The sequence below is a fragment of the Hakea prostrata genome, chromosome 6 (assembly GCF_041222555.1).
Source record: "Hakea prostrata isolate BN-2017 chromosome 6, UWA_Hpros_2, whole genome shotgun sequence".
Taxonomy (NCBI): Eukaryota; Viridiplantae; Streptophyta; class Magnoliopsida; order Proteales; family Proteaceae; genus Hakea; species Hakea prostrata.
The window spans coordinates 5,327,933-5,449,828 of NC_142605.1; the positions used below are offsets into that span (position 1 = coordinate 5,327,933).

At 40.1% G+C, this 121,896-nt stretch overlaps 1 protein-coding gene across 2 annotated transcripts; it reads left to right on the top strand.

The window, feature by feature from the left end:
• The first annotated feature begins 54,156 nt into the window (after positions 1-54,156).
• On the top strand, positions 54,157-103,104 carry LOC149012159 (chromo domain-containing protein LHP1). Of its 2 annotated transcripts, XM_089158053.1 has the most exons (8): positions 54,157-54,614; positions 54,751-54,776; positions 54,936-55,022; positions 55,146-55,448; positions 55,584-55,940; positions 102,221-102,281; positions 102,372-102,434; positions 102,537-103,098. In XM_089158053.1, the coding sequence occupies exons 1-7, from the start codon at positions 54,252-54,254 to the stop codon at positions 102,417-102,419; spliced, it is 1,245 nt and encodes a 414-aa protein (XP_089014179.1). In that variant the 5' UTR covers positions 54,157-54,251; the 3' UTR covers positions 102,420-102,434; positions 102,537-103,098. The 2 variants fall into 2 exon arrangements, with proteins under 2 accessions (XP_089014179.1, XP_089014178.1); XM_089158052.1 differs by having other exon boundaries at positions 55,146-55,940; positions 102,537-103,104.
• Positions 103,105-121,896: the final 18,792 nt, after the last annotated feature.

A 121,896-nucleotide genomic window follows, 5' to 3' on the forward strand; every position in this document is an offset into this window, starting at 1 on the left:
CATAAGAAATTAGGTCAGCTGTAGACCCTGTATCAACCAAAACTCTATGCACTTCCCGACGTGCAATCTCTACCTTGATGACTATGGCGTCATCGTGAGGTAAACAAACGCCTCTTTCATCCTCCTCGCCAAAGGTGATAGAATCTTCACCATTCAGCTTCTTTCGCTTCAGCGTCTCTCCGGTTCCGATTTTGTCTTCAAACTGCGGAGTGATTCGGGCTCTGGTCCTCCGAAAATGGTAAGGATAGGTGACCGAGTAGCTTCAGTCACCTCCTTGCCCTTCTTAGACTTCGGAGCCTCCCTTGATCGTTCTGAACTAACCGAACGATCCCTTTTAGGAGCAGCCGCGCGTGGCTCTCGTGGCTCCTCCCTCCTTCTGCAAACAAAATTGGACAAGTGTCCCTGAGATATTAATCTCTCAATATCTGCTTTCAAATGACGATAGTCATTTGTATAATGACCATAGTCCTTGTGGAATCGGCAATACTTTTCTCGATCCTGCTGCTCCTCAGGTTTCAAAAGAATTTTAGGTGGCCACTTCAAAATATTTTTCCTTTTGATGATATTTAGAATATCAGCCAGAGGAACATTCAATGGAGTATATTCACTTTTACCGGGAGACCTCTGGTGCCAAGCCTGAGATTTTCCAACCCGATCACGAACATTTTTCTTTGGCTTCTGCTCCTGCTCAGGAGCCTTCTGTTCCTTATTGGAGACTTTGTTATCTCCTTGGCGCGCGTCTAGTATCTCCATGACTTCAACCTGCTTCTGGCATCTCTGTACCAACTCAGCATAAGTTGCAGGCATATCCTGTAGTAATAACTCCAGGAGTTTCCGGTTAGTGAGTCCAGTGAATAGAGCGGTTTTGGCTACTTGCTCATCCAAATTTTCTATCTCCATCGTTACTTTGTTGAATCTTTTCAGAAACTCTCTGATCGATTCGCTTTTTCCTTGTCTGACAGTAAACAAGGTTTCTTCCGTTTTCTTGACCTGTATTCCACTCTGGAATCGCCCTATGAATTTGTGCGCCAATTCATCAAAGTTTACGATCCTTCCAGAGGGGAGGTTCGAAAACCACTTTTGTGCTGCTCCGGTTAAAGATGAACCAAAAACCCTGCATAAAATTTCGTCATAATCTGTCACGCCCTCCCAGCCGGTACCCTATCTGGCATACCCGAGAGTGTGATCCACAGCCCGAAGATCAGGTATCGAGTGATCAACCTCCCACATAAACAATAACATAATCATGAACAATCATAACAAGAGTGCGGAAGATAAATCATAGATCCAATAAAGAAAGAATGAATCATAAATGAATCAGAATACTAAATATAATCAGAGTATCAAACAGATAAGTAAAGCGAGGCAAAAATCCCACTTTACAACCAGCGGAAAAGTAGCTCTAAAAGAATAAACTAGACAAAACCTAATCCCAGTAGCAAGTACATTGGGTAACTAAATTGTTCTCCACTTTATAGACTACATCCTTGTAAGTGTAAATCTCATAAATAGCACAAGGACGCTTCCACTCAATGGTCGGACTAAGCATCGTACGGAGCATAACCACTCGCGGAATCTTCAGAGTAATTGTGGTAACCGCAATCACCTTCCCGGAGATATGCCTCTTCGCCTTGCGCTTCTTCATAGGGACCGTCATAGTACTCGGTACACTGCAGGATAGTCTAACAACATTGTACAATAAAGGAATGAGTTTCAAAGAAACTCGAGTAAGGCGATTAAAATCCATAATAACATAAATGGCGAGAATTCCGAACAAACATAAATGCAATATGATATGAGACAAGCAATGAATGAATGAGTCTAACTCTATGTATGCTGGTCTCTATTGGCAGACATGCTTTAAGTCATAGCACCGTACTTCTTTAGGAAAGTCCACTCACATCCTCAACCATTTAAGATATCTTGGATTCTCGCACGGATCATTTCACCGGTCTTGAGCAGCCGATTGGTAATGGGTCCTTCATCCCTCAGGACAAACCATGGCGGGGGTTAAGTCAACACACTCTCTCACAACCATTTGGTATAAGTACTGGCGCATGTCGGGGTAAAACCTAGCCAAATGCAAGTCTTCTACTTAGTTACATCAAGTCGATCCGAGATACTTCCATTCCTCGTCCCCGACGATCCTTTCCGGTATCCTTCACACTAGAGTCGGCGTATCCTATGGCACCGACCAACTCGGACTACGGACTCATCAACCCTATTGATCATCCACATATGGTAAACGGGAAGCTCTCACGTCCTCTCACGGGTTGGTTACCGGTCTTAAGCGCCCGTGAGCCCAAGTCTAATCATATGCAACCCTACCAATAAATGGCCCCCACAATGTGATTCCTGTCCTCTCACGGGTTGGTTACCGGTCTTGAGCGCCCATGAATCCCCATTGCTACCACGGGTCGTTCGGTCTCAATACCCCTCCGATTAGGGTCCGACATAACAGGACATCCTAGCCAAACACTACTAGACAATCCTAGATATGTCATCCAACGGTTTAGGAAGGTGTCCAGAGGGCATCTCCGGAAACATCCCATAATATTCCCGTAGTAGTCCAAGGACAGAAGTGTCGAAAGGACACCTCTCCTTTCCAAACCATACTTAAGCATACACATGCATCAATTCATATCATCACATATATGGTAACTTCATATATGGAAAGAAATCAATAATTACAATCACTTGTATAACATTGGTAAGTAAATCATACATGAATCAATTTAATATGAATAAGTAATGCTACTGTAATCAAAGTTATGCAACAGTAGTATATCATTGTAAGAATCTAATTTAGGAATCATATCTATGATATTCAAATATAGAAACTAGATTCATGCTATCTATGTAATTAAGGAAATAACCATCCTTACCTTTTATAACTCGCAAAGGAATCCTAAGAAATCAAGTAAGATCTTGGCAAACTTGAGAAGAAGGTCCTAAACAAGTATATACAACATATTAGGAAAGATCCTTAACAGAAAAGATATCAAAACATCCGAAACAGACCAAATCTGGAGTTGCTGTACTCATTGGTCGAGTGGATTGGTCGAGTGGTTCAGTCGACCAATCAGTCGACCAATGCAGACGATAGAGCCTATAAAATCGAGTTTTAAGATATGAAATCCGAATTTGGTGGTTCAAAAGGGTACTAATCAAGGGGTAGACTACATCAGTAGTATTCTAACAAGTAGGGGACCTCAAAACACTAATCAAATCAAGGTATCAAGATCCAAATTAGGAAACAAAAAGTTACCATAATTAAATCAACCATGGATCTTGATGAATTTGAAATAGAAAACAAAGACAAGAACAATAGGAGGATGGATCATTGCTTTCGGTAATGGTATCATGAAAACATACTTAGATCTTCATGGAATAAGGCTTAGAAGTATAAATCTAAATAAGGAAATAAAACCTACCATATATGTAACTATCATGCATCATGAAGAACACATAGTATGGTAGAAGAGAACAACTAGAAATCTATGGATTATGGATCATGGAAAGAAAACACAGTAATTAACTACTAACATGATCAACATAGAAGATCCAAAGAGATCAGAATTCAGATTAGAAGTTTAACAGAGATTAGATCATGGTTTGATCATGATTCCTTCAAAAGCTTGCAATGATCATGGTTAAGATCATTGTTCTAGCCTCAAATCCTTAGGATGATCATGAGAACATGTTCAGAGATGTTTGCAACAGAGAATGCAGCATCTCTTCTACTGTCTCAACTCAAAAAGGAAAGAAAAACAAAGGTGGAGGAGAAGAAGAGAGAGTAGACATACCTTTCGATGCAAAAAGAAGAGTTTCGATGAAGATCCGTCAAGAAAACACCAAGGATGCAAGAGAGATGACTTGCAGAGGTCTTTGGTTCGTTCCAGAGAGTTTGGAGGCAGCAAATACGAAGTGGACTCGAGATTGGACTTAAATAGAGCAAGAACAACCTAATTGCCAAAGACAGCACTCATTGGTCGAGTGGATTGGTCGACTGGTCCAGTCGACCAATCAGTCGACCAATGCTGACAGCAAGACCAAAACAGGGAATTGAAGGTCCAGATCAAATCCAATCTTAAAGGGGTTTTGCACACAAGTCAAGTGACTTACCTAATAGGTAGAAATGCCTTCAAACCAAGATAGAGAGCACTCCAAGTCCATCAACTAATTAGATCTTCATCAGGATTCAGTTTCCATAAATAGAACCTCATCATCAACTTTCATGGATTCAAAGCCAGACACCAAGTCCTCTACTGGGATGGCCCAAAGCTGACTTCTTACTTTACTTCGGGTCATCGGACCTACAAATAACAAGGTTTCCGGGTCAAGGTTAGGGCTGGGTTTTACATAATTACCTGAAACATGGTCTGCTGATAATAGCCAATGTGGGCCGTTGGATCTCCGGAGCCATCGAATGTAGAAAAGGTAGGCAAACGAAAGTTATGGGGAAACTGATATCCCGCAATTGGCTCGGCAAAGGGGGTCTTCCGAATGACTGAGTAAATATCCTCAGTCATCCTTCCTTTAGCCAACTGCCCTAACTTCTGATTGATGTTGGCCAATTCCTGACCAATCTGGGTCGGGTGATCTTCAGCGATATGATCACGACCTCGATTAACACGATCATCACGTGCTATTCGATCATCACGAACAGCCCGTCCTTCCTGAACATTCCGCTCGTCGCGAACTGCTCAATCATCGGGACCGGTTCTTCTGACAGTTGGTGAGTGAGTTCTCACCCCTGTGTCCAACCTTGTATTTGAATCGGTTGTACTTTCCTGCGGTCTGTCGAACCAATCGTCCCGCCTAGGTTGATCGTCTATTCTCCTAGGTCCTCGATCACCTTCACGAAAGTTCTAACCGATATTCAGGTCTTCAGCCAATCTTTGATCACGCGGTTGATCACGTGATAAGGCACGCCTCCCTGGATCGCAATGGTCAGGCTCTTGCGGTAACACCACTCATCTAGTGAGCATGCGGAGTGCTTGGCTCACCTCCAAGAGTTGAATCTTTACTTGATTCAATTGATCTTGTAATGTATCAGGAGGATTACGTCCTCCCTGACCACCATCTACTTCGATAGGATTTTGGCTTCCCTGGGAACATCTGGATTATTCACTCCAGGGATCTGAACACCGGAATCGCGCTGTGCAGCGGTTGCTGCGGCTGCTGCCGATCTAGTCACCATGGCTTTACAAGTCTTTCCCACAGACGGCGCCAAATGATGCGTCCAAAATCTGCTCAGCCCTTAGATCTCCTCGTGATGACCTGCAAAACGAAAGCGTCAAATGTGGCCCGACCGTGAGGGTCGGGAGTCCACCTCCGAAGGCTAAGTCAGTTGATGAACTTAATCACAAACGGCTCTGCTAGAATCACAGAGCTAAGGAATAAAGAACTGGGAAAGGTGATCTAGATCGTAAGCCTCTGATAGTTTACGTCTACTAGTATGTATCTGGAATCGAGTCTGAGTCTCAGTCTCAGTCTCCGTCCCCCTCTCCACCTCGTATGGCAGTGAGGTTTATATAGAGTGTACCTTCGAATCTCCTTCGTTGGATGCACTTGAGCCTTCTTCGGGTAATCATTGGATCTTAACAGTTAGATCCGTTGAGCGATAGACTTCTACTAGTTTGGACTAGTAGAGGACTCCTGAGATAACCTTTAGGTTATGCAATGATTATCCCTTCGATAATGATTAGCCGCAGCCGTCAATTTGAGTCTGCCATCATTAGGGTAATTAACCTAATTCATAAGTTGAATTAGGGCATGCTTGTAGCTGAATAAGTTTTCTTCCTCAGCAAGCCATCTTCTGGATCCGATTCGCTCGGGAGCGAGTCGATTCCGTCTGTCTCGACCGGGGTCGAGGGTCGAACTAGGTATGAACCCGGTTCGGTCATATTTTCTCCATATCAACTTTACTTACACGTAGAGGATGTGGAGAAGAAAGAGAAAGAGTGGAAGAAGGAAAGAAAATATATATATACTTCAGAAAAGTGATTTTGGGATAATTAAGGAAAATAAAATAGTGAAAGGAATAGAAAGTGGGAAGAGAGAGTGAAACTAATTAGAGAAATAAATAAAATTTTAAAAAAAATGAAATCTTCTAGAAAAATAGAAAATTCTAATCTTTGACTACTTGTGGGCCCCATACAATTCTCAATTACTATAAAGAAAAATAAAATAAAAATCCTAATCTAATTTTACAAGATATTTTGGAGTTGGCCCATAATTGTATCTCTAGCCCATCATGCTCCAAATCAAGTCCACTTTCGCACTTGAGAATTTGAATGGACCTCTTGACGTGTAAAATCGCATTTTTAATACCCAAAACTCCATATATTCACTCAAGTCCTAAACATTCATAAAATCTGCAAAAACAACATAAAACCCAATGTAGCTCCACTTTAAGTGTAAAATGCATGCTTTATGCCCAAGATTTCACACATAAATGTGCTCATTAGATTCCCCCACACTTAGACTAAGCTTGTCCTCAAGCAAGAATAAAAAAATGACATATACGGAAAAGGAACTAATGCAACAGAATAAAATCCTAAGTCACTTTTGTAGGAATCACGGTTACACTTAGCATGTGCAATAAGCCTTTAAACCACTAGGTTACCCCTAGAGGACGAGTTTTGTCTTGTGGATGTTTGCAGAGAATATACATCCAAAATTCCAATTCAACTCAAAATGAAACATTGCAAATTCCAACTCCAACAATTGATAAGTATTTATACAGAATCAATAGCTATGACAACTTTCCTCACCATTGATTTAAGATCCCCCACACTTGAACTTTATTAACCCATATTGATTATTGAGACTAAGCATATATCTCAATCAAAGACTCACCTTATATCTTTCAAGCACACCTCTCCTTTAAGAAAAACCACTCATAAAGTAAGGGGACTAAGGACTAAGGTTTTGAAGTATTTTTTACCAAACATTTCTACCAAGGCATTGATGATACTTGCATTTATTTCTGCTTTTTTTTTCTTTTCTTTTTTTTTTTCTTTCTTTTGAGTAGTGGACTCTACTTTACTCCACTACGGTTGGCTTGAATGACATGGTGGAGCAAACACTAGAAACCCAAGTTACTTTGTAGCTTTGTTTTGCATATGCCCACATAGACAGTAATAATCTCATTCCTAAGAGTTTCGATCAAGTCACCTCGATTCCTAAGTCGGAGTGCCCTATCTAGTTCCAAAGAATTCAACTTTTGCTTTCTACTCTTTTTTTTTTTTTTTTTTTTCCACTTCTTTTTGAACTTTTGTCATGCCATACAAAAAAATTGATCTCAACCTCTAGCCAAAGAAACAAGGACCCACAAAACCCATAGATGGTCCAACGCCTCAAGTTAAGGGCCTCTTATTATTCTAAGGAAATTATCATCTCAACATACATACAAGTTACCTTCCTCTCAACAGGGTTTTTATGTGTTCACGATGGGTACCAAAATCACTCTCATTTCACACATCATAGCAATTGAAAGAGTATGTACACTAACCAAGAGCCAAAGTTGGAATTCAATAAGAAGGTGTTCCCCCCCCCCCCACACACACACACAAACACACACACTTGAGAAATGCAATGTCCTCAATGCATGCATGAAAAGAAAGACAATGACAAGGCAAAAAGAGGGCATACCTTGGAGTTTCTCAATCATCAGTGTAAAAAGGCTCATAGAGATCTATGACCTCTACACTATCAACACTTGGCATTTCAAGGAAAGGCTTTAGATGTTGACCATTCACTTTGAAAATTTTATTAAAATGAGGATCAATTATTTCCACAGCACCATGGTTAAAAACACGGTGAATAATAAATGGACCTTCCCATCTAGTTCGCAATTTTCCTGGAAACAAATGCAGCCGAGTGTTGTACAACAAAACCTTATCACCAATAGAAAATGATTTCCTAACAATATGCTTATCATGAAAGGTTTTAGTTTTAGCCTTGTAAATCTTTGAGTTTTCATAGGCTTCATTTCTAAGTTCCTCCAACTCAGATAGTTGGAGGCGACGGTGGATACCTGCATCGTCAAGATCAAAATTCAATTTCTTGATTGCCTAGAAAGCCCGATGCTCCAATTCAACCGGTAGGTGACAAGCCTTACCATACACTAAGCGGTATGGAGATTGACCCAAATCCGTCTTATATGCAGTTATGTGGGCCCATAGAGCATCAATCAAACGGTTAGACCAATCCTTATGAGTGGGGTTAACTGTCTTTTCTAAAATATGCTTAATCTACGTATTGAAAACCTCTACCTGACCACTCGTTTGTCGATGGTATGCAGTAGCAAGCTTAAGGGTGATTCCGTATTTTTTCATCAAGGCCTCAAAAGGTCGATTACAAAAATGCTTGCCCCTATCACTAATCAAAGCACGAGGAGTCCCAAAACGAGAAAAGAGATTTTCCCTTAAGAACTTGACCACCACTTTTTGATCATTTGATTTACAAGCTATGGTCTCTATCCATTTGCTCACATAATCGACAGCCAACAGAATATATAGATTCCCATAAGAATTAGGGAATGGTCCCATAAAATCAATACCCCAGACATCAAAAATTTGAACAATTAAAATCGGATTCAGGGGCATCATGTTCCTTTTGGTCACTCGACCAAGGGATTGACAAGCCTTGCAAGCTCTGCAAAAAGAAAAGGAATCCTTAAATATTGTAGGCCAATAGAACCCACATTGAAGCACTTTTTCTGCAGTTTTCCTAGGCCCAAAATGACCCCCACAGGCATGATCATGGCAAAATGAAAGACCAGACGTTTGTTCATGCTCAGGTACGCAACGCCTAATGATTTGATCTGCACCCATTTTAAACAAGTATGGATCATCTCAGAAAAAATATTTCACTTGTGAATGGAACCTGTCACACCCCACCCTGCGGTCTCGGTTACCCGCCCAACAACCCGTGGGTGCGATCTGTCACAAGATCCAAGGTTTTAGTCTATCAACAATATTTAAGACAAATAAAGATAATCAAGAGCCAAGACTATTCAATAACTGAATTAAATGAATTACAGGAGTCCAAAATACTCCAATAACAATAATAAAGTAAAGAAATAATGAATAAAATGAATAAGGGTTCAGCGGAAGTAAACAAAAAGTTATATCAATTTCTTCCCAGTTTCCTTTTCTAAATCTAAAAAGTGTTTTTCATGGATCTCAAGGTAAGGTGTTCTCCAATTCAACTCTATTCGCCAAGCGAACTTTCTGACCACCTTCTGTCTCTGATCATCAATAGGTGCGATAAGCGCACTCCATGCAGCTACAGGAGCTCCCGCACATGCTATTTCCATCTCCCACTGACGATGCCACATCTTCTTCATACAGGATGGTTCCTTCATAGGAAACCAGTCCATCCTCCTGTATAATTCCTTCTTAAATGCTAAATAAACAATACAAAATAAAGACGTGAGTTCTAGAGAACTCAGTAAGAAACAATCACAAATCCCATCAATTATCCAACAAATGTCAAGATACATAAATAATATGAATGAATGCAACATATGAATGATACTATGATTTCTAACTATGCAGGTCTCTAATAGTTGACATGCTTTAAGTTATACACCAGCCCTCCTCTGGGTAAGTCTCATCACTCTGATCCGGCAAGGACTGGCTACCTCCGTAGGGATCCTGGGAAAAAGGGAAAGTCCACACCTGGCTCTCAATTCCATGGCTGGGGGTTAAGTCAACACTCTCTTACCATGACCATTGGTAATGAGTACTGGCGCATGTCGAGGTTTCTAATCCAATGCAAGGTCATACTGGTTACATGTCTACATGAAGTCTAGATACATCCCCTATGGCACCAACCAACTCGGTTCAGTATCCTTCGCAACCTAGGAGAGAGAATCCTCACGGACTGGCTACCGCTATTGGCTCCACTCCTTAACCCTATGGTCATCCACATATTATTGAGGCGGATGCTCTCATGATTCCTCACGACACCCGGTCCGATCCTTGGACATCCATGAGCCCTACCCTAACATATACAACCCTACCATTTATATGACTAACAGTGGACCACAATGTCACATCACTGTCATCACGGGTCACTCGGTTTCAATCCCCCTACCGAAAGGGTAGTAGCATGTGAGGTACCTAACCATGCAAATCTAGACTCTACCTAAATAATGCCATCAAATAGTAAAGACAGGTCTGGAGACATCAGCAGGCATGTGCCCCATTCCACAACCTTCTGATATCCCTAGCTAAGATATCCCAAAATAGATACCTCATCCGTCAGAACCATATACCAACTACCATCAATACATAACATTCATAATCAACACAATATGTATATAAGTAAGACAAACAGCAGTAAAGTAATATGATTTCTATATAAGACATAAAAACAGCAGCATATATAAAGAAATATGATTTTCAATATATTACAAGTCTATTCAAGAGATAGGATGGATTGTCCTTACCTGCATATAAGTAAGATTGACCATAAAATGAAATCTGATAACTATTATATGACTTTTCTTTCAAATAGTGATTACCTAAACACAGGGTTAGAGTAACATATAAGTTAAATGAATCAATTTGAATCAGAACCAAAAACCATTTGGTCTCTGTTTACCAGCCGGTCGCTTAGGTTGAGCGACCACCACTAGTGACCGCCCCAAAAACAGTAAGTTTCAATCTGAAACTCAGGCTTCTGATTACTCGTTTTCAATCCGGATTTCGAGTAATCTTGACCTAAGTCTCGAATCTAATACTCCCTAAGCCAGAAGGGTGAGGGAAAACTAACCATTACCATCAATAGATTACCCAAAACTCTCGCCTTGACTGGATTAACCTTCTCACGAAAACAGGGTTTCGTTTACGGTTAATTCATCTCAAGTAGATTAAAAAGAGAGTCAAAATGATCCAAGGGGGTAACCACAAAGACGAGGGGATGGGTTAACACTAATTTAATGGACAAATAGAGTAAAGAACAAAGGATTAATTCATTACCTCACGCCAGAAAGTCAGAAAAGGAAAGGACTGATCTCCAAGTCACTGCCAGCACTCCAGAGTCTCTTTCGGAACTTCCCCGCAGCCGTCTAACCTCCAAATTTAGCAACCACGAATAAAATATTCGTGACTTAGACAAGGGTTGCCTTTTATAGAAGTCAGGGGGCAAAATAGGGCAAAATCCCAGAAAACAGACCGGGCGGTCGCTCCAGGCGATTGCTTGGTTTGATTGACCGCCACTAGCAACCGCCTCCATGTAATTTGCCATACAAGGGTGCTTTTGCTAGGGGGTTGATACCCAAGGCCAACCTAGCCCTAAAGAAGAGATGGGGGAGATCTTACCTTCATTCCGAACATCTCCTAACAACACTTGACTTCCAGAATTCCAAAATCCAACCAAGGCAGGCTCTTCAGATATAGGATCCAGATCCATGGGTTCAAGGTATGGATCATGGACTTCAATCTGGACACTCCACAAATTCACCCGACTAGACCTTCGAATTCTCGGACCTGAAATACGGATCTTGGGTTAGAAATATGGGGGTTGTTACAGAACCGATATTTATCTTGGGAGGACCAATGAGATGGGGTTTCATCGGTCACAAGATAATTGACAATATCTGCATACCAAGGTATCGTATTCACTGACAACAATTGCTCATCTGGAAATGTCTTTAGAATTGGATGCTCTTCCTTTCTAGAATTAGAAAGGCGGGATAGATGGTCTACAACTAAATTTTAAGTTCCCTTTTTGTCCCTAATTTCTAAGTCAAACACTTGTAGCAGCAAGACCCAACGAATGAGTGGGGATTTTGCATCCTTCTTCTTTAGCAAATATTTGATGGCAGAATGATCAGTGTAAACAATTACATGACTACCTATCAAATATGAGTGGAACTTCTCTAATGCAAACACAACAGCCAAAAATTCTTTTTCAGTTGTCATATAGTTAAGTTGTGCGTCATTGAGGGTTCGACTTGCATAAGAAATCACAATGGGCGTCTTATTTAGCCTTTGACCTAGAATTGCCCCTAAAGCATAGTCAGAAGCATCACACATTAACTCAAAGGGTTCAGTTAGAATTTATTAATATAATTAATAAATTAAATGCAGAAGGGCAAATTTGGAAACTCACTATTAGGGCGGTTACAAAATAGGGTTATATATTTTGGTAACCACCGCATAATTGAATGTGATTGCATTACGTAAGTTTTCCTGAAACGTCGTCTCCCATCTCTCTCTCTCTCCCTTTCTCCAAGAAACGGAGGAAGGAGAAACCCTTTGGAGGTTTACTTCCTTTGCTTTAGATCACTATCCCATCCTTTCCACACGGCATTTGGGTTGTGGAAATTATTCCCTTTCCTTGTGATTGTGGAATCATCCCGGTAGAGATTTGGTGGTGGAACGAGAACATGGATCCAGATTTACTTCCGCTGCGAATACTTCACAAAAGGAAAAGCGAATCCAGGTAAGGAATCTTTCCCTGTCAATTAAATTGAATTGATATATATGGAGTATTACCAACATTGTCATCAGAGCCATTGGTTCCCACGGTTCTTTGTTCCTCCCCATTGTTTAATTTAATTGTTTGGATTCGAATGGGAGGATCCTTGTAAATTTCCCTTATGATTTTTTGCATGAATTGATAATCCAGGGTTTAATACGAAACCCATGGGAGAATTGATAGGGTTTTGGGTTCGGATCCGAATGGGAGGATCCTTGAGAATTTTCCTTGTAAATTTTGCATGAATTGATTATCCATGATAATTAATTTTGTTTAATATTTATTGCTGGATTTTTTTTCATGTGTTTATGGATGATTTTTTGGGTGAAAAAATGTGTTTTACCGTTTTTTGAAAGAAAAAAGAAACCGTTCATGAAAAAATCCGAAAAACGCTGTTTTTGGTCACTATGGACCAGACAGTTGTCCGTCTACTGGTCTGACAGAACACAGTGACCCAAACGGATTTTTCGTCTAGGAGACGGTCATCCGTCTGGTTGCAGAAAGCCAGACGGAGAGCCATCTCAGAATCCGTCTGAGAATTTGTCCAGTTTTGAATGTGTTTCTATTTACTGGACATCAATGGCTCACAATCTATGTGATGTTTGAGCATTAAGGGCCTAAGGGGGCCTAGTGGGAGCTAATGAGGTAGAAGTTTTCTGTGTGAACCACCTCATAGCATTAACATGATTGCATGTTTTATTTTATTAAAATTGTTTTAATTATGTTTCTTGCATAGAATGAAACTAGTATATAAGTCTATTTGGGTTTGCATGAGAATTTGGTTGAATGTTTGTTAGCATCTCTTTTGGTTTAAATGCTTACCCCATAGGTTGACTATGCTAGTGTGATTTGTTGTTGCTTGAGTTGTGTTTTATGCTAGAATAGTATAACTCATCCTAGTATATAATGTCTCTTAAAATAAATGGTTGCTACCAAACAGCATAGTTGCTGACTTCGCGAAAGGAGATAAACTGAATGAGAGGTGTTATGACCTCTGGCACCGAAAGGTGCAGTATCTCCTAGAAGAATAGAACATGCTGGAAACCGTAAACTAGACCATGTCCCCACCTAAGGCAGGTACCACTGCACAGTATCGCAGGAACCTTGAGCTTTACAATGCCTGGAAGAGGAAAGACTGGGAAGCTAGGGTTAGTATCCTAAGCTCCATGAGGGATGACCTGATGCTTCGGTTAAAGAAGCATAGGACTGCAAAGTCTTTGTGGGAGGCTCGAAGTTCCAAGGACGGAGGGACTTCCACCACAAGAGGCTGCCAGCTCAGACTCACATTTGATGGTTATAAGATGCGTCAGGGTCACACCATGAGGCAGCATATAACCATCATGTCCAACATGATTAGTGAGTTGAGCGCATGTGGGCGCCAAAAGACTGATGAGGAGCAAGTCTCTGCAGTCATCAGGTCATTGCCTAAGTCTTGGGAGCATATGAAGATCTTCTTGACTCATGTTGATGAGGTCAAGACACTTGATCAAGCTGCCAAGCACGTTGAGCTAGAGGAGGATCGGATGTTGGCTGATGTCCCTCACACTGAAGTAGTTGTTGCTGAAGCAAGCACTAGTAACGGTGCAAACATCAAGCGCAAGAAGGAGAGAGCTCAACCTCAGTGGTCTAGGCAAAGTAACAGAGGTGGGAACAAAAACAAGAGTGGTTTATGAGACATGGTTTTAGAGTTGTATTTGAAAACAATTCTTTGGTTTTGTATCTAGGTGATACAGTTTATGGTTATGGTTTTCTTAATAATGGTTTTATTGTATTGGATACAATTGATAATTTATCTAATCCTAGTAATGCTTTTGTTTGCCAAAATACTATGTGTATTGATTCTAATTTGTGGCATGCTAGACTAAGACATATTGGCTTAGATAGGATGATTAGGTTGGCAAGAGAAGGTTTCTTAGGCCAAGGTTCACTATATGATTTTCCAACCTGTGAGTCATGTCTAGCAGGAAAAGCAACTAGAAAACCATTTAAAAGGCTTTGAGAGCCTCTCTTCCTTTAGAACTTATCCATTCAGATGTATGTGGACCCATGAATGTGCATACTAGAAAAGAATAGGCTTATTTCATCACATTCATAGATGACTATACACGGTATGGTCACATTTATCTAATTTCTCATAAGTCAGAAGCTCTAGAATGTTTTAAGAAATTCATGAGCTTAGTTGAGAATCAGTTAGATAAAAGGATTAAAACTCTTAGAACGGATAGAGGTAGAGAGTATCTCTCCAATATGTTCAAAGGGTTGTGTGATGAAAAGGGGATATCTAGACAACTTACTATTCCAGGGACTCCACAACAAAATGGGGTTGCTGAGAGGAGGAATAAAACCTTGCTAGACATGGTGAGATCCATGATGGCGTAGGCAAATCTACCCATCTCTTATTGGGGAGATGCTTTGCTGACTGCGGCCTATATCCTCAACAGAGTTCCAACCAAATCGGTTCATTCCACACCATATGAGTTGTGGACCGGAAGGAAGCCAGATTTGAGTTACTTGCGCGCATGGGGATGTGCAGCATATGTTCACTCTACTTCTCACCAATATGAAAAGCTTGGACCCAGAGGAAAAAAGTGTATCTTTGTGAGATATTCTGAACCCTCAAAGGGCCATGTCTTCATTGGAATAGATGAGAGTGAGAGGAGAACGGAACTTGAATCTAGGGATGCAACATTCTTGGTGTCACATCCCGCCCTAAAACCACCAAGGGGGTACCCTATCTGGATTACCTGGGGAGTGAATCATTGTCCCGCCGATCAAGTTTAGGAACGATCATAGTCACTTAGTACAATAATATAATCAAAAGCAAGAACAATTCTTTGTATTCAATTAATTTAATAATAAAAGTCAATAAAGGATCTCAGAAGGATTCACAAATAACATCAGAGTATGGAAATGATTCAAAAAGGATAAATAGTCAAGTGTAAAAAGGAGGGAGGAAACCCATCCTATAATAATAGCGGAAGGTAGATCGACTAAAATTAAGGGTTACAACCAGTTCCCAACATGACAAGGAAACAGACTAAACTACGGTCTCAACAAATTAACTAAAAGGTTAAAAAGAAAATGGGATGAGATCCCAACACTAGCACACAAGTGCAAAGGCCGAACTGCTCCAGATAAGTCCCAATCTCGGACCACTAGTCTTTATCAACTTGTACACCATGACCAGTGGGGTACGGGTCATCAACTTGGTCTTCAGAGTGTTGACCATCATAGTCAATAGTGGTGGTACCTGCAGTAGAGTCTAACAAAAGTGTTGCAAAAAGGAGTGAGTTCAAAAGAACTCAACAAGGCAGGTTATTCCACAATAACATAGATACATGATACAAAACAAAGCATGATGCAATATGATATGAAACACATGATGCAATTATGATTTTAACTCTATGTATGCTAGTCTCTATGGTAGACATGCTTTAAGTCATAGCACCGTACTTCTTTGGGTTGTCAGTCACTCCCCCTCAATCATACAAGATATCTTAGGTCTGCCCGGGGAAGTTCGGTAAAGTCATCTCAAAACCATGGTTGGGGATTTAGTCACCACTCTCTCACATCACCGTTTGGTATAAGTACTGGCGCATGTCACAGTAAAGCCTAGCCCAATGCAAGTCATCTACTCAGTCGTATCAAGTCAGATCCAGATACGTCCATTCCTCTCCCCCGGCGATCCTTTCCAGTATCCTTCACACTAGAGTCAGCATAATCCTGGATTAGGGACTCATCAACCCTATTGGTCACCCACAAATAGTAAACGGGAAGCTCTCACGTCCTCTCACGGATTGGTTACCAGTCTTGAGCGCCCGTGAGCCCAAGTCTAGCCATTTGCAACCCTACCAACAAATGGCCCCTTTCGGGTATCCGTAGCATGGTTTATGTCCCCTACCGGATTGGTTACCGGCCTAGAGCGCCCATCAAACCATACACTACCACAGGTCGTTCGATCTCAATGCCCTTCCGATTCGGGTCTGATACGACAGGGACATCCTAGCCATACATCTAGACAAGTCTTATGTATGTCATCCAATGATCCAGGAAAGCGTTGATGGGCATCTTCGGAGAACATACCATACTATTCCCTCCGATGTCCAAGGACAGAAGTACCAGTAGGGCACTCCCCAATCCCAAACCATACTTATTCAATCACATTCTCAATTCCATCATATCATACATAAATGACATTTCATCATATAGAAAGATACATACCATAACATGATCAATTACGTATGAATTTATTAAGAATACATAATCATGATAACAAAGAATATGTAAACATGGCACTACTATACTTGAAGTACTTATAACAGTCATATACTGTAGGAAATACGATAAAGAAGATAAATATACTAAGTCTCTAACATAAAAGCAAGAATCACATAATCTATGTAGTTATGGTAACAACCGTCCTTACCTTAAGTCACGATGATGATAATCCAACAATCTCAAAAGAATGATCCAAAGATGGTAATAAGACCCTAGACAAACATAAATGAAAGGTTAGAAAAGAAATCGGGAAAATCAGAGGTCGAACGGATCAAAACGGAGCAAGGTTGTTGTCAGCAGCAAGTTTGGTCGATGGTCTTGGTCGATGGTATCGACCAAAATTGTCTTCGGGATAGAATAGTTGATTTTGGAGATTTTGGTCCGAAATGGGTCTTCCGGGGCTCGGATCGATCTGAAACTTGGAGGGATGATTAATAACAATGTAAGAACACTACCTAGCAAGTATTATCACAATCCAATGGTCCAAATGAAAACCCCCAAATTGAGGTCCTATGTTCTAAAGACAAGAATCCTAGCATTCATGAGAAATTGATGAAATTGAAAGGGAAGCTAGAGAATTAGTTGGGGAATAGGTTAGGAACAGTAGCAGGAGACTATGTAGCAAGAATCAACATGATCCAATGGTCAAATTGAAAACCCCCCAATTTGAAGCCTTAGGTTCAAACTTGCAAGAATCATGTTCATCAATGAAATCGATTGCAATTGCAAAAGAACTTAGGAATTCAATTAAGGGAATGATGGGCAGTAGATTAGAGATACATACTAACATATAATCAGACCTAATTGAAAGAGAAAATCAGATTAAGAGATGAATTCATGTTGTAAAAAAGAGAAAAATCAAAATAAGAAAGCAAGAACATCATGTATGAGAATCATAGCATGGAAAGGGTGAAGAGAGGTTTAATCAAAGCAAAAGAGCTTGTAGAAGAGGAGGTTGCAAGGTTGCAGCACCTTATTCATGAACTCAGTAGCAAGAACAAGATAGAGAGAGTGAGAGATTACATACCTTGGAGAAGAGAATAGAGAAGAGAGACAATGAATTTTGTAGAAGATCATCACCCAAGCCAAGGAGGAGCCTAAGAGGAGCTTTCCCACATTCTCAGATGTTGAAATGAGTAAAATATCGTTCTAGGTTCGAGGTTTCACTTAAATAGATGAAGGAATATCCAAAAAGCATCTTTTTCTCGATTCTGGGCAGCTTTGGTCAATGGTTTTGGTTGATGGCATCGACCAAAAGGATCGACCAAAACAGGTAACAGGTTTCAGCAGAAAATCCAGAAATAGTTCAGCAACTTCGAACAGGGATTTGGAGGGCTATACAAGGTCAAATTGAGTGAGGTTTTCTCCTACAAGTCCATCAAGAAGTCTAGTTTCGGGAAATATATTCGGATTGAGCACAAGAGTTCATTTGGTATTTCAACTAATTCACCCCTCTTCGGTGCGCAGATTCAAAACTAACACTGACAATGCCCTCAAGTGAGGGGCATCATAGTCAGTGTCCAAGGGCTTGGGCTCCGACACCAAATCAACAACCAAAAGGGTCCACAAGTACCTTTTCCCCCACTTTGGGTCTTCGGACCCACAAACATAACAGACTCCGAGCCGGGTCAAGGTTAGGATAAGGCCAGATATTACAAGTCTACCCTAAGTGAAAGGTCTGGCATGACTTCTTAAGGCTTTCAAAGATAATAACACTGAAATCAAGGTCCAATTTTAAGGTCTAATATCAAACAAGTCTTTCTTCACCCAAAACAAATAGGGTGTCCTGGTTAGGTTTGGGCTGGATGTCACACTTGGAGAATGATTTTCCATCTCTTTCAGGAGTTAACAAAGAATCATCAGAATTCTTTGAGATACAAGATAGTGGTCTTGTCACTCCAGGGATTCAGATTCTAGATAATGAACATGGGGTTCATCCAAAAGATCTTAGTGGGAGTGGGAGTGCAGATGTGATAGCTACCTCAGAGGGTGAGCAATCTGATATGCACTTGCGCCGTAGTGGGTGCGGGCAAGTTCCTCGTCGACGTTTCGACATAGAGGATGAAGCCTACATGGTAACTCCTGAAGAGATCAACTGTGAGATGACTTCTGTCGATGAGCATGAACCGAAGAGCGTGCAGGAAGCTCTTACGGGGTCAAGCTCAAAGGAATGGTTGAAAGCAATAGAGGAAGAGTTGGAGTCGATGAAAGTTAATCATGTCTGGGACTTGGTTGACTTGTAGCCGGGCCGAAAGGCAATTGGGAACAAGTGGGTTCTCAAGATCAAGATAAAGGCGGATGGATCTATTGAGAGATTCAAGGCTCTTTTTGTGGCTAAGGGCTACACCCAACGAGAGGGCATTGATAATGAGGAAACTTTTTCCCCTGTGGGTAGGTTTGCCTCAATTCGCCTCATTCTAGCCATTGTTGCTCAGTTGGACTTGGAGCTTTATCAGATGGATGTAAAAACTGATTTTCTCAATGGAGAACTTGAGGAAGAGATCTTTATGGATCAACCTCAAGGCTTTGAAGCTAATGGACTTGAGCGCAAAGTTTGAAGCTTAAGAAGTCCATATACGGCTTAAAGCAAGCATCTAGACAGTGGAATGTGCACTTCCAGCAAGCTATGATGGAAAATGGTTTTTCCATGCTTGAGGAAGACCACTGTGTTTACACCAAGAGATCTGATGGTAATTATGTCATTCTGACACTGTACGTAGATGACATACTTATGGCTAGCAATAGCAAGGTGCTATTGGAAACCATTAAGAAATGGTTGTCCTCTGTATTTGATATGAAGGACATGGGTGAAGCAAGCTGTGTGCTTGGTGTCAAGATTGTCAGAAATAGGCAAAAGAGATTACTGGGTTTATCTCAAGAGACCTATATTGACAATGTCTTGACAAGATACCAGATGCACAACTGCAAACCAATTGATACTCCAGTGGAGAAGAGTTTGCATTTGAGCCTTGATATGGGTCCTAAGACTCCAGAGGAGAAAACCAAGATGGAAAGAGTTCCATATTCCAATGAAGTGGGTAGCCTAATGTACGCTATGATGTGTACTAGGCCGGATATTTGTTATGCAATGGGTTTGGTTAGTCGATACCAATCAAACCCAGGCATAGAGCACTGGAAAGCAGTCAAGAGAATATTGAGATATCTCAGAGGAACGAGTAACTACATGTTGTGTTACCAAGGATTGGATTTGCGCTTAGTTGGCTATAATGATGCCGACAGGGCTGGAGACATTGATGAGCTCAAATCAACCTCTGGATATGCTTTCTTGCTTAATGGCGGGGCCATTTCGTGGTGTAGCAAGAAGCAGGCTTGTATATCCCTCTCGACCATGGAAGCAGAGTATGTGGCATGCTCAGCTGCGGTTGAAGAGGCTGTTTGATTGAGGAGATTCCTTCAACATACTGGGATTGTGATGACATCTAAGAGGCTGCCCTTGTCTACTGTGATAGTACGGCAGCTCTTAGCTATGTCAAGGACCCCAAGTATCATGGGAAGACCAACAATATACAGTTGAGATATCACTTTGTTAGAGACATTACATCAAGGAAGAAAGTTGTACTTAAGCACATATCTACTAGCTGACCCTCTTACCAAACTTATAGCCAATGATGTTTTTATTTCTCATGTAAAATCCTTGGGCTTGCGTAGATTGTGACTTACTTTTGTACTAAGACTTTCTTATTATTAAGTAATATGAGTTCATTCCAGCATTTATTTTATTCACTTTCTGTGTGATTGTGTTTCTTCTAGCATAAAACAAGATATGTCAATAGGCAAGAGAATGGCTCACTCACACGAGCATTCGCCTCTGGCGCCTTGGAGGCGAGCAGAGATGAGACGGATTGTGAATGACTTTGTGTAGGTCAATTCATAATCATGATGTCGCCTTGATTTGGAATCAAGATGAGTTTCTCTATTGTGAAGAGAATCGACATGAATGTTCCCACTATTCATGTTGCCTATAGGAGCCAGGTGTGAGTACTTTATGTGGCGCTAGGGTGGCGACAATAAAGAAACTCGGGTTAGGCGCAAGAGGTTGCGACTAGACTAAGACCTGTATGGTGTTGAGATGGACATACGTTCTATTGTATATAGAATGCTCCACCATAGCACGTATATCATACTATATGTGCTTAGCGATCATTGGAAATGAGAGGATGGATCCATGCTCCTCTCATTGTGTGAGTCCTGGACCTTATGGTCCATTAGTGTTCTTAGTGACTTTCAACGACATCATGAAACGAAGGATTGATGTGGCTACTTTGGGGTGTTACCTATGGTCATGATAGATTCGACCTAAAGGGGCACTACCGAGAAAGGAGTCAATCCTAAGTGTAGTGATGGTCTGGGGAGAAATGAAAGGTTTGATTCAACTGCACCCTAAAAGTGCTTGCTGGCGCCAACTGTATGTGTTACAGTAGTGAACATTTTAAGGACAAGAAGGTGATCTCTTAGAGGGATCGAGATAACTTCAGTCTGGTGAGTTTGAATAAACCTAGGACACTATGTTATACTAATGCTTATTTGATATGTTTCTTTGAGTGATGTGCCATTCTGGCCTTCTGGGAAGGTTTCTAGTTTGTGTAAAACCCAGCCCTAACCTTGACCCGGAAACCTTGTTATTTGTAGGTCCAGTGACCCGAAGTAAAGTAAGAAGTCAGCTTTGGGCCATCCCAGTGATGGACTTGGTGTCTGGCTTTGAATCCATGAGAGTTGATGATGAAGTTCTATTTATGGAAACTGAATCTTGATGAAGATCGAATTAGTTGATGGACTTGGAGTGCTCTCTATCATGGTTTGAAGGCATTTCTACCTATTAGGTAAGTCACTTGATATGTGTGCAAAACCCCTTTAGGATTGGATTTGATATGGGTCTTCAATTCCCTGTTTTGGAATTGCTGTCTGCATTGGTCGACTGATTGGTCGACTGGACCAGTCGACCAATCCACTCGACCAATGAGTGCTGTCTTTGGCAATTAGGTCTTGCTTGCTCTATTTAAGTCCAATCTCGAGTCTACTTCGTATTTTCTGCCTCCAAACTCTTTGGAATGAACCAAAGACCTCTGCAAGTCATCTCCCTTGCATCCTTGGTGATTTTCTTGACGGATCTTCGTCAAAACTCTTCCTTTTGCATCAAAGGTATGTCTACACTCTCTTCTTCTCCTCCATCTCTGTTTTTCTTTCCTTTTTGAGTTGAGACAGTAGAGGAGATGCTGCATTCTCTGTTGCAAACATCTCTGGACTTGTCTCTCATGATCTTCCTAAGGATTAATGGCTAATGCAATGATCTTAACCATGATCATTGCAAGCTTTTGAAGGAATCATGATCAAACCATGATCTAGTCTTTGTTTATCTTTTGATTTGAATTCTGATCTCCTTGGATCTACTATATTGATCATGTTAGTAGTCAATTGCTGTGTTTTCTTTTCATGATCCATGATCTATCAATCTCTAGTTGTTTCTCTTCTACCATACCATGTTTTCTTCATAAATCATGATAGTTACATATATGGTAGGTTTTGTTTCCTTATTTAGATTTATACTCTTAGGTCTATTTTCTTGAAGATCTAAGTATGCTTTTCATGATACCTTTACCTGAATCAATGATCCATTCTCCTATTGTTCTTGTCTTTGATTTCTATCTTGAATTCTTCAAGATCCATGATTGATCTAATTATGGTAACTTTTTGTTTCCTAATTTGGATCTTGATGACTTGATTTGATTAGTGTTTTGAGATCTCCTATATGTTAGGATACTACTAATGTAGTTTACCCCTTGATTAGTACCCTTTTGAACCACCAAATTCGGATTTTATATCTCAAAACTCTGATTTTATAGGCTACTGTCTGCATTGGTCGACTGATTGGTCGACTAAACCAGTCGACCAATCCACTCGACCAATGAGTACAGCAACTCCAGAATTGGTCTGTTTTGGATGTTTTGGTATCTTTTCTGTTAGGGATCTTTCCTAATATGTTGTATACACTTGTTTAGGACCTTCTTCTCAAGTTTGTCAAGATCTTACTTGATTTCTTAGGATTCCTTTGCGAGTTATAAAAGGTAAGGATGGTTACTTCTTTAACAACATAAATTGCATATCTTAGTTTCTATATTTGAATCTTGTTAAGTTATTTCTTTAATTAGATTCTTATAATGTTATACTACTGTGGTACTGTCTTGATATCAGTAGCATTACTTATTCATATTGAATTGACTCATGTATGATTTACTTACCAGTTATATACAAATTGATTGTAATTATTGATTTCTTTCCATATATGAAGTTACCATATATGTGATGTTATGAATTGATGCTTGTGTATGCTTAAGTATGGTTTGGAAAGGAGAGGTGTCCTTTTGACACTTTTGTCCTTGGACAACTACGGGAATATTATGGGATGTTTCCGGAGATGCCCTCTGGACACCTTCCTAAACTATTGGATGACATATTTAGGACTGTCTAGTAGTGTTTGGCTAGGATGTCCCGTTATGTCAGACCCTAATCGGAGGGGTATTGAGACCGAACGACCCGTGGTAGCAATGGGGATTCATGGGTGCTCAAGACCAGTAACCAACCCGTGAGAGGACAGGAATCACATTGTGGGGGCCATTTATTGGTAAGGTTGCATATGGATAGACTTGGGCTCACGGGCGCTCAAGACCGGTAACCAACCCGTGAGGGGACGTGAGAGCTTCCCGTTTACCATATGTGGATGACCAATAGGGTTGATGAGTCCTTAGTCAGGGACTATGAGGACTCTAGTGTGAAGGATACCGGAAAGGATTGCCAGGGGTGAGGAATGGACGTATCTGGATCTGACTTGATGTAACTAAGTAGAAGACTTGCATTTGACTAGGCTTTACCCTGACATGCGCCGGTACTTAGACCAATGGTGATGTGAGAGAGTGGTGACCTATACCCCCAGCCATGGAATGTCCCGAAGGATGCCGGACCCATTACCAACTGATGATGAGTGATTGAGACCTTCCTAAAGAAGTACGGTGCTATGACTTAAAGCATGTCTGCCAATAGAGACCAGCATATGTAGAGTTAGATTCATACATTCATTGTTTGTCTCATAACATATTGCATTTATGTTTGTTCTGAAATCCTGCCATTTATGTTATTATGGATTTAACTGCCTTACTGAGTTTCTTTGAAACTCATTCCTTTATTGTACAATGTTTGTTAGACTATTCTACAGGTACTGAATATCATGACGGCCCCTATGAAGAAGTGCAAGGAGAAGAGGCATATCTCCAGGAAGGTGATTGCGGTTACAACAATTACACTGAAGATCCCGCGAGTGGTTATGCTCCGTACGATGCTTAGTCCGACCATAGAGTGGAAGCGCCCTTGTGCCGTTTATGAGATTTATACTTATAGGGATGTTGTCTATAAAGTTGAGAACAATTTAGTTACCTAATGTACCTGCTACTGGGATTAGATTCTGTCTTGCTTATTCTCTTTTAGAACTACTTTTCCGCTGGTTGTAGAGTGGGATTTCGCCTCACTTTACTTATCTGATTTAGACACTCTGATTATATCTAGTACTCTGATTTATATATGATTCATTCTTTCCTTATTTGGATCTATGGTTTATCTTCCGCACTTTTATTATTATTGTTCATGATTATGTTATTGTTTATGTGGGAGGTTGATTACTCGATACCTGATCTTCGGGCTGTGGATCACACTCTCAGGTATGCCAGATAGGGTACCGGCTGGGAGGATGTGACAGTTTGGGGCTCACGCGTGCAGGTATATCACCGGTCGCACAACCCATTTTGCCAGTATGACTTGTGGATATTAGTGTCTGGGACACAGGTGGTCTATGTATCTGGGATACATAGTGAAGAGATCAATATATATGTATATCTGGGATATACATGTGTGTTTGGGACACAAGAGGTCTATGTATCTGGGATACATAGCAGAGAGATTGAATATGTATACCTGGGATATACATGTGTGTCTGGGACACAAGAGGTCATGTATCTGGGATACATAGCAGAGAGATTGAATGTGTATATTTGGGATATACATGTGTGTTTGGGACACATTGAAAGATTAACACTTGCCCTTGTGCAAGTGGGAGCTGTTAGAATTTATTAATATAATTAATAAATTAAATGCCCAAGGGCAAATTTGGAAACTCACTATTAGGGTGGTTACAAAATAGGGTTATATATTTTGGTAACCACCGCATAATTGAATGTGATTGCATTACGTAAGTTTTCCTGAAACGGCGTCTCCCATCTCTCTCTCCCTTTCTCCAAGAAACGCAGGAAGGAGAAACCAAACCCTTTGGAGGTTTACTTCCTTTGCTTTAGATCACTATCCCATCCTTTCCACACGGCATTTGGGTTGTGGAAATTATTCCCTTTCCTTGTGATTGTGGAATCATCCCGGTAGAGATTTGGTGGTGGAACAAGAACGTGGATCCAGATTTACTTCTGCTACGAATACTTCACAAAAGGAAAAGCGAATCCAAGTAAGGAATCTTTCCCTGTCAATTAAATTGAATTGATATATATGGAGTATTACCAACAGGTTCTAACCAATTTGGTGCTTGTATTATAGGCGCGGTGGAGAGCTTCTCTTTCGATAATTCAAAACTTAGTAAGCACTCAAAAGTGAAATGAAAGGGGACATCTTTAGCAAGTAATGAAGTTAATTGCCTAGCTATCTTGCTAAAGTCCTTTATGAAGCGGCGGTAAAAACTCGCATGTCCTAGAAATGATCTAACATCCTTGACACTTTTAGGTGATGGTAAATTAGAGATAAGATCAACCTTAGCCTTATCAACCATAATTCCCTCCTTAGAAACAATATGACCTAAGACTATTCCACTCTTCACCATGAAGTGACATTTCTCCCAATTAAGAACTAATTTTTTTGGCTCTACTACGTTCAAGAACTAAGCGGAGATGGTGAAGGCAAACAGAAAAGTAGACCCGTGAACAAAGAAATCATCCATAAATACTTCCAAATAATCCTCTACCATATCTGAGGATATGCTCATCATGCATCGTTGGAATGTGGCAGGAGCATTGCATAACCCAAAGGGCATGCGTCGATAGGCATATGTTCCATACGGGCATGTGAATGTGGTTTTGTTTTGGTCTTCCGGTGCTATAGGGATTTGATTATAGCCAGAGTAACCATCAAGGAAACAATAATAAGCATGGCCGGCTAGACGTTCTAACATTTGATCAATGAAGGGCAAAGGAAAATGATCCTTATGAGTTGCTGCATTAAGCTTCCGGTAATCAATACAAACAAGCCAACTAGTTTGAATACGAGTTGGGATGAGCTCATTGTTAGCGGATATAACTACTGTGACTTCAGACTTCTTAGGAACGACTTGGACTGGGCTGACCCACTGGTTAATCGATATGGGATAGATAATCCCATTATCCATGCATTTCAACACTTCTTTGTGAATTGCTTCTTTCATCACAGGATTAGCCCTTCTTTGGGGTTCCCTAGAGGGTTTGGATCCATCAATCAAATTTATATGATGTTGAACTACAGAGGAACTAATTCCTTTAATGTCAGCCATTTGCCAACCTATGGCCTCTTGATTGTCTCTAAGCAAACTAAGAAGCTCATCTTCTTGGTCTTTGGCAAGATCAGAGGCAATGATTACAGGAAGTGTTGCATTGGGGCCTAGAAAAGCATATCGAAGAGTCGAAGGCAAAGGTTTCAATTCGAGTTGGGGGGCCTCAACCACAGATGGGACAAGAAGATTTCTAGACAACTTACCAAGTGGTTCATTAAATTGTTGCAAGCTCATCATATCAGCTAAAAAATCACTCCCAATATCCTATAGTTCTTCCAAACAAGTGTAAAAATCATCCTCAAAACCTTTCGTAAGGGAGAAATCAATATCATCAAAAATGCTTTGCAACATACTAATATTCTCAGAAAAGTTTGGTTGTTTTCCCAGCCTAAAAACATTGAACTCAACAGATGTATTCTCGAATGATAATCTCAAAAGACCATTTCTACAATTAATAAGGGCATTGCTTGTAGCTAAAAACGGTCTCCCTGAGATGTGTAATTGGATGTGTGTCTAAGACAATGAAATCAACAGGAAAAATAAATTCTCCTACTCGAATTAACAGATCTTCAATTACTCCATAGGGGATTTTAACAGATCTATCAGCCAACTAGAGAGTAACCGAAGTTGGTTTGAGTTCCCCAAGACCCAATTGTTTATAAACGGTATATGGCAATAAATTAACACTAGCACCCAAGTCTAGTAAAGCATGCTCGATTTTTCCATCACCAATAACACATGGAATTGTTGGACATCCTGGATCTCTATACTTAACTGGGACTTGTTCGGAGAGGATTGAACTCACATTTTCCGTTAGAAAGGCCTTCTTTGGGACATTCGTGGTTCTCTTTTGAGTACACAAGTCTTTAAGCACCTTGGCATAAGAAGGGACTTGAGAAATAACATCCAAAAGTGGAATGTTGACGTTCACATTTTTGAAAACTTCTAGAACTTTGTCAACATTTGCATTCCTTTTATTACTTGCTAATCGGCTAGGAAAAGGGGCCTTAGGTATATAAGATCTCTCATTTGAAGTTTGCTCTTTTCTCAGGGTTTCAGATAATGACTCATCAAATTTAGGTACCTCTAAAGCAATTGGTTCATCCTCAACTTCTATGGGTTCCTCAGACAAACCCTCATCAGGAGACACTTGAATATTCTCCTCATCATGATGGTCACTAATTTTGCTCCAGTCAGAAATATGAGATTTACCTGTTAAGTACCCTTTTCCATTTCTCAATGCATACACAAAAGTAATTGGCTCTAAAGAAGAAGAGGTGTTTTCAATTTGGTTGATTTGATTTGGCAAATTTGGTGGTCTTGGCTGAATTTGAGTCCTAGGATTTAACTCAAGCTGACTAGGCATTTTACCTTTTTCTTGCTCAGACATAGCACTTGCAAGAGTAGAAATTTGTTTTTCCATATTGTGCATAGAAGTCATGAATGTGCTAGAAAGTACTTCCATATTCTTCTCTAAGGTAGAGAGACGAGAAAACTCTAGATTATTGCCTCTATTGAAACCAGGTGGTGATTGATTTTGTGCAGTGTGAGATATACGAGGCACAACAAGTGGATTGACAAGCCTGGCTGAATTTGCATTTTGAAAATTTGGGGCTTGAGGGAACTGGACATTTTGATTATGAAAAAATTGTGCACTTTGTTTTTGAGGAGCACCAATTGATTTTGTGTGGAATAATTGCTTAATCCACTTTGGTTTTTCCCTTGAGACCATGAAAAGTTAGGATGACTCTTCCACCCTGGATTGTAATTATTACTGTACGGGTTTGGGAACATTGCACTAACATTTTCATGTTGGCCTCTAGAATAGCTAGGGCATTCCTCAATTACATGTGTAGGAGACTGACACCATGCACACATAGCAATAGATTTGTCAATAAAAAGTGCTTCACTTGGTGGTGGTGGTGGTGGTGGTGGTGGTGCAGCTTTTACTACCAAAGTCTCTAACTTTTTCAAAAGACTATCTATTTGTGCATCCTTATGAACTTGATTATCAACAAAATATCCTCTATTGGTCCTTTCAGATTCTTGGGTTGACTCCCATTCTCTAGTTCTATCTGTTAGGTCTAAAAGAAATTCCCAAGCTTTGGAATCATCAGTGAACGATGTAAATCCTATGGGGGCACATAGATTCCAAAAGTTGCTTAGTTTGATAATCAATACCCTCATAAATTATTTGGCATAAATGCCATAATTCTAAACCATAGTGAGGGCATTCTTGGAGAAGGCTTTGGAACCTCTCTATTACCTTAGCAAAAGACTCATTGGGTTTTTGACGAAATTGAAGAATGTCATTTCTTATTTTATTCGTCTTTGAAAAAGGAAATAATTTCTTCAAGAATAGGACAGTGAATTGTTCCCATGTGGTAATGCTATCCAAAGGTAGGCTATAAATCCATTTTTTGGCTTGGTCCTTTAAGGCAAAGGTAATAAACCGTAGTCTTACGGCATCATCAATGAGTTGTTGTACCTTCATAAGGACACAAACCTCCTGAAACTCCCTAAGAAACAAATATGCATCTTGATCAGGCGACCCATGAAATTGGGGTAACATAGACAGATAATTAGGTTTAAGTTCAAAGTTGTTACCCCTTACGTCAGGTAAACGTATACAGGAGGGTTGTGCAGACCGAGTTGGGTAAAATCTATCCTAAGACTCTTAAGTGGAGGAATGTCTCCCATGGTCAAGGTAGATACTCGAACAAGTCGATTGGTGGAATCACGAGTCCAGACACGCATGCACTAACCTCCTAATGCAATTAAAGGCTCTTACGGAAGTTTTTTTTTTTTTTTTATAAAGGAACTAAAGAAGAGAATAAAATAAAATGAAACCAAAAACAAAAGGGAAAGTAATGGATTTCCCCACCACAAAGATTGAAACAATGATTCCAAAGCCGTAAGGTTGCCGTATAGCTGAGCGCTAGATAGGTTTAACAGCAAGGGAATCCGTATAATCTTCGGAACCACCTACAATCGAATCCTGGGGATTCTGCAGTAAAGTGGGGACTACTATACGTTTTTGTTTCTACTCAAGTTAAGAATAAAATCTTTGATTTTTTTTTCTTTTCCTAAACACTTCGATTTACCTAAGAATGAGAAAAATAAGATGGACAAATATCTCCCCGGCAACGGCGCCAAAAACTTGTTTGCAAAATAAAATAACCGCAAGCGCACAATATCGTGTAGCTAACGAGTCGATCTCAGGGAGATATGCCACCTAGAATTCAATTTCTTAATGGTAATGCGAGAGTGAAATGATTCAAATTTTGTTAACTAATTAATTAAATAAAACCAACGATCCTAATCCATACATCTAATGCAATCGAATTAAAACGAAAAATAAAGCAAACATAACCAACAAATAAATAAAAGACATGAAAAAAATGCGAACAATAAATATAAAAGGAAAGTGAACCGAGTGTCAACTCTAGATCGAGGGAAGGGGAGTATAATTATAATGAGTTTCACCGTGGACCCTTTGCCGTAGCTTACAGTCCACCGATCGAGGGAAAGAATATTAAAGAAAAAAAAAGAAAAGAAAAGTGCAGAAAGGAAATAACATAAAGTAAATAACAAAACAATAAGCAAAGCAATAAAAGCAAAAGGGAAACCTTAACCAAAGAGAAGCACGATTGTAGGCATTTTTGATCAAGGACCCAGGGGAAAGGAGAACAATAAATAAATGCTGAAATTAAATCCTAATTAAGAATATGGAGGAGTAGATAGAAGCAAGAATGGAGGGGGGAGAAAAAATTATTGAAGAATGTTACTAACTTGCATCTTTGAATCTCCAAAAAACACTTGAACAAACTATTCAAATCTCAACCAACGCTAACAACCAGATCTAGAATAATCTACATTTGCAATTGCTAGACCCAGAGAGAAAGCAATTCCTCAAACTTGAAACTTGAACTTGAACTTGAAATTGCATTGATAATGATACGGAGAGATTATGATCAGACCGGGTTCATACCTGGTCTGACCCTTGACCCCGGTCGAGACGGAGAGATCCGACTGGCTCCCGAGCAAACCGGATCCGGAAGATGGCTTGCTGAAGAAGAAAGCTTATTCGGCTACAAGCGCCCTAATCCTACTTATGGATTAGGGTAATCACCCTAATGATGGCCGACTCGAATTGACGGCTGCGGATAATCATTATCGAAGGGATAATCATCACATAACCTAAAGGTTATCTCAGGAGTCCTCTACTAGTCCAAACTAGTAGAAGTCTATTGCTCAACGGATCTAACTGTTAAGATCCAACGACTACCCGAAGAAGGCTCAAGTGCATCCAACGAAGGAGATTCGAAGGTACACTCTATATAAACCTCACTACCATACAAGGTGAGGAGATCGAAAAGAATACTATCTGAGACTTAGGTTCAGATACATACTGATAGACCTAAACTATCAGCGATCTGCTATCTAGATCACCTTTCCCAGTTCTTCATTCCTTAGCTCTGCGCTTCTAGCAGAGCCGTTTGTGATTAAGTTCATCAACTGACTTAGCCTTCAGAGGTGGACTCCCGACCCCAGCGGTCGGGCCACATCTGACGCTTTTGTTTTGCAGGACATCACGAGGAGATCCAAGGGCTTAGCAGATTTTGGACGCATCAGATAAAAATAAAGAAAATAGACTTGCATCAAACAAATTACACAACTTCAATCTTCCTTGCAAAACATTCAATCTAGAATTAGAACCAACAAATTAATCAAAGAACTAGAGAAAACCTAGAGCAAGCTAAAGAGAACAAAAAATGCAAGACTAAATATAAACTAAATAGAAAATTAAGTGTAAACTAGACCAAAGAGGGGAGGTAATATTTATAGGAGAAGGAGAATATTTACAAACAAAGAAATAAAATAATAATGCATAATAATAATACTAGTAATAATAATAATAACAAAAGAGTAAAATCGAAAAAGAAAACAAATAAAGAAAGAGCAAAATCCGTTAGAAATTCTAAGGGAGAGAGAAAGAATGTGTGGAGAAAAAAAAATAACAATAGTAATACGTGAAGAGGGAAAGTGGAAAGAAGGAATAAATAAATAAAAATAAAAAAATAACAACTTAACTTTACTTACACGTAGAGGATGTGAGGAGGAAAATCTTAAAAAAAGGTTTTGGAGATTGCAAGAAGAGTCGCCAAGGGTGGGTTTCCCTTTAACGATCGTGGATTTTAGAAATCATATTTAGTCTTCAAAGTTAAAGAATTTTGGAATTGATAAGATGATAGAGATGGAAAGATTGGTTGCGGGAGATGCGATTGCTGAAACAAATTTGAATGGAGCATCGAAAGAGGAAATTGACCAGATGCAACGAAGCAATAAGAAAGTTAAGCGAGGTCGTGGAGCAGATGTAAATCTTCCACCGGTGGAGGTGCAACGATCTTATGCAGAGATGATAACTAGAAATTATCCTAGCCCTAGCCAAGAAAAGGGTATGGAGACTGAGGAGATCAACGGTTTCAACGATGATGGATTTTTGAACCAACCCAATTCTGAATAGGACACGGACGATGAGAATGAGGATGATGGTGAGAAGGAAGATGATGCTTTCTGCCCTAGTATTACCTTGTCCAAAAAAGAAAAAGAAAGATTGCGGAAACCATGGCAGCAGACCTTGATTGTTAAACTAGTAGGAAAAACGGTGGGTTTTAAGTTTTTGTCCGGTAGATTATCAGCCCTATGGAAACCTACAAGAGCGTTGGACCTTATTGACATTGGCAATGATTATTATATTGCAAAATTCGCTTTCAAAGAAGATTTTCAGAGAGCCCTAGTTGATGGTCCTTGGGTAATTGCTGATCACTATCTATCAGTGAGGAGATGGCAACCGGATTTCAACCCTGAGGAAGAAGTGCTGCAGAAATTGGCGGTATGGGTGCGTTTCCCTGGCGTATCCATAGAGTATTTTGATACTTGATTCTTGATTAGACTGGGTAACCGAGTAGGAAACGTAATTAAAATCGATTCAACAACAGCCCAAGCTGTCCGCGGTAAGTATGCGCGGTCTCAGGTCGAGATTGATTTATCCAAACCCTTGCTGTCCAAGTTTAGACTCAAAGGCTGTGTTCACCAAATTCTCTACGAGTCAATGAATTTGTTGTGCTATGATTGTGGAAGATATGGCCATCATAAAGAACAATGTTCTAGTTTCTATGGCGGAGAGGAAGATGTACCAGCATACTTCGAACCCAAAGAGGCTGCACAAAAGGCGTTTGAAACCACTAAAAATTATGAGGCAAAGAGGGCACCAACAGATACATATGGTCCGTGGTTACATGTGCAGAAAACAAAATTTAGAAAAGACAATCGCCGGAACCCGTCTGATAATGCCGGAGAGAAAAATGGCAGACGGGAAAGAGGAGGCCAGAGTGGTACGGAAGACGGAAAATAAAGTTAATGGAGTGGGATCAGGTTCTAGATTTGCAGCACTTGAAATGGTTTCCCAAGAAGATCAGGAAGTAGTACCCAACATGGAAACTAGCACGACTCGTGTTGCGGCCACGTGGCAGCGTATCACACATCAAAGAGAGGGTAGAAACGTGATGGCTCCTCGAAATCATAATCAAAGAGGTGTGTTAGAGACTAGACAGGATATTGAAGAGAATTCAAAAAATACAAGGCTACCATCAAGTGGCCAACATGTGATTAACTACTCTTTACCAGTAGAGTTACAGAAGGCAAGTAATACGATAACAAATTTGACTAAAGAAGTTGTAAATGAGGAGGAACTTCAGAGGCAGGACCAAATAGGAGAAAAAGAGGATGTGGAGAATTTTGATCCTAATCTAATGGGTGGGAGAAGTGGAAATTGCTTTGAAAAAAGTAACCACTCATTTTGCTCTCTTGCTCTCTTACCTGAACAAGGTAAACCTCCTGATTAAGTTGACGATATGGATGAAATTGTGGTCGAAACACCAATGCTCAATGAAGGACAAGACCAGTCCCTTGGGAATGATGTGGTGATGAATGACGGTAACCAAAACCCATATCAAGTTTCTTTATGAAGGTTTTTGCATGGAATTTAAGGGGAGCGGGCAATAAAGCATTTGCCATCACTCTTAAGCATTATAGACAAAAGCAAAATCCTGATTGTGCTATTATTATGGAACCTCGAATAAGTGGAGAGAAGGCGGAGCATGTCATAACTAAAATTAAGGGTGTGCGTCACTTTAAAAGCGATGCAGTTGGGCTATCAGGAGGCATTTGGTTCATTTTATTCAATACAAGTTATCAGGTATCCCTTATTCATACACATACCCAATTTCTTTTTATTGAAATTTTGGATACTGTCAATAATAATAGGTGGGGTCTTGTGGCTATGTATGCCAGCCCCATTGAATCCAATCGAAATGAAGGGTGGGAGGATTTGGCTACTATATTGAATTTATATCATTACCCATATTTAGTAGTGGGAGACCTAAATGATGTACTTGATCAATCTGAAGTAAGAGGTGGAAGTCCGGTGTCGATCAGAAAATGTACAAAGTTTAGAGGAAATTTAAATCTATGCAATCTTATAGACTTGGGATTTGTGGGTCCAAAATTTACTTGGAGAGGACCCAAGTGGAACGGTTATCAAAGAATCTATCGAAGGCTGGACCGTGCACTCTGTTCAGGTGGGTGGCGTATCTTATGGCCAGATACTATAGTTAGAGTGCTGCCCAGAATCAAATCCGATCATCATCCTTTACTAGTTGAGACAGACTCAGTTAGAAGTCCCTACAAAAAGAGACCGTTCGGATTAGAAGCCATGTGGTTCACCCATGCAGATTTTGTTGATACTTGTGCGACAGATCGGAAAACAAACCATCCTTTGCCGATGCCTTACATCATTTGCAAGAAAAATTGTCTACTTGGAACAAACAAACTTTCGGGAACATTGAAGCTGCGAAAAGAACTTTGTATGCTCGTCTAGGGGGAATCCAAAGAAAACTTGCAGTAGGACCCTATAACCCTTATTTAGGGAGATTGGAAGAGGATCTAATAGTTGAACTTGAAAAAGTTTTGCAGAGAGAGGAAATTCTATGGGCCCAAAAATCGAGGAAAAATTGGACTTTACAAGGTGATAGGAATACGAGGTATTTTCACATATCTACCTTAAACAAGAAGGAAGAGAAATAAAATTGAAGGCCTCAAGGGAGAAGATAATCAATGGATTTTTGAGGATGCAGATCTGAAAAATCATGTTGTCAATTATTTCACAAGACTCTTTACTGAGGATAATATTGATTCAGATCCTTTCCAAACAGATCATAGTTTCCCAGTTTTAGACCATGATTGGTTATCTATTCTTGGTAATGAGCTTACCGACGAGGAGATTTATCGTGCTACTCATCAAATTGGTCCATGGAAGGCTCCAGGACCGGATGGATTTCAAGTCGCTTTCTATCGAAAAACTTGGAGTATTACAGTAAAGATGTTTGCAGGAATGTGGCCGAGCCTTTAATGGAGAGTTAGAGACTAAGATCAATGAGACTTTGTTAGTATTGATTCCCAAAATAGACAAACCTGAGAGAAGATTACACAATTCCGGCCTATATCTCTCTGTAATGTCACCTCAAAATTCGACTAAGTTGATAACTAACAGATTGAAGGAGTTTATGCCTAGCCTTGTTGCACCCAATCAAGTCGGTTTTGTTCCCGGAAGGAATATTCAGGATAATATCATTGTTGCACAAGAACTTTTTCACTCCATGAAGCGAAAAGGAGGAAAAATCCATCAGATGGCTATTAAAATCGACTTGGAAAAGGCATATGATCGAATCCGGTGGGAATTTATTGCTGATTCACTCTTGAAAGCAGGAGTACCATCCAAACCGGTTGATGTGATTATGATGTGTGTTACAAGTCCTACCTTTAGAATTCTCTGGAATGGGGAAGGTACAAAAGAATTTAAACCTTCCAGAGGAATTCGCCAAGGGGACCCTTTGTCACCCTATTTATTTGTCCTTTGCATGGAGAGATTGACCCACCGTATCCAAGATGCATTGGCTGTAGGGAAGTGGATCCCCGGTCGTATTCGTAAAGGGGGATGGGAATCTCCCATCTTATGTTCGCTGATGATGTAGTTCTTTTTGCAGAAGCTTCCCTAGAGCAAATTACCATTGTGAAGGAATGCTTGGATAAATTTTGCAATGCATCGGGAAGCAAAGTGAGCACAGAGAAAACCCGTATTTTCTTCTCCAAAAATGTAGAGAGCCAGAGAGCAAAGGAGATTGCACAAAGAAGCGGCTTTACCATGACAGATGATTTGGGCAGATATCTAGGGGTACCTATTCACTATAAAAGAGACAAGAAAGGTAGTTATCAATACATTATTAACAAGGTATCAGATCGGCTCTCCAGTTGGAAAGCTTCTTCGCTTTCCCTAGCGGGACGAATTGTCCTAGCAAAATCAGTTGTAATGACTATACCTTACTAATTGATGCAGACAGCTTTGATTCCAAAAGGGGTCCTTGGTGAAGTTGAAAAACTAACTCGAGCCTTTATATGGGGCGAGTCAAATCAGAAAAAAAGGGCACATCTTGTGAGTTGGAATGAGATTTGTAGACCGAAGGTGGAAGGCGGTTTAGGCTTTAGGAAGCTTCGGGTGATGAATGAAGCCTTTATCATGAAACTCGCTGGGGGGGTTAAAAAGCGAAACTCACTTTGGTCAGCAGTTCTTCAAGATAAATATGGATCAAAAAGGCGTAAACATCCCTTTAAAGCAACCTCTCCTGATTCTCCATTGTGGCGAGCTATCTACAGAGTTGAAAATAGAATGAAAGAGCTTTGCAAAATAAAAATTGGAGATGGAAGGAACACTTATTTCTGGAGGGACTACTAGTTAGATATAGAAGGTAATTTGGAAGACCATGTGATTTCTCCAGTTCCTAGTCAGTGGCAGTGGGAAGTCGTTAACCAATACTTGGAAAGTAATGGCATGGAATGGACAACAAAAATTGAGGGATACCTCCCTACAGAAATCTGCACCAAACTGAAGGATATCCCACTTCCCTCTAGTAACAATGGATCTGATGTGATGTCTTGGATCCCATCCACTGAAGGTATTTTTTCGATACACTATGCATATGAGACATTGATAAAGAACGAACCAGCTATAGATATGGGAATATTCGATGAAAAATTTTGGAATACTTCTTGGAAACTTCATCTTCCAAACCGATTTTGCAGTTTCTTTTGGCTAGTTGTAAAGAATAGGTTGATGACTAATGCTAGAAAGCGCCACTTGCATCTTCAAGATAATGATAAATGCAATCTTTGCATGACAGAGGTGGAAGATGTATTACATGTATTTAGGGATTGTTGCTTTGCAAGAAGCATTTGGAAACGTATGGTTAAACCACGAAATCAAATATGGTTTTTTAGGTGCGAAAAGCAAGAATGGATTTATGCCAATATCTGTGGGTTTGCTGCCAAATGGAGCAACGATTGGCCTGAGCGATTTGTGTGTACCCTACAATTTCTTTGGGGATGGCGAAATCGAGATATCCATGAGGTAGATTTTTCCAGACCAGGGAATGGTATGCTCATTATCGAAAAATTTTATCGAGCCAATAAGGAAGCTTGGACAACATGCCGAAGCCCTGTTCTTGATCCAAGTAAAGAATTGAAAGTTTTAGGGTGGACATGCCCTAGAAGAGGATGGTTTAAGTGCAACACGGATGCTGCTGTGAAAATGAAGGAATGCTATGCTCAATTAGCTGGGGTGATTCGGGATCAAGAAGGCATGTTTAGAGGAGGATTTGCTATCAAGATTCCTCTATGCCATGTAGTAGAGGCGGAACTGCGCGCAATCAAAGAAGGGGTAAAGGTAGCGTTGGATATGGGAGCATGGCCACTCCAAATAGAATCAGACTCGCTGAAGGCCATAAGGTTATTGGAACCAGAAGTTAACGAGCAAGGATCGATGGGAAGATTAGTTGCTGAAATTCGAAGCCTATATGCTTCTCGAGGCCATGTTAGATTTAGTCATGTGAGGCGTCAAAATAACAAGGCTGCTGATTGGTTGTCTAAGAGGCGGCTAATTGGAAGAGATGATCTGGTGTTTTTCAATGATCCCCCGCAAGAAATGACAGACATCCTTAGAGAGGATTGTCTCAAGAGTTGTGCTCTAGTTTGATTTGTTTTGTTTTTTGGGTCTTTTGACCCCGTTTTGTAACCAAAAAAAAAAAAAAAAAAGGATGTGAGGAAGAAAGAGAAAGAGTGGAAGAAGGAAAGAGAAAATATATATACTATTAGAAAAGTGATTTTGGGATTATTAAGGAAAATAAAATAGTGAAAAGAATAGGAAGTGGGAAGAGAAAGAGAAAACTAATTAGAGAAACAAATAAAATCTAAAAAAATTGAAATCTTCTAGAAAAATAGAAAATTCTAATCTTTGACTACTTGTGGACCCCATACAATTCTCAATTACTATAAAGAAAAATAAAATAAAAATCCTAATCTAATTTTATAAGATATTTTGGAGTTGGCCCATAATTGTATCTCTAGCCCATCATGCTCCAAATCAAGCCCACTTCCGCACTTGAGAATTTGAATGGACCTCTTGACGTGTAAAATCGCATGTTTAATACCCAAAACTCCATATATTCGCTCAAGTCCTAAAAATTCATAAAATCTGCAAAAACAACATAAAACCCAAAGTAGCTCCACTCTAAGTGTGTAAAATGCATGCTTTATACCCTAAGATTTCACACATAAATGTGCTCATCAATCACCACTCTCTCACCACACCATTGGTATGAGTACTGACGCATGTCAGGGTTATACCTAGCCCAATGCAAGTTAACTTGTAACAACCCCTGTATTTTTAACCCGGGATCCATATTACAGGTCTAATAACCCAAAGGTCAAGCCAGAATAAGTTGTGGAATATCCGGATTGAAGTCCATGATCCATATCCTGAGTCCATGGATATGGATTCTCCTGATGAAGAACCTGCCTTACTAGAAAAGTGGATAACCAGTAGGAGTCAAGAGGTGTTTGAAGATGTCCGAATTGAAGGTAAGATCACCCCCACATGTTGTATAAGGTTAGGTTTGAGTTGGGGATCAACCCCTTGAGCAAAACAGCAGTTTCTTAAGGTGGTTGATTGGCCAATCAACCACCCGAAGCGACCGCCAGGCATGCTTGCGGGAGTTTTACCCTAATTTGCCCTCAGTTCCATATATATAGCAAACCCTAACCTTTTTACTCATTATTATTCTCGAGATTGCTATTGTGGACAGTTAGAGGCAGAGAACATGTGCAGGAAGGTGAGAGAAGCGTGGTTTGCGAAGTAGAACCAGTCCTTCGTCCATTTTGCGAATCTTGAAGAGGTAAGTGATCCCCACACTCTCCATTCTCTTTCCTCATCTTTTGGAATGGTGTGGATCTTTTCCCCTTTTGTTGGTGGTGACCGAGTTGTATTGGTTCTATTCCCCATCAGTTATTTTGATTAGATCCTGTCCGAAAACGGATCCTTGCACTCGAGAAAGGATAGATCCAATCAAAGGAGATGAATTGAATTATGAATCTTTTGAATTTTTAGGGTTGCTGCTTCGTGCTTGTGTTGTAGACTTCTAGGGGTGTCAACGGTGCGGTTTGGAGCGGTTTCGGGCCGGGCCTAACGATTTTGGGCTGAAAAACCCCCAGCCCAAACCAGCCCATTTAAAAGATAACGGTTTCGGTGCGGTTTTGGTTTGGTGCGGTTTGGGTTCGAGTTGACTAACGGTTTGGCCTAATGATTTGGATTCAGTTTGGCTAACGGTTTGGATTAAATTAAAAATCAATATTGAAATTTATTTTTATTTTTTCCTCAACTCCAAATCCTAATTTCTCACACACAAAACTACAAAAGATAGAGGATGAAGACTCCAAGTAGATCCAACGATAAGTGATGGCATTAGCTTGATCCAAACCACCCTCCACCCTCAAAAAATAAAGAATTTAGATTTTCTATCATGTGTAGACCAACCTCACAATTTTCACCCAATGAAATTGAATTTGTAAGAGTTAAGAGTTATCAATTAAGACTTTTAAATTTTAAAATAATAAAACTAAATAAAATTTGAAAAGTAAAAAGTTAACGAGTAAGATTAAGACTTAAGAGTTAAGAGTTATCAATTAAGAATTTTAAATTTTAAAATAATAAAACTAAATGAAATTTGAAAATTAAAAAGTTAAAACTTAAAACTTAAACCGTTAAACGTGTTAACACTCAACTCTCAACGTCTCAAACACCGAAATTCATGGATCATTAATTACATTTAAACAATATAAAAAAAAATTAATTACATTTAATATTTTAATTTTATTTATGTAAAAGACTAACGGGCTGAAGTGCCCGCACACGGGCTGGGCTGGGCCAACCCAAAACCGTTCGGGCTGAGGACCCTCAGCCCAATTACGGCCCATTAAGGATCGGTTCGGGCCGGTTCGGGCTATAACAGGCCAGTTCAGTCCGGTTTTAACGGTTCGGGTTGAAAATTGACACCCCTATAGACTTCTTAAGGACGAAATTCAGATTTAATATTCCCAAAATCGAATTAAAATTGGGAGATCAAAGTCAGATCAATCCCGAATAGAATAATGAGTAGAAATGTCAAGGTTTGCTATATATATGAGATTGGGGGCAAATTAGGGTTAAAATCCCGCAAGCATTACCTGGCAGTCGCTTGGATTGGTTGATTGGTTAATCAACCGCCTTAAGCAACCAGCCCCCAGTACTTGGGTGCTTTGCTCAATGGGTTGATCCTCCACTCAAACCTAACCTTATACCACATGTGGGGGTCATCTTACTTTGATTCCAGACATCTTCAAACACACCTTGACTCCGACTAGTGATCCACTTTCCTAGTCCATCAAGGTTTCTACGGATTCTTCTTTGAATTTCTAGTAAGGCAGGTTCTTCATCAGTAGAATCTAGATCCATGGACTCAGGGTATGGATCATGGACTTCAATCTGGATACTCCACAACTTATTATGGCTGGACCTTCGAGTTATCGGACCTGCAATACAGATCCCGGGTTAGAATTATGGGGGTTGTTACATAACCAAAATATACTAGACTTCCTAGTCATGGCATCTAGTAATCGTGAAAAGTGTCGAGGGGCATCATAGGATTGTATCCGATACCACCTCCGCTGATTTCCTAAGACAGAAACACCCAAATATGTATTCCCCAATTCACAATCACAACTCACATTCACATAGCAATAAGGCTCAATCACATTCTCAATTCATAAATCAATCCAAGTCCATAAAGTCACATGTTGATCCATATATCAAAGCATCATGAATCACTTATATACTATAATTTTAGAGTCCTAATCATCATTCCTAAACCCTAAAATAGCAGAATGTAATGATATAAACAAGTTTCATAACAACCAAGAAAGTAACCATGGTTATGTGCAAGTGAACATTCTCACCTTGTTATTAATTTGCCAACAAGTAAGTTCACGCTTCCCAAAAAGTCCTGCTAACATGTTGGTTCAAAGTTAGAAATAACCCTAGAGGTTTGACATTGAAAAGAGAAACAAAAGACCAACATTGCAGGGTATAGTTGGTCGGTGTGGTTGCCCCAAAGCAGTCAACCAGGGCAATCAACCAACCTCCGAGTACGGACAGATTTGACTCAGATCATTAGAAAGCTTCCCGATTGGGTTTCAAATTAACTACTCCAAAAATACTTAGAAAATTTTGGGATAATACTAGAACATGATCTATCATTGTTTAGACATCAAACAAAGCAAAAAGAATGAAAACCTAACGAATCCTATATTAGGTCTTCTCCAAAATCGATCCAAAAGATTCATGGATAAGCCAGAGTGAACGGGGCTTTACTCTAGAGTAAAGAGGATAGAAGAAGTAGGTTGATATAGTAACTAGAAGCCTTCAACAAGGTATTGGTAGTAGGAGAAATCAATCATAGAAGAGAATTAGAATGAAGAAGATGAATACTAACCTTTAAGAAAGCAAATCGCTGATCGAAAACCTTGTCGGATGCTCTCCACACTGTCCTTCACCTTCTCGAAGAGTTCTTTGACAAGCTCCGATGTTCTCTGACGACTTTGGATCATAATAACATGTTTGAGAACGAAAACACCTTAAATAGGGCTTCAAAAATCAAAACTCAAAAATTGCCTTTTTTTCACTGAACCAGGCTTGTCGCCCAGGGAAACCAACCAGCTCGTGGAACTTTTGTTCTAGGAGCATAATAAAGGCCTTGAAAGCCCATTCTCTGCCCTAGTTCCTATTCTATGCTATAGAAGGGTCCCACCTGATGGTCTCTATCTGGATGGCCCACAATTGCCTTCTACCCGCACTCTGAGTTTTTCGGACCTACAATAAGGATTTTTGGGTTAGGATTTTGGAGGATTTCACATAACAAACCAAGGATAATTGATCTAGTTGGTAGAGATTAGAGTGCCATTCAGTGGTCAATTGAGCACCCTTTGTGAAGGAATCAAATCAGTGTGGGAGGGCTTCGAATCTTCTTCTCTTAACAAATCTCATTTCTACTACTTTCACTCTTTTCTTTCTCAAGACAGTGTTGGTTCTCGTCACTACAAAGGAATGTCTCAATGGGGGATTTTTAGGGTTCTAGGTAGATTCTTTATTTTGGATAGATTGAATCGAACCATTGAGTTGATTGCTCACCAAATAAAGTGCATTCAAACTCGTGAGGTTGTTGAACTCTAGAGAGGTCTCTCCATGATAAATTCTTCTAGGCAAGGTTCACTCAATATGTCTGAACAAAGAGAAGAGAACTATTGATACCTTAGGTTGAACAAAGGAGGGAGGAAGAAGCTAATGTTTAGAGAGAGTAAACTGGTGATCTCACAATAAGGACTCTTCTTTTTATAATATTTGCTAGTTAAAGGCGGTAAACTCAAGAAATATAAGGGTAATTTAGGGATTGTAAAACTATGTAACTATGACCTAATTCTTTTTTTCTTTTTTTTTTCTCTCTTAATTATGACCTAATTGAAGAGACTAAAAGTGTGTTTTATTGTACAATTCAAGTGACATTTTGGAATTACCCAAAAAGAAAGTGGTAGTTGGAGTCTCCATACCAATTTAGTATAATTTTAGGGTGTCTATGTTTTTTGACATATAATGTTGGGGGTAAAACATATTTTTACTTATTGTAGTGGTTGCAACCAGCACTGGGCAATTGCGACCATGCCATGCATATAAGGATAAAACCAACAGTTGAGATTGTTTGGGGCACATATATAAATATAAATGTTTCATTTTACTTTCAAAGGTTTAACACTTTTTAAATTTACAAAATGAAACCCTGGCTTACTCGACTCCACTCCCCATTTGCAAGCCCTAGATGCGAATAAACCTTCCAAAGATTGTGAGAGGGAGAGTGAGAGACCTAGTGTAACAACCCCCGTATTTCTAACCCGAGATCCATATTGCAGGTCCGAGAACCCGAAGGTCTAGTCGGGTAAGTTTGTGGAGTGTTCGGATAGAAGTCCATGATCCATACCCTGAACCCATGGATCTGGATCCCCTGTCTGAAGAGCGTGCCTTGCTTGGTAGTTGGTCTTCTGGAAGACAAGTGTTGTTCGGAGATGTCCGGAATGAAGGTAAGATCTCCCCCATCTCTTCTTTAGGGCTAGGTTGTACTTGGATATCAACCCCCTAGCAAAAGCACCCTTGTATGGAAAATTACATGGGGGCGGTTGCTAGTGGTGGTCGATCAAACCAAGCGACCGCTTGGAGCGACCGCCCGGTCTATTTTCAGAGTTTTTGCCCTATTTTGCCCCATGACTTCTATAAAAGGTAACCCTCGTCCAAGTAAGGAATATTTTATTTGTGGTTGCTAATTTTGGAGGTTAGACGGCTGCGGGGAAGTTTCGAAAGTGGATCTGAAGTGCTGGCAGTGATCTGGAGATCAGTCCTTCCCTTTTTCTGGTGTTCTGAAGTGAGGTAATGAATTCACCCTTCATTCTTTGTCTTCTTTGTCTTTTAATTTAGTGTTAACCCATCCCCTCATCATGGTGGTTACCCTTTTTGATCATTGTGACTCTCTTTCCAATCTACCTGAGGTGATTCATCCGAAAACGAAACCCTACTTTCGTGAAAAGGATAATCCAATCAAGGGGAGAGTTCTGGGTAACCCAATGATGGTAATTGTTAGGATTTTCCTTCACCCTTTGGCTTTGGGAGTATTAGATTTGATACTTAGGCCATGATCACTCGAAAATCCGGATTGAAAACGGGTGATCAGAAGCATGAGTTTCAGATTGAAACTCTCTGTTTTTGGGGCGGTCGCTCAACTTAAGCGACCGGCTGGTAAACAGTGACCAAATGACTTTTGGTTCTGATTCACTTTGATTCAATTAACTCATATAATATTGTAACATTGTGTTTAGGTATACTGTAACATCCAGCCCAAACCTAGTCCGGACACCCTATTTATTTTGGGATATAAAAAGACTTGTTCAATGTTAGACCTTAAAAGTTGGACTTTAATTTCAATATTATTATCTTTGAAAACCTTAGGAAGCCATGTCAGACCTTTCCCTTAGGGTAGATTTGTAATGTTTGGCCTTATCCTACCTTGGCCCGGCCCGGGACCTATTATGTTTGTAGGTCCGAAAACCCAAAGTGGGAGGAAATGAGACTTGTGGACCCTTTTGGTTGATGTTTTTGTGTCGGAACCCAAGCCCTTGGACATTGACGATGATGCCCCTCACTTGAGAGCATTGTCAGTGTTAGTTTTGAATCTGCGCACCGAAGAGGGGTGAATTAGTTGAAATACCAAATAAACTCCTGTGCCCAATAAAATTATATTTCCTGAAACTAGACTTCTTGATGGACTTGTAGGAGAAAACCCCACTCCATTTGACCCCATATAGCCCTCCAAATCCCTATTTGAAGTTGCTAAACTATGTCTGGAAAATCCTGCTTGCGCATCAAAGAAGGTGAGCTTAGTTGGTGGACCTAATGACCTCACATTCTTGATCCAAAGGTATTTCTGGAAACTAGACTTCTTGATTGACTTGTAGGAGAAAACCTCACTCAATTTGACCTTTTATAGCCTTTCAAATCCCTACTTGAAGTTGCTGTTCTAAACCTGAGTTTCTGCTGAAATCATCTTGGTCGATCATTTTGGTCGATACCATCGACCAAAAGCATCGACCAAAATGTCCCAGTTTGCCAAGTTAATGATTCCATGGAATATTCCTTTTCTATTTAATATGACCTCGAGCCTTGAGCCTTTTGCAATCATTTTTCTCACCTGGGAACGTGGGGAGAGCTTCCCAAAGCAGCTCCTTGGTTAGTGTGAAGGGTATCTCATCAAAGACACTTAGTTTATCATTGATTCTTGCCTTCATCTTCTACACTAAGGTAAGACTCTTCATTCCACTCTCTACCCTACCATTTTCTACTCCTTTCTATTGTCATCTTGCTGATGGGACAATTGGAATGGTGCTGCAACCTTGCAACCACCACTCCAAGTGCCTACTCATGCTCAATCCATGATTCCCTTAGCCATTCATTGATGCTAATGCTTATATCTCATGCCTAACATATGTATTCCATGCTTTACCTATTAACATCATACCATTTGATATCAAACTGAGCTATAAAGTGTATTATGTTCATGTTTAACATTGCCTTATGATTCCAATCGAATTCCTATTAGTTCCTCTAGCTATTGCATGCTATTCCTCATCAATGCAATCAATTCCAACTCATGCCATGATGTTTATCACTTGAACTTGATAGCTCAAATTGGGGCTTTTTAATTAGACCATTGGATTGGGTTAATTCCTTGATTTATAGTGTCCTACTACTGTTGTTAAGTATGCCTCCAAGTTTCAGATCGATCCGAACACCGGAAGACCCATTTCGGACCAAAATCCCCAAAATCCACTATTCTGTCTCGAAGACAATTTTGGTCGATCATTTTGGTCGATACCATCGACCAAAACCATCGACCAAAGTTGTTGCTGATAGCAACCTTGCTCCATTTTGATCCGTTCGACCTCCGATTTTCCCGATTTCTTTTCTAACGTTTCATTTATGTTTGTCTAGGGTCTTATTACCATCTTTGGATCATTCTTTTGAGATTGTTGGATTTTCATCATCGTGACTTAAGGTAAGGACGGTTATTGCCATATAACATAGACTGTATGACTTTTACACTGTTGTTGGTAACTTAGTAGACATAACTTATTAGTTGATTTTAGACATCATATGACTACTGTAGTTACCTTATGACAGTAGCACCATGCTTAATTACTTGGTTTATCATGTTTACTTATTCTTGTCATTTATTTATACATTGTATTATGAGATGTTATGACATGTTTTCAATATGATAATGTATTGTTGATATGTAATGGATGGAAATAAGCATGTGATTGCTTAGGTATGATTTGGGATTGGGGAGTGCCCTACTAGTACTTCTGTCCTTGGACATCGGAGGGAATAGTATGGGATGTTCTTCGAAGATGCCCATCGACGCTCTCCTGGATCATTGGATGACATACATAGGACTTGTCTAGATGTATGGCTAGGATATCCCTGTCGTATCAAACCCGAATAGGAAGGGCATTGAGACCGAACGACCCGTGGTAGTGTATGGTTTGATGGGCGCTCTAGGCCGGTAACCAATCCGGTAGGGGACATAAACCATGCTACGGATACCTGAAAGGGGCCATTTATTGGTAGGGTTGCAAATGGCTAGACTTGGGCTCACGGGCGCTCAAGACCGGTAACCAATCCGTGAGAGGACGTGAGAGCTTCGCGTTTACTATTTGTGGATGACCAATAGGGTTGATGAGTCCGTAATCCGGGATTACGCTGACTCTAGTGTGAAGGATACCGGAAAGGATCGCCGGGGGCAAGGAATGGACGTATCTGGAACTGAGTTGATACTACTGAGTAGATGACTTGCATTGGGCTAGGCTTTTCTGTGACATGCGCCAGTACTTATACCAAACGGTGATGTGAGAGAGCGGTGACCGATTCCCCTACCATGGTTCTTTTTTTTTAGATGACTTTACCGAACTTCCCCGGGCAGACCCAAGATATCTTGTATGATTGAGGGGGAGTGACTGACAACCCAAAGAAGTATGGTGCTATGACTTAAAGCATGTCTACCCTAGATGACCAGCATACTTAGAGTTAGATTCATATTTGCATCATATGTCTCATATCATATTGCATCATGCTATGCTGCGCATCATATGATTTATGTTATTATGGAATAACTTTCCTTGCTGAGTTCTTTCGAACTCACTCCTTTTTGCAACATATTTTATTAGACTTTTCTGCAGGTACTACCACTGTTGACTGTGGCAGTCAACCCTCTGGAGGTCGAGTTGAAGACTTGTATCATACTGGTGGCGATGAACCAGTTGATAAAGACAAGTAGACCGAGATCGGGACTTGTTTGTAGCAGTTCAGTTTTATATTTGTGTGTTAGGGATGGGATGTCGCCTCATTCCCTTTTTAACCTTTTATTTGAATTGTCGGGACTATAGTTTAGTTGTTTAACTTGTTATTTGGTGAACCGGTTGTAATCTTTAAATTTTAATCGAACCATCTTCCGCTATTATTATAGGATGGGTTTCCTCCCTCCTTTTCACACTTGATTGTTTATACTAATGAAATCCTTTCCGCACTCTGATGTTAATTGTGAAACCTTCTAAGATCTTTTCTAGACTTTTATTATTGAATTATTTGGAAATAAGGAATTGTTCTTGCTTTTGATTATATTATTGTGCTAAGTGACTATGATCGTTCCTAAACTTGATCGGCGGGACAGGTAATTCACTCCCCGGTAATCCAGATAGGGTATCCCCTTGGTGGATTTAGGGCGGGATGTGACATATACTCTGTTTGAAAAGAAAGTCTTGTAATAGTTAACGGATCTCTTTTTACGGACAGTTTACTTATATGCAGGTAAGGACATTCAATCCTATCTTTTGAATAGACTTGAACATGCTAGTCCAGTGTTTGTTAGAATTAGTATTTCTTCATATATATTGCTGTAGTCATGTTTTATATACTAATCTTGTTATACTACTGCTGTTGTCTTGATTACATATATACTTTGTTGATTATGAATGTTATGTATTGTTAACGATTAGTGTATGGTTCTGATAGAGGAGGTATTCCTTTGGGATATCTTAGCTTGGGATATCAGAAGGCTGTGGAATGGGACACATGCCTGCTGATGTCTCAAGCACTGTCATGACTGTTTGATGACATTCTTAGGTAGAGTCTAGAAGTGCATGGCTAGGTATCCCACATGCTACTACCCTTTCGGTAGGGGGATTGAAACCGAGTGACCCGTGATGACAGTGATGTGACGTTGGTCCACTGTTAGTCATATAAATGGTAGGGTTGCATATGTTAGGGTTGGGCTCATGGACGTCCAAGGAACAGACCGGGTGTCGTGAGGAGTCATGAGAGCTTCCGCCCCAATAATATGTGGATGACCATAGGGTTAAGGAGTGGAGTTCAATAGCGGTAGCCAGTCCATGAGGATTCTCTTTCCTAGGTTGCGAAGGATACTGAACCGAGTTGGTTGGTGCCATAGGGGATGTATCTAGACTTCATGTAGACATGTTACCAGTATGACCTTGCATTGGATTAGAAACCCCGACATGCGCCAGTACTCATTACCAATGGTTGTGGTGAGAGAGTGTTGAATTAACCCCAGCCATGGTTTGAGAGCCAGGTGTGGACTTTCCCTTTTTTCCAGGATCCCTACAGAGGTAACCAGTCCTTGCCGGATCAGAGCGACTAGACCTACCCAGAGGAGGGCTAGCGTATAACTTAAAGCATGTCAACTGTTAGAGACTTGCATAGTTAGGAATCATAGTATTATTCATACTTTGCACTCATTCATATCATTTATGTATTTATGTTTTGTTGGATAATTGATGGGATTTGTGATTGTTTCTTACTGAGTTCTCTAGAACTCACTCCTTTATTTTGTATATGTTTATTAGCCTGCACATAAGAAGGAATTGTACAGGAAGATGGACTGCTTTCCTATGAAGGAACTATCCCGTATGAAGAGGATGTGGCACCGTCAGTGGGAAATGGCGATAGCCTGTGCGGGAGCTCTTGCGGGTGCATGGTGTCACATCCACTCAGCCGGTACCCCATTTGGAATACCCGGGAATGTGATCCACAGTCCAAGGAGCAAGATTCCTAGGTCCATGCCTCCCACATACACAATGACATAATCATGAACAAAGATAATCAAGGTAAAAACAACTAATACTAAGCATCATGAATAAGGTAAGATTAAATAAATCAGAGTGCGGAAGACAGATAACATCAAAGTGTGAACACAATCATAAAGGTGAGAGAAGGTATGATAACCACCCTCTCAGAGCAGCAGAAAAGAAGTGCGATAAAGTTAGTTACATGTCCAAGTATTTAAAAGATAAATCCAAAAACAAGTTAATTACAGGTCCAAATACTCCAAAAATACACCAGGAAAATGGGGCACTAAGCTAGGGTTTCCTCTACTCTAATAATAGTCTCCTCAATAGTACGGATGAAGTAAACCCAGCTCTGCCGCTCCCACACAACCTTGGGGCTAACCCTAGTGCGGATAGTAATCCTCCTCGGCACCAACACTCGGATCTTCACAGATGCCACTACCCGAAGGGTAGTATGCGGAATCATAGTCCGTCTCGAAGGGGGTGCCATCATAATCTTCGGTACCTGTAGGATAATCTAAAAACATTTGTACAAAAGGAATGAGTTCGAAGAATTCAGCAAGGTAGTTATTCCATAATTAGAAATCATACACATACAGAATATACATAATGCAATGTGATATGGAACATATGATGCAGTATGATTCTAACTCTATGAATGCTAGTCTCTAGGGTAGACATGCTTTAAGTCATAGCACCATACTTCTTTGGGTGGTCAGTCACTCCCCCTCAATCATACAAGATATCTTGGGTCTGCCAAGGAAGTTCGATAAAGTCATCTCAAAAACCATGGTAGGGGAATAGGTCACCGCTCTCTCACCTCACCGTTTGGTATAAGTACTGGCGCATGTCACAGTAAAGCCTAGCCCAATGCAAGTCATCTACTCAGTCGGTCAAGTCAGATCCAGATACGTCCATTCCTCGCCCCCAGGGATCCTTTTCGGTATCCTTCACACTAGAGTCAGCGAAATCCCAGATTTCGGACTCATCAACCCTATTGGTCATCCACAAATAGTAAACGGGAAGCTCTCACATCCTCTCACGGATTGGTTACCGGTCTTGAGCGCCCATGAGCCCAAGTCTAGCCATTTGCAATCCTACCAATAAATGTCCCCTTTCGGGTATCCGTAGCATTGTTTATGTCCCCTACCGGATTGTGACCGGCCTAGAGCGCCCATCCAACCATACACTACCACGGGTCGTTATGTCTCAATGCCCTTCCGATTCGGGTCTGACACGACAAGGATAAACCTAGCCACCCAACTAGACAGTCCTATGTATGTCATCCAATAACCCTGGAGAGTGTCGATAGGCACCATCGGAGAACATCCCATACTATTTCCTCCGATGCCTAAGGACAGAAGTGTCAATAGGACACTCCCCAATCCCAAGTTATACGTAAGCAATCACATATTCAAGTTCATCATCTTTCATGCATCCAATACATCTTATCATAAAAATTAAATCATGATATTGAAATGAATCATCATAGACATAAGTAAACAAGAATAGTAATGTAACATGACAAGAGTATGAAGATTTCAATACTACTGTTCTAACACATATATAACAGTCTTATAAATATTTAAAAGAAATCAAAAGATTCTATTCATAAGTAAGAACATAAATCATAAGTTGATGATTTATATGTTTATGGAGATAACCATCTTTACCTTGGGTTGAATTGATGATGAATTGAGAATACCAAGAAATAGTCCAAAAGAATTGTTAAGACCCTAAACAAACATCAATAATAAGTTAGAGAAGAAATTGGGAAGATCGGATACTAATTGGATCAAAACTGGCCAAGGTTGCTGTCAGCAACAACTTTGGTCGATGTTCTTGGTCGATGGTATCGACCAAAATTTCCTTCGGGACATAATAGTGGATTTTGGGGGTTTTCATTCGAAATTGGTTTTCCGGTGTTCGGATCAATCTGAAACTTTGAGGAATGCTTAACAACAGTAGTAGGATACTATAAGTCAAGAAATTTACCCAATCTAATGGTCCAAACAAAAAGCCCCAAATTGAGCTAACAAGTTCAAGTGACAAACATCATGGCATGAGTTGGGATTGATTGCATTGACATGGAAATGGCATGTAATAGCTAGGGGAACTAATAGAAATTCGATTGGAATCATATAGTAGTGATAAACATGAACATAGCATGCCCTACAACTCAGTTTGGTATAAAATGGCATGAAGTTAATAGAAAAATTAAGGAATACATATGCTAGGCATGAGATGGAGGCATAGCATCAATGGATGGTTAAGAAGATCATAGGTTAATCATGTGTGGACACTTGGAGTGGTGGTTGCAAGGTTGTAGCATCATTTCCAATGTCTCACCAGCAAGATAGGAATAGAAAAGAATAGAAAATAGTAGGATAGAGAGTGGAATGGTGATTCATACCTTGGTGTGGAAGATGTAGACAATAATCAAAGATAAACAATGAGTTTTTGATAAGGTGCCCTTCACATTAGCCAAGGAGTTGCTTTGGGAAGCTCTCCCCATGTTTTCAGGTGAGAAAATGATTGCAATAGGGCTCAAGGCTCGAGGTTATAATAAATAGAATGGGAATATTCCATGGAATCATTAACTTGGCAGACTGGAAAACTTTGGTCGATGGTATCGACCAAAATGCTTCTCAGCAGAAAAACAGGTTTAATTCAGCAACTTCAAGTAGGGTTTTGAAAGGCTAAATAATGTCAAATTGAGTGAGGTTTTATTCTACAATTCAATCAAGAAGTCTAGTTTCGGGGATACCTTCAGATTGTGCACAGGAGGTCATTAGGTACATCAACTAGATTAATCTTCTCCGATACACAGACTTTCCTTAAACACTGACAATGCATTTAAGCAAGGGGTATCATCATCAATGTCCATAGGCTCGGTCTCCGAATCATGATCATCAATCAGAATGGTCCATAAGTTTCTTCTACCACCGCTTCGGGTCTTCGGACCTAAATACAACAGTGGATCCGGGTTAGGGTTAGGGTTAGAATAGGGCTGGATATTACACATGGAGTGCGCTTATCGCACCTATTGATGGTCAAAGACGGAAGGTGGTTAGAAAGTTCGATCAACGAATGGAGAAGAACTGGAGGACTCCTCACCTTGATAAACTTGAGTCTAAGTTTATAGCCTTAGAAAAAGAAACCGGAAAGAAGATAATATAACTCTTTTGTTTACTTCCGCTGAACTCGTATTCATTTTTATTCATTATTCTTTCCTTTATTATTGTTATGGGAGTATTTGGACTCCTGTAATTCCTTTAATTCATTTATTGAACATTTTTTTCTCTTGATTGTCTATATTTGTATTTATTATTGTTCATAGACTAAAACCGTGAATCCTGTGACGGATCACTCCCACGGGTTGTCGGGCGGGTAACCGAGACCGACGAGTGGGGTGTGACACCTAGGGCTTGTTCGCACAATGGATTTTTCACATCTTATCGAGTGACCACATCTTCTTCTTCTTCTAAGAGATAGTGCAAGACTGCTTTAGCAATGGCAATGAAGATAGCTGCTTCGTCTGTCATTAGAACTGTTCTAGGTTCAGGGGGTTGTAGAACCATTATCCATCCCCATATCACTTCATGTATGAACCAAATCACGTTTTTCTATTCTTGTTTTGTTGGTCACTTTAAGTCATTGTTTAGAGTTCAAACACATCACTCTAATTTGATTCCCATGTTTGGCTATTCTTCTAGAACTTCGCCATAAAATATCCCCTCCCTAGGGAAAAATATATCTTTTTATCTATTGTTAGTTTTGACTCATAGGCTTTGTTGGTGATGATTTGCAAGTGAAAATGGTGCTAGGGATTTTTGTTCTTGCATCTGCGTTTCTTTATTTTCATGCATTTCTTTCCTAAAAATGTTGTAAATAGTGTAGAGGAATTTGCCGAACACTTGAAAGGTTGTTGTAATCACGATACTTCGTCAGAGCTGAAATGTACCAAATGTATTTTTCTTTAAGATATTTAGACACCCGATTTGTGCAATACGGGCTTCAAACGTGTCTTCACCCCAAGATCAGTTTGCCCAAACCTTTAAGGTTGTACCCCAGAAAGGTTACTTAAGGTGTAATTAGGTTATGCTCACTGCTTAACAGAATAACAACAAGGAAAGAGAGAGAGAAAGAGGAGGAGGAAATTCAGTGTAAAAAAATGAACTCGAAAATGGATTTATATAGAGCCCCAAAGGCTATGGGTGAAAGGGTAAGGTCACCCCCCTTTGTGAGGGTACCTATTCAGCTCAACTCCCTACAGGAAGGTACCTATTCAGCTGATCTCCCTAAGAGAAAGTGCCTCTCAAATGAGATCTCCACACTTTCACCCAACAATGGGCTTTTCGGATTAGGGCCCATGACAAAATGGACCTTCTGGATCAAGTCCTAAGTCCCAAGTCATATAAAATTATTTAATATTAATTAATATATAGTTATGTAACCATGGCTGAGTCATACCAAGGTTCATGCTTGATTCAAGTCGCACAGGGTTCGATGCTTAACCGCAAAGATATATTACATAGGTCTTTACCATATATAAATAAGATAATCAACTCCTTTTTGCCCGATGTGGGATTAAGGTTTTCGTTATAGAAATCATAAGATAAAAGACATGATTGAAACATATATTTAAATAAATAATAAAAGAATATACATAAGATTTTAACATATTTCTAACAAAGAGGCATCTATGGGAAGCAAGAAGATAGTTGGGGTGTTCTACAAGGCTAATGAGTATGCCTCAACAAATCCCAACTTTCTAGGTTGTGTGGAAAATGCCTTGGGCACACAATAATGCCTTCAGTCCCAAGGCATATAATAATGCCTTCAGTCCCTCACTCTTTGTTTTGCAAGGGGGGGGGGTTGAGTCTAGGTAGAACTATGTTCCATTTTGTAAAATTTTTAAAGTGTTAAACGTTTGAATGTAAAATGAAAAATTTATACTTGCATATGTACCCTAGCATTTTCTCTCACAACAGTTGAATTGATCCTTGTACATGTGGCGTGATGGCGATGAGTATTAGCCGTTGCAAAAAAAAAAAATCCATGAAGTTAATCCAGAGGGGTGGTTCAGTTGACCAACCATTCTACGTATGAGGTCAGAGTTCGAATCCCCCAAGATTAAGGGTGAAGCTCCATCTATATTAATTATATAAAAGCTCAGCTGAGTATGTAGTCAATGTGCTCATAAGCTGGTCTGGATGAACCCCATATCAAAAGAAAAAAAAAAAATTCCTTAGAAGTTTTTTTTTTTTGCACATGGAAGAAGATCTTTTTGGATATGATTTTTTTTTGGGGTGATTTCCCGTTTTGGCGTAAGATTTTGGGGTGAAATTTTGGGTGGTGTTTAATGCTGATGAAGTGAGTGGGTGTGAGGGTGTGTGAGGGAAAGGGAGGACGCCTCCATGCCTTTTACCCCGCCCAAATGGACTTCACTTGTAATTTTGTATTGAAAAATGAAAAAAAAAAAGTAGACAGACAGAAATTCAAATGGAATGAATAATAGAAGGAATTTAATGTGATGTTTTCCCGGCTGGAGTGGCTCCTGATATAAATTGGGGCTTCCGCCCACTCAAAAACAATTGCCAGCTTATTGCCAGTTGAGGAGAGCGCCGGTGTGAAAATAAGAACGAGTATTGCCAGGATGAAAGGAGGGAGGAAGAAAATGGAGGTTTCGCAAGCGCTGCGGCCACATGACGAATTTGGTAACGTAGATGGAACAGGCGGCGTTGGCGCTGCCAGTTTAGGAGAAGCTGGTGATGTTACCGTTGTGGTAGGTGTGGGTGGCGAAGGTGTAGTTTTGAATGAGGAGGAGGAAACGGCGCTAGCCACGACGGAAGAGGTCAATGAGGGGGAGGAGGACGAGGACGAGGACGGGGAAGGAGAGGAAGCAGGATTCGGCATGGAGGATGGAGACGACGACGAAGTTGGGGCTGAGGGAGAGGGGCCCAAACTGGCTGAAGGTTTTTACGAGATTGAAGACGTTAGGAACAGAAGGGTTCGCAAGGTATGCTTTGCAGAGCTCTCTCTCTCCTCTCTCTCTTTTTCTTTTTCTCTCATTTGTTTCATTCTTGTTGGTTATCGGACTTAATTCGTTTTGGTTTTTCTCTTGCCATGGACGAAATTGATGAATGGGACATAAGGGGCAAGTCCAATATCTCATCAAATGGTGAGTAATAACTACTTCCTCTGGCTCTGTTCCACTCAGTTACACTACTTTCTTTTGCTTAAGGCTTAAGTCCAGAGTATTTCTTCGCCTCTTCCCGTCCCCTCTTTGTTCTCACTCTCTCTGATGTGATGATGTCTTCGTTGTGGTGACTACTTTCAGGCGTGGTTGGCCAGAGACAGCCAATACCTGGGAACCGTATGAAAACCTACAGTCATGCTATGATGTCATTGAAGCATTTGAAGAGAGGTTTTCAAGTCCCCCTCTTTCTTTTTTCTCCCTGTTATCTATTTCGCATTTTTATGTCCTAGATTGTCTGGCTAAGTGCTTATTGTATCACTTTTTATCTTTTCTTTTTCCGCTTCTATATAGTCGTCGTGCAGGCAAGAGTAGATGGTCTCGCTCTTCCCGGAAACGTAAGCGCAAGACTGGAACTACTCATTCTCAACCCAAGAGGAAGCAGCGCTCTACTCCAAATTCATCTATCGCGAAGCTCAGAGGAACAGTTGATAGTCAGCCTTCTACAACTCTTGACAACGCAAGCCTCTTTAATGTCTCTCCTCCTGACAGAGTCGAAGCAGGCAATGCAACTGATGGCAACACCTGTTGGGATACAAATAACAAGCGTGAAGACATCAACAATGAGAAGCCCACCCAGCAGCCAAATGATGACGGGTCTGTAAATGTGTCCCTGGAACCAGTAATTAATAAAGAAGCATATGGAGGTGATCCTGAACTGAGTGAGCTCAAAGGGATCACTTCGCATGAAATAAATAATGGAAAATTTACTGTATATATCCTTGATGCTAGGACTAATGAAGATGGGCTTTCGAAGGCCAAGGACGTAGAACTGGATCGGAACAGTCGCTTCACTGGGGCCAGAAGGAGGAAGACTGGATCTGTGAAAAGATTCAAACAGGAATCGGTCTCTTCTGAACCTGGCAGGGTTCCAAATCCAGCTGCAATACGTGGCATTATATCTTCTGATAGGGTTAAACCTCGTGGGGTGGCAGATGGTGGGACCTTGGGGGAGGATGTAGCTGATAAGTCTAAGTTGGATTATTTCACAAATTCCTCATCTATTGCTAAGATCATCAAGGTAGTTAGCTATTCAGCTTCCATATCTAACAATGTTCAAGATGCATCCGTAAACTTTTTGGTTTTAAGGTATGTAATTTATGCTACCTAATCTCTTTTTGTGAAATTCTGATTGAATTATAAATGGATGGTAATCGTATCCTTCATTCAGTGCCCTATAATAAGCCACAGGTTCTTGTGAGGGTCCATTTGGGGCGAAAAATTATTTTGCTAAGCACCAAATTCATGTTGTCCAGGCATACTTTCTATGTGAGGATCATCTGCCATTCTGCGGTTTATTTCATGTTGATTCTTCTAAAACTGTTAGAAAGAAGAAATCTGGCCTCTGTTGTTGCCATTTGCATATTTAGTTTATGGTTGTTCTTGGGTTGTAATTGCACTATCTTGTCAATAGCTTGGAGTGTGAGATGTGTTTTGTTGTTGTCTTCTCTGCCTAACTGATGTATCTAACTTGATAATTTTATTCCAGTTGCCTAATAGGACTCTTGCTATAAATATGTGACTTTTTCCACATTTATTATGAAATTATATTGTGGTATTTATTTCTCAAGAAAATAATTTGTACACATACTATTTGCGTATTCTGCAAACTTACTAAGTATTACCAAGACTGGAAATCTGACCCTTGATTCTATAATGGCATTAAATGGTCTTAATGGGTTGAATAGTTACAAAAAGATGATAATGAATAGATTTAGTGGCAAAGAAAAGGATTTATGGTAACTTTTATGTTCAACTGGAGTTTGTAAGGAAGCTTGATAATTAAGGTTGGGTGTAAGAGTATATGGTCTAGGATTTGTGGGTAAAGGGATAACAATCTTTTGGGATAGTATTTGGTATTGGGAAGAAAAATGATTTACTTAAACCTCTATGACGCAGGAGCAGTTCCTTAGACCAGGCCAAATCTGTATAGGGATCCATATGAATATGATTTGCATCAACTGGAATTGTGAGACCAGCAGCATAATTAGTCTATTTATTAATTAATTAATTTATTTAGGTCTCTTTCTTTTTTCTGTATGGTGGTGGGGTTGGGTGAGTATTTTAGATTTTATTAGTTTAGTGTGTCATGCAACTGTTGGGACAAGGCTTTTTGTTGTTATTGTTAGTTATTTTGTCCGTCATGTAACTGTTTTTGTTTTAATAGGCTGAGTATTGGACAATTTGACACTTCAAGTCCAAGTTTTGATTCAGTTTGGAGTTCAAATTGAAGTCTCATTTCAATTTTTAGTTAACGATTAAGATTATTTGAATTTGGAGTCTCTTTATTTTGCCTTTAAATACTCTGCAACTCGTCAGTTGATTCCAAGTTTCCAACTTTGGGAATGAAGTTTATTTGAGCTGTGCTGGATAGTAACAAGGTCACATGATATCTCTCTCGTTTCGGAACTTCTTGCTTTGTACTTGCCACTAGCCTTGCTTGCAGCCCCACCTTTTTTCTGGATCTTTAAGTCATTGAAACCCTCTTTTTCTTGCTGGATTTAATGGGGCTGTTTATTGGAAATCTATGCATAAAAAATATTGATTCCATTGGAAGCTTGTCGACTAAGTTTTTTAATCTGCAACTCTGGCTCTCTCAGTTTTGGAGAGTGAATGATGGGTTAGAGATAAAGATCTTTTGTTCTTTCCCTTTAATAAAATAATTAAAACCCTTTTAATCCTCCTTCCAATAATACCTCTATCTTTACCTCCTCATTTTGTTTTTCTTTTTTTTATTGTTGAAGAATATCCCTTCTCCTCATCATACATATGATGCTATTGCCCTTTTTTATTTATATCAGTTTGGATTTCATTAATTACAGAATTGCCACCAGTTATTAATATTATTATTATTATCATTGTTGTTGTTGTTGTTATTCTTCTTCTTCTTTATCGTTTAAGCTCTATTGTCTAGAGTGGGCTCATAGCCAACTCAACAGGGTCAAGGGAAGAACCAGTGTTAAGTTAGGATAGGCTAGAGTAAATTTGGCTAGGTTTGTGATGCAGTGTCCGAGACCTCCAAGTGGAAGACCAAGCGGAGGGCCGAGAGAACCCCCTACGGTTGCTACCCAGCAGCTAGGTCTCCTTTCCAGCTGCTTATTTATAGTTTTATTTCAGTTTACTTTAATTTATTTGATAGTACCAGTGGCAGAATTGTAATTCTATCCAAGTGAGGGGCAAATTAGGCATGTGAGTCTTTCTTTGTTTTAAACATGTGGTTATTTGTTATTTTAAGTATTCCTTGTACAGGTCTTAACTATAAAGGCCTCGTAGTGTCTGAGTTCAGTTAGAATAAGGCAGGGAATCAGATCAGATTAGGAGTTTCAGTCCCATAATTTGTATAAATAGACCCCTCCACTTGATGGGGTGTGATCAGATTTGAGTTTTAAATAGAAAGCCTCTTTTCGAGTAATTCCTTGTGTATTTGTTGGTAAGTTCTGGTTTTGTCAATTGGGAATTGAAGATCCAAGAATGAGAAGGGTTCTAAAGGTGAAATCCAACCTAGACACCTGCAGTTGGTTGAAGAGATGAGTTCAGCCTTCATTCTCCATTTGAGTATTCCATCCCAAGGCGTCATCCAGGTATTGACAGCCTATACTCCATTCTCCTTCTCATATCTCCCGTTTTCTATTTTTCTTGAACTTTCTGTGTTCTTCTTTGTGCCCCTTAAAAAAAGAGAATTTTCTGAGTTCCCAAGACACCCAAAATTCGAGTTCAGATTTATGCTAATCTAACCGTTAAATCTGTCCTACACTTTAGGTACATCACCCCCCAACTATAATGACCTAGATCCTAGTTTGATTCCATTAATGACCATCCAATTTCAAGATATAAATATTTTCTTGAATTTTCATACTCCCTCAGTCCCCTAAAATAAGCCCCCGTATCTTCTAAATTCACCATCCAAACTAGGGGAATCATCCCATAACTTTTTATCCAATATCTCAATTACTTGCCCCATCCCATCATATATTCCACCATTCTAAATTTCTCCAAAACTAACACCCCATCCTTCTTGACACTGTTTCATTCCAATAAACCCAACCAGGGAGTTTAGAGGCACTAGTTTAAACCCAATTACCCAGTCAGAAACCATCCTATACACCATACCTGAAATCAAGATTTAGGCCTTGAAATTAGTCTAGCCTTAGAGATCTTGGAAGACTATATTTGAGTAAGGCTGCATCAGGTTGTGGATGTTATTTCGAGATGTGGCTATGATGGGGTTATTTACTTAGTAATAGGTGTGAAAGATTTACATGGAAAGTCCCATTGAACTCATATGGAAGTGCTAAGGTTTGGTTTCCCGACAAATGTGTTAGGTTTCAAGGGGTTTGAAGACATAAGGCAAAAATGGGGTGATGCATGGTAAAATCTTGAGATGTGTTTGGGGGCTTAAGGGTTCTCTCTTCGGGCTGAAACTTAGAATCCAGGAATGTGAATACCTAGGAAAGAGGGTTGCCTCAATTTTTCCCTTTGGGGGGTGGGTTGTTGGGGATTGGGTGTGGGACATTGATAGCCTTACAAAGAGAGTCCTAATAGAGTTAGGACTTCAACCTAAACAGAAATCCTTACTGAGTTTGGACGCAGGTCTTAACGTTGGACCGTTACAGGGATTCCATAGTGTGCTGCCTTATGACAATCTAATTGAATTTACAAACATAACTGAATCAAATAATGAAACTAGATTGTCCTATCCTAGCCATGGAAGAATTACTAAAAAGCCAATACCAGGAGATACAACTAGAAGAAGTCTTGTCCCAACTAAATGCGGTTGGCTATATTAGTTCTTGCCTTCCAATCAACCCTGTCTGAGGCTATACTAGATATAAGGCCTAGGTTATGCATATATCCTTGCTCACATTTCTCTTTAGGTTATTTTAGCTTTGCCCCTAGTTCTTCTAATTCCCACAAACTGGATTAAATTGCTTCTTCGTATAGGGGCATTTACAGGTGTCCTTACCAAGCCATACTTAATTGGAAAAGAAATAAAGAAGAAAAAGAAAAAAAGAGAGAGTCAAGTATGGGTCAACTTGAGCCCATTGTTTTGTCATTGGGTAACAACCATTGGATTTGTGTTGTACCTTGGCCTCCCACTTGGTGTAGGTCTTGGGACCTATGTTAGGGTATTTTGCTCCAGTTTTTGTGTTACTCTAGGTCTCTAATTTTATTTTCTTAAAAGTGATCCATATTTGATCCTTTAATTTGGGGCTTTATGGAGGATAATGTGGGTTATGCTGGGGTACAAGATGGTTCCTCAAAAGATTTTATAGCAACCTGCAACAACAGTTTGAAATTGTGCCGCATAAAATGAAGAAAATATGATATTTATAATGGAAGAATGGAAGTGGAACGTCGAATATAAAGAGTAGGAGAAATTGATTTTCATATTTAGGCCCTCGTGGGAATTACAGACTTCCAAGTGTTGCCAATAGTAATTTTTTTTGATCATTAAATGATAGAAGTCGCGCGAGTTTATTCGCAATTCAAATTCATAACTTGACTTTAAAAAATGTGACCTGATCAAATAGAGAGTAAGCTTTGGAGGAAGGGGGATGGAAGGATAAAAATAATTGTGAGATCAATAAAGTAGAGGATAACTAGTTCCAAATAATTTTACATGAATACCTACCTCTTGTGGTACCTATTGTGTAGTATGTCAAACATTTCCCGTTTGTATTCTAATTAACTTTTGAGAAATGTCTCTTCCTCATGATTGGTTTGAGGGCGATCTACTCTTCGGTTATACCCAAGCACTGCCCTCTCTCTCCATTAACCCTAGAGCTTGGTCCCCCCCCTTCCCCTTTCTCTTCCGAGTTTGTCCTCATTTGGTCTCTCCTCCCCGACCCCCACCCCCCCCCCCCCAAAAAAAAAAAAAAAAAAAAGAAAAAAAGAAAAAGAAAAGAAAGAATGAAAGAAAAAACTAACTCCTTTGGCTCCCCTTGAAGAATTCTACCTTCTCCATTGCCTTTGCTTGAAATCAAGTGTACAATCGCTCCTCCCCCCCTAGGGCAGTTCCCTGGGCCAAGCTCACTTGGTTCAAAGGCCACATCCCTCGCCAAGCCTTCACTACCTGGTGTACTTCCTTCTGTGGTCTCCTACCCAAACCCTTCTCATCCATCATTCCATCCCTACCAACCTATCTTGCATCTTTTGCATTGTTGATGAGACTATCCCTCACTTTTTTTTACTTGCCCTTTCTCCCATCCCATATGGCTTCTTGCCCTCTCCTCTATTTGGCCTAGATTCAGACACTCTCAGCCCTTGGACATTGAGTGCCGTTGGTTTGGTTATACTTTTGGAGGTTCTTTGATCACGAACACTATAAGAAGCTTCTTCTTGAGTTCTACATCTCGGATATTTGGATGGAGCGCCACTTCTGTAGATGGACTACCAAATCGAGATCCTTCGACTTGGTTTGAAAGGCCATTTGTGATGATGTTAGCGCTAAGCTCTCTTTTTTGCATTGTAAGCCTCTTGTATATTCCCAAAGGAGTAGGTGTATTGTTGTTACCTTACTCTTGATAGTTCCTTCTTGTTCTCTTCTAGGCGCTCTTAGCTTGGCTTTTGTCCCCCTTGTATCTACTTTCTTTCCCTTTAGGGTGTTTGTAAAAATAATCACACACCCCAACACCCCCCCCAAAAAAAAAGAAAAAAAGAAAAGAAAAAAAAGAAGCTTTTGAGAAATGTTGGTATGAGTTCAAACTGAAGTTGAACTATCTTAGTTTAATCCCTCGACCGTTGATGTGTTCCCATACTTAAATAAAATCAATTGCAAACGCACCCTCAAAATTGCTGCTAACATATATTCCATACTAGGTTGAAAGAAGAAAGTTTAGACTAGGACAAGATTCCATTTGGTTGGTTGTATTTAAGTACAATATGCATCACGTGTGAAAAAACACCCATTTCTCTCATGTTTCGTATCATGGTATTAACCACTTGTTACCATTTAATCCAAGATTGTTGGCTAGACACAATAATGCAGAGTGAGGTTGTACTTAGGAAAAAAAAAAAGAAATGGCCAGCTACCCAGCTGACGGCAGATATGATTTTGGGCTGCCATGTCAGCAGCCGTGAGTTTTCCTTATCTGGTTTGTTTTTGTTTTTTTTTATCTTATTTGTGGTGCAGGAACCAAGCCTTTCCACACCAAAATGGAAGCTCAAGACTAGGAAAATCCCCTAGGGTTGCCACACAGTAGCACTTGAATAAAGTAATTTTCATTGTTATAGTACAATTTGATTGGGTCTAAGACTTGCTATCTAGCCTAATTTAGGCCTTCTAAACACAGTAGTGACCTTAAAAAAAACAACTATATATGTGATTTCTTTTTCGACTCCCATGTTTGGATACTTTGCGCTGAAGTCGCACACTTATAAAACGTAGTAGTGTACACGTCATATACTTAATATTTATGCATATGTTAGTGTTCAAAACTCAAAACAATTTAATGCATCATGCATTGCTTATGTTCATCATCAATTTTCAAATTACAATTCATGTGATACGATGAGTATAAATTTAAATAAAATTCCAAGATTACCGAGATCTTATAGAGATATCCAAGATATTGGCGAGAGCTTGCCAAGATTTGACTAATATATGTCCAACATCTTACCAAAGTAGACGAGATATTGTTGAGATATCTGAGATATGACCGAGATACACAAAATATGAGTCATATGATCTAGTACGAGATAAGGGCAAGATCTTTGTGAGATTTGGTAAATTTTGTCTTGCCACTTGTCTCGTCTCACTTTGAAGCGGGATACGTCGCTAGTTCTCGAACCATGCTTGTGGTCCATGTTAAGGTCTGGTTTTCTTTTAGTTGTTTTACTTTCCATGTATTTAAGTCAATTACGAGTTCCAGTTTAAATAAAACTCCTTTTCCTTGTTTGTTAGTACTTCCACCCTGCAGGTGTCCTAGAGATTTGTTATAAATAGCCTGTCCCATTTGATTGGAGGCTATCATTCAGTGTATTAGTTTCTCAGCTTTGAGTCTTCATTTTTGTCTTTGCTGTTGCAGAAATTGTTTTGTTCAATTTTGTTCAATAGCCCATTGCATTCAAGGTGAGGTCCTTGATGTGGCTGGAAGGACAGTCTTCTACAACTCTTATCTCCATTTGATCCAACCATCTACAGAGCTCCCCCTCTAGGTATCTGGCAGCCAACCCCATCCCCCTTCTCCTAACCCCCTTCAATTTCTGTTCCCACATTCAATCCATTCTGCCCTCCAAAATCAAGAAACCATTCTTGAGATACCTCTCTTTCCTTTTTGATCTCAGTTTAACCAAAACTGACCAGCCAATCCCAAGTTATCTGAATTCTTGATTTGTAATACCAAAATCAAGAAAATAACTTTCAATCTATCAATCCAAAACGTTCCAAACTTGGTGAGAGTAACCCTGAAAGTAAAGCTTAAACTCTATCCAAGTTTCAGCCGGTTCTGACCCCTTTTGAACCAGGTCATAAAAGGCAATAGAGTTTTCACTCCTATCAACAATTTGCCCTGATTTCTTGAAACCTATCCTAAACCCCTAGAATTCAATCCGAACCACTCTATACGCATCTATCATAACCTATCTGTCACAATCATAAAATTAGCTCAATACCAATTGGGACCACACTCCTTAGGCCTTCCCATAATCCATAACCAAAATTACCCTTCCCATTTATTTTTGAGCCTGGAATTAAGCATAACCTAAAGATCTTGGCAGCTTGGTCCTTATTCAGTTGAGGCTACATCAGTTTGAGTCCTTATGTTCAAGTCCTGTGGACCCTTTTAGCAGTGTTTCTGAGAATATTTATTTTATTTTCATTGTAAGTAGTTAGTTTCTATCTCCAGAATAGTAGCTCACATTAGCTCAGAAACTGATTGTCTTTTAACCCAAGTAGAAGTCAAGGTTAGAAGTTTCTAATTTGGGACCAATTTTAATATACCAAATTACATCCTTCAGAGTCTTCAGACATCTGATGACATGTGTGAACCAACGACCAGAACAAGGCGACCTTGGGGGTACACAAGCGCACCCCAACTAGTCCTCTTGGTTGCCTTGAACTTGGAGGGAAAGGGCATACCAGCCAAGTGAAAAAGGTCAGGTAAGGTCAGGCATAGAAGCAGATATAACTTATAAGGACAACTCTGCACCATACCAAGTCATAGGTTTGGCAAGTAGGAGCCTAAGAAGGATGAGATGGAGGTAAGAAGTCACTAATCCCAGCAGTTGGCCCTATTAAGCTGGGTGCCTGTTTCACTTGGGTCGGTACCATCAAATCATCAGCTAGCAACGAGTAACTGCCTCCCCAAGGTATCTGATGTGCCAGCTCATAAAATCAACATTCTTCCCCAACAAGTAAGCAACCCAGCATCATATTCTACTTGAAGAATGGCTTTTTTACCAAACACCGATCCTTTCCTAATAGGTCTTAATGTCAAGATCTCCTTCTTGAAATATAACACCTACCGAATTGGGACACCATGAACAACTCTAGCATCGTAGACCCTATAAATGCCAAGATATGGGCTTAGACTAGACACTTATTTATATTAAACTTCCTGGAGCCTTTTTTGGTTGTTGTTTAGGGATAAATATAGTTCCTAGAGTTTATCTGTTGGTAGAGAGAAACCTGATTAGACATTGAAAACCTTTGCTGGAACAGAGCAGCACTCCCTTGCTCATCTGTTACTCTGTGGAGGTCAGCTTGTCCGCAAGAGAGTTCTTGAACAGTTTTTTGATGGAACGTTTGCTATGCTATTTCATTCCAATTTATAAAAGCAACCTATAGGGGATATAGCAGCGCACGAGTCACTCTAAACTATTGCTGTCATACTTGTTTGCTTCTTTTGCAATTTGCCTTGGTGTTTGATCCTGCTGACTTGTTGTGGTGGGAACCTGGAAGGTTACTTTCAGTTGCTGTTCTCCCCATGCAAGTTTCAGCCTCATCTGCCTTTCAGATCAGCTGCTATTGGATTTCTATCTAGAACCCTTCAAAACCTGATTTCGTAGCCTTCTGGTGAAACTGATATCTGATAGGGGGGAAACTTGCTGCTGATCTTTATGGCTTCAAGATCTCCACAACTCCATACCTGTCCCAGCACCTTAACCCAACTCCAGGGTGGTCCTTGTCACATCGAAGCATTCCAGCCCTATGCCCATCAAGCTAGACCATTTCCCTCTTTCAGATCCTGTTTGGGACTGAAGGTCTCAATTGTCTCATCACTGACGGAGACTGACTGATCATCCTTTCCCCCACGATCTGAGGAGTGGGGGCCGAGATCTCATCCATAGCCTGTGGCACAAGCCATTGTTCCAACATCGGGCTTTGAGCCGACCGACTCTCCCTTCCCCAGCTCCTGTTAGGCACAAAGATATCCCTATTTTTTAGCAGCTTAGTGAGGGGTGGTCTTTTTACTGTTTTTAATCATCCACCCAATATCTTAGACTGATCAGTTCTGCGTATACAATCGCAAATTCAAAAAAGGGAGTCTAGTCTATTAGAGTAGACTCATCTTCTGAATCGGAATAATAACAAGCAACCAAACTAGATAAGCAGCACAAGCCACAGGTTCCACCAAGTGTCGCCTGGTCACCATCACCATTGTCAGTCCCTTTGCCCTCAACCCTCATTAACTTTACCCATCATGCAAAGAAGAAAGAGCATAGAGGAGAAGAGGGGTATATGGAACTGGAAGGAGAGATTACCCCTTCTTCATTGCCAACTTGGATCTAGACTGTTTTATTTTCTTTATTCCATTAATCATCATAAGGTGTAGGGGGTGGTCCTCTCTCTCTCTCTCTCTCTGTCCTGTCGTCTTACTTTGTCGGCATACCGACTCAAATATTTACTTTGTATTCAATTCCATTAATCATCATCGTGGATGGGCGAACAGAAAGTCCTTAATCTAAAACTCTATGGTGGCTAGACTAACTAATATATAAGCTAAGATCAAGGATGACTTAGCCCCGATCATTCCATGTCAGGGAATTAACAACAATGACAGATATTAGTAATAGACAGAAACTGGAAATATAGAGTCTGAAACAAACCTGTCCCCAAAACTTTAATCAGCCTTGGCTGGGTGAATCTTGTATAGTAGTGATCAACTGCTGCAAGTTTCATTGGATTCCAATGGTTGATTGTGAAACATGACCCAAACACCAAATTAGTGATGAGGTGGCTGTAGGCAAAATTACCCAGTAGAATGAACTCCAATTTGGAGAGAATGGTGTTCTTAGTACATAAGATTATGCTTCAAATTGGAGATGATTTCGCTGGCTGGAATTTTAGTTTTGGAGGTGGACTGAAATTAGAACCTAGTGGTTTATGGAAGACGTTAAATAGACCTTGAAGTGATGGTGATATGGAAAGGAAAGCTAGTAAACACAGCAGGGTTTGTGAGTTGGGGGCAGAGAAGGGACTTTATTATGTACAAATTGAGAGGTTTCCGCAGCTACAGTGACACTGCAGTTTAAACAGAAGAGGTTCTGTTCTCTTCCAGCAGTGCAAAAAATTTGATGGTGGTTTTCTTCACTCAGCAACTGCTCACAAACTCCAGCACGGGTAACTTGAACAGTAGAAGAAAGAGGATAGATGGATTCAGCCCTCTTAGTAGAGCTCTTTCAGCCCTAGGATTCTGCAGCCAACAGAAAGGTTCCATAGACCCTAGGTGTTTAGTTCTCATAGCAAGATGCTCACCCTGCATTATTGAATAGTCAAATCATTGTGCTGAACATCCAATTACGTATTTATGGTGCATGGGTTTGCTCAACATAAAAAATTAAAAACTAGACCTTGCTGAGTTACTCAGCTTATATTCTCAGCAATAATATGACAAAAAATTTCTGTCTGAAATTAGAGACTAGCCTATCTATATCAACAATCAAAATAGAAACTAAGGGAATTACATAATTAGAATCTCCGAAAAGGTCAATCAGTTTCTAGACTTCTGCCTTGCTGCCATCTCAATGGTGTTAATATATCTACTGCTTCCTCTTTGTTTCTGATTACCTATTGCCAATTTATGCCTTGTCCTTTGGTGCAGGTAGGAAGCCCGCCCACACCAAGTGAAAGACCAAGACTAGGACAACCCCCTAGGGTTGCTCCCCAGCAGCTCATTTATCTTGTTTTGTTTCAGTTTCTAGCTTAGTTTGACGGACAGTGGTGAACTTGCAATCCTGCCCAATCCAAGGGCATATTAGTAATTCTTCGAATTTTATTTCAAGTCATTAAGAGGCCTACGATTTAGGGTCCTAATCCATGTACAGCTCTGAAATATAAATGCCTATTTCCTATTCAAGGACAGTTGTTTCTATTTTAAGTTAAGAGTCCAGCTTGGAGCGCAAATCAGTTAGTACTGTAGCATAAGAAGTATAAATAAGCCCCTCCTCTCAATGGGAAGGCTCCCAAGTTTTGCATGAGTAATAAAGCTTCTCAGTTCAAGTATTCTCTTGTGTTTTGCTACTGCAAATATTTGTTTTGTTCAATTTGGTCAGTGAAAGTCCAAGATTGAAGAAACACTTATAGGCTTTAAGATGAGATAAAGCCTAGATCTTGCTGTGGCTGAGAGGGCAGCCTTTGACATCACCGTATCCACTTGACTCACCACCACCACCACACCGGCACCCCCCCCCCCAAAAAAGTCCAAGTATCTGGCTGACTGCTCCATTCTCCTCTCATTTCTGTATGAAGTCACCTACCCCTGCAAAACACTTACCCCCTGCTCTGAACCCTTCTCATCATGCCATATCAAGAGTTGTCACATCTCATCAACCAACACCTTCCTCGCAAATCACATGTCACGAAATCACTATTACAGTCTTGACCTTTGATCCCATTAGAGCCCAAAGTACCCAGCTGAAACCTAGATGTGCGCATTCTTCAATTAGACACTATATCTTCCCTCCAAAATGAAGATCCAACGTACCTCCTAATTCTACCATCCAAATTTGATGAAACTTAGTGAGCATCTACTAAACAATTAGCCCCAGACTTGATCGAAGTATTATCCCATTCAACCACTTTAGTTCTTCCTAGGCCATCAAAGAATATCCTCTCTTAAGTTCCACTTGTCACCCCATTTTCTTGATTTCTTGAAACACACACCAACTTCACCAAACCCAACTGTCACTAGTCCATCTAAATCCATTACAACCTCACTAGTCAGGGGATTCACATGTCACTGGCTTGAATGGCCACTGCATAGACCATACCCGAATTCATCAGTTTGGGCTTGGAGTTAACCAGATCTTAGAATATTGCTCCTCATTCGGTTGAAACTGCAGTACCCTCCTTGTTCATATTTTACATACCTGTACATTAAATTACTCCCACTCCATTAATCCTCTTGTGTTTACCGTGCTACATCTAGGCCCAGTGTTATTAATTTGGGTCCCTTTGTTTCTACGCTTGGCCCATGCATAACCATTATTTGTCCCATGAGGGGAGATATGGATTATTTCGTGGGATCTCACACGATGGTTATTCATTCATCCTTTGAGATGCTGATTGGAAATCATGTATTTCAAAGTCCCTTATATGCAAGGGGTAGATTGAAGACTTATCCCATTATCTACGCAAGTCTTATGACTTATTATTTGAAGATGGTATGGTATTCTGTAGCAACAATATCCTTAGACATGGTCTGCAGTTGCTATTAAGTAATATATTTTCCTTTTAAAAAAAATAAAAAATCTACTAACTAGGTCCTGAATATCCTATACTGCTTATCTAACATTGAGTTGGTTATTAGAGACTTTTGTTCGAGGCTCTATCTTCACCTTTGGTTGAGCAGAATAATACCCATTAATTACCTCTTGTGATCAAGGAAGAAATTTCGGTTGAAACCTGGATTTCTACACAGGGAAAGTGCGAGATTTCCAGGTTTTGAACGAAATTTCTGTTGAAACCAGTGATTTTTTTCCTGAAGTTTCGACCTTCAGTTTTGAGCCCTTATATGGACCCAAAATGATCTAGATTCTTGCATCCTACCTATTTCAAGCATAATAAACATAATGGAACTACTAGTTTACCAAAAAACCATTGAAAATGTAACATTCAAATATATAGTATATATGAGAAGAACAAGAATATTATCAAGAACAAGTCTGCCTAATGCATGTCTCAATCTTCCCTCTGCAGTCTGCACCCTATACAAATGACAATACACGTTCCATAATGTTTGCTCCATATAGTTGTCAACTAATTTCGGTCAAAACCAGTGATTTTTTTCCTGAAGTTTTGACCTTCAGTTTTGAGCCTTATATAGACTCAAAATGATTTGGATTCTTGTGCCCTACCTATTTCAAGCATAATAAACACAATGGAACTATTAGTTTACCAAAAAACCATTGAAAATGTAGCATTCAAGTGTATAGTATATATGAGAAGAACTGAGAATATTACCAAGTACAAGTTTGCCTAATACATGTTTCCATCTTCCCTTTGCACCCTATATAAATGACAACACACGTCCCATGATGTTTGCTCCATATAATTGTTGACGTTGTCAACAACTGCAGCTCTGTATGTGGCCTCATCCACAAGCCTAAGATGTCTTGATGGTGGGAAGTTGGGAATCTCTAGATAAGAAACTGGTTCAACTGCACATGGAAGGGCTAGTGGTGGCTGTTGTATAGAGTGGAAGATCTGCTCAACAAATAAAGAAACACACTGGTCATTAGCAGGGGCAGGGACACCATAAGCTCATTAAGTTTCATGACCATAAGGCTCCAGTGGTGGCTGACACTGAGTCTAATAGCTAGGAGGGACACTATAAGGTCCACAACCATAAGCTCTATAAGTGGACAAGTAAAATCAACACTCTCTACAACAGTATTATATGAGGACTCTGTGAGCTTATGCCATCCGGATCCTCTAGAGGTGGTCTCTCTGGAATCATCTCTGCCCATCTATCTTATAGACCCCACCAAGCTTTACGCATCAGCTAGATGGTAAGACCCATCTGATTGCGTGTCCTCCATGCAATATCTGTGCTATCTCCCCTTCCCCTTCCTCAAATATGTCGACGAAACATTTTTGTCTTGAGAGGTGGCTCCACTATGGTTTGAATCATGTGAGCATGGGTGAACTGACTCTCACCTGTGAATCTCAGTGGTCCTCCCCCTTGACTCTTACGTATTGGTGGTGGTGATGGTCTGTTCCTAGGAACAATTGAATCCTAATCATGGGGTCCAACATCCCCTCCATCATCATCATCATCGTCGTTATCTGGGGATGCCTGAGTCGCATCATCCTCGGTGTTGGACCAGACAATCAAATCCTCACTCTGGGTGGGTGCACTAGGGTGTGGCATGAAGGGAAGGGTAGGCGCTGCATGTGCACTCCCCTCTTAGGCCATGCAGTCTACCACATCAGCCCCCATCTCCTCTGCAATCCTTCTACTAGGACGACCTTCCTCCTTATCTAGTAAGGGCTTTCCATTGTCCTTGATCCAGTTAACTACTGGGTTATCATCATCATCCATCTCAAATATATTGGTAAATTCGATTACATTACTCTCTTTGTCCATCCCCTGTCTAGTATGATCCTCCCTCAATCTCATATTATAGTGTAAGTAGACAAGGTCCTCTAGATGCTTCACACCCAATCGGTTGTGCCTCTTTGAGTGGATGAGGCTGAAGGTACCCTAATTTCGTTCACATCCAGTGGCAAAACAATGTCTGGGAGAGCACTTTGCATGCAATCGTACTCAAGTGGGCTGAGTCACGTCCAAATTGCAACAAACATAGACTCCAAGTCATTTTAATACTTAAGTAACTAACTTAAAGATAAAATATAACTAATTAATTATATAATAAACATAGTTGTCATGGCGACGAGGCGATGTGAGGCGGTTTTAGCTAGTTGGGGCGATGAGTCGACGAGGCGCTTTTGAGGCGGTCGAGGTGTTTTATATTATATATAATAAAAAAAACTAATATTAACCATTTAGCCTACCTCAAGTCAATATTACACTAGGCGACCGACTTTTGGGTTTTAGAAATTGTAATTTATTTTATTCCAAATCAAAGGTAAAAAATAATTTGAAAAGTAGATTCTAATCGGAAAGAATCTAACGGGTGAATTGTTAGATATGTGTTACGTATTATCATTTGTAACATTAAATTAATTAAAAAAGAAAAAGAAAAAACAAGATTAAAATCGCATTTGACTCGCATACCGATCAATATCGAGCCCTAAACTCTCTGCTCTCTGCTCTCTGCTACTCTCCATCTGCTACTCTCTTCGTCTCCGACTCCGACATCGACACTGACCACTAGTGACACCGGCGACACCAGTGTCAACAGCCAGCGTCACCGACGACAACCATCTGGGAGATTCTGGACTCGATTTTTGTTTTTCATCAACCAAAACTCCACCGTATCTCAGTTGCAGGCTTGCAGCGGCCAACCTCCGGCGGCAACAACCTCCAGCGTGCCATCGTGCGACTCTCTTTCTTCTTCTTTCTTCTGCAGCTGATCATTATTTTTTTCCCAAATTCATTTTGTTCACTGTGCGACCCACTGTTGCGGTTGCAGGCTTGCAGCGAGTCAGTGACCAAGTTGCAGCAGCTTCCGGTCACTCTGGTCACCATCTCAGGCGACGGTAAGTCGCCGGAATGCTCTTTTTTTTCTTCTTTTCTTCTTCTTCCTTTTGCAACTGATCATTAATTTTTTCCAACTGCCTTATTGACTTTGCCTGAGGCGAGTGTCGCCACAAGCCCTTCATTTCTGCCAGGACGCCAAGGCGTCACCTACGCGACGCCTTGACAACTATGATAATAAATTAACTTACCCCCAGGGGCGAATTCCCGTCCTGATATGGCCACGGGAGGACCGAAGCTCCCAGTGGCATCCCTAAATGCCTTCATCTAATATATAAAGAAAAAAAAAGCTAGGTTAATACTTTATGACTTAGTATAAAATTATGAATTGTGAAAATTAAATCACAATCTCATCTCCATGAGGATGATTGCCTGTTAGATGGATCTAGCTCCAACCTCTCCACTATAGTTTGGACGACATCTATCAAATCTTGCCTTATCCCAAGCATGTCTGTGTAATGCTACTTGGGATTTAGATAGTATGTTGCGTAAGAAAAAAACAAATATAAAATGGAATAGTCAATACTTAATAGTGTGATAATATAATGAAAATTAAATATATTCCTGGACTTAACAATCAATACTTAATAGTGTGATAATATAATGAAAATTAAATTGATTCCTGGACTTAACAACTCACTAACCTTATATAGTGGATGTTGCGACATAGACTCCCATCTAATTTGGATGATGTCAAGGATTTGCTTGTTGCCCTGTGGGTATACTTGAGCAACTTGCTGCTTTTCATCTTATCACTGTAGTCCATATGTGTGGTAGAGTATGTCTTCTTTGTTGATCTATCATTCTCAAAACATACACCACATGCTTTAGCATCTTCACCACTGTCCTCACATTACTCCAGAAATTGTTATCAAATATGGTCAATTGTGCTCTCCTTCCTCCTAGAGTTGAAGAACCCTCCTAGTTAAACCATTGCTTTTATGCAAATATGCTTTTAAGGCACATCTTCCTACTCTTAAAGTTCTGCAGTGCTATCCAATTGGTAGTAAATTTGGTTATGCCTGTCCTCACTAAGTCACCCTGACACTTGTCCCTCATCATCTTTAATGCATAAGTGTGGTCATAGATGAAGGTGTAACTTGTTGGGCTTGCCCCACAGTCCTTTTCACAAGCTTGACCTTTCTCATGTCTGTTAGCATTAGATCAATGCAATGAGCAGCACATGGAGTCCAAAAGAGCCTATATTTGTCCATTAAGACATTAATATAAAGTCATAAAATGTATGTATAATGTAATGTGTATTTAAAAATTAAAATTAGTTCTAGAAGTAAAAACATGTTTTGATACCTGAAGTTTTGCATCATCTTCAACCCAACTCTTTTGTAGTTGGAGCCATTATCAGTTATGATTTGGATCACATTCTCCACTCCAACCTCCTTCACCACTTGCTTCAATAATTTGTAAATGTAATTTACATCCTTCTTCTCACTAGATGCATCTATTGACTTGAGGAACACTATCTTCCTATCACAATTCAACATGAAATTGATGATGGACATTGATTGTTTAGTGGGACTAGTCCAACCATCAGCCATCACATTCACTCCATAATGAGCCGACATAGGTTTTAATCCATTAATGTACTCATTTAAGTCCTCTTTATGCTTAGGCAAATAGACATTAGATCTTATGCAGGGTGGACCCCTGTAAACCACTCCCAACCCTACCTATCTCCTCAATCATATGCCTATAGTAGGGCCTTTGGACTATATGTGTTGGAATACTATGGTACATAGCCCATTTGGAGAAAGCCATCTCCACTTTCATATTCACACTCCCACAAGTGCTTCAACTTTCTCTGCTTTTGCTCAGTCCTCTTAAATAGGGTTGGATCACTATGAAGAATCTCAAGATTCGGATATGTAGGATGTGCTGATGAAGCTCAACCCTTTGTTGGGGCTCCTGGGATAAGAATCTCCTTGTTCACACTTTGACTCCTCATAGGGACTTGGGAGCTGCATGTGTCTCCCATACTTGCTGGCTCTCTAGAGTACCCACAACCCATAGCCCTCTATTGCCTCCTCATGTCATCAATCCTCGCCTTCTCCCTCCTCATCATCATCACCCTCCTCATCTGTACGGACTCTGGGTTAGGATCACATTCATACTCTCATGGCTCCTCTAGATCAAAATCTTGCTCTCCTGGCCTTAGAAGCTTATCTAAGCATGCATCGTCAAACTTCCCCCTCTATGTTCTTTTCTCTTTCCTCTTTTGCTTTCCCCCAGCCTTTGTGGGCACCCTTTGGCATCCTCCTACATCTTTACTTCCCCCAGCTAGATGCACCTTCAATCTAGTGGCTCCACCTCCTCCTATCTTTTTTTGCGATAATTGCATTCACTCTTCTTCTTATCGGCTGCTAGTGACCTCCTGTGTTGCCAGGTTATATCTGACATCTTTCAAAGAGAATGCTTGATAAAAAAAATACACATGAGAGTGCCTGATATAAAAAATACACACGAGAATGCCTAATACAAAAAATACACACTTAAGTATTTTAAAAAGCATTACAGTAAGCTAAAAAATTAAATGCATGCTACTATAAATAATTTTCTATTTTTAAATATATAAAAAAGTTAGTTAGTATTTTTTAATATTTAAATAAAATTTGAAAATATTTTAATATTTTATAAACAATTAAAATTAATAATTAGCAACAAAAAATCTGATTCAACATTCATCAATGTGAAGCTTATACATGAGTATATACATGTGTATCTTAGGAATATACGTATTTTAAAAAATAAAAAAAGTAGCAATATGCGAAAATTAATTTTAACTTCACATAATTATAGATCTACACTCTAGACTAAACATACTTTAATTTGAAAGCAATCTAAGTTGATTTGAGCCATAGACAAAACAAAATTAGAAAATGGAGAACTTTGTTAACTCACCTTGTTTGATTCTCAAAAACCCAACAATGGAGGAGCAAGAGTTGAGAAGGAATGCAAAGGAGTTGCTAAAATGAGGTGAAACTGGGGTAGAATGCAAGAGAAATGAGTAAAAAGAGGTTTAGGCTTGAAATCTCCACTGGCAGTATCGAGTCAAAACTGGCAGAACCTGTGAAATTTCATAGGTTCCGCTCGAAAAGGTTGATTTTTATAACTGGGAATGTGTCGTTTCGAGCCGGTATGAAATTTCGTGTCGTTTCGGTCGAAACATTTGATTCCGATGAAACAATTGGTATTTCATTTTGATTTCAAAATATGCAGTAATTTCACTCGAAATTTCGAAATTTTGAAATTTCGTCAATATCGAGTGAAATTTTTCCATGCCTATGATGTGGGTGTTGGAGATGCTGCACTCTTGAAAATCTGACTACTTCTGCTAGCGTTATCTTAGAAGTGCCTTTGGTTTTATAGTTGCTGGAATGCTTGTGCCTTTGCTTTTGTTGTAGAATGTGGTTTATTTGACATAAAGATTGTTTAGTAAAGTTGCTGATGATTACTACCTTGGTGAAGTTCTCTTAGCGTTAACTAGTGCCTGCTACTACTGCTTATGCCCAAGGTTGATGCAGTTTTGTAATATTGGTCTTGTTATTCTAATTGGACTCTTTGAAATGTATACTCTGGCTTGAAAAGTGTTAAAATGTCTAGAATTGTTTTCTGGGAAGGTACATATGTGTCATATGCACATATTTACTTGTGTTTATCTTGGATTTTAGAATGGGAATGATCTACCTCCTGGCTAAATTTTATTTCCTTTATTTAATTTTATTTTATGCTCCTAGCTTTTAGTGAGGTTTCTGCCACTGATATCGTCCTTGGGACTCTTTATAAATATATGAATAAAGAGCGGGGGAGTTGCTAGCATGATTGCCTCTCTTGCGACCTCCATCTTCTCCTTCTTCCTGTTTCTCTCCATGTCATCACTGTTTATTAGTTTCTATTTTTTCCAAGTACTAGACCAGTTGCAACGAAAATAAGAAAGTTGGAGAACCGGTTTGATAAGTTCAAGGTTTGGAGTTTTTCCTTTTCTTTGTTTCTGTTATCCTTTTAGAAATTGTTTCCCAATTACATTTTGAGACTTTTAACAGTCAACTCTATACATTGATTAAAGAGCAACAGAGCTCCCCACATTTTATGTTGAATAAGCTGGCCTTCTGCCTCCATTGTTCTGTGAGGTGTGGTTCAGGCTTTAGTCAGATGCTTTTGGTATTTCACTCTAGTCTCAGGTGAGATGCTTCATGCTTTGTTCATATCCTTCTGTCTTCTGTTCTTCTAATCCATTCACCATTGGTTAAGTTTACTAGCTTGCAAGGTTTAATTATTTCATTTCTTTTCACTACTTGAATGCTGCTCCTCTTCTTTGCCTTCCATTGGTAACTTTCTCACTCATGAGTTAACATAAGCGATCTGGATGTTGACAGGGTACTTTGCTTACGTTTACAAGCTTTGCAAAGGGTTCTGAGCCACTTGGTGGCAGCTTGTGTTCTTACTGAACTTTAATAATGGTTTCCTTAGAAATCTGACTTGAATTTGTCATTTCATCACGTGTCCATTTTGCGACCTGCTGGTATTGACTCATCAGTGCCCTGACTTGCTGTAATTGATCTGTCTGTGCTTCGACCTGTTCTCCTTCTATCGGCTTTGATGTTGTCTCATTTCTTTCATTTTGCTTAGCACCCTGTTGTGCTACTTTCTGCTTTGAATTTGTTATTTGCAGCCTCAGCTTGGTTGTCTGCCTCTGTTCTTTTTGGCCTCGACTCGATTCATTTGCTATGTCCCTGAGCAGCCCCAATTGGGACTGGTGGTGGTTTATCAGCCTAGGCTCTTAACATATGATTTGTAGGTTTTTTAGGCACTTTGTTGGTGACTATTTTTCTCTTGTTTGGACCTTTGGTTTTGATTGTTATTGTTCTATAATCTTCTTCCTGTGCTTGCAATAGTTCTAATGCATATATTTGTTCAAGATTTGATTATCTTGATAATCTGTTTAATGTCATTCTACATGTTTTGTTCTGCTTATCATCAGAGTTGTGGGTCTGGTCTCTGCTTCTATTCTCTTTTGTTTTTGTAAATTAACAAACAGAAGAAAGAAAGAAGAAGAAAGCAGGCAGAGGGGAGAAGAGAATGAGCAGAAATACCTTTGGAGGTTATCATTCACTTAAAACCCTCTGTTGGCAAGAATGTTTATTTATAGATATACTATAGAGTTCGATTGCAAGCCAATCAGAAAAACAAGAATAGAAAGAAAATCTAACTCAGTAAGGAATTGAGTCCGAGGAGCAGACAGAAATTGAATCACAACACTGACTGAAAAGACGATGTCCAGTCAAGTTACAGTGAGATAATTTAATTTTCCAATAAGCCTTTCGATATCTTTCTGGATTATCAAGGATATCTCTGTCTTCTGGCATAAGTTGTACATTTGGATTCATAAGAGTATCTAAAGGCTTAGAATCAAGCATCTCAGTCTCTATCAACAACTTAATTATATACTTCCGTTGTGACAAGGAAATCCCTTTGAGATTGCAACTGCTTTACCCAAGTCCTTAGTCTGGAATTTCTGTTGCAGATACAAGTTCAATTTGTCAATCCTTGTAGAATCATCTCCAATGATAAATGTCATTAACATAAACAATGAATGAGAAATAAACATGAAAAACCCACTTCTAGTACTAGAGTGGTGGTAAACTACTAAATGGTCACTATTACAACGATAAGTCCAAAATCCTATTTTCCAAATCATGCCTGAGGCGATTGCTTCAAGCCATGTAGCTACTTGTCAATATGACAAACCATACCACTCTCCCCCTAAGCAACAAACCAGCAGCTTGCGCCATGTAAACTTCAAGGAGATAAGGAAGCATTCTTTACATAAAGCTGAAATAGAGGACATCAAAACATAGCAGCCAAAAGAGATCAAAATCCTAACCAAAGCCATCTTAGCAATAGGAGAAAGGATCTCCAAGTAGTCCACACTGTACCCCTATGTGTGCCTTCTGCTACGAGTCTAGCCTTTAATTGAGCGAGACTTCCATCAAAGTTAATTTTCACAGCAAACACCCCCTGACAACCACTGGCCTTCTTCCCAGGAGATAGAGGCACTAAATCCTAAGTATGATTATCATATAAAGCAGACAATTCTTCCCTCATAGCAGCTGTCCATTCTATACTAAACAAGGCTTCTGCAACAGACTTAGGGAGGGTAATTTTCACTGGTCAATAAACAAACTCAGAATGTGGAAGATAGGTTTGCATAGGTAATGACGCAGCATATTGCGTAGAACAAGAATTCTGAAAACTCTGATAAATTGAAAATTATTATTCAAAATTGGAATGTACCTTCCAAGATAACAATGACACCTATGTATTGCTAAGAAACCCTAAAAATATTAGAGAAAAATAGAACAAAGTGAAAACAACTCAAATTAGGAATTCGAATCTAACTAGGAAACAAGAAGTGCCTTGAAACTCCACTAAACAATGGAATTTGGGGGTCAAAATGACACTAACCGGGTAAACCCGAGTAGGGACTCTATAGAGCTTGTCGAGCCGTTTCCTTTGATTTCTTGACGGTCCCGTAACTCTTCCCGGATCAGAACTTATGCCTGTTTTAAGGTTTGTAGTAAAACTGCGTCATTCTCCTCCACTTGAGAAAAACTCGACCTCGAGTTAGGAACAGGGTCCGGATACAACGGGTCAGTCGAAGTATGAAAAGGAGATAGATCAGTGACATTAAAAGTATTAGAAATACCCATGCTATGTGGTAGGTCAATATGTAGGCATTGTCGTTGATCTTCCTGCTAACTGTGTAAGGCCCGTACTTCTTCGGCTGCAACTTGCTATAGGTACCAGCTGGAAACCTCTCTTCACGAAGGAACACCATGACCTGATCACCCTCTGCAAAGAGTTGTCTTCGTAACAAGCATCTGCCTTGTATTTCTTATTTGTAGCTTCCGACTTCTGTTTGACATGTTGGTGTACTCTACAATCTGCTAAGCCATGCAATCTGCTGTTACACTCTTGTCCGCTTGTTTTAGAAGCTGAATCAAAGTATGCTGTGGTACCTTTGTATAAATAACCGAAAAGGTGTCTTTCCTATAGACTCTGAACTGCATTATTATAGGCTAACTATTATTGTGATAGAGCTTGATCCCACTGCTTTGGTTTGTCTCCACGAATGCTGCGAATTAAATTGCCCAGAGTTTGATTAACCACTTCTGTCTATCTATTAGTCTGCGGGTGAGCTGTGCTGCTGAAATTCAAAGCTGAGTAATAAACTCCATAACGTTCTCCAAAAATGCCCATAAATTTTCTGTCTCTGTGTGAAGTAATAGACTTAGGTATGCCATGCAGACGAACAACTTCCTTGAAAAACAACCTCATCACATTCACTGCATCAGATGTCTTGCGACAAGGAATGAAGTGCGCCATCTTGGAAAATCTGTCAACTACAACAAAAACGGAATCCACACCCCTCTAGGTTCGTGGCAGACCTAGCATAAAGTCTATAGACAAGTTGTCCCATATGTTTTCGGGAACAGGCAAGGGCATGTAGAGACCCGTATTCTTTGTCTGCTCCTTCGCAGTTTGGCAAACATAACACCTTTGCAGATACTCACTCACATCCTTGCACAATTGGGGTCAATAAAATCTCTCCCTGATCACAACAATAGTCTTATCACCCCCTAAATGTGCAACTAACCCACCATCATGTAAATCATGAATTACCTCTTCTCGTAATGATGTCTGAGGAAGGCAAAGCTGACTTCCATGCATCAAGTAACCATCCTGAACATAAGATTCTTGCACAGGTTGACCAGCAGAGCATATCTCCCAAATATGCCTGAAATCCTCATTATCTAAATAATAGTCTTTCAATTGTTCGAACCCCAGAATATTTTGGGCGCAAGGTAACTAGCAAGCTGACTCTCCTGCTCAATGCATCCACCTCTACATTGTGCACTCCTGACTTGTGTTTCAATCTGAATGGAAACTTTTGCAAAAATTAATTCCATCATGCATGCATGTCTTTACTGATCCTCTTCTGACTATTCAAGTATTTTAAAGCTTCATATTCAGAATAAAGCACAAATTCATTTCCAATCAGATAATGCTCCCATATCTTCAAAGTTTTTGCAATAGAGTAAAACTCTTTATCATAAGTGCTCCACTTCTGCCTTGCGTCATTGAGCTTATTGGTAAAATAACATACCGGTCTGCGCTCCAGTGATAAAACAGCTCCTATACCCACTCCACTAGCATCACAATCCACCTCAAATAGCTTGTCAAAATCTAGTAATGCTAGAACAGGTGTAGTACATAACCTTTGTTTTAGGATCGCAAAACTGTTCTCTGCTTCTTCAGTCCACAGAAATTTGCCCTTTTCATGCACTCAGTAATTGGGGCTGTTATGGTGCTGAAAAAAGAAGCTAACCCATGAAAACTTAAAACCTCAGAAGCTGTCTTTGGTGTGGGCCACTCTTTGATTGCTTTCACTTTCGCTTTCGCTTCATCCACCTCTATTCCTTCTACAGTAATAACGAACCCTAAGAATACAACTTATCAGCGAGAAAACTGCACTTTTTAAGATTAACATACAACTTGTTAAAAGCCGTCAACACCTCCCTCAAGTGCCTCAAATGATCCTCCTCAGTCTTCTATAAATCAGGATATCATCAAAATAAACTACAACAAATTTGCCAATAAAAGATTTGAGAACTGATTCATAAGCCTCATGGAAGTACTTAGAGCATTAAAAAGTCCAAAAGGTATCACCAACCACTTGTACGGTCCTTACCTCGTTTTAAAGGCTTGTCTTCCGTTCATCTCTAGGCTGAATGTGAATCTGATGGTACCCATTCTTCAAATCTAGCTTAAAAAACTAGTTGGCTCCATGTAACATGTCCAGTATGTCATCCAGTCTTGGAATTGGAAGTTTATAACCAACCATGATTTTGTTGAAAAAAAAAAACTGCCATCTTTTTTAGGACTTAACAATGCAGCAACAACACAAGGGTTCATACTGTTCTGATTCTTCTGAATATGCCCTTTTCACAGCAATTCCTGCACCTTTTCTTTCAAAATCTCACTTTTCTTGGGACTCATCCTATAATATGCAAATTAGCCAGGCTGGCTCTAGATATCAGGTGTATGTGGTGCTGAATGTCTTGCATAGGGGGTAGCCCATCTGGTATTTCTTCCGGCATCAATTCTTTAAACTCCTGCAATAAGGGTTTGATTGCTTTTGGGAGCTCCTTCACTTGCAATTCATCTCCCTCAATTGCTTGCTTCACCATCAATGCTTAAATCTGTCTAGTCTCCTTAATTTTAGCTTCAAATTTCCTTGTAAGAGTAAGGAAATTACTTCCAGCATCCTTCGTTTGGTTCTTCAATGGCAAAAACGTGTACTTCTCCCCATCTTTCACCAATTATACTGGTTACTTTACTTGAATGCAGCACATCTACGCCATATTGCCAAGGTCCCCCAAACAACAAGTAAAACACATCCATATCCACCACATCACAATGCAGATCATCATGATACTTCCCAATGGAGAAGGGGATTCTACATTGTTCAGTCACCGAGTACTATTAGCTCCAGATTTAATCCATCCTAAAGTGTAGGGATTAGGATGTTTTTCTATAAGTCTTCCCAACTTATTTACTACCTGCTTCCTAATAATATTCTCCATACAACCACTATCAATGACAACAACAAAGATCTTACCTAGAATGGTGCATCTGGTTGGAAACAATTGGTGGCACTGAGAATCATCCTCCTGCTTCAGGGTTAACATCATTTTTTGCACAATACAATTTGTTTTTTCTACTTCCTTATCGTCAAATTCATCTTTATCACCATCTGGTTCACAACAGTACTCATCTTCCTCCTCCGCTCTAGCAGCTATACTTACTATTTTTCTTCGAGGACATTCATTGGATCGACGCCCTGGCTGATTACATATGTAGCACTTTCCGGTCATTGGCTTCACATAGGGATTCAAGTTTGTATTTTCTGAGTCTGCGTCCCCTTATCCTTTGCCTCCTTCGCAAGTTCTTTCATTGCCGTCGTATCTTCCTGATTTTGCTTTGTATTATAATAAGTATAAAGATTCCTGCCTCTAATAATTTTTGAAGCCTCTCTTGCCTTGTTCATGTTGCATTAATTCTGCTTTCATTGCCATATTCTTTGCTTCAGATAAGTTCCGCAAAACCTGCACGCCAATCTAGTCTCTGATAAACGGCTTTAACCCGTCAAGGTATCTTGCGACCTGCTGCCCCTCCGTTTTTGCTAGGTTACTTCGTTTAGCCAGTTGCATGAATTCTGTCGTATATTCATTGCACAGTTTGGATTCCTTCCTGACAACGTTGATACTGTTGAAACATAACATGCTCATAATTAGTTGGAAGAAATTCCTTTTTCAACAGTCCCTTCATGCTATACCAGGTTCGCACTCTGTTCTTTCCTTCTCTTTCCTTTCTATACTCAACCTATCCCACCAGGCTGAAGCACATCTGACTCCATATAATCAAAGAATCTGTCTACATCAGCGATCCAATCCATAAAATCCTCTATCCTCATACTCCCATTAAAAGAAGGAATATCGACTTTTAATTTAAAATCGTACCCTTCCCTATCATCATGTCATATAAATTCTTCTACCATAACCTCTTTGAAATCCTCCACAGCAATTTCCGCCTCCATAACCAGCACGATCTTCCTCTGCAAATTCATCCTTTTCTTCATCCGAACTCTTCGAGATCAAAGGAATATTTTGCCTACGGATAGAAAAAGGTCTATCAATAAGGTCACCATGAGCTGCATCTGCACCTGGTCTTCTGCCTTGTTGCCTATTCCAGGACCCATCAAAATCGAGAGCACCAAATTGATTTGCTAGTTCGTCAATTTGGTCTTCGAAATGATGAAGGCTTTGATCAATTTGTTGATCTAGGCTTTTGTATAAATGTTGCAATGCTTCGACCTCGACGAATGGGGCTTCAGTCTCCTAAACAATGTCTTGAAGATCACCGCTTCTTGTTGTTTTCCATTAGTTTTGATACCACCTGACGGAGTGTATAGCGTAGAACAAGAATTCTGAGAACTTTGATAAACTGAAAATTATTATTCAAAATTTGAAAATTGGATTGGACCTTACAGGATAACAATGATGCCTACTTATACCTAAGAAACCCTAAAAATATTAGGGTAAAAGAAAACAAAGCGAAAACAACTCAAATTAGGAATCTGAATCTAACTAGGAAACTAAAAATGCCCTGAAAAACCCATTAAATGATGGAATTCAAAAGAAGACAAAATGACACCTGCCGAGTATGGACGCTATAGAGCTAGTTGAGCTGTTTCTTCTAATATCTTGACAGTCCCATAACTCTTACCGGATCAAAAGTTACGCCCGTTTTAAGGTTTTCCATAAAACTGCATTAGGTGATAAAGTTAGGAATATGATACTGGACATAACTCGGAGTACCTTTGTGAAGGGCAATCAGAATATTAGAGATCAAGCAGAGGAAGTTAGGACTTACCAACAGGTCTTGATAGGAAGAAGGCGTTGGTGAAGAAGGTGCCGGAGTAGGACAGGCAACATCCAATTGGTGACGTCTTTGTTACAATATTGAGCCATCTGTCTAATCAGCTTAAATTTGTGGACATACCTGTTAAAAGTAGTCTAAATAATCTTGATCGTGACATCATCATCAAGAATGGAAATAAGGATGCCAATATAATAAGTCGTTGAGTTAAATAAAGAAACATCAATAGAGACAATATTTCTTTAAGTCAAAACGAATAGCAATGATAGCCTTTCTAAGCGTGGTTTGAGATCTCCGTGAGATCTTGCGAGATATCTTGCTTTTTTAAGAAGACAAGATGAGATAAAGGGTAAGATTCCCACGTCTCGCATGAGATCTCGTCTATCTTGCTGAAGCTCTCCCAGGGTCTCACCATATTTTGCTAGAACTCTCAATTTTCACCTGATTTTTTGCGTATTTCTGCTAGATTTTCACTTGCAACTACTCTTAGCATATCTACAACACCAAAGAAAGATTAGTCATTCTATGCTTGTCGTATGATCTTATGAGTTATGACTTATATAAAACTCCTGATGATTGTATAATTTAATTATTCTATTCTCGAGAGTCGAGATTCTGATACTTATATGGATGGTATTTTGATGATATTTAAGTTATTTGATGTATTTGATGCGCTTGCTTTTCATTTATATGCCTTAAAGGTTCTATATACATATTGTATAACCTTGCATTCTACAATCCTGCAACATTTCGGTTTCACACTTAGGGTTGACATAGAACTCGTACTTAAGGTTGTTTCTCACAAATCCAAGGCTGCCAGTGCGTTTAGAAGGCCTAAATTAGGCTAACTACCAAGTTGAACTCAATCTGGACCCTAAAACCCACTAGGATGGGCCATTGAGTTAACCCAAAAAATTAACCATTTCTCGACCAAGATCTCGCCAACTTGGTTGGGATCTCGGTTTTTGGAAGGGGCGAGATCTCGATTGAGAGCAAGATCTTGAACCATGTTCTTGAGTACGAGAATAACTAACAAACATATACTTTAGAGCTTTAGGATCCAATTTTGATAACCCAAGACGAGACTCTTGAACAAAGCAGACACTCTAAAGACTTAAGGAGGTAAGGCAAACCAGGGAGCAGATGGAAACAAAACAACATGTGGAATTCTCCCTTGCAGAATAGAAGATGGGATATGATTAATAAAGAAACAAACATTCAACACTGGATTAACCCAAAAAGGTGTAGGCACCGTTATCTCAATTAACGAAGACTATGCTACTGCAATAAGGTGATGATTCTTCTTCTCTGTAACAATAAAGGAATGATTGACATGAACCAAATCCTAAGGTCTAACTTGTAGGGATGTTGCCTTAGATTTAGGTCACTCCAAGATACTTTTTAGAATCAGCAGTTTACTAGGTTTAGGAAATTTAGGGGATATGGGTTCCGTTGTGATACAGGTTATGATAGGATGATTTCCTGGGGTAAAAGGTTAGGTTAATCTTTTATGGTCAAATATGTCAAAGATATAAAATCCATCCCATGGATGATATGGGATAAATTCCTTGAGACGGAAGCTTGGGTCTATAGGTGTCAGAATAGGTTTAAACTTTAAACTTGGACGGAATGTAAGAAATAATGTAGGGATATGATTCTCCATGTTTGGTGGAGTTTGGATGGCTTAATTGAAAGATATTAAGTTTCTTGTTTTTAGGGTCTTGGGAAGTACGAAAATTCAACAAAATAATTATATTTTGAAATCGGACGGTCAATTTAGGGATGGTGGGAGATCTCGCGAGATATCTCGGTTTTTTAATAAACCGAGATGAGATAGAGATCAAATTATGCGAATGGGATATCTTGCTCGAGATGTCGCCATATTTCACCCTAGATCTCACCATATCTTGCTAGAACTCTCAATTTTTGCCTTATTTTTTTGAAGATTTCAGCTGGATTTTCACGTGCAACTACTCTTATCATAGATACAACATCAATGGAAGATCAATCATTCTCTACTTGTCTTATGAGCTTATGTGTTGATGACTTATATAGAATTTCTAATGGTTGTATAATTTTATCATTCTATTCTCGAAAGTGGAGATTGTTATACTCTTATGGATGGAATTTTGATGACATTTAAGTTATTTGATGTATTTGATACACTTGCTTTTCATTTTATATGCCTTAAAGGTTCTATATTACGTGTTGTATAACCTTGCATTTCCTAATCCTACAACATTTTGGTTTCATACTATGGGCAGACTTAGAAATCATACTAAGGTTATTTTCTCACAAATCCAAGGCCACCAGTGTGTTCAAAATGCCTTAAATAGGCTAAATACAAAGTTTCAACCCAACTGGGACCCTAAAACCCACCAAGTTGACGCAAAAAAATGGCAAATCTCAACCAAGATCTTGCCAAGATGGTCAAGATCTTGCTCTCGAGCGAGATCTTCTGCCATGAAATTAGGATCTAAAGTCACTAGGGTTGGGGTGAGGTTCCTAAAGTTTGCAACAGATCTAACGGGTAGATTGGTGTATATCAGATCTGATTTTTAAATTTGGGTCTTGAGAAAAGTCCAAAAGTTCAAGAAAATTGATGAAAATGAAAAAGAAGGGTGTGAGGGATGGGTGAAGAAGGAATAAGGTTAAGGATGACGCTGGGATGTAGTACGTACTTGTAGATGGAAGACGATTGCTGGTGTTGTTGATTGATTGCCCAAAGTTGCTGGAGCTTGAAGACATTGGTTGTTTACTCACTTTAATACCACTATGGCCCTCCCAAGGAAGCCCGCCACTTTTTTCCCCCTCCAAACTCAGAAATTTTATTAATCAGTTCAACTTATTTCATTATAGAGAATGGAGGTTTTATTTATAGCGTCTAAAAAGAAACCATTAAAGGACTCAAAAGTTGGAAAACGGGTCAGAACTCTACTTGGATAACCAATTCTAACTCTAACTACGAATTGGCAAGACTTTAACTTGCACAAGGAACCTCCATAGCTTACCCTAGAGAACTCCAATCGAAATTCTAAGAGTAGATCTGGAGTCCTAATAAAAGGTAGAATCCAAGTGGAGTTGTATTAGGGGATCCTAAAACAACTTGGAAACACACCTAGACAAGGACTTTGCAATGACTCACAAAATACTTATCCAAATGTGAAAATAAAAATAGATGTAGGGTCTTGAAAGCAAACTAGACTCAATGGGACCCGGACCTAGGACACCACATTAATTTTTTATTTTTCTTACCAAAATACCCCAATACTTGGATGAAATTACTGTGGTTGTTGGCAGGGCCGTAGGGTGCTGCGAAACCCCTGGGCCCCTCATTTGGTGGTCTTGGATTTAGTTTACATCTCTGATGGAGGATGCCATTTCATTATAGGAATTGGAAGGGTTCGAAATGTACTCTGCATTATCTCTACAAAGAATTTTAACCGTAATGCCAAAATGGGTACATACTTCCACAATAAAATAAAAAAATGTGTCAAATAATTCAGAATGCTTCTTTTTAAAATAAACCCAGGTACTTTGGAAAAGTTGTCCACAATTAACAAAATATCTAAAACCCAAATTAGAAATAGTATGATAAGGACCCCCAAAAAGGAGAATGAACTAACGCAAAAGGGTGGGATGACTGGTTAACAACCTGGGGTGGATAGCTCAGTAGGTGAAGCTTTCCAAACTGACATGACCGAAACTGTAACTAAAAAATATGTTGTGAACGATTATCTAATAGTTTCAAACTTTGCAAAGAAGGTTGTCCAAGAAGCTCTTTCTTTGCCATCTTGAAGCTTACATCTGTCCAAATGATCCCCACATTCTTTCACAGCAAGAACCATCTAGCAACTAAGTCAAAACCCTCCCAAGCCCCAGCCCTAATCCATCGTCATTCCCCTCACCTCCCTCCACCTTGCAGCAACACTTCTCCTTCAATTTCTGTGCAAGAAATCCCCAAGAACCCTGCTGTCCCAACCTCCAGTCCAAGAATACAGCATTTTAGGTTACCAAACTCCTTTGGCCAATAGTTCCTGCCCTCTACCTCATTCGAATTCAAGAAGCAGCCCCTTCCCCACCTTGCGTTACCAAGAAGGAAGAAGAGAAAGAAGAAAGAAAAGAACTCTGGCTGCAAGCTTTCCATAACCCCAATCCCCAAAATTTGAACCTTTTCTCAGACTCATTCCATTTTGTTAAAACCCTAACTTCATTTCCTTCTCAATCCATCTATGTTTTTGTTAATCCAAACTTTCCCTAAACCTTAGACATCCCACAACCAACCCATTTTGAAATTGTCAGAACCCTAAAACCCTCCCCAACCCATTATGAAATCCTAGAATTTTTGTTGTTGGTGAAAGAATTGAACCATAAGCTGTTCCATCCTTCTTGGTTAGATCAATTGGGTATCAGAGCCATGGATGGGTTAAAGAAAACTCCCCTATTAAAGAAGATGTTGGATACAGTCCCTCCATGAATATTCTTTCCAAAATCCTTGTTACTGAACCTGATGAAGAAGATTGGAGAGAAGTAGCCTATTCCACACTCGATTGAGCATAAGTGGATCTATAGCTAGAGCCATAATTGATAGTGTTTGATAGTGTTTGCAGTACTAATGTAGCGTAGTTTTCTAGTAAGAAGGCCAAGCTTCTAGTTGAAGAACATCCCAGTTCTTACCAAGTTGGGCTTCTCAACCATGAAGTCATTGATGTAAAATTCAGATGTCTTGTACCTATTGGTGTGCATTCCTATTCTGAAGAAGTATTGTGTGATGTAGTTCCTCCTATGAGGGTGACTAATGTAACTTTGGGTAGACCTTGGTAATTTGACAATGATGTAACAATCTTTGGGAGGGAAAATATTTGTAAATTGACACATAAGGAGAAAATTATTGTATTCCTTCCTTTGAATATGCAAGAGGAATGTAGGAAAAGGAAGGTATAGAGTTTAGTCCCAAAAGAGCCTAGCTCCTAGTTGTAACCTATAGTGACCGTCACCAAAAATTTTGATGATTCCCAAGAAGAGCCTAGTGTGATAATAGAACTAGTTGCCAAGTGCGAGACCCCTCAGCTAGAACTAGAGCCACCACCTTAAGTTTAGGAGCTCCTCAAAGAATTTTGGGACTTGGTTCTAGAAGATCTACATGATTGCCAACATTGAGAGATGTACAACTTGCTATTGACTTAGTGCCTGGATCTTCTCTTCCCAACATGTCAACCTACAGGATGACTCTAGTAGAGCATGAGAAGTTGCAAAGACAAGTAGAAGAACTTCTCAATAAGGGCCATATTGCAGAAAGCCTGAGCCCTTGTGCCGTACCAGCATTGTTGACTCTAAAGAAAGATGGATTGTGGAGGATGTGAGTTGATAGTATAGCTATCCCTAGACTTGATGATATGTTGGACATGCTAACTGGAGCCTCTTATCTTCTCAAAACTAGATCTGAAGAATGGGTACCATCAGATTCGGATCAGGCCTGGTGACAATTGGAAGGCAGCCTTCAAGATTGAAGGAGGTTTGTTCGAGTGGAAGGTTATGCACTTTGCTGTGACAAATTGCACCCAAAATCCTTTATAAGAGTGATGACTCAGGTACTCAAGCTTCCTTGGGAAATTTTGGTTGTTTATTTTGGTGATATCCTAGTGTACAGTAAGGAACCATGAGAACATTTGGCACACCTTGGGCAAGTTATGGACTTATGGGTATTGTGAGAAAGAGTAGTTGTACCTGAACCTCAAGAAGTAGTTCTGCCGAAGGAGTGGAAGTTGATCCAGAGAAGGTTCGATGTATTGAAGGATGGCATTTTCCTAAAAACATTACAGATGTCAAAAGTTTCACTGGCCTTGCATCCTTTTATTGAAGGTCCAATCATGGCTCCATTGACAAATTGGACCAAAACCAGTGGCTACGAAGGCACTCAACATCGTAAAGCAGAAGATGACAGAAGCCCCTGTGTTATGATAACCCGACTTTGACTAGGTGTTTGAGGTTGCCATTGATGCCTCTCACATCGGGATGGGAGGAGTTCTGGTGCAGCAAGGTCATCCCATAGCCTTTTATAGTGAGAAATTAAATGAGGCCAAAACTTAAGTATTCCTTTTATGACCTAGAGCTATATGCAGTAGTTCAAGTCCTAAAGCACAGTCTAGTGGGTAGAGGATTTGTACTCCTTTCTGATCATGAAACGCTCAAGCATCTCCATACTCAAAAGGCCATTAGCCACAAGCATGCTAAGTGGTTGGGTTACCTTTAGGAGTTCACTTTTGCTCTATAATTCAATTAGGAGGGATAACAAGGTTGCAGATGCCTTCAGTAAGAAGGTGCTAGCCATGACGATGATGTCCCCAAAAGTCATTTGGAATTCAACAAATCATCTAGGCATGGGTGGAGCTACATTGGGGCCGGGCGACATTTGAAATTTTCCTTATAGTCCTCTTTTCATGTGTGAAATATCAGCACTTGCCCCCCCTTATTTTTTGAAAAATCCCCCATTCCCTTTTCAAAATTTTGAAAATTTCCCTCTGACCCTCTTTCCATATGTGAAATATCAGTATTTGGACCCCCCCCCCAATTAGAGAAAACTTTTAACATAAAGATGACATGTAGGAAATTCATTGTGTTGTGTGTGAAATATTGTTGGCCCTCCCAATGTTAAATTCTGTCTTTGCCCCTGCATCCAAGATTACCTAGGTGATAAAGATTTTGTTACCAGATATGCATAGTTAACTAGGGAGGTTACCATCCTCACTTCCTCAGTATTCGATCCATGAAGGATTCTTTTTTCAAGGGACTTATATTTGCATCCTTGACACCTCTCTGTGGCAACATCTCATTAGAGAATTACATGGAGGAGGACTGGGTGGCCACTTTGGAGTCTAAAAGACTGTTGCACAAGTGATTGATAAGTATTACTGGCCTTGGATGCGCAAAGATGTGGAGATGGTTATCAGCAGATGCAAAGTATGCTAATTAGGTAAAGGAGGAACTCAAAATACAGGCCTATACTTTCCATTACCTATACTCCATCAACCTTGGAAAGATCTAAGTATAGACTTTGTCCTTGGCCTTCCCCTTACCAAAGGAAAGTTTGGTTCTATCTTTGTAGTGATGGATAGGTTAAAAAAGTCAGAAGACTTATGATGCCAAACACATAGCCAGACTTTTCTTGGGAGACAATGAGAATCCACAGGTTACCCAGTACCATTGTATTAGACAGGGATGTCAAATTCATAAGTTACTTTTCGAAGACCTGGTTGATGACCAACACCAAGCTATTGTTCTGCAACTTTCCACCCCCTAGGCAAATGGCCAAATGAAGTTGTGAACACACCCTAGGAAATCTATTAAGGAGTTTATTTAAAGATTATGAGAAGACCTTGCGCTAAAGTCCTTCACCTTGCCGGAGTAGCCTATAATAGCTCTGTCAACCAAACCATAGGAGGGGCCCCATTTGAAGCATTGTTGGGCATCCAACCCCAATAATAACAACAATAATAAGCCTTGTCCCAACTAAATGGGGTTGGCTACATGGATTATTGCTTTCCAATCAGTTCTGTTTGAGCCATGCTAAATATAAGGCCTACGCTATGCATATCCTTTCTCACCACTTCTCTTAAGGTTATCTTAGGTTTACCCCTTGCTCTTTTAATTCCTTCAATCTGGATTATATTACTACTCCGTTCATGGGCATTTATAGGTCTCCGTTGAACATGGTCGTGCCACATCAAATGACTTTCCCTAAGCTTATCACTTATGGAGCAATTCCCAGACCAATTCTAATATGATCATTCCTTATCTTATCCTTCCTAGTTTTGCCACTCATCTGTCTTAGCATCCTCATTTTTGCTACACCGAATTTAGCTATATGATTCTTTTTAATTGGCCAACACTCTGCACCGTACATCATAGCTGGTTGATCAATAGTGCAATAGAATTTCCTTTAAGCTTTAATGGAATACATCGATCACACAAGACCCTAGGCGCACCTCTCCACTTCATCCACCCTATTTTAATTCTTTGGGAAACATCATCCTCTATATCACCTCTTTTATTTATGATTGAACCTAGGTACCTAAAAGAATCATTCCGAGGAATCTCCTTATCGGCAAGTTTCACCACCTCATCGTCTGCTCGATCATGACTAAAGTTACAAATTGGATATTCTGTCTTTGTTCTAGTTAATTTAAAGCCTATTGATTCCAAACCTACTCTCCATGATTCTAACTTTGTATTAATCCCCACTTGAGTCTCATGTATCAACACAATATCGTCAACAAAAAGCATTCGACTGCTCGATCATGACTAAAGTTAAAAATTGGATATTCTGTCTTCGTTCTAGTTAATTTAAAGCCTATTGATTCCAAACATACTCTCCATGATTCTAACTTTGTATTAATCACCACTTGAGTCTCATCTATCAACACAATATCGTCAACAAAAAGCATACACCAAAGGAACTCGTCTTGAAAGTCTTTGGTTAAATCTTCCATTAACCAAAAGCTTGTTATCTAGAACCATTACCAGCCAAGACCAGGATAAGTAAATAAGCAGATGAGTTCCTAAGGCACATCATTAAAGTGCATGGAGATGTCCTTTTGTAATTGATAACATTGATAATGTCATTTTTGTAATTGTCAATACTCGTTAAAAGTTAAATTCCACCAAGAACATATTTCCTAAAATGTTTATCAAACATATTCTTGTTTTGGAACTGTTTAAGAAATATTTTTGGAACTATTTATCAAACGCTTAAAATTGTTCTAAAAATATTTTCTAAGCATATAAACACTTAAAAATGTTCTTGGTGAAAAATAGTGCTCCTAGCATAGAAATGTTATCAAATGCATACTTGGTTACACCTATTTGAGTCAAACCATATCATAATGGAGCACCCAAAGGCATGCCACCTCAGATGATTTTCTCTTAAAAGTATATCATGTATTGGAGCTACTCCAAAATGAATTGGACTGTGGTCATTCATTTTATCCTTCCTAGTTGTTACACTCATCATGGACACAAGACTATGCATTTCTAGCTCCTCATAATGACAACACATAATGAGGGAATCACAGGGGAGGGACTCCGAAAATATTTTGAAAGTGATTAGATTGTTTTGTATGTAACATAACAGATAATATAGGTCCCACATAGTGAAGGATATGGAGCAAGTTATCATAAGATGTAGAGTTTGCCAGCTAGCAAAGTGATAGGCAAAACACAAGGATTTAATCTTCTCTTTACTACTACTATCACACTTGCCTTGGACAGACATCACCATGGATTTCATCCTAGGCCTTTTCCTTCTAGTTGAGAGAGGTATCACTCCATCTTGGTTGTTGTAGATTTGATAAGAACCTTCTAATTCATTAACAAAATTAATATCAAAACGACTGATTAATAAGATAGAACTGATTTTAATGGTCCCAGTCACTCCCACCTTATGGTGCTCCTCAGCCTACAGCTGCCCAAGAATCAGTCATACATCATTCAATCCCTCTCTATTCAATTTCCCCTCTATTTATTACCCCTTAACTAACCCAAATACTCTCTCTCCTTCACATGGCGTCATCCTAAGGCCCTAACACTACTGGCCCCTCGAAATTCACCTTGTCCTCGAGGTGAAGGAAAATTTGAAGTTTGGTCTTCACTCTTCACATGCTTGCCGCATAACCACACTAGTTCAGCTTCTTGAAGGACAGCTGTCCTTGGTGTCCCATACACTTGGTACCCCCTCAACCCCAAGCAGCCCACGTGAAGGAGAAACCTTGAAAACTTCAGCTGATGTAAAGAACACGCTACGAATAGCCATCCGAACTGGTTCAGCTGAAAATCAATAAGAGAAGGAACATTATAAAACCCATCATCTGCTGTACTAAGTTCAGCATTAACATATGAATTGAGGACTTGCAGCAGGGTGTCAACAGTAATCTCCGTATTGGCATTGGCAACCAATGCCCCTAAGGTATTGAAGACAATGCTTTTGTTCTCATCAATAACCAGAGAAAACATGTTTGTCAACACACAGTTAAGTTTGCAATGAATTGTGGCTGCCCAAGAATGATCCCAACTAATATCCAAAAGTGTCCCAGGAGGACAAATGTTGTCAATAGTCCCAAACAAAGCAGCACCTGATTAAATAGCTCTTTGAGTAGCATCAATACTTTCTAGAAACCACAGAACTTTAAGGGCAAAATCCAAAAATAAGGGATCCTTCAATCGACCAACAGACTCAAGGGAAATGGACCAAATCTGTCCGTAGGCCTCCAACAAACCCTTGTGAACGGGTACCGCTACTTCTCCTTCAAGATGATCCATCACATATTGAAGCAGTTCTGGTAACCCGAAGAGCAAACGTGGTATAGGGCCTACTTGCACCTAACCCCTATACTCGTGGCCATCATCACAGTAGCCCTCGTCTTTGGTGATGGCAAACTCACGTTCGATGCTTGAATGGGTTACCTCGAGGAGGTCTGCATGGCGTATGCACCCATCGGGGTCATCGTCGACTCTGAGGTGCAAGGCCATCGTTGTCGGGCTCAAAAGGGCCTTCTCTGCCTCTGCCATCGCCCTCTGGTGTTGCTGTTTCACAAACCAGAAAACCCCCTCTGTCGTGCTTGAGTGTTCTGCGAGAGAGCTAGAGGTTGGGGATGACAGTTCGGTCAGTTTGGGGTTCAGATGGACCATGGACTGGGTGGGTACGTGATTCGAACTAGTCCTTGGGTTGGGCCTTGTTCCATGTTTACTAGTTGGGTCTTGGTTACTAAAATGCTGGGTTGGACTTTGAGTTAAAGGAATGGGCTGGCCCATAGTGTTGCTTTTGAATCGGTTAAGCCTAACCACTTAAAACCATGGGCTAAGGAAAATGGGTAGAAATTGGGTTGATGCAATAGAATGGGCATGGGGTTAATGAAATAGGATGTGCCTGAGGTAGGTCTTTTAAATGGGTGGTGTACAAATACAAACCATGGGTTAAGAGAAATATGTTGGGCGTTGGTTTGATGGAATGGATTGGGCTTTGGGTCATGAAAATGGAATTGGCCTAAGATAATTCTTTTGAATGGGTTAGGCATAAGCATTTAAAATCATGGGTTAAGAAATATGGGTTAATGAAATGGAATGGGCTTGGGGTTAATGGAATGGGTTGGGCCTAAGGGGGTTTCTTGGGGAAACTGACGGCCCAATCTTTGAACTTGGTTCTCTTGGGCCCAAGTTTGATACTTTGCATGTCATATCCCCCCAGCTGGTATCCTACTTGGAATACCCAGAGGTGTGATCCACAGCCTCGAAGATCAAGTTTAGGGCGATCATATCCCACATAGCACAATAATATAATCAAGAGCAAGAACAATTCATTGTATTAAAGTAAATTAAGAAACAATCCAGTATGGATCTCAGAAGGATCACAAAAGAATATCAAATTGCGGAATAAAAGATACCAATCAAAGAGATAACCGTAGAGTATAACGGAAAATAACTCTACAGACTAAAGCGGAAGGTGGATCAAATCTAAGGTATTACAACTGAAAGAAAAGAAAAGGAAACTAAGAATCATTCTTAAAGCTAAACAAAAAGAGTAATGCTTCAAGATCGGGCTGGTACGCTCTGTCATCATACGGGTATGTTTCATTGTATTGCTCGCAGTCGCTAACATCTTTGAAACCATACGAGCCACACGCCGTGGCCTCGTAGTTTGGGATCTCGCAATCTTTAGTACCTGCAACACAATCTAAAGAAAACATGTTCCCTGAAGGGTGAGCTCAAAAGAACTCAACAAGCAATTCAAACATAATTAACAATTATAAACAATCACAATCTCAAGAACAATATCAAGACATGAATGCAAATGATGTGAGACCGTATGCAAGTATGCTTTTAACTCTATATATGTTGGTCTCTATTGGCAGACACACATTAAGATAAATCATCATACTCTTCTGGGTAGGTCTCAAATCACTTTCCTTTAACCTCCTCGGTCTATGGGGTTCTCCGTGGGTAATTAGGTTAAGGCATCCTTCCTGGACATTCTATGGCTGGGGTTTAGGTTAACACTATCGCTTACCACCATTAGTATGAGTATCGACGCGTGTCAGGGTTAAACTTAACCCAATGCAAGTCATCTACTAAGTCACATCTACTTAAGGTCGGATACGTCAATTCCTCGCTTCCCGCGATCCTTTCTGGTATCTTTCCCCTAGAGTCACCGTATCCTTCCCGATTATGTAGACTCTTAACCCTTTTGGTCATCCATATATAGTAAACGAGAAGCTCTCGTGTCCCCTTATGTCTCTCGCCTTCTTAGGCGCCCACGAGCCCAAGTTTTCTATATGCAACCATACCAATGAATGGCTCCCACATGTGATTTATGTCCTCTCAAGGGTTGGTTACCGGTCTTGAGCGCCCACAAATCCCCATTGCTGCCACGGGTCATTCAGTCTCAATTCCCCTTCCAATAGGGTCAGATATGACAGGGTTTCCTTAGCCAAGCACTTCTAGACTAATCCTAGGTATGTCAACCAGTAATCAAAGAAAGCGCCAAAGACACCATAGAAAAGCGTCCCATACCACCTCCACTGGTGTCCAAAGACAAAAACGCCAAAAGGGGATTCCCAATTCCACAACCACAACCACAACCTAGGCAATCACATCACATCATGATTCCATACATATATCGAAGTCCATTCACAATCCCAATCATTCCCATTCGTAATAAATATGTAATTCACATCATGACATGCATATTGTAATTATAAAAGTAAAACAATATAGAAAGAGTTCTAAAGCAGTAGCTAACATATGCATACAAATCAAACAACATATAGAATGCAATATGTCAATTGTGAGTGAATGTACTCACCTTGAATTCGATTTGTAATCCTCGAGAAAGAGATCAAAGGGCAAGTCCAAAATCACCAAAATAACCCTAAACAAACATGTAAAGAACATAAGGAACAAACCCTAACGATTAGAGACGAAACGGAAGCAAAACAAAGCAAATTTGCTATCACTGACTCTATTGGTCGTTCAGGCTTGGTCTCTTGGAGCGACCAATGCGCTGCGGTACGGACAGAAAACCCTAAATTGGTTGTAAAATCTTCGTTTGAAGTCTGATTACTCCAAAATTCAAAGGGGAGTTCCACGAAAACATACTAAGACTATCTATAATGATCTAAGCATCAAACATGGTCAATGGAATAGAAATCTAATCAGATCAATAAAATAGGCTTAAACCGACATCGATAAGTTCGCTGATTTCACGGAGAGACTGGAGTGAATTGGAATTCACTCTAGGAAAGAGGGAACAATAGATCATGCTTAGAAAACAACCTAGGAATATATTTAAAAGAGATTAGAAATCAAACAACTCAATTTAGAATAAGATCATGGTTATCATTTAGGTTAAACACCGAAATCACACCGTATTGTCTACGGAGAGAATAGAGTTAATGGGGATTCACTTTAAGACTATGAGGATCTAAGATTAGGTCATTACAAAAGCATAAAACCTTACTCACAATCACGAAATTGGGTAGAAACAGAAGCGAGAGAAAGATCTAGAGAGAAACAAATCGATTACTAACCTTATAGAAGAATATTCGATGGAGAAACTCCTATTGATGCTTGGGGATCTTCCTTGGCTTCAAAGAGGAGGTTCTAATGTTCTTCCTACATTCTCCTGAGGCTTTAGAACATTATGGGACGAATTAGAACAAAAAAACATTTAAATAAGGCTTCAAAAACCTAATTTCCAAGGAATTGACCAACCTGCCGCTGTCACCTTTGGTCGGTCAGGGTTGGTCGCTTGGAGCGACCGAGGTGGTGCGCAAGGCCAAAAACAGGTCTTTGATCCGAAAGCCACAAACTCCACTAGGACTTATTCCAACATAGAAAAGTGTCTTACCTAGCATTGTAGGACCTTCTAAAGGTGTCAATACTGTATTTTGGTCCGCCTTTCAAGTCAAACTTCATTCTAATCACATCATCAACCAAATTCACTCGGGGTTTCCATACTAAGATCTTCATCAACAACCTCCAAGGGTTCTAGGTCAGACCTAATGGGTTCAAATTTCTTTAAACAGAAACCTTAGCCACCGCCATCTTGAGTTTTCCACCAATTGCCTCTGGCCTCCTTCAATTCTCCTTCTTGCAGACCTTTGATCTAGCGGCATGATTTCTTGCTGCTGAAACTTTAATCCGGTAGGTTTTGGCATCCAAAGTTCTCACTCTTTTCTTCTCTCTTCTTCACAATCGGTGAGCAGGATTCCTAATAACTGGCTGTCTTCTTCTGACCAGCATCCCAATTCTAATTGAAGATGTTTCTCATCATGGACACTCAATTCGTTTCTTCTGTCTCTTGCTTCGACCACAATACTATTGATATTCATAGCCGAGATGAGTGTCTTGTTTCTCCCATCACCGAAATCAATTGTTAAGGCCTCCATGAAGCTTGCCCAATCCAACTTCGGCCAGCACCTCCTGTACACCCAATCTAACATGTCTCCTTCCAAGTATCGAACAGCTACTCCCAACCATTGGTCACTCTCGATGTGGTGTTCCCAGCAAATAGCCATCTTTGCACATCCTCTTTGCCTGAAAACAGTGGCAATACCATCGCTTCCTTGGGTCGAACTGCTCGATGCCCAGTTGATAAGAACCCTCTAATTCATTAACAAAATTAATATCAAAACGTCTGCATTAATTAGATAGAACTGGTTTTAATGGTGCTAGTTACCCCCACCTCATGGTGCTCCTGAGCCTACGACTACCCAAGAATCACTCATATAACATTGGATCCCTCTCCATTCAATTTTCCCTCTATTTATTACCCCTCAACTAACCATAATACTCTCTCTTCTTTACATGGCGTCATCCTAGGGCCCTAACACTGCCACTTTTTCCACATTTCTGTTGGAATGAGTTCGTAGCTTTTTCTCCGGTTTTGTTTTATTACCCGAGGCACTTAACCCTATTGTGCACCCACTTGCCTTCACTCAGGGACTTTCCATTTTGTAAGCGAAAAGAAACAGACAAAAGCAATAGGTGCTACAGTGAGAGAGAAGCAAAAGGTACTAACCCTGAAGATCAACTCCAGAAAGTAGATAAGAGCGTTATCAGTCTCAGGTCAATCGACAACATTGATGAGGGCAGAGATTTCGTCACAACCACGATCATCGCCTCCACCCATTCCAATCCAAGTCATTGATTGTGGCCTCCATTTAGGCTATATGTCACCGAGATGCCCTCTCAGTCTCAGCCGAGGCCCCGGCCAGGCCAGCCTGAAAATCCTAAGAAAAATTTCAGCTATTGCTTAGAAACCTTAATGGACACCATGGTGGGATCGATGGAGATCTCCGTATGCATGATGCCACACACCTTGGTTTCGCTATTTTATTGCCACACTTCTCATCAAATTTGTTTTTGGAGCAGCAAAACACTTTAGAGTTGTTTTGCAAAGCCTTTGTTTTTTGGAGCTAGATTTAGCATTGGCCGTTTTTCTAGCAAACAAAAACAAACCAGTTTACTAAACGCATTTCAAGTGTTTTCTGTTCTCATAGCACATTAAAACAGGAAAAATGTTTTCTGGGAGAGTTATCAAGCGCGCCCTAAAAGAGCGAAGGCATGCATAATAACTTGTATAGCTTAGTCCTCAAAATTTATACCAATCATGCTCTTGTTTTTGTCTTCTTCAATTCTTCGACACTCAACATAGACAATGAGACCACTACAGTACTCTCTTCAACTCATGACCCCAGTCTCCAGCCTTCAGTATGGATGGAAATGAGCAGCCAACAATCCAGTTTGGTTTTGTCTTCGTATCTATTGTTGAAGTTGGTGTTCAAAATTTTGCTTTTTGGACACTTAGCCAAATCCCAAATTCATTTGAAAGTGAAGTTAGCTGTGGATATGGTACTGTTGTGTTTGATTTGAATTTAACCTGCTCCTGTCCTAATTATGTTTTTCCTATTGACCTTTATATAGTTGCCTTAGAATTAGTAGCTTGTTTCAATTGAAGATTCACCTTCATCTTACATTCTTTTATCATAATCATTTGTCTAGCCTTTTCTTTAATAAAATACACAATGGAGAGAAAGTGGTAGAGAGATTAGTGGCAGATACAAGATTGACATTGGTTGCCATCTACATCAATTCCTAAAACCCTTACTGGCCTGGAATTAACAATCTACTTATGACACCTGACAACTCTTCATGTGAAGAAGCAGAAGCGCCTTCCGAAGGTTCAGGTCCTCCATAAGCTTCACCACACCATCTCAAATAAGTCTGCCCAACAGCTTAAAGGCCAAAACAAGTTTTATCTCCTACAAAGGAAGATATGCAAGTTGTAGCACATATATGGATCCCCTTTGCTCAATAGCTGATTAGACTTGCAAGTTGAAGTTCTTTGCTTAATAGCTTATCAGATATGCAAGTTGTTGCTCTCTACATATGCAGTGGATTTTTCATGTTTTATCCCGACAGAATTTCCAAATCTCTGGCTATTCCACTATATAGACTAGATTAGCAGCAGGCTTTCAATGGATCTATTTTTGAACAACGTTGACCATTATCTACACCTGGTCGGCCACCATTGTGTAGACTATGAAGAGTAGAACACCTCTTGAACTTCCACTGGATGAACCAACCGAGCCAACCGCTCTCCATCTGATCAAGGTTGCTCTTGTAACCAGTGGATCATGCGTCGGCCATCTGCTATATCCAGAGCGGATCAACTGCTATTGCTGTCACTGGTTTTTTTCACAAAGTGAAGTACATGACTTAGACATCTTTTCCAGTAGGTTCTCATACCATGCCAAGTGAACCAATATAAGGTCCATTCGGGTAAGCGAAGGAGTAAAGGTTATTGATAAAGGTCAGCTTGACTTATTTTGTACCGTAGTTGTCAAGGCGACAAGGCAAGGCTAGGCGATAGAGGGCAATGAAAATCAACGCGAGGCAATGAGGCAAGGCTAGGCGATAGAGGGCAATGAAAACCAACACGAGGCGACAAGGTGACACTAGGTCGTCTTGACCAAAAAATGGGCCTAGGGTGGCTGCCTAGGCATGCCTAGGTGGATGCTTTGACAATCATGTGCTGCACTATCTTAGGCTTTTCCAGATTCAGTTTGTAAGTGTTAGTAGAGCTTGAGCACTTGTGATCATTGCATAGGAGGATTATTTAGATATTACAAGACGAAGACAACAGTTAGGTATATTCCAGCAACCTAAATAAATGGTGTCAGTGCATCCCCCTAACAAATAATAATGAATGCTCCAAACTTGGCTCGAGTTGCATGAACCCTAATGCTTGGCTTCACTTTATCTACCAGTTTGAGTTCCCCCACCAATTCATAGTCTTTTGGGCAGCTTGATATCTTCCAGTTAATTGCTTCGTTCTAGTGACACACTTCTCAATGCTTGGAACCTGTATACTCAAAAAAAATCACTTGAAAGAGCTGAATAGCTTTTTCATACATTCACAGACTACTTATGACACTCGTTACTCTATAGTCTGGTTGGTTGCTACCCTGTTTTTCTGCAGTATTGCAAGCTTGGTCCCTGATTCTGTCTTCCTCTTTCGAACTATTGCAATTCACCATTGACATCTATTTTCTGCTGTAAAATTCTGAGAGCACTCAGTTTAAATTATCTTCTTTAAACTCTTGATCTATCAGGAGCCTAATGTACCTATTTTTGGAATTAAGGTTTAAGGACTGCATTACTTAACCTTTTACATTTATCTTTAAAAGTTGGAGCTCCTCCTTAATGTTACAGTTTAGCTTGATTGATGAGCATGAGAAGCTTAATACTTGTCAATTTGTGATACATTGCCTTGGGGTGGGGATCAAATTTTTATCTTTCCAAAGGTGTTATTTTTATGGGGCAGGTCGAAATCTGTTAATCATCTTCTTATCCATATGCCTTTTCTAAAGCAATTTGGAGCAATGTAGGACTACTTTGATCAGTACTGGGATACAAGATCTAATGGGTTTCTAGAAAGCCTCCACATTTCCAAGAGGATAAAACTGTGTGCTGTTATGTTTTCCTCATATGCATTTCAACCATTGCATTATAACTGAATATTTTGAGGGTAGGTGAGATTGACTCAAGGAATGTGATGTCATTGTCTGTAGGGTCTGGGGAGGTTACTAATGCACGCAGCCTTAACCACACTACATAGAGAGGCTGTTTTAAGGGATGAAACATGATCACTATGTTGCAATTGAACAATCTTACTGTTCCAGAGCCGTTGTTTTGTACTGAGCACCTAGCAGTTTAAATTACCAGTGACAGGTCTGGGAAATAATTTTATTGTTGTAATATCTGGACATACTTCTATAATTGCTAAGGTGTTTCTTAGGCGTCCCTTAGCATCACCCAGGTTTCTATGCTCTTTCTTGGGTCCCAGGCAGTAGGGTTCCTGTTGACACTTAATGTGTTATATTGATTTAAGTTAGTTGTTTTTTATGATTATGCTTATCCTATACATTATTGATTAGATGCTGCTTTTCTCATCTTAGGCCATAGTAGCATGTTTTATGATATAAAGATTATTTTGTGAAACTTATATTACATTATTCATATACTGCACCCCTAGGCTGGCACCATGTCATGTCTGCTTTCTCCCCATCACTTCGGATCACCTAATTGCCTTGACAACTATGCTTAGTAAGAGTAGTTATGGGAGCCAAAAATACTAAATTACAAAGGAAATAGCTGGAGAGGTTCATTACTCAATTCTGATGCTTGTGTTATGTTTCTTATGAATCTTGACTGCAAAAAAGTTATGTTTCTTTAAGACCAATTTTAACTTGAACAGGGTGCACATTGAACATCACCCTCAGCAAATAGAGGTTGTTTCTGTTATAGTGGAGGACAGTAAAAAAACAATTTACAAGAAGAAACAATTTTGTTAACCCTACACTGGGAGGTTTAAAGCATTGTTGTGGGTCTTCTAGTTGCTTTGCTTCATTTATTTCTGTGTATTATACAACGGAAAACTGAACAGCTTACTGCTGCTGGCCTGATTTGTTTAGCTTTTCTGTGCTTGTCAATATATGGGACTCAGACTGGGGCATCTGTAAATAGTCACTTTCTATGTGGATATGTGCTGATTTCTAGTGTAACCTTGAACAGTGAAAATTACCAGGTCCATTCCCATGCCCCCAAAATAGATGGTCTTGTTGAACTATTATTTTCTGGAAAGGATGTTCTCTCATTAATCTGACAATTACTGTTTGCGACTGTCAATTCTAGGTCTGATGGAAAAGAGATGGTCGTTGACAACGATTTTTTAAAGACTAACAATCCTCTTTTGGTATGGTCCTTCAATGCTCTTTATGGTTCCTTCTTCCCTTTGTAACTTCAAGCTACTAAGTCACAGGATGTGGTTTCATTCTTGTGCCAGTTGATCAACTATTATGAGCAGCATCTTCGCTATAGTCCTCTAAAATGAAAGCGTACTAGAAAGGTATGGATTGAATACTGGCTGAAATGCAACTGCATCATAGAGTTATTAATTTGTTATGTTGTTAGTTGAAGTGTAAGAGAACATTCTATTTTTTCTTTGCAGGGTCGACACCGCAGAATTTCTTCGGCAATATTTTCTTTTTTGATAGTGACGGCAGTTAATATCCATAGGGCTGGAGAATTCACTTGGCTGTTGCCCCCCCCCCCCCCCCTCCTTTTTACCCTTTCTTCTTTTGAGGGGATGCAAAGTGCATATATTGCTACACTGGACAAAATTTGTGGTAAAGTTGTGAATTTGGTGAAAGAACATCAGCTGTATAAATACTTATTGTGTACAGTACTATTTTGGTGGTGAACTTTCTGTTTGGGTTATTCCTCCAAACTTCTACAAGAGAATGTGCTGTGTATAAGGACTTGTTGGACTTGATGTTTAGATAAGACTACTGACGTTTACAACTGCTGTTATCCTGATGGGTGGGCCTAGGGCTCTCATCTTTTTATGTAACTAGTAGGCAGAACCCAAACAAAATTAAAATGTTTTGCTGAGATTTCAGATTGTGATATAATGTATTACTGAATCTGTATTCTTCCATATTGTGTTTTCAACCTTATATTTCTTCTTCTTTTAATCGAAGTGTGCTGAGGAGGCAGATATTGAACTCTTCTTTACCATACAAGAAACAATTGTTGTCTATGTTAGTAAGGGGTTGTATGGCAATGATTCTGCGCCCCAATTTGTCCATTTCTGCACAGAATTAACTTCTTATGATTGGGTGCCACTTGCTTAATTTGACACAGAATATCTATTAAAATCTTGTATGGTTGGGCACGTTTCTCTAGCAAATGGGCAAATAATCTTGTATGCATGTACAAAATGGACAGTTTTTTTTACAGGTGCTCACATGAAACCCTACTAAACTCAGGGTGGGGCATGGTAGGTTCAAAACCATCAAGGCCAAACTTGAACCCTTACCAACCTAACCAAATTTTACAATTCAAATCACTGCAAAACTCTAATTAGTGAGTGAGACATCAACTACTGATGCACTAAAATTCACAATATTTGACAATATCATTATATACTCTTCAGGTGAAAGGGTAGAATTTGGTCTCAAACAAAGTGATAGAGAAATACCTAAAATTTCTTTCACGATCGAATTCAATGTCTATATTGCATGCACACTTGCAATTAACAAGTATCATTATCATGTAAGAAGAAGCAAGGGATCATAATTACATTGTAATTATGGAGATTGATAGACTGGACTAATTTTTCAAAATTCTCAATAAAGTAACCAAGCCCAACATATTCCATCTATCTCTGCCCAGCTTTTTACAGTTTTAAAAAATGGTTACATATATTTGTGGAGATCTTAAATTCTCTAATTTATGCTAAAGCATTTTCATGAATTCATGCAAGTCAGTTCAGTTAACTACTCCTTCCATTTACTTGAATCCCACAAGCAGCCTTCGAAGTGCTCCAACAGATGAAATTGTTACCGTGCATGGTTATGTGATTAGCATATCTGGTAGGGAGATCATTCCTGAAGAGACTTCCTCAGCACTTTTAATCATCTCCCGTCCCTGTAAGACTGTGACAAAAGAAGTATTTATTATTTGTTATTCCAGGACGAACATAATTAATATAAAAAATCTATATATAACAAATGATGATATTAGTTTTCATCCTATGAGATAAAGCAAGGTGGGACTCATTGGCAGGTGTATACCCAATTTGCAGCAAAATATTTTGGTTTAGATTACACACTAACCATCAAGAACATAGTTCAGTTGAGCCTTTTCCCAACTGAATAAGTTCTATTTAAATGGTTTGACAAGAAACTAGGCTTTCCAAAAAACTGAATTTATAAAATGAAATGCTATTCAAAAGAATTGGGCTTTCCCTTCATGTCACAGTTATGTTATGGTCATTCCAACAACAATCTAAAAAAAAAAAAAAAAAAAAAAAAAAAAAAAATTTTGGGTTTTTTTTTTTTTTTTTTTTTTTTTTTTTTGTTTTTTTTTTTTAGGGATTTCTCCCCGCCCCCCCCCCCAAAGAAGTTGTGTAATGAAAACCATGGTGGGAGATCTCGCTCTCGAGCGAGATCTCGCTACCATGAAAAACCGAGATCTCGACCATCTCGGCGAGATCTCGGTCGAGATATGCCATTTTTTGGGCGTCAACTCGGTAGCCCATCTCGGTGGGTTTTAAGGTCCCAGTTAGGCTAAAACTTGGTTTTTAGCCTATTTGATGCCTTTTGAACACACTAGTGGCCTTGGATTTGTGAGAAAACAGCCCTAAGTATGATTTCTAAGTCTACCCATATTGTGAAACCGAAATGCTGTAGGATTAGAGAATGCAAGGTTATATAACATATAATATAAAACCATTAATGCTGTAAGATTAGAGAATGCAAGGTTATATAACATGTAATATAAAACCTTAAGGCATATAAATGAAAATCATGTGTATCAAATACATCAAATAACTTAAATGTCATCAAGATAACATTCATATGAGTATTACAATCTTAACTTTCAAGAATAGAATGATAAAAGTATACAACCGTTAAAAGTTTTATATAAGTCATTAACGCATAAGTTCATAAGACAAGTAGAGGATGATTGAGCTTTCTTTGATGTTGTAGATGTGCTAAGAGTAATTGCAAGTGAAACTTTGGCTGAAATCTACAAAAAATTTGGTAAAAATTGAGAGTTCCAGCGAGATATGGCGAGATTTGGGGCGAGATATGGCGAGATATGGCGAGATATGGCGAGATATAGCGAGATATGGCGAGATATGGCGAGATCTCGAGCGAGATATCCCATCTCGCAGATCTCGCCCTTGATCTCGTCTCGGTTTATGAAAAAACCGAGATATCTCCCCCCCCCCCCAAACCCCCCGCCCCCCCCCCCCCCCCCCCCCCCCCCCCCCCCCCACAAAAAACCCCCCCCTAGTACCCCCCTGTCCTTGTGCAACTTCTCGGTAAAGGTGGAAGGAATGAGGAATTCAACACCATCTTTACAATTCAGCATTTAATGCACTCAAGATCCTTAATATCTCGTTGTGGATAAGGAAGTTTCTGACTCACCCCAAGCTCACCGGCACCTCTTTTGTCCTCCCTATTGTGGGTTGTTGTCACGTCAGTATCAGTCTAACGCTGACCTTTGATTTGTCATCAAGATCTTCCATCGATGGAATGATCGCGCAGTTTGGCTTATTACACAAGCCTCTCCAAGAAGTCATCTCCACCCTCCATCTCATCAGATGAGCATCTAAGGGCTATGCAACGTCCACTATCTCTTTAGGTATGGATCGGCTATATAACCCATGACTATGCGTTAATAACGGTAAGACTTGAATACTCCAGCCATTACTCACATGCATTCACTCCTGAAGACATTCTCTTCTTCATCCTCTTGAGCATTTATTCCTCAAGGATGAGACTCTAGTTCTTTTACCTAAACTGACTTAATCATTGGAGGTGGCTTCCCGTCCCTAGAGGTGGCCCATTCTCACCTTTGTTTTGGTCTCAGGAACCAGGCCCAGATCAAGAGCGAACCAAGGAGCTGAGAGCACATTTTCACCACAACATTTGGCGCTTCCCAGTAGCTTTCTCCTTGTTTGAATCTTTCAGATATAAAAAATGATAGGAGATAACTCAATCGACGGAGTCTCCAAGTCTCAAAAAAACCCTCGTCACAAGAGGAAGGGGGCTGGCCGAAGGTTTAGAATCTCAAAAAATACACTGGCCCTCACGGGATGTGAGTTTTAGGGGATTATCCCTGCGCTACTTGTTGATCCTCCCCAGGGAGTGACTCACATATCCAATCTGGATATTGCCCCACGTACCGACGTATACCTATGGATGCTAGAAGCAAATGGCTCCTTCCAGCCAATGGTGAATCAGTGGAGTCGATTCGTACTTTTCTCCATTTCAACCGCCGTTTCGCCTGGCACAAACGAATCCTACTCTTGTCAACCTAAAAAGCAGAGCTTAGGAAAAGAAAGTAAACACGCTTCATGCTCAATAAATGAAACACAAAGTAGTGAGGAAACCCCAAGCTACAAGTGAGGGAATGTATCGGTCTGCCCTTGAGAGATTGAAATCTCATGCAGAAAGACATTCCTTCCTTGGAGTTAGTGCACAGCCACTACAGGTCTCAAAACGTAGAAGAATGTTTAGAGGAGCGTTCACTCCCTCAATAAGTTATGATCTGCAGTTCTCATGTAGATCCGAGACTTAGGAGAATCAGGGTTATTGAAAACCCCTAGAAGAATACATGCATACCCCCATAATGGGGCTTGCATGTCTATATACTGCTGTTGCCACCAAAAACAGAGGGCACCATGCTAATGACTACCAAATGTTGAAAGTGGAATAAAGAAGTTGATCTCCAGAGGGCACTTAAATAGCATGTAAAGGCCCCTCACTAGGACAAGGCTTCACCTACAATGAGTAGGTGTGGCAGGACTTCTCCGCAAGATAGGACTGAGTCAAGAGGGAAAGCTCCAATGGCACTTAGGGACGAGGACTTTCACAGAATAAACATGATATTCGGAAGGCCCACTCCCTAGTCATTAAGGAAAATAAAGTAGGGAACACGTGTCATAGGCACTATTGTGCACTCTTCGATGATACCCTTTGTTCAAAGTGAGCCAATCACTCTGCCCGAGAAGGAGCTCACTAATGTCTATACTCCTCCTGAAGGTACCGTTGTGATCAAGGTTAGGTTGGCAAATCTTATGATGTATAGAGTACTGGCTGATACTGGATCATCAGCAGACATTTTGTCTATGGATGCTTTCCGCTTACTTAAGATTGACTAGGAGGCATTCTAACCAACCGCAACCTTATTACATGGCTTGAAGAGAAGTTCCATTCCTATGGGAGAAAACACGATTAGGCATGACTGTAAAAACTCTCCCCGACAAGTAACTTAGCCCACCGTGTTTATAATCGTGGGCAACTTGTCAGCTTGCAGCATCCCTTGGGATCGCCCAGATTTAGGGCAGTTGGAGTTATCATCCCCCCCCCCCCCCAAAATTGCATGATGCTAAAATTTCTAACCGCTAAGGGCGTTGGAATCCGCAAGGCTGATTAAAGACAGTCTAGGACCAATCACCAAAACGTTCTGCTTGCAGGAATCACTCTCACAGTCGACGTACGCGACAATAGAAACGAGAGCTTGATGCAACGAGGAGAACTAGTTAAGAGGGGGCTTTGATTTTTGAAGCCTACTCCAAGTGCTTAGGGGGTAACTTCCTTGGAAGCTTTTCCCAAGGACTACCCCGGGAAGATTGCTAAAAGGATGCTTCTTAAACCTCTCCTTCAATGAAAAACTCAGAGAAGCGTTTGCAACTTTTCTAAGAAGCGTTTGCAACTTCACTAAAAAGCGTTGCAACTTCATTGAGAAGCGTTTGCAACTTCGCTGAGAAGCGTTTGCAACTTCGTTGAGAAGCGTTTGCAACTTTGCTGAAAAGTGTTGCAACTTTGCTAAGAAGCGTTTGCAACTTCACTAAGAAGCATTTGCAACTTTGCTAAAAAGCATTGCAACTTCATTGAGAAGCGTTTGTAACTTCACTGAGAAGAGTTTGCAACTTCGCCGAAAAATGTTTGCAACTTCGCTGAGAAGCGTTTTGCAATCTCGCTAAGAAGTGTTTGAAACTTCACGAAAAGATGTTTTGCAAACTTCTTAGAAAAGCTTTTTCATTCCTCAACATATGAGTAGCAAAGGATTTTTAAATGCTCAAGAATTATAAGCAATGGAAAGGCTTCAGGCGAACTTGGAATTCGTTAATGATGTCCGAGAAGTTGCATACTATTGTAAGCTAACTTCTTAGAAGGGGGTAGCCAACTCTAGATTACTCAGTAGGGCTTTGCTTTTCAGTAAGGGAACCTAGTCCTCCGACAAGTTAGTGACTAGTTCTAGGATTAAAGAATAAGTTGTATTCTGATAAGAAGCTCTCTACGTTATAGTTCGTGAGTTCCTACCAAGAACTTACAAATTTAAAGATCTGGAGGCTAACAAAAAGCTTGCTTATGTACCAAATGATGGATATCCAAATAAATTCTACTTACAAATGAAGTGCATCGCGAGACAAGTAAGAATTACCAGCTCATGCAAGTTGCTAAGTGTCTGCTTTCTTCGGTTATGGCCTCTCACAAGGAGGGCATGTTCTTCAAGAACTCCTCCTAGGTGCCAACACTTAGTCATTTTCTTGATGATTTCCTAAATCACTTATGCGCACTTCCAAGGGAGAACATTTAAGCTGGTAACTTCTTCCAAGAGCCTACACTTGGTCTTCTTTCTGTAAAGTTTGGTTAAACATGCTTTATCTTTAACAACCCCCGTATTTCTAACCCGGGATCCGTATTGTAGGTCCAAGAACCTGAAGGTCTAGCCGGGTAAATTTGTGGGAGTGTTCGAATAGAAGTCCATGATCCATACCCTAAACCCATGGATCTGGATTCTCTTGTTGAAGAGCCTGCCTTGCTTGGTAGTTGGACTTCTGGAAGGCAAGTGATGTCTGGAGATGTCCGAAATGAAGGTATGACCTCCCCCATGTGTTCATTAAGGTTAGGTTGTACTTGGACTTCAACCCCCTAAGCAAAGCACCCTTGTATAGCAATATACTAGGGGGCGATTGCTAGTGGTGGTTGATTGGACCAAGAGACTGCCCCAAGCAACCGCCTGGTCCTGATTGTAGGGTTTTGCCCTATTTTGCCCCCAGGCTTCTATAAATAGCAACCCTCGTCTATTTTACGAATATTATATTCGGGGTTGCTTTTTTTGGTGGTTAGGAGGCAGTGGAGACGTGCTGGAAGGTGATCCGAAGTGCTGTTAGTGATCTGGAAGCTTCTTATTTCTCTTCTAGCTGATCTAGTTGAGGTAAGTGACTCTCTGTTCACACATACTCTACCGTTGGCTATGATTAAAGTAGATTTGTTTTCTTCTTTGGTTGTTCATGATCTTCCTATTACAGTACCTACCTTTTTAATGGTTTTGATGAGATCAAGTCCAAAAATGAAACCCTGCTTTCGTGAAAATGATTGATCTAATCAAGGGGAGGATTCTAGGTAACCAAATTGGTGTCAATTGTTAGGTTTTGTATTACCCTTGGTTGTGGGAGTGTTAGATTTGAAATTCGAACTATGATCATTCAAAAATCGGATTGAAAACGGATGATCAAAAGCCTGAGTTTCGGATCTGAAACTCATTGTTTTTGGGGCGGTCACTAGTGGCGGTCGCTCAGCCTAAGCAACCAGCTAGTTTCCAGTGAGCAAGTAAGTTTTAGATTTTGTCCGATTGATTCATTCGACTTACATATTATTGTAACCCTATTTATAGGTGTCCTCTGTTTCCAATAAAAGTCTTATAATTGTTTCTGGTTTGCAATCTAGAAGATTTCTACTTATTTACAGGTAAGGACATACAACCTCATTTTTATGAAATGACTTGAACATGCTAGTTTAGTGTCTTTCAATATTGTCTTTCATTGTATATACTGCTGTAACCATGTATAGCATGTTGATCATATCATGTGCTTGCTGTTTGTATTGTTTTTACATATACTTTATCAATTATGAATGTAGTACGATGATGATTGATGTATTGTGGTTCTGATGGAAAGGGTATTCCGTTGGGATATCTTGGCTTGAGATATCAGAGGGCTGTGGTATGGGACACATGCTCGCTGATGCCTCTAGCACTGTCATAACTATTGGATGACATACCTAGTGTAAAACCCAGCCCTAACCTTAACCCGGAAACCTTGTTATTTGTAGGTCCAGTGACCCGAAGTAAAGTAAGAAGTCAGCTTTGGGCCATCCCAGTGGAGGACTTGGTGTCTGGCTTTGAATCCATGAGAGTTGATGATGAGGTTCTATTTATGGAAACTGAATCTTGATGAAGATCGGATTAGTTGATGGACTTGGAGTGCTCTCTATCATGGTTTGAAGGCATTTCTACCTATTAGGTAAGTCACTTGATATGTGTGCAAAACCCCTTTAGGATTGGATTTGATCTGGGTCTTCAATTCCCTGTTTAGGAGTTGCTGAACAGATTGGTCGATTGGACCAGTCGACCAATCCACTCGACCAATGGGTTCTGTCTTTGGCAATTAGGTCTTGCTTGCTCTATTTAAGTCCAATCTCGAGTCTACTTCGTATTTTCTACCTCCAAACTCTTTGGAACGAACCAAAGACCTCTGCAAGTCATCTCCCTTGCATCCTTGGTGTTTTTCTTGACGGATCTTCGTCAAAACTCTTCCTCTTGCATGAAAGGTATGTCTACACTCTCTTCTTCTCCTCCATCTCTGTTTTTCTTTCCTTTTTGAGTTGAGACAGTAGAGGAGATGCTGCATTCTCTGTTGCAAACATCTCTGGACTTGTCTCTCATGATCTTCCTAAGGATTAATGGCTAATGCAATGATCTTAACCATGATCATTGCAAGCTTTTGAAGGAATCATGATCAAATCATGATCTTATCTTTGTTCATCTTTTGATTTGAATTCTGATCTTCTTAGATCTACTATATTGATCATGTTAGTAGTCAATTGCTGTGTTTTTCTTTTCATGATCCATGATCTATCAATCTCTAGTTGTTTCTCTTCTACCATACCATGCTTTCTTCATGAATCATGATAGTTACATCTATGGTAGGTTTTGTTTCCTTATTTAGATTTATGCTCTTAGGTCTATTTTCTCGAAGAACTAAGTATGCTTTCCATGATATCTTTATCTGAATCAATGATTCATTCTCCTATTGTTCTTGTCTATGATTTCTATCTTGAATTCTTCAAGAACCATGATTGATCTAATTATGGTAACTTTTTGTTTCCTAATTTGTATCTTGAAGACTTGATTCGATTAGTGTTTTAAGGTCCCCTATATGTTAGGATACTACTAATGTAGTTTACCCCTTGATTAGTACCCTTTTGAACCACCAAATTCGGATCTTATATCTTAAAACTCTGATTTTGTAGGCTACTGTCTTCATTGGTCGACTGATTGGTCGACTGGGGCAGTAGACCAATCCAATCGACCAATGAGTACAGCAACTCCAGATTTGGTCTGTTTTGGATGTTTTGGTATCTTTTCTGTTAGGGATCTTTCCTAATATGTTGTATACACTTGTTTAGGACCTTCTTCTCAAGTTTGTCAAGATCTTACTTGATTTCTTAGGATTCCTTTGCTAGTTATAAAAGGTAAGGATGGTTACTTCTTTAACAACATAAATTGCATATCTTAGTTTCTATATTTGAATCTTGTTAATTTATTTTTTTAATTAGATTCTAATAATGTGATACTACTGTGGTACTGTCTTGATATCAGTAGCATTACTTATTTATATTGAATTGACTCATGTATGATTTACTTACCGAGTTATATACAAGTTGATTGTAATTATTGATTTCTTTCCATATATGAAGTTACCATATATGTGATGTTATGAATTGATGCTTGTGTATGCTTAAGTATGGTTTGGAAAGGAGAGGTGTCCTTTTGACACTTCTGTCCTTGGACAACTACGGGAATATTATGGGATGTTTCCGGAGATGCCCTCTGGACACCTTCCTAAACTGTTGGATGACATATTTAGGACTGTCTAGTAGTGTTTGGCTAGGATGTCCCGTTATGTCAGACCCTAATCGGAGGGGTATTGAGACCGAACGACCCGTGGTAGCAATGGGGATTTGTGGGCGCTCAAGACCGGTAACCAACCCGTGAGAGGACAGGAATCACATTGTGGGGGCCATTTATTGGTAGGGTTGCATATGGATAGACTTGGGCTCACGGGCGCTCAAGACCGGTAACCAACCCGTGAGAGGACGTGAGAGCTTCCCGTTTACCATATGTGGATAACCAATAGGGTTGATGAGTCCGTAGTCAGGGACTATGAGGACTCTAGTGTGAAGGATACCGGAAAGGATCGTCAGGGACGAGGAATGGACGTATCTGGATCTGACTTGATGTAACTAAGTAGAAGACTTGCATTTGGCTAGGCTTTACCCTGACATGCGCCGGTACTTAGACCAATGGTTATGTGAGAGAGTGGTGACCTATACCCCCAGCCATGGAATGTCCCGAGGGATGCCGGACCCATTACCAACTGATGATGAGTGATTGAGACTTTCCTAAAGAAGTACGGTGCTATGACTTAAAGCATGTCTGCCAATAGAGACCAACATATATAGAGTTAGATTCATACATTCATTGTTTGTCTCATACCATATTGCATCTATGTTTGTTTTGTAATCCTGCCATTTATGTTATTATGGATTTAACTGCCTTACTGAGTTTCTTTGAAACTCATTCCTTTATTGTACAATGTTTGTTAGACTATTCTACAGGTTCTGAATATCATGACTGCTCGTATGAAGAAGCGCAAGGAGAAGAGGCATATCTCCAGGAAGGTGATTGCGGTTACGACAATTACGCTGAAGATCCCGCGAGTGGTTATGCTCCGTACGATGCTTAGTCCGACCATAGAGTGGAAGCGCCCTTGTGCCATTTATGAGATTCATACTTATAGGGATATTGCCTATAAGATTGAGAACAATTTAGTTACCTATTGTACCTGCTATTGGGATTAGATTCTATCCTGTTTCTTCTCTTGTAGAACTACTTTTCCGCTGGTTGTAGAGTGGAATTTCGCCTCACTTTACTTATCTGTTTTAGACACTCTGATTATATTTAGTACTCTGATTTATATATGATTCATTCTTTCCTTATTTGGATCAATGGTTTATCTTTCGCACTTCGATTATTATTGTTCATGATTATGTTATTGTTTATGTGGGAGGTTGATTACTCGATACCTGATCTTCGGGCTGTGGATCACACTCTCGAGTATGCCAGATAGGGTACCGGCTGGGAGGATGTGACAGATTGGTATCAGAGCCCAAGGTTCGAGGAAATCCTAACCACAAAAGACAATAACTGAACATTCCTGAGTCATAGATCTGAAATGACTCCTCTACTCTTAGAAGTGAATAATAGAACACTTGGATTAGAAACTTAACCTATGAAGCATAACAGAACATTTCCGAATAACATACCATAATTATACTTAAACAAATGTCACTAATGCAAATAAAAGAAAGGTGCATAATATACAATAATTAAGTGAAACGACATGAACTTCATTAATTTCAAAAGCTTTTACAACGATTACATCTGAAATGCATAAATGAAAATCCTAGGGTACGATCTATCTAGGTGATCTCCTCCGATCTCTGGTATGCTCCGAACTCCTCCGCTAGCTGAGTCACCCGATGCTCTATCCTATCCTGTCGTGACTCCATCCTCTCATACATCTGCTCTGTCCGACCTCCATCCTCTCTAGCATGGAAGTCATCGATCTCATCTGTGCCCCAAGATCTGAAGTCTCCGGAACCGCATGAGAGGGGCCACCCGCCTCGAAGTGCGATGAAGGAAACTCGTGATGCACCGGCCCAGCCTCGTGCATCTCAGTATCGTCTCCGCCCGATCATCACTATCGGGACCGATATCCTCTCCTCCATCCTCCGACTCCCGATCCTCATCCTCTGTCTCCTCATCATCCTCACCCTCCGGACCAGGAGATCTCTCGGACTGCTGCGGTCTCATCTGACGAATGGTCCGAGTCTCGATGACATATCCCTGTGAACCAGTGTCCACTGGTGTATCCTCGAAACTCACCCCGAAATGCCCGAAGATCAAGGTCGGTAGCCTTCCATAGCAAAGGTTCCGCATGCTAGGCCGCAGAGAACCAAGTCTAGCATGACCTGTTGAATGATGTAGGAGAGATCGATCTCGAAGCCCATGTAGATGCGGTAGATGACTAAGGCCTCCATCACCGTGACCCGAGGGTGATGTCCGGCCTTCGGCATAATGTTTCGGCCGACTATGCGACCGATAATCCGTGCAGAATCCGTCATCCGTCTGCTGGTCCACGGAGTGAAGCATCGACGACTATCCCATAGTGTGGAGCATATCTCGCGTAGCTCGTACGGCATCAGATAGCTGACCAAATCTGCTCCTGCAGGTATCCACACACACTGCTGTGGATAGTAAGGAACCTGCAAGATCTCGGCCGGTGCTCGGGTGGAAAAGCGAATCCGAGTGCCGGAAGACCACTGCTCCCGAGGACAAGTCTAAGTGGATGTCCTTGACCTCGAGCCTCCTCTGTGTAAGTAAGGTTGCTGAAGAACAACCTCACTATCTCCGGGTATACCGGCAGATCCTCAGTGAAGAGATGTGTCCACTGCAACGTGTCGAGTCTCTGCCGAATCCTAAAGACTCTGAGCTGGCGTAGGTGAAGCAGACGTTCCAACTCGATGTTACAGTAACTGAAGTAGGCCTCGTACAAAAACTCGGCCTGAGGTGTGTCGAACATGTCCGGTCTCCGAACCTCCTGTCTAGGCTCTGAAGGAACCTGACCTCTGCCCCTAAGTGCCCCTACAATGCGACCACGACCTCTACCTCGTCCTTGCCCTCCCCTCTACATAGTGTGTATCTGTGAAAGAGACAAGAGACATTTCCAGTTAGTGATACTTTAAGATTTGAGCCAAAAGGGTATTTTCATAATTTTTCGAAAAATTTCAAATTTGGGAAAAATTTGATTTGAACATACTAGCATGTGTGCAATACTTGGAATTTCATGTCTATGAAGTTTGTTTGAAGAAAATCGATCGAAAACTTGAATTAAAGCGAAAAATTCAGCAAGAAGGAAAATTTGGGGATTTTGCAATTTAGGTCAAAATTGGATTTTTGAAAAGTTGAAATTGGTTAAATAAAATTTTATGGACCTATCTACAATATCATCTTGAGCATGTGGCATTTGATTTCGTGTGGAAATTTCAAGCGGTTTGTGAGAAAACGAAAATTTTCTAAAGTTAACAATTTCAGTATGAAAACGTTGCGAGATGAACACCAATATGTTAGAACTTGTTGTCTATGCATGGCATTGTGTTTAAAACCTAAGGAATATGTTCCTAAACATTCCTAAGCATGTTTTCTAGCATTGGATACAAGCAAAGCATGGTTTTGATTGAAATGCAAGCATGAGAAGATGAAAATGGAAGAAAGAATGAAAGATTTACCTTGTTTGTGATGGTTGTGTGTTGAAGTGTTGTTGTTGAAGCACCAAAACACCTCAAGAGCACTTGGAAGAACCTTTGGAGACTTTCCCTAGAGCTCTCTCACCTTTGAAAGAGGATAAAATGAAGTTGGAATGTGGAAATGAGGCTTATAATGCGAATTTTCGCATTCTGTCTTGATTGGTCGACTCATTGGTCGATTGGGTCAGTCGACCAATCACTCGACCAATGGACACAGATACCTCATTTTCTGTTGAATTTTTGGAAAATGTGATTTTTGCCTTATGGATTATTGTTTGATGACTATATGGATATATTTAAGCATGATTTAAGTTTTCAAATCATTTGGACTTGTGGTTTATGTTGAAACTTCGAAATTCAGTATTTTGATGTTCTCAGTTTTTGCAGAATGGTTACTCTGAGAAGTGGGCGTGGTGAATCCAGTGGTCAAGGAGGTGGTAAAATACCTCATGGGGGTGGTGAAATACCTCATGGAGGTGGTGAGATACCTAATGTTGATCAGGGTACCCATGAGATACCCGGTGCCCCGAATGTTGGAAGCTTTCGTGATATTGCCAATATTATGGGCAATATGATGCGGCAAAGCAAGCAGCTCGGTTCAACCAGATGTTGGTGGGTTTCATGACTCGCATAATGAGACTCGAACTGGTGCTAATGTGAATCCTCATGCCGCATCTGAATGCGGGAGGTTTAGCTGGAACTCCTCATACTACTTTGATGGAGGGTTTTCTCAAAGATGCAAGTACCCACTTTCACTTGGAGTTACCAAGGATCCCTTGTTTCCTAACAAGTGGCTTCGTGAGTTGGAGAAGGCTTTCCGACATCTGCAATGCTCGGAAGCTCGAGAAGATTCTGTTTGCTTTGAGCGAGTTGCAACAAGAAGCTGATGCATGGTGGACCTCCACTCGGCCCCTTTTGGAAGGTTTGCATGCAGGAGTTGTAACTTGGGAGTTGTTCAAAGAGGCTTTTTGCTTGAATTATTTCCCCGAGGCGGTGAAAGATGCGAAGGAAGCTGAGTTTATGGTTCTCACACAAGGATCTTTGTCTGTGTTGGAGTACCAACAGAAGTTTGAGGAGCTTCATTTCTTTGCTCCAGATTCTCTGAAGGTCGATCTCGCCAAAGCGAAGAAGTTCTTCAAAGGACTGCGCCCTGCCATTAAAGCTTACCTCACAGTCCAGCCTATAGTGAGCTATGCTCAAGTGGTGCAGAACTCGAAGAAGTTGGAAGAAACAGAGAAGGAGAGTGCACGTGTGCAAAGGCCCTGGCAGCCAAGGAACCCTGGGTTGGTGGATCGTAATGATCGGCGTTTTGTGAGACCTACACCCTACCCCACTCCTACTTTTCAGCCTAGGAGTGTAGGTCGAACTCGGGTTTTCAGCAGCCCGGCCGTTTAGGACAAGATGGCGGAAACCGACCTCCGGTGAGTGCAAGTGCTAGGCCCGTGAATGCGAATCCTAGGCCTTTTGTTCGAAGCCCCCGTTGCGGCTATCCCCTGTTGGACCCAAAGCAATCCTGTTTGCTTTTACTGCAAGCAAGCTGGTCATTTCGCTCGTGCTGTCCTGAAGCGGCTTGTCTAGCAGCCTGCTCCAGTGGTGAAGAGTGCTCCTACTCCTCCCTCTGGTAGAGTGTTCAGTATTTCCAGTGCTGAGCAGGATCCAAGCCATGAAGTGATTACGGTACATTGTTAGTTGCTTCTATTTCGCATTTGTCTTATTTGATACGGGTGCATCTCATTCGTTCATGTCATCTCGCATTCATCAAGAAGACTGACCTAATCCCTGAGAAGTTGTCTAGTTGTTTATTGATTAGTACACCTACTGGTCCCGTTGTGAAACTAGATAAGGGGTTACCTAAATGTCCTGTGTGGATTGGTGAGAAGAACTTGGAAGCCAATTTTGTACTTCTTGATATGAAGGACTTCGATGTTATTTTGGGAATTGATTGGTTAACAGCCCACAAAGCTGTGTTTCTTTGTTCCTCAAAGAAGATTCAGTTCCATATTTGTGGAAGTCCGGTCTTAGAATTTCTTGGTGAGAAGAGAAGGGTTTGTAAGAAGGTGTTGTCTGCACTGATGCAAGTCTATGCCCTAGTGGATGATGCTTCATCTGAAGGCAAGGGTAAAGTGGAGAAAAGAGTCGATGAAGTCAGGGTTGTCTGTGACTTTGTTGATGTCTTCCCTGATGATCTATCAGGAGTGCCTCCAGACAGGGATGTCGAGTTTTCTATTGATCTCGTCCCTGGTGCCGCTCCGGTATCTAAAGCTCCGTATAGGATGGCTCCTACTGAGTTGAAAGAGTTGCAAAACCAGTTGAATGAGCTCATTGATAGAGGTTTCGTACAACCTAGTGTATCACCTTGGGCAGCTCCGGTCTTGTTTGTCAAGAAGAAAGACAGTAGTATGCGCCGTGCATCGACTACCGTGAGTTGAATAAGTTGACTATCAAGAATAGATACCCGCTGCCCAAGAATGATGATCTCTTTGATCAGTTAAAAGGTGCAGTTGTGTTCTCAAAGATTGACTTAAGATCCGGATATCACCAATTGAAAGTGAAGTCTAGTGATATCTTCAAGACAGCTTTCCGAACACGGTATGGCCACTACGAGTTTAGGGTCATGCCTTTCGGATTGACCAATGCTCCTGCGGTGTTCATGGACCTCATGAACCGAGTATTTCACGATGTGCTTGATAAGTTTGTGATTGTGTTCATCGACGACATCTTGATCTATTCGAAGAGTGAAGAAGAGCATGCGAGCCATCTAAGTTTCACTTTGCAAAGATTGCGAGAAAAGAAGTTGTACGCCAAGTTTAGCAAGTGTGATTTCTGGCTTAAGAGAGTAGTATTCCTTGGCCATGTGGTTTCAGCCGAAGGTATTCGTGTCGATCCTGAAAAAGTCCAAGCTATGGCTGATTGGGGAAGAACAAAGTCGGTAACGGAAATAAGAAGTTTTCTTGGATTGGTGGGTTACTACAGAAGGTTTATTGAGAACTTTTCTCGGTTGGCTGCTCCTATGACTAAGTTGACCAGGAAAGAAGAGAAGTTTGTTTGGTCTGACGCCTGTGAGAAAAATTTCCAAGAGTTGAAAGATAGATTGACAAGTGCCCCGGTTTTGACTATACCGATAGTTCCGGTGGTATGACAGTTTTACCGATGCGTCAAAGATTGGATTGGGTTGCGTCTCGATGCAACATGGCAAGGTCGTAGCCTATGCTTCTCGGCAATTGAAAGATTATGAGCGGAATTACCCCACTCACGATCTAGAACTTGCCGCTGTTGTCTTTGCTTTGAAGATTTGGAGACATTACCTCTACGGTGAGAAGATTGCCATTTTCACGGATCATAAGAGTTTGAAATACTTCTTTACCCAAAAGGAGTTGAACATGAGACAAAGGAGATGGTTGGAGCTAGTCTCTGATTATGATTGTGATATTCAAGATCACCTGGGAAGGCAAACGTTGTTGCTTGATGCTCTTAGTAGGAAGAACTAGAAGAAGACTTTGGATTTGAATGCTTTGAGTTTACCATTGTGGTCTTCTATTGAGAGCTTTGATTTGGAGATTGTCCCTGAGAATTCTGATTTTATTCTTTCTGCCATGACGGCAAGATCTGGCCTTAGAGATAAGATTGTTGCTCTGCAGAGTTCTGACCAAGAACTTTTGATCAAAGTTGAGAAGATTTCTTCGAATCCTGGAGTCGGACCCCGACTTTGGTATATCCATGGATGGTGCTTTATTGTTTAGAGGAAGACCTGTGCGTGCACAAAACGAAGAAATTAAAAAGGAAATATTGAAGGAAGCACACCAATCGGTCTTTACTATACACCCGGGAAGCACCAAGATGTACAAGGACTTGAAGGAACATTTTTGGTGGATTGGTTTGAAGGCTGATGTTGATGATTTTGTTGCCAAGTGTGAGACTTGCCAACGTGTGAAAGCCGTTCGACAACCCCCATCTGGATTACTTCAACCTCTTCCTATTCCTAGTTGGAAGTGGGAGGATATCTCTATGGACTTTGTGACTAGCTTGCCTCGGACAAGTAAAGGCAATGACACTGTGTGGGTGATTGTTGATAGGTTGACCAAATCAGCCCACTTCATTCCTATGAAGATCACTCATACTCTGGATAAGCTAGCAAGGCTTTACGTGGATAATGTGGTTCGCCTGCATGGTGTGCCATTGAGTATTGTTTTTGATCGCGATCCTAGGTTCACCTCAAGGTTTTGGAATAGTTTGCAGAAGGCCTTGGGAACCCAATTGAACTTGAGTACAGCTCATCATCCACAGTCTGATGGACAATCTGAGCGGACAATTCAGACATTGGAAGACATGCTCAGATCTTGTGTGGTGGATATGGGTGGTAATTGGGATGAACACCTAGCTTTGGTTGAGTTTGCCTATAACAACAATTATCAAGCAACAATAGGCATGGTTCCATTCAAGGCTTTGTATGGAAGTACTTGTAGGACACCTTTGTACTGGACTGAGACAGGTGAAAGAAAAGTCTTAGGTCCTGAGATGATTGAAGCTACGAGTGCTATGGTAGATATGATAAGAGAAAGGATTAAGTCTCCAATCAAGACAGAAATCTTATGCTTGATAAGAGGAGGACCAATTTGGAATTTCAAGTTGGAGAGAAAGTTTTCTTGAAGGTTTCACCAATGAAGGGTGTGATGAGATTCAATGTTAAGGGAAAGCTTAGCCCTCGTTTCATTGGACCTTTCGAGATTTTGGAAAAGGTTGGACCTGTTGCGTATCGATTAGCATTACCTCCGCCTCTTGCTGGTGTTCACAATGTGTTTCACATTTCGATGCTCTGGAAATACATAGAGAATCCGGAACACATTTTGCAGCAAGCACCTGAAGGACTTAGTGCTGATTTGACCTACGATGAAGAGCCGGCCGAAATCTTAGATAAGAAAGACAAGCAACTGCGGAATCGCACCATCCCTTTGGTGAAGATTCGGTGGAAGAACCATACCCCTGAAGAAGCTTCTTGGGAAAAGGAAGAAGATATAAAGGAGAAGTTTCCTTACCTCTTTGGAAGCACAAGTACGCTTTCAATTTCGAGGACGAAATTTCTTTAAGGGGGGGAGAATGTAAAACCCAGCCCTAACCTTGACCTGTAAACCTTGTTATTTGTAGGTCTAGTGACCCGAAGTAAAGTAAGAAGTCAGCTTTGGGCCATCCCAGTGGAGGACTTGGTGTCTGGCTTTGAATCCATGAGAGTTGATGAGGAGGTTCTATTTATGGAAACTGAATCTTGATGAAGATCGGATTAGTTGATGGACTTGGAGTGCTCTCTATCATGGTTTGAAGGCATTTCTACCTATTAGGTAAGTCACTTGATATGTGTGCAAAACCCCTTTAGGATTGGATTTGATCTGGGTCTTCAATTCCCTGTTTAGGAGTTGCTGAACTGATTGGTCGACTGGACCAGTCCACCAATCCACTCGACCAATGGGTTCTGTCTTTGGCAATTAGGTCTTGCTTGCTCTATTTAAGTCCAATCTCGAGTCTACTTCGTATTTTCTGCCTCCAAACTCTTTGGAACGAACCAAAGACCTCTGCAAGTCATCTCCCTTGCATCCTTGGTGTTTTTCTTGACGGATCTTTGTCAAAACTCTTCCTCTTGCATGAAAGGTATGTCTACACTCTCTTCTTCTCCTCCATCTCTGTTTTTCTTTCCTTTTTGAGTTGAGACAGTAGAGGAGATGCTGCATTCTCTGTTGCAAACATCTCTGGACTTGTCTCTCATGATCTTCCTAAGGATTAATGGCTAATGCAATGATCTTAACCATGATCATTGCAAGCTTTTGAAGGAATCATGATCAAATCATGATCTTATCTTTGTTCATCTTTTGATTTGAATTCTGATCTTCTTAGATCTACTATATTGATCATGTTAGTAGTCAATTGCTGTGTTTTCTTTTCATGATCCATGATCTATCAATCTCTAGTTGTTTCTCTTCTACCATACCATGCTTTCTTCATGAATCATGATAGTTACATCTATGGTAGGTTTTGTTTCCTTATTTAGATTTATGCTCTTAGGTCTATTTTCTCGAAGAACTAAGTATGCTTTCCATGATATCTTTATCTGAATCAATGATTCATTCTCCTATTGTTCTTGTCTATGATTTCTATCTTGAATTCTTCAAGAACCATGATTGATCTAATTATGGTAACTTTTTGTTTCCTAATTTGTATCTTGAAGACTTGATTCGATTAGTGTTTTGAGGTCCCCTATATGTTAGGATACTACTAATGTAGTTTACCCCTTGATTAGTACCCTTTTGAACCACCAAATTCGGATCTTATATCTTAAAACTCTGATTTTGTAGGCTACTATCTTCA

What these genes read in the sequence shown, in the direction of transcription:
- LOC149012159 (XM_089158052.1), top strand. Translation starts at nt 54,252, where the DNA reads ATGAAAGGAGGGAGGAAGAAAATGGAGGTTTCGCAAGCGCTGCGGCCA. An exon ending in ATTGAAGCATTTGAAGAGAG is followed by an intron (nt 55,023 to 55,145) that starts GTTTTCAAGTCC and finishes GCTTCTATATAG; the next exon opens with TCGTCGTGCAGGCAAGAGTA. An exon ending in GTAAACTTTTTGGTTTTAAG is followed by an intron (nt 55,941 to 102,220) that starts GTATGTAATTTA and finishes TGTCAATTCTAG; the next exon opens with GTCTGATGGAAAAGAGATGG.